The sequence below is a fragment of the Cryptomeria japonica genome, chromosome 4 (genome assembly GCF_030272615.1).
Source record: "Cryptomeria japonica chromosome 4, Sugi_1.0, whole genome shotgun sequence".
Classification (NCBI taxonomy): Eukaryota; Viridiplantae; Streptophyta; class Pinopsida; order Cupressales; family Cupressaceae; genus Cryptomeria; species Cryptomeria japonica.
The window spans coordinates 165,748,697-165,892,875 of record NC_081408.1 but is presented as its reverse complement, the minus strand read 5'-3'; positions in this window follow the sequence as shown (position 1 = coordinate 165,892,875).

Here is a 144,179-nt window from a genome sequence, read left to right as displayed (position 1 = left end):
TCAAGTTTATATGATTTCTTTTGTGGTTAAATTATTGGTAAATGATTTGATTAACGTGTTAAGCAAATCTGATAAAGAGGTTATTAGATCTGATTACAAAAGTTGAGATATTTGTTAAATGATTTCAGATCTGAGATAAGTGTAATTTTGAGTTAAATTTTACATTGGTCTTAATACTAATTCACCCCCCCTCTCAGCATTAATTGGATCCTCATAGGATTAACAGCATCCCCATAACGTTCCCTTGCATATTGAAGTCCTTATTCATAAAACGTGTGTTAAATGTGTCCTAATAGATGGAGGAGATGGCTTGAATATTTGCTCATTAAGTCTTGTCCATGCTTTAGGTTATTCTGAAGATGCAGTTGATCCCTATAAAAAGATTACAATCAAAGCATATGATGAAGAAGAACGTTCCTCCAAAGGAATTGTGGTATTACCCCTCAAAGTAGGACTCTTGCAGAAAGATACATCATACCAAGTTCTAGACCTATATTTATCATACAACATACTTTTGGGAAGACCATGGATTCATGACATACAAGATATTCCCTCAACTTATCACCAGTGCCTAAAATTTCCATACAATGGGTAGGAAATCACAATTTTAGGAGATTCGAATCCATTCCAATATTGTAGTAATTTGAAACTGACACAAGAGGTCATTGTTCCACATAATAGAGAGGCATAATCTTAAAGCACACAATCCAATTAAAAATAATTTTCCTCAATCTTGTCAAGTTTTGAAAAATAGATAAAGGTAAGGGATAGAGGGAATGGAGAATATTCACTGTCACAGTTACCACTTTCTCCTAAATCTTATGGTAAACCATCAAACTCAAAACAACAACCAATTGTAAAACCTCTTCCAATATTTGATGGAGCATTTGTTAGTGCTAGGACATTATCTAAGGAAATAGAGGACATAGATGTGCTACAATGGCTATATAAGGATGAAGAAGTTCAACAAAAAATCAATAATGTCATAATACCCACAGAGAAATAAGGAATAGGATTTAAAATCCTTCAGAAAATGGGATACACTAGAATAGGTCCTATAGGAAAAATAAAACAAGGTATCTTAGAACCCATACAACCTCATACTCAATAGGCTATAGACAAATCAGGCTTAAGGTATGGACAAGTTACTCCAACAGAAGAAACACCTTCTAGGAAGCAAAAAGATGAACATGACAGAAGGCAAGAGAAACTTTCAATTGAAAGAGAAGAAGCATTTGTGAAACAACAAGAACAAGAAAACATAAGATCACAAAAAGAGAGAGCTTCTAATCGGCAAGAAAAACAAAACAAAGGCACTTCCCAAGTAGAGTCAACTCCCAATCAAAATAGATAAGAAGTTGGTATAAAGCAAGGAGAACTAATAGAAAGACTAATAAAACTAAATATCAGCCCAAAGGAAGTTGAATATGAGAGAAGAAAAGAGATAGAAAGGAAAACAGAAGAAAAAACCAAAAGCTATATGAACAAATCTACAGATTGCAAGTTGTGAGTGAGACAAATTTCAATGAATTGGAATGGGATTCCTATCATTTTCAATAATCAGCTGAGGAAACCTGCTATTAAGAAGATATGGGTGTCGATATAGTTCATGTGTATGTAGGACAACTGTTAGGAACTAGATCACTTGAATTAAAATTACATTCGGTCGACTTGGATTTAATTGAGGACGATCAGGAACTACTTGCGAGAGGTCATTTTGATGAGAGTATCATCCTAGGCATTGAAGTACATATTGAAGACTTTAATGTTTCTATCATGACCCTTAATGCCTTTGAAACATCTCAACCTGAGGATCCACTACCTTTAATACATCTTGAACTTATTTACTAGGATAATGAAGAATATACTGAAATTGATACCTTTCCTAATGACCATGCTATAGCCTTATACCTCAATGCAATTTAACCCACAATAACTTCCACCAGGAATTTTGCCAACGCATCTTCCAGTCAAGTGGGTGCCAAATCTTCCAGTCGCAAAAGTAAAAATAAAGAAAAAAATATCAGGTCTACTGCTGAAAACCATTTATTGGAAACATTAGACCAAGCAAAAGTAAAAAGAAAGGATGCATCTAATAGTGAAAACCTCCTTGACATGATGGAAGATGGGAGATTTGACACCTTACCTGAATATTATCAAGAGAGATCATCTATACTGATTGAACCAATAGAGGAAGTCAACATTGGAACAACAGATCAACCAAAGATTATACATCCGACAACCTCTCTATCAAAACAAGAAAAGCACAAATATCTAGAATTTTTCAAGAGACAACGAATTAATTTCACGTGGTCATATGCAGACATGCCAGGGTTGGATCCAAATCTTATAATGCATCACCTAAATGTCGCTCTAGGAGCTAAACCAGTAAACAAAAATTGAGAAAGATGCATCCTCATATAGCTCTCCTTGTCAAAGTAGAACTAAAGAATTTACTCGATGTGGGATTCATCAAACTTGTGGCATATCCTCAATGGGTATCAAACATAGTTCATGTTTCTAAACCAGATAACAGTATCAGAGTGTGCACGGACTTCAAAGATCTCAATAATGCATGTCCAAAGGATGACTTTCCTTTGCCTAATATTGACATCATTGTCGATTTAACTGTTGGACATTCCATGTCTTCCCAAATTGATGGTTTCTCAAGATATAATCAAATTAAAATTGCACCAGAAGATCAAGAAAAGACAGCTTTCATGTGTCCAGGGGGTACTTTCTGTTGGAATGTCATGCCACTTGGACTAAGGAATGGAGGTTATACATATCAGCAAGTCATGACAACAATATTCCATGACATGATGCATACATTCATAAAAGACTATGTAGATGACATATTTGCAAAATCATACAAGAGAGAGGAACATCTAGAAATACTGGAAAAGATCTTTGACCGGTTAGAACAATACAAGCTAAGGCTCAATCCTAAGAAATGTGTCTTTGGTGTCACTTCATGTAAGCTATTGGGATACATTGTTTCAGCTAGAGGTATAAAAGTAGATCCAGCTAAAGTTAAAGAAATCATGGAAATGGCATCTCCCAAAAATATTAGTCAACTCAAATCACTTCAAGGAAGATTGCAATCAATTAGAAGATTTGTTGCTCACTTTCTAGATAAGTGTCAACCATTTACTCATCTATTGCACAAGAATGTTCATTTTAAATGGGACAATCAATGTGAAGAAGCATTCAATAAAATAAAGGAATATCTCATGCAACCACCAATCCTAATGTCACCAATTCAAGGACAGTCGTTGTTACTATATGTATCAGCCACAGAAGTATCATTAGGAGTTTTGCTCACACAAGAGGATAATGAAGGAAAAGAACGAGCTATTTACTACATCAGCAGAACATTACTAGGATACGAGCTCAATTATTCACCAATAGAAAAAGAATGCTTAGCAGTAGTGTTCACTTCTCAAAAATTGTGACATTATCTACTCTCTCACTCAATCAAACTAATTGCTAAAATCGATCCATTAAAGTATTTGCTCGGTAATGCGACATTAACAGGAAGATTAGCAAATTGGGTCATGATCCTAAGCGAATTTGATATTGAATATGTGGATAGAAAAGCTATCAAGGGACAAGTTATGGCAGACCAGCTGGCCGAAGCACCACTTCAAGATGATCATCCTTTAAACATTGAATTTCCATATGCTAATATACTCATAGTCACCAAACAGACATGGTAGTTTTACTTTGATGGTTCATATACTCAACATGGATCAGGAGCAGGCATTTTATTCATCACACCACAAGGTCGCACAATTCCAAAGGCATATAAATTAAGTTTTCCATGCACCAACAATACAGCAAAATATGAAGCTTTGGTCACAAGAATCAAGATGGCCATAGAATAGAACATCACACAACTACCCATTTTTAGAGACTCTCAACTCGTCATTAATAAAATTAATGATGATTATCAAACAAAGGATGACCAACTAATGCCTTTAAAAAATAAAAATAAATTGCCAGCAAATGGCGGCGGCGGTAGCCAACGGTGGTGCTAGCAGCGTCCGAGGTGGCACAAGTTGTGGCACCCGCGACCTCCTCGGTGGCACCGACTGCAGCGCTCACGGCATTTGCAGTGGCACCGATCGTAGCACCTATGACATCCATGGAGGTGATGCACCTTCCACCAATTTTGCATTAAATATTATTTTTTAAATACGAAAAATTTAAATAATTTTTTTTTTAAATGCAAAAAATTTGAAATTTTTTTTTTTAAATGTCAAATTTCAAAAAAATTTAAAATCACCTCAAACCCATTTTGAAACGCTAAAAAATCATCTAAAAAATGCACAATTTTTTGAAACCCACATGGCGAAAGTGACAAAATCTAAGTTTTACTAAAATTGGCTAAATTTTTTGAAAATCAATCTAAAATTTGACAAAGTTGGGTTTTCTCAAAGTACGTACCGGTGGACCGTAGGCTGGGGACGCTCATATCGTTGAACTCACTTGAACCTATGCTAGTGGTACGGGATTCCCATTTCCTCCTCCAAAGAAAATTTTCAAACAACTAAAATGCACAACTGAAGATTGGTAAAAGGAAATTCGCCTTTTTAAACTCAAAGTGGGGCATTCAGGTGGGATTTTTATTCCACTTATTTTTAATCATCTAATCAACTAATCAACCTGGAAGAGCAGTGTTTTCAAATTTCTTATTGTGAAATGAATCAGATCAACTCTGAAAATATCTAAAAAATCGTAAAATCAATAAAAATCTAAAAATCGTGAAAATTTCAAAAATGTCAATTTTTTTTTTGAAAAATCGTGAAAAATTCAAAAATATCGAAAAATTATCCGATTCATCTCCCGAGGGGGCATCCTTGCATCATAATCTATCACTTAGTGTCTGAGGCATCATATCAAGATTTATCATCTCAAAATCAAATTTGCATCATATCGAGATTTATCATCTCAAATTGAATCAGTATCATATCAAAACCAAATCCACATCGAAATCAAGATTGAATTTGCATCCTTTCAAGATCAATATCAACAACATCTTCAATCAAGTTTTCTTTGAACCAACGCGTCGTCACACATCGCTTCAAAGAGGGGCAAAATGTATACACCTAAAAATGGTTTGAAGATAATTAATTAAAGATGCAGTTATTTAATTCATCCCCCTTCCCAATTAATTTAATTCACAAGCAATTGATTAAGTTCCCTATTCATCTACTAGTAAATAAATCTACATGATTTATTTATACAGTTCATTTCATATCCCCTTTGATTAATTAATCCTCCCCCCATTTAAAATCAATTCTTCTAAATCCTAATTAAAATTAACAAACTAAAGTTTGTTGAGATTAATTATTATTTTCCTAATATTTGAATTTCTAAATTCAAATATGAGCACATGGCTCCTAACTTCTAACCACCTAGCCTAACCACCCCCTAACCTAACCCATTCTATCTAATCCTGGGTTTAACTAACCCTATCATATCTTGCACATCCTAACCTCTTTTACCCTAACCTTTTATGGGTTGGATATTCTCCCCTTGAGACACATGGCACTTTTACCACATGTCTCCTCCCTTGGACACTTGCCCTCTCATGAGCAAGGTTCCTTGATACTTGTCACCACAGAGATCACAAGTGTCCCTTCCTCCAACCTCTTCTCCAACTTCCTCAATCTTGGCCCTTGGAATCCTCATATCGAATCTAGACCGTGGATTCCTACCACCTCAACTTTGGCCTTGGAATTCCTATAAATACCCCTCATTTTGGAGCAATAAAGATCCCTTGCATCCTAGATTTTAGCATCATTACTATAAGAATTTTTATTTCCTTTTTTTTCCTTTTTTTCTAAGAGCAAGCGCTTTTGACTAGAGCTATGAACCTGTTACCAAAATTTTATCACACCTAAAATTTTGGTGACCTATTATAGGTCTTATGTATTACAGATAAAAGGTAAACAAATTTTTTCCAAGTTTTCTATCTTTATTAAATAAACATGTATGCCATACAAGTATCTTATTCCAATATGCAATGTTTTAATTAAGAAAGATATACATGAATAAAACATCTGGATGTAATATATTTTTATTTATAAAGAAAAAATTGTTTACAAAATCCCACACAAGCTGTGGGAATAGCTGAGAAAACATCACACTGATCATAGAAATATAAACACAAAAGGAAGAGAAGAATGTATGGAGAAAGGAAAGAAAGAACCCATCATTACCTGAATATGTTGATGCATTCTGCAGAAAAGTCTTCTGGTCAGTTTCGTTGATCCAAGCATCCCACTGTCCACTCCATGTGTTGACCTGAAACAGAGAAATAAATGGTTTTTTTAGAGCTCCAGGTCATTCCCTTCACTCCTACATACATAAAACTACTCCTACTGTGCATACATTGCTATATCAAATTTAGAGCAGAGAAGATCAATGCATAAAATATGCCATGAGATATCAGCGAGAACCATGTTTTTATCTAACTTGTTTGTTTCATGTGTAGATACAGGTTTTCATTTCAGAAATATTATGTATGTGGGTTAAAATGGGCTCCTAAAGAGTTTGAGCTCAGCATACATGTCACTACTCATAGGGTGACACTAATCAGCTATCAAGCATGAAACACATTTATATCTAAAGTCCCATATATTGGCATTCAATGATAGGTAAAATTATGCCAATCAATGTCAACGCATACAACAATGAATAAAGTTGTGTCCCACAATCAATAGAAGATTAAAGCCATCATATAGATACAGTATACAAGGGAGCAGTAAATAGGCACAAAGCATCCATATTTTTAAAAAAATGATAGTACCAAGGAGTTAAAATAGTATAAAATTCACATTGCAGCAGTCATCATCCCTTAAAAATAGTGCCTAAACATGAATGAAATTGATCATATAGAAAAAAAATTACATCTAAGTGCCCACACTCAATCAAGATTATGATGACAGCTAACACAAATATTTGCATAATTACCAATGCAATATACAGTCCACACAAAGATCACTGCCCAAGGTCATCTCAGAATAGTTCAAGTATATTCAAAGAAGCGGCCCCAATAGAGAGATAACAGTTATAGGAGTATCATAAAGGGTGATATTCATGACTGTAAAAGTTATAATATCAATAGATAGACAACAAAAGACATGAATAGTCATGACCTATGATGGCAGCAATATAAGAGTGTCAGAATCACATTTAGCCAATACTAAGGACTGATATCGGATAAAACAGTAAATGGTCACTAGTATCAACCTTGAGACTCACTAGTACAAGGGTAGTGTGGAGAAAGTACTTTAAGAGAAAAAAATCCTCAAATCTTTGTGATAACCCAATAAGTAATAGCAGTTAAAAGACTGAGAAAGCAGTATTGAGCTTAATGATAGTAAAAGACAAATATTCAAGGGCATACAATACGAAGTATTCATCTAGGTAACTGTTAGGATAACCGGTAGACAACTAAGAGGGGGAGGTGAATCAGTTGTCAACAGATTATATTAATCAAAACACTTTATAACCTTTAACCGGAGTTCATAAACATTGAATATCGGAAGAGCAGAAATAGATACCGGTAAGCAATAAAACTTAAGAATGAAACAAAGAATTAACACAATGCAACCATACCACATAACACCATGATTTGTATGTGGAAAACCTGGTAAAGGGAAAAACTAGGGTGGGAAGACTACCCACAGTCAAATGATACTTCTGCAGAAAGTATGTGATACAATAACGGGCCTACACATGTAGGATGGCACACTCTACTCATTACAAAGAAGTCTCACTAACTACAAAGAGGTCATATCTACCTCAAGATAATTGGACAACAATCTAGAAGAATGAACTGCCAGAGATAGCATCTACCATGCCTAATTACAGTCCCGGTTAATCTCAATACCAGAGGCTTTTGACCTCTTACTTCAACCCAATTCGATAACCTATGATCGACCAAGTCTCCTTTGCATATGATATTTCATTCCATGACCATGACATATATTTAATTTTGATACCCCTAATCTACAATGAGATCTTACATTAATTTATACAAACCCTAAGGCCTAAACCAATTAGGTCAGCCACCTAAAAAATATTACAATAAGATCATTACATACATCCATATTACAATGATATGCCATGTCGGCTTTAGACCAAAACAACATTAAACAATCCATAAATCATCCTGGTAATGTGTAGAGAATATTTTAACATGATACCGGTCCATAACCTAGATAGGTACCAAACCTAAACTGGGCCCACCATGCCAAAGAAATGTCTCCAATAAGTCGAGCCATGATCAAGGATCACCTTCTACATCCTGAATTCCATCTAGAAGCCGCACTAATACCACTTGTGCATCCTGTCAAAGATTCTCAGTAAAAGCTTTGTCGATAAAACCTTAAACCCTTATCAGTAACACAAGATCTTCTACCGGTAATGAAAACCTATCTACCGATAACCAACCATAATAGCTAGTGTTGACATCAATGATAAAACATCAATGCAACACATAATCAATTCCTCCATATTGCCAACAATCTCCCCATTTATAATTGATGGCAACATTAGATGTGAAAAAGAAACATCTAAGTGCCAAGAAATGCCAAACATTTCTTATAGAAGATATAACAATGAAAAATTGAAAAATCCCAGCAACTCCCCCTGAGGAGTGCAATCCAATCTAAAACTAATCTGAATTTTTCTCCCATAAACATTATTTTTCACATATAACTCTCTCCCCCTTTGACATCAATGCCAAATATATGACATAGATATCAAAATTTTGTGAATCTCAAAGTTGACTACTCCCCCAAGTAGTAGCACCACTACATCAACCCGGATCAAAGGATAAAGATGATGATGCATACCAGACTAATGCACTGTTCCATCAATTAAGTTTTTGTCAGAGGGGTAGATACGTCTAACCTATCTCTCAAATACTCAAATGATTCGTTAGATAGTGGTTTAGTGAATATATCTGCAATCTTCTCTTTAGTGCTCACATAAACCAATTTGACTTCCTTTTCTTCCACTTTGTCCTTCAAAAAGTTATATTTTATTGAAATATGCTTAGTTTTATAGTGAAATACTGGATTCTTAGACACGTCAATAGCTCAAGAGTTATCACAATAGATAACTACCGATTACCTACAATTTACCTTGATATTCTTCAACGTTTGCTTCATCCATAAGACTTGAGTGCAATTAGTTGATGATGCAACATAGTCAGCTTCTGCAGTAGATAAAGAAATGCATGACTATTTTTTGTTAATAGATGAAACCAATTTCTTTCCAAGAAAGAAAGCTCCTCCAGAAGTGCTCTTCCTATCATCAGTATCTCCTACCCAATCTGAATCTTTATATGCACATAAAGTGAATTTATCATCTCTAGAATACCATAAGCCATATTTTGTTGTTCCTTGCAAATATTAGAATATCCCCTTTACTGCACATTCATGATTTTCTTTAGAATTACTTTGATATCTTGAAACAATACTTACTGCATTCATAATATCTGGTCTAGTCTAAGTTAGATATAACAAGCCACCAATCATAGACTTATACCTTGTCGAATTTACTGGTGCAGATGTGTCTTTGATAGATAATTTCTCACTTGTCACCATAGGAGTACTTACTGGTTTGGAATTATCCATACCAAACTTCTTCAACAATTCCCTTAGATACTTAGTTTGATAGATAAAGATGCCTTTGTCACTTTGAGTAATCTGCAAACCTAAGAAAAATCTCATCTCACCAATCATGGACATTTCAAATTCATTCTTCATATTATTAGAGAATTCTATGCACTGTTTATCTTCACCTCCAAAAATGATATCATCAACAAATACTTCAATAATTAGAATATCATCATCAGTGATGTTATGATATAAATTACTGTCATCACTGCCTTTAGTAAAACCAAGCTTCAAAAGATATTTATCTAACCTTGCATACCAAGCTCTAGGAGCTTATTTCAATCCATATATTGTTTTCCTTAATCTGCAAATCATATCTTTATCATCTATGAGTGAAAATCCATTAGGCTACTCAATGTATACCTCTTCCTTAAGTTCGCCATTCAAGAATGCACATTTAACATCCATTTGATAGACCTTATAGTTCTTATATGCTGCATGGGCAAGAAATAGTCTAACAGCTTCAATTCTAGCTACAGGTGCAAATGTCTCACCATAATCAATTCCTTCCATTTGAGAATATCCTTTACAAACCAGTCTAGCCTTGTTTCTTACAACCTGACCATCCTCATTTAGTTTATTTCTAAAAACCCATTTAGTTCCAATAACTTTCTTAATTTTAGGTCGGGGAACTAAAGTCCAAATGTTATTCTTCTCTATTTGATCTAATTCATCTTCCATAGCCTTTGACCAATGTTTATCTTTACAAGCTTCAATAATAGATGTTGGTTCAATTTGAGAAATAAGACATACCTCTTCATTTTCCAATCTTCTTCTTGTCATAACTCCCTTGTTCCTATGTCCAATGATTTAATCTTACATACCTTGGTGTCTTCTGAACTTCAGGGTCACTGTTCTGATCATCAGTCACAGTTGAATTTTTTGATTGTGTCGGTCTAACTGTCTCAGTGGTGTGTACTGGTTGAGGCATTGTCGATTCACTATTTATCATTTACACTGTCAGTTCACTATCATATAATATAGATTGATTTTTGTATTGCTCATCCACTTTTACATTTGCACTCTCCACAATTTTCTGCAATCTTTTGTTATAACATCTATATGTTTTTCTCTGAATTGAGTGTCCAAGAAATATCCCTTCATCACATCTAGGATCAAACTTCCCAATTGAATCATCCCTTTTTATATAACATTTACTTACAAAAATTATGAAATATTTAACAATAGGTGTATGTCCAAACCATAATTCAAAAGGGGTCTTGCCTGTTTCACCTTTGATATGAACTTTGTTGAATGTCTAGACTGTTGTACTCACTGCTTCTCTCCAATAGATGTGAGGAAATTTGGCTTCCATCATCATGGTTCTTGTTGCATCCAAAATGGTTCTATTCTTCCTTTCCACTACTCCATTCTACTGAGGAGTCTGGGGTGCAAATAACTATCTCCTAATTCCATTTGTCTCACAATAACTATTAAATTCGTGAGAAGTGAACTCATCGCCTTGATCTGATCTCAGACATTTGATTTTCAATACAATTTTTTTTCCCACCTCTTCTTTAAAGATCTTGAATTTCTCAAAAGCTTCAAACTTCTCCCTTAGAAAAGTCGCCCACATCACTCTAGAATAGTCATCAATTATCAGCATGAAATACCTATCACCTTGAAATCTTTTGGTCCTTGTTGGACCACATAAGTCAGTATGAATAAAATCAAGCACATCATTAAATTTATCATGTATGCTCTTAAAAGAAGTTATAACTTTCTTTCCCAATTGGCATTCCTTACATACCAGATTATGAGGCTTTATAATCTTAGGTATATCTCTAACTTCCTTTGTTGAACTGATCTTAACAATACAATGAAAATTAACATGACACAACCACTTATGTCATAACCAACTCTCATCAATATGAGCAATCAAACATGTCTTATAACTAGTGTTCAAGTGAAAGATATTACCTCTAGTCTGAGTACTGGTTGCAATCTCCAAACCAGTTTTATTAATGATTTTGCATTTTCTATCTTTAAACTGAAGTTGGAATCCTTTGTCCACCAATTGACCAACACTTCAAAGATTATGCTTTCAAACTTCTACGTAATAGACATTATCAATATTATGCTTGCAATCCAAAGAAATAGTACCTCTATCTTTGATCATACATGCTTTGTCATCCCCAAATCTGACTTGACCGCCATTGTATTCTTGCAAGGACAAAAAAATAATTTTATCTCCAGTCATATGATGTGAGAACCCACTATCAATTACCCATTCATCCTTGTCTTCAACTTTTGCTGCTAGGGCCTTTTCTTCATTCTTGATAGCCGGTTCTAGTTCATCTTCTTTTAAGGCATAGAACACCCATTCATTTCCATTGCCAGATCCACTAGTAGAGTCTATTGTTAGTTGATCCTCAGAGTCATCACTTACTCCTTCCTCATCCACTATGTAGCATTGTTTGTTTTTCTTGAATCTATATATGTTGTTATTAGGCTTAAATGATTTCTTAACTCTTTCTTCAAATCTTGCATTCCTTTCAGTACATCTAGATGCAAAATGACCAATATTATTACATGCAAATTTAAAAGGTGTTTTTCCTTCATACTTACTTCTTGTCGATCCTTTAGGTATTCTTCTAGAAAATAAGGCTTCAAGTTGCTAAAATTATTCATCATCTTTCCTCATATCTTCCAATTCTTTTGCATATAGGGCTTTCCAATCACTTTTGTTGGTAGATGATGATGCATGAAAAGTAGGTTTAGACTTTGCAGCTCCAGAGGGTTCAAATTCTTCAAGCTCAAAAGAAAATAATTTCCCAATCAAAATGTCTCTCTTAACTGAAGTGTTTGTCATTGTTCTCATTTCATTAATTGCAATTGCCTTCATCTTGTAAGTCGGTGGAAGGGCTCTCAAGACTTTGGAAACTATTTAATCTTTACTTAGAGATCCTCCACAACATTGAATTCCCATGACAATCTCATTTACTTTTTCCATAAATGCAGAAATTCTTTCATTATCTTCCATCTTCAAGTTCTCATATCTTACCCGATAACCATCAAGTTTAGCAATTTTGACAGTAGGATCACCTTCATTCAAAGTTTGCAATTTATCCCACATAACCTTTGTAGATGATTTATCAGTCAATCCCATGATTTGTTGATCAGTAAGAGAACACAAGAGGGATTCTCTAGCTCTGCAATCATTTTCAATATTCTTGTCCAAGTCTACAGGAGCAGGATTGCCTGATGTCGGATCACAAGGTGTATATCCTTTCTCAGTGACCTCCCAAATATCCTTGCCAAGATATCTAAGATGATTCTCCATTCAGATTTTCCATATCCTATGATTTGTTCCATCAAGCTTAGGGATTTCTCTTCTGAAAATAGTTGCCGGTGGATTTGAAGTATTAGTTGCCATAGGATCTACCTCAAGTGGTTAAGCTTTTGCAAAAGAGGACCAAAGCTCTGATACCAATTATTAGGATAACTGGTGGACAACTAAGAGGGGGGGGGGGGGGGGGGTGTGAATCAGTTGTTAACAAATTATATTATTCAAACCACTTTGTAACCTTTAACCAGAGCTCATAAACATTGAATACCAGAATAGCAAAAACAAATACCGGTAAGTAATAAAACTTAAGAATGAAACAGGGAATTAACACAATGAAACCATACCACATAACACCATGATTTGTACTTGGAAAACCCAATAAAGGGAAAAACCACGGTGGGAAGCCTACCCACAGTCAGATGATACTTCTGCAGAAAGTATGTGATACAATAAAGGGCCTACACATGCAAGAAGGCACACTGCCTAGAGTGTAGTGTCCACCCTTGACTTGACTTTTTTTCATTAGAGTTGACTTTTATTCCATGCGTAATAGACTTATTTCGACTATTCATGATGATTTGGATGATGATTATTCATGTGATTTGATGGATACTATATGCTTACTATGTGATAGATTATCGAAAGATTATATTGATTATGGATTTGATGTTGATTATGATTATACTAACCCTATTTCATGATTATATTTGATGAGATTCTTATGAGATGTGTTTGACTATTGTTTGATTGTCTTCATGGAGAATCAATGTCACATTACTCATTGCGAGCGAGATGTGCCACTGCATAATTCTACCACTTATATGTTATATATATACATGTATCATTGTTGGTGGTTGCAAGACTTGCAGGTACTGGACATTTATTCTTGTTGAAATTCCCAGGTGCGAGCTCCCCTTGCTTCATAGGTGCAAGCATGTCCTTATCTCAATGGTAATATGTGGTTTTGGAGTCGACATGGGTTCCCTTCACATTCTCTAGGTCTAAGTTGTTCACCGTGAGTAGTCAGCGTCTTGGCATAATTCGCCATGTTAGTTAGTAAGCTTGGTTCTTTGGTATTGTGAGTCCAGTTTATGCCGGTTGATTTACTTGATTATGTTAGAGTAATTATGTGGCTCTTGATGTGTAGTTTTCTATTTGGAAATATTTATTTTAATGTATTTAATTTATAAGTTTTGAATATTTAATTATTTGATATTTATATTTATTTGATAATTAACATTTATTGATTTTATGACTATTTTAATATTTGATAAGCTTTATTGTTGTTTAATATTTATTTAATATTTGCGATTTAATATTTAATGGTATTTGATTATTTAATTATTTATTTGACTTTCTACGGTTTAATATTTATTTGATATCTTATATTTATTTGGTTCTTTAATTTATTTTCTTAGCTTTTGGTTTCTTTGATTTTAATCTCCTTTTTGATTAAATTTATTTTCAGCTTATATTTATTTAATAGTTTGACTTTTATTCCTAAGTGGAGTGTATGAGCACAATAAATTAAATAAAGAAATAAAAACAATCCCACTTAGTTGAATAAGTATATTTTATTTACTTTCCCTACCCTTCACTCTCATTGGTTAAATTCAAAATGGGTGAATAAATTATATTATATGGCAGGTTGGTAAAATATAATCCAAAATGGAATATTTTGATTGAACGAAATTGAGGCTAGGGTTTTTGGATTATCGTTGCTTTTTATTTTCATTCCCGTGTGGTTTTTTCTATTGGGTTGGCAATTCTCTGGAAATTTCTCCAGCAAGTTTTCTTCCTTGGTTTTGGATTTCTTCACTCTTGGTTTTGGCTAGAGCTTCGTTGGATTTTTGTTTGGCTTGTGGGAGCTCTTCTTCAACTACAAACCATCACACAAGTTGTAGGTTGGAGGCCTCTCCATTGGTTTCTTGTTTGCTTCATGTTTGATTTGGTTAAAAAAAAGTATTTGGTTTATCCATTCTCTTTAGCCTTCCTAGATTTGGAATGGGTAGCCATGGGATTCTAGATTCTTTGCTTGGTTTATAGTTCTAGAAATAATGCTTCCCATGCATTTCCGTGAATGTTAGACATGAGGAATATTTTGTAGATTTTGTATATGTCTTTTATGAATTATTTTAATAGTTTTCTATTGTATATTAAGGAGATTTTAACCTGGTATATGAGTTCTTATGTAGATTGTGAATCTAGAAAAGATGAGAGTCTTTGTGAACTCCCAGTCTGGCTTTGCTGTAAGGGAGAGTCATAAGACTTTTTCCCCTTTTCATTTCACTCATCCTCTTGTGTATGAATGTTATTTGTTATGTGGAATGTCTTTTAAAATTTATTTGAGTCATATATTATGCTTGCTATGTTTTAGATTCAAGGTTGTTGAGTATTGTCTCAGTTTTGACAATGTTGGAGATGTTCTTCCTCCAAAAGTCTACATTATGCTTTCAATTATAGTTCCTTGGGTGAATTTTATTGTTTTATTTTGTTCACATATTATTATATTTCATTTCATATCAATTCCAACGAGTATAAATACGTCATATTTGGCTGATTATATTTCGAGTAGTTTTGATCCCGCACTTAAGTAGTTTTCCATCGAAATTTACATTTTTTTCCAATGCGCTAAAGGAATGATTACATGCACTAAGGTAATCACCCTATGCACTAAGAGATCACCCTGATGTACTAAAGTATCAATCATATGCACCATTATGTGTAATTTTAAGGTTTTGTCCATTTTGAAGTCTGTTTGATGTCAGTTGGATTTGGGGCCGTACCAAAGGCTTTTTGAGGGCATTTATGATGTTGTCTAATGTTGATTTATGATTGGTGATGTCTTCATATGATTTATTTGTGATTTTTGTATGACTTTTATGCCATTTGATTTGTTTGCATTTCCTCTCTTGTTGATGTGCCAAGAGAGAAATTGAGATTCTTGTGATTATGAGCGAGCAAGTGGATAGGCCTTGCTGAGATTATTTGATGATTCATTTCATATTTGATGGCATTTCTTATGGCCTTGATATGTTTATTTGACCAAGAGGCTCATTGATTTTTGGTTCTCATGATGTTAACATTCACATGTTTCATGATTATGAGATGAGATTGTTGTTTGTATATGGATTATTTGTGATTTCAGATTTATGTATGTTCTCAGATCTAATTATGATTCTAGAGCCTCTTGTGTTGTCATGTTTGAGACCATGTTAGGAGGGGTGAGCTTCCTTGTGATGATCGGGGTCACGAGAGATAGGCTTGCATGAGGTTCCTTGTAAGGATGCATGAAGTCTAGACCCCCAGGGCACATTGGAGTTTTCCATTACTTGTAAACAAGTGATAACATTGATAATGAATTAATTAGGATGGGTAATTATAACTCACTTAAAACAAGATAATGAATAGCTGTGAGCCTCATGACTTGATCCTAGGTAGGATGTTTTAGGATAAGCATGAGAAGGTCATGAAGATGGTAAACCAAGCTCCCTTGATCTCTCATAGGTTGAGTTGGTTCCGCATGTGCGTCACTTACCAAGAGGTTCCTTGAAAGGACGCTTGGGGGTTTATGCATAACAAGAGTTTCCTTGTAAGGATGCTTGTACCATGCGATGAAACTCCACTCCTACATGTGTTCCCTTTGATGATCTTATGACTATGCCTTTTTTATTGATAAGCCTCTAGGAGTTTCTTATTATGGTTGTTTGTGTTGGTTGTATTTGCTCCATGCTTGAGAGAGTTTTTGTTATCTTGTCTTTTGGTATTAAGTTTCAACCTAGATATAGAGTGTGTGTTGGGACCCCGTGTCATCTCCTAGCATGGGGGGTGGTTCCTTTGGTTCCACATGGTTGGGTGGTTGGTGCTTTTTAGCCATTGGGATGTTCATGTCTTTGGATTCTTCTTGCGTGGATGAGGATGCTTCTTCAAATTGTTCATGGATAATAATTACAGCAAGAATGTAAATGATGATGTGAATTATGTAATGAAATTATTATGTAATGGTTGTAAAAGAAGTCATGTTTATGAGAAATAACTATGTTGTTCTAGTTGTAGTGATAGTTTTGATTATGGTATATAATTGTAACGATGAACCTTGAGTTGTATTGTAACACATTTATATTAAATGAAATAGATGCATGAGATGTGGATAAGTATTGTGGTTTATAATTCAATGATGCATTTCGTATTCTTGATGAGCCATGTTAAAAGGAAATGGTGTAAATGTTATGATAATTGTAATAGTATTGAAATGATGTCTCTAGCTAATGCTTTAAGTAGAAGAAATGTTATGCCTCAAAAGGATGTATGAGTATGAGTAATATTGAAAGATAACTTAGGACATGTTTATGTTTGATGAATAAAGAAATTGAAATTATAGTATCATACTTCATAGACAATGATCTAATGGTTGGATTGAAATCTTATAATTGTTTGGGATGTGATTGAATGTTCCTTACGAAAATATCATATGGAAATTCTTAATGAATGGATTACTAATCTTATTAATGGAAATTTCTAGTAAGTGTATGGGTAGATGGAAAAATGAATGCTTGTCTTTTAGAAAAGGATTAGAATGTATCATATGTTATGGTTTAAGATTATATCTTCATTAGGTGGATGTTATTAGTTTTTATGGAATTAGGATATTGTATCTTAGTTTGTGTTGAGTTGAATTCGTGTAGTTACCTGATTTGTAATAAAATTATTGTTGATTAATTGATATAGTGTAAGAGAATTTATGAGAATTAAATGGGCTATGGATTAAATGTTTAGGAAGTCTTTGTAGTTATTGCCTTATGTACTTTAGGAATCATGATGAAGTAATAAGTATGCTAGAAGCATAGAATCATAAATGATTATGTGGAAGTTAATCGTAAATGGAAAATATGTTAATGCAATGTAAGGGTTAATCTTGGTATACAAATGGTGATGTTCATAGTCAAAGGTTGGTTAAAGGTAATAGAAACATTTGGACTTGGTGTATAAAATGAATCTAAGTGAAAGGGGAAATAGATGTGCACTGAAAGATAGAATCTCATGTTAAATGAAAGATTAAGTAGATTACCTATCATGAGTGTTAGGTATTGCTATGATGTACCTATGTGTGTATAATGATTAAGATTATGAGGTATTGATCTAGAAGAAAGTAAATGCTTATTACTTATGTAGGTAGATTAAGTAATGACATTGAGATACCCTAGGGAGTTAGTAGTAATGATTTATTGTATTCCGCTTGTGTAATTGTTTAAATAGTTTGAGTGAATTATTCTATGTTCGTAATGCTTAAATGTTGTTGTGTGCTCACTGCATTTCTTAACTGATGTTATGTATTGTATTGTAAAAAAAAAATTAAATTAGTGTGTATTTAGTTATATTTCTCTGGGGTATTTTGGCTGCCATTACATAGAGTGCACTGCTCATTACAAAGGAGTCTCACTGACTACAAAGACGTTATAACCACCTCAAGATAATTGGACAACAATCTAGAAGAATGAACTGCCAGAGATAGCATCTACCATGTCTGATTATAGTCCCGGTTAATCTCAATACCGGAGGCCTTTGATCTCTTACTTAAACCCAATTCGATAACCTATGATCGACCAAGTCTCCTTCACATATGATATTTCATTCCACGACCACGACATATATTTCATTCTGATACCCTTGATCTACAATGAGATCTTACATCAATTTATACAAACCCTAAGGCCTAAACCAATTAGGTCGGCCACCTAAAAAATATTTCAATAAGATCATTACATACATCCATATTACAATGATATGCCATGTCGGCTATAGACCAAAACAACATTAACCAATCCATATAACATCTCGGTAATGTGTAGAGAACACGTTAACATGATACTGATCCATAACCTAGATAGGTATCAAACCTAAATTGGGTCCACCATGCCAATGAAATGTCTCCAACCAGTCGAGCCATGATCAAGGATCACCTTCTGCATCTTGAATTCCATCTAGAAGCCGCACTAACACCACTTGTGCATCCTGTCAAACATTCTCAATAAAAACTCTCCCGATAAAACCTTAAACCCTTACCGATAACACAAGATCTTCTATCGGTAACCAAAACCTATCTGTCGGTAACCAACCATAGCAGCTAGTGTTGACATCAATGAAAAAACATCAATGCAACACATAATTAACTCCTCCACATTGCCAATAGTAACAGTCAAAATAGAGGAAGATAGTCATTCAAAGACAAAGGATAGTAAATCACTATCAACCTAGATGAAAGGCCATAAATACACACATAGGGGGCTACTATCAATATATAGAGGTATCCACAAAATAATAATGGCATTCATTCCCATACACAATGCATTGACTTCATCATTGATGCCACAAAAAAGTCGTAACAGGCATGAAGATGAGGATAAATGGATAGGGGAAATATTAAGGTGTTCATTGACAGTGAATATATTGATATGGTATGCTAATGATTGTAGCATTGTAAGACATTTTAGATAAAATGAAAGCAAAAGGGTTGATGGTTCCATGCAAACATGGGTGGATTTTTGTAGAGTATGCATACACCAAAGCAATCCTTTTATTTAAAAGCATCCCATAAAATGTACAGTAAACTTTCATGATTCATATACCAACAATTCTTTGAATAATAGTCACCAGGAGAATAAGAAATTGTGGCCAAAGACAAATACAATCATAACTGTCATAGCTATCATGCAAACTAGTAGTCTATGCAAAGATAATGCACAATATCAAAAATAAATCTAACACAAGTATCACAAAGAATAATATCTTATAGAGTTTTACACGACAAACTATCATAGTAACTAGAGAGTATGGCAACAACAAAGATCAACTTATGATTATCAATACACAATGAATGTAATGACAATAAATAGCTTTCAGCATAGTAGTCCTTAAATGACAACATCAAGCCAATCACAACCATGAGAGTAATGTTAGTACAGGGCCTTCAAAGCCTAAGAACAGTCATGAAAGATGACAGTAACAACATAAACCTATCAATATAAACCACAATGAATAGAAAGAATAGTCTACAAAGTAAAAGATAGAGAAATTGATCAAGCTTCATGAGGACACATTGTTATGATATCAAAAGAGCAGTTCAATGTTATGACAAGGCAAGGGACACCCATCATTAGTGAAAGATATTAATGCATCCACATAAAAGGGTTAATTATTGACAAAAGCCAAAAAAAAAAAATTAACATATTGATAAGATCATATTCAGTGAAATAAAGAATTGAAGATTTTAGCTACGACAAATTCATAATCCACAGTGTCTATATAGAGAATAAACTAAAAACCCTAGATACATGGAACTGAAAGACAAGACTTCCATTTCTCAAAAGCATAGGTAATAGTGGCGAATAAAGAATAAGATAAATATCGCATTGTTATCATGCAGGAAAGTGCTACTGAGTCTTCAAGTTCAGTGCAGGCTATGAAAAGATCTTACTTCCTATTCCAACAAGACTATATAGTGGCGGCCACAATAGTATTAAGCTTCTTCAGCAAAAGTGCAAAGTGAAATGAAATATTTATGGTTTCAAAGCTCCTTTTCACGTGCCCTAACTCTTGTTGAGTGGGCTTTTATTTTTATTTATTTTTTAAGAAAACAAATTTCACTCAAACTGCATGGTATGAAAGCCTATGGTCATGACTTATTAAGTCATTCGACCTAGACTTATGTGATTGGCCCCATGCATCAAAGGGAGAAGGCTAAGTTAGCTTTATTTGCAACCTTTACAACTCTTCTATTATTTAATATAATTCTATTTGGGATTCATAACAAAATCCATCTAAAATAGAGTTATATTAAATAGTAAAAGATAGATAAATATTTTGTTTTAATAAGAATTAAAATAAGATTACTTTAAAGAAAGAAGGGAGCTATTTTTGGTGTCTTGACATGCAGTTTTCAGGGGGAGGTTTTTGTTTTCTCTCAGCTCTATATTTGGCAGCAGGATATGTAGTTTTGGACAGTGAATCCTACTTTTCTAGTGAACCTATTTTTGGTAGCAGACTAACTATTCTATGCTTAGTAGTGGGAGTTTTTTTTCATGTAGTTGTAGTTAGAGACCTTCTTGAGCATTGGAGGCTATTTGTTACAGGTTTATGCATGAGTTTTTTAGGCTTTTTTGGGCAAATTCGCCCAAGGCTTTTTCTCATGCAATTTTTTCTATTAGGGTTTTTGAAGGAGATGCACATCATGAGTTCAATATTATTCTCTCTCTCCTTTTTTCCCTCTGGTTCTTTCTTTTTTGCATACACGTTTTTGTCAAAAAGCATTGTATCTTAGCACTATAGTTTATTTTCAGTTCTATATAGCGAGATTTCTTTGATATTATAGAGTTTCATGAGTTTGCCTTAGTAATTATGCATGTTCATTTTTTAGATTTGATAGGGATTTATTGTGTTTTGATCCAAAAACCCTTGAATTTCAATTTCTTTCATGTGCATGTATCCTTGTTTTTTATAATCACGGGTTTTAGGTTGTGTAAAAGAGATAATTGTCAATTTGGTTGTGAAACTGGTTTTCCTTCCAAGTTTATGATTTCCTTAGCCTTCTTGGGAAATGTTTATGTGGTTGAAGAGTACAATTACTTTGTGTGGGCAAATTTATGTCATATTTTGTGAGTTTTTAGGCTATTACCATTATAATTTTGGTGTATCACCTCCTAGTTTAGTTGCAGATTTCAATATTTTTAGATTATTTCTCACTCTTTTCCACATCAATAGTTTAGTTTTAGGAGGGATTCAAGGCAACTCAGCCCATAACTCAGAGATTCACCTTCACTTTGAGCAACCCACAAGCTGAAGGTGTTTCCATATTTCACAGGTTTGATTGGTTTCACACTTAGCATCACGGGTGCAATCCTCTGTGACAACAGTTTTTGGCATGCCCGGTGGGACTCGTTTGAGTTGTTCCAACTCAACAAAGCTCCATTTTTGCTGTTGTTTTGGTATTGACAGCAGTATTACAACCTATTGAGGTTATTTTTCTAAGTACCTCGCGACTCTATTTTCTGGTTTTATGTGCAGAACAAGTCTTAACAACATATGAGAACATATCAAACTAGACAGAGTGAGGATCTGATTGAGCATATTAAGCTACCACCATCACAGAGAAGGTTGAGGATAGGGAAAAAGACAAAGAAAGTAGCAAATTCAGCTATTGAATTTAGAGAAGATTTGTCAATTGAAGTTTTTCTTGAAATTCTAAATTTTGATTTTATGTCTAATTCTTCTCCTCTACCTAATTCTTGGCCTAATTTTTCCACCCACATAAATCCCCTTTTTGCAACAACCCCAATTCAGCCATCCATTACCCATAATCCACTAGTAAACCCTCCAGTATTTTAAATGGTTTTACCAAGAGCACATTCTTTTGTACCCTTCAATGGAGGTAGCCCTTTGAATTTGACCCAACATGATCCTATACGAGGAGAAGCTCTAAAAAGTATGCCTTTTTTCACTAGTGAAGACCACATCACACCCATTGAGAACATAAGGGATGTTGCATCCATGTGTGCAATTCACCATATAACCCAAGAGAACATAGCACTCAGGTTACTGGAAACATCATTCAAAGGTAAAGCACTTCAATGGATCAAGGGTTTGCTAATTAATTCAGTTAATGATTGGGATGATTTGGGTGATAAGATGACAAAGCAATTTGGAGATAAGTCAGATCACCTATCATTGGTTGAGCAGATGACCACTATCAAGTTTGCTCCACAAGAGAAGATGATTGATTTTAACTACCATTTTGAGTGAACTTGGAATAGAATTCCTACAACGGTAAAATGTCATTGTATGATGAAAGAACAAGGATCCGGTCAACTACTAACAGGGGGTTGAATCAGTAGATAAGAAAATTGATAAACTTTCACCTTTCTCAGAAATAACCTCACAAGTAAACTTAGAACTGTAAATGCAATATCTCTGTTAGAATAAAACTGTCAAGATAAATCAGTTGACTGTTACAATAGATAACAATAAACAACTTGAAATTCACAATCATCCAAATACTTTTACTTGACATAAGTAAAACCTTATTTTAGATTGTTACCGGTTAACATAACTTATCAAAGTGAAATAAGTAGTTAATCAATTCAACCATAAAAACATTCACCACTTGACACAATATTTTTGACATGGAAACCCAAATGGGAAAAATGACGGTGAGATGAGACTCACAAGATAACTATTTGAACTGTTCTGAAGTTTGCCCTATTATGAGCCAAGCCTGTTAAAACTTTTACAAAAAGTCCGGTTAAGAACAGATCCTGTTAGGGAACACCCAGTTGAGGGATTGACTATAATGCCTTGTTAGAAGAAATACCCTATGAGGAGTAACCTTTGTAAAGGATTTAGAATCCAAGCTAATGGATCACCTTATTAGAGGATTTGAATAACACCAAGCTTGTTAAAGCTTACCTGGTTAGGGGATTTTAGTGCTGTAATTGTTAGAAAACAATAGGAGTTTGTTGATCTATTAGAATAGCACTTCACTTGCTTGTTCAGATCCTTTTCATGCTCCTATCTACCTTTACTCAAACTATAGATACATCATCTAGTTCAGCAACCACACACTCAATTCAACTTTGTCAACACTTAAACTAAAACAACTCATCGACCTTATAAACAAATCAATTAGGTCGATAACACAACAAAATCCTAATTCTCTCATAGAGATTACAAACTAGTTAGTTCAAGTATGACCATTAGATTACATAACAATCTCTACACATCATTCAAGAAAGCCTCGACCGCTCCTTGATCACCACTTCATCGAACTCAGTAACTCATCACGTGCTTTGCATTACATGCAATATACTTGCTCATTCCCTAGACAAAAATATTAACTCAATGTGCCAAAAACTCTTTAAAACTCTCTTCATACAATATGCACACGTGTCATAATCATTACCGCTCATCATCAGATCATAAACCAATATAACCAATTCACCAAACTTAATCGGTTATGGTTTATCAAATCAACAGGTAGGGTTTACCGGTTCACCTCTCTAATACCTAGCAATACCAATTACGGTTCCTTTCACTTAGCTCTTCCTACCAGTTACAAAACATCATTACAACAATAACATTACCAGTTTATTGACATCAATGAAAACATAACAAATCATTAATGCAATCTTCATGTAAATGCCAACAAAACTCTCTCCTAAACATGCATTTTTATACTATTTAAGAGCTTTAAACAACGATATTGTTGTTATGATTCAGTCTATGGGTGGGGTTACATTACCAACAACTTATGATGTATCTATTAGAGCAAAAAATAACATTATACAAGCTGGTAAAATTGCCCCTAGGCCTCCTATGCCTATTTTTCCTGATATCCAGTCATTGATGCCATTACAAATTCCTCCTATAGCTACAATACCTGTTGTTCCAGCATTAGGTTTTCATAATTACACACAAAATAGTGTTGTTTCAGACCTGTCAAAGCAAATTTAAGAGTTAAAGGAGATGTTGAAGCAATCACCAATGAGGAGGCACCTTGAAGAGATCAATCCAAACCGGTCAGCAAGAGTTAACACAACGGAAACACATAGATATGATGGAGGAAAATGCATAACAGATTGTTTTATTGCATGAAAGTCAAATGCATCCAACTGACAACAACCGGGTTACAACATACCGGCACATAGGCCTGGTAGAATAGGTCTCATAGAGACCTTGAATCGAAAGATCTATCCTCTAAGCACTATCTATTTGATATTCCTTATCTCTGAATTGATTTTCTCATTTTTTACATTACAAAGTATGATTACAAATATATATATCGATCCAAAGGATTAGGTCGGCCCAAAAGGATCAAAACCAAATGAATGAAGTTGACCTCTGGAAAATCCCAAAGGATGAAACATAGAAGGTCAGTCACACATTAAGAAACATCGAGATCAACATCCAAGGTTCCAAAAGCATCAAAATGGGTTTTGGTAGATCACCAAAATAGGTCTCAGACAACTAGTAACCAGAAACTATCAAGGAAAACCAGTAGCAATAACTTGTCGGAAAGTGATCCAAATGAGATATCGTTAGGAAGCAAGTAGGGTGATCAAGTCTTCAAGAAGAATCCAACTCCATAGGAAACCGGTGTGCCAAAACCAGGACACACAGAAAGGAAAACTGAAACTATAAACAAGAAAGAAAATGTTTTTTTTGGCTGATGCAAGATTGCTATGAACCGGGGATGCTCCTGCATCAGACATCCGAGGATAATAGAAAGTGATCCTCTCACTTTGTCGGGGTCAGAGGAAAACCAAGGTGTTCTACCTCTGCATGAGAAATTCAAGATGACTATTCCACTGGTTTGTCCTCCACTTCACAAGGTATTCTTTGTACTGACTGCTTCAGGTGCTCCGCTCGATCCTACTGTCCAAAATCTCTTCAATCTGATCTGGTTTCTTCTGGGGTAATTGTTTCTCCAAGTCTGCAACATTGTCCTTACTGAATTATGGTTCATGTTACTCATGAAGATTTGCAATGTTGAATATAGGTGAAATATTTAGACTCTCTGGTAGTTCCACTGCATATGCATTTCCAGAATTGAACTTTCTTAAGATCTTACAGGGTCCAAACTTCTTCATCTGCAACTTATTATAAATTCCAACCAGGAATCTCTCTTTTCTAAAATAGACCATCACTTCATTGCCAACTTCAAATTCCTTATGTCTCCTCTTCTCATCTGCCTTCTTCTTGTATTTGTTATTCATGTCTTCCAAATGTTGTTTAACCTGAATGTGCAATGTTGTCATGTGATCTACAAATTCTTCTGCTTCTGAACTCTTTTGGTCTTCACTGCTAATGTCTCTTAATTCTGTTATTTTTTTAAGATGTACTCCGGTAACAATCTCAAATGGTTTTTTTCTGGTACTTCTATTCACTGAATTGTTATAGGCAAACTCTTCTTGTGCAAGGATCAAATCCCAACTTCTGGTTTTATCTCCTCCTAAACATCTCAATAAGTTTCCCAAACTCCAATTAACTACTATTGTTTGTCTATCAGTCTGTGGGTGAAAAGTAGAAATGAACTTCAAATATGTCTTCATCTTCTTCCAAAGTGTTCTCCAAAAATAGCCAACGAATTTAGTATCTTTGTCTGAAACTATGCTCTTAGGTAATCCATGCAATCTCACCACTTCCTTCAAAAATAGGTCGGCTATATGCAATGCATCTGATGTCTTCTTACAAGGTATGAAATGAGCCATCTTTGAAAATCTATCCACTACCAAAAATATAGAATCATTCCCCCTCAGTGTCTCAGGTAAGCTAAGTACAAAATCCATACTTGTATCCTCCCAAGGTCTTACCGGTACTGTCAAAGGTTTATACAATCCTGCATTCTGACTACTACCTTTTGCAACTTGACAAACTCTACAACTCTATACATATCTTGTTGGCAAATGCACACTCTAATGAGATATTGTAGGTGATTGAAGGTTTTATCATTGATGGCAACCTTGCAATCATATGATACCAGCAAGTTAAGATACTGGCACCAGCATTGGCAGACTCTACACCGACAGACTCTACACCGGCAATAAAAGGAAGGATATCGGCACCTTGGCCGACTTCAATTTTGTTTAAAATGTATTTTGTATTTAATTGTAAAAACATTGTAAGCCAACATGGTGAGTTGTAATATGACTCATACATGTATGAGATCATTGTAGATCATTTTATATATACAGAAGAAGATGGTAGATGGGAAATATAAGCTAGCAGACCTAATATGTGAATTATTAGGACAAGGGTTTATGTATGAAGCAGAGCTTAAACCGGTACTGAATCTGGCATAGTAGATGATAATCTGAAGCAGTACAAGACATTGGATTTGCATAATCCAATTTTGTAAGTCAGTGTGACTTCTTTTGTAACTAAGCAGTGAGCTCTAGGCACTTGGCCTTCCTGCATGTGCAGGCCCCTATTATAGCAATAATATTCTCTTATTGGCCAGTAAGCGAATATTGTGGGTCACAAATCCCACCGAGGTTTTTCCCACACTGGGTTTCCTTGTTAAAATATTGTGTTATGGTCTGTTTCTCATGTTGTTGTTATTGTTCTTGATTACTACATTATTTTTGGTTTACTGGTACATAGTTTTGGTATGCTTTTCATGTTTTAAATTAAGAAAATTCATTAACCGATTAGATACTAATTCACCCCCCCTCTTAGTATCTTTGGGAATCCTAACAATTAGTATCAGAGCCTGGTCTTGTATTTTCAAAAGCCTAATAGCTTGAGGAAGATCTTGACACTGGTAGAGATGGAAAGCTTAAGGAAGCAATTGGAAACTACTCTTTCAGACTATGATGCAGAATAATTGAAGAATATCAAACTTGAAGATGATCTAAAGGTTGCATAGGACATTATTCAAGGACTTCAGGAAAATTTCACCATAGCAAGGAATAAGAGAAGAGAACTCTATGAAAAGATGCAGAAAGATGAAGATGAGAAAGAAACTCTTAATGATCTAGTGAACCAGCTGAGACAAGAAAATAGTACAATGCAGAATGAGATGCAAGATATGACTATGAGATTTTGTAAAGAAACTAAAAATTGGAAGAAGAATGAAGAAGACTTGGTTAGAAGATTGAAAGATGCTGAAAATGAAAATCTAAGACTCGGTCATGATAATGATATGTTGAAGATAGATTTGTTACACATACAAAATGATACAAATGAACTTATGAACAGAAAGGAATCTTGGAAGGTGAACTAGCTACTGCAATTCAACACAAAGAGAAATTCAAGAAAAGTTTAGAAGAACTGGATGAGATGCTGAAGAATCAGAAACCAAATGGTGATACAAATGGCCTTGGCTTTGAAACTGGTGAAAACTCTGGTACTGCAAACAAACATGATCATAGCAATCCGGTAAGACATTTCTTAAAAATTTAATGGGAAATGCTTTAATTGTAACAAGTATGGTCATAGAGAAAATCAGTGTAGATCTTGAAATTATCAGAACACTAATCCACCCACTGGTCAATGTTCTAAATGCAATAAAGTTGGTCACAATTCAAAAAATTGTAGAATGAATGTAAGATGCTATGTTTGTGGAAGATTTGGACATCTATCTAATCAATGCAGGACACACACTGGCATAGGATATGGGAAAGCAATTCAGAAAAACAATGTGACTTGTTATTCTTGTAACAATAATGGACATATTGCAAAATTTTGTAGAAGTAAGACATCATCAATAAAAAATAAAGGTCTGACTTTAAAAGGTAAAGAAAAGATTGAAGAGGTAAAGCAATAATTCTCAAAACAATGGATCAGAAAGTCAAATCAGAATGTTGATGGGAATACTCCTACACCAACAGAATAGAGTAACACTCCACCGGTAGGAGACTCTTCATCTAACTGAAGGAAAATCCTTTGGGGGTTTAGCAACAAAATGAAAAACATGCTATTATTCCCTCTGTTGATGGTAAGAAGTTGAAACTACTTCTATACCGCTACAAGAGTTAAGTTGTAACTTAATCGACAAGCATTAAATGTGGTAGTTGGAGAAAATAACATTATAAAGCAAATGTTTTGGCTCCATTTTTCATTCACTGAGCATTCAAACTTTTGAGAGCGCGAAAATCCTGAGCGAAGGCATCCTTAGCAAAGTAGTTCATCAAGCAATCACTCCTTAAGGAAGATAAAGGTATTTATAGCATTGGCTTCTTCATCCACTCCTGAATTTATTGCAAACCCTACTATTGTTGAAATTATTAAACACCCTAGACCCGTTTTTGAACTGGTTCCTGAAATTACGAAGAAAGATGATAGCATAGGTGCATTTTCTCAAATTCCTAAGGGAGTAGTATATGCTGAAGACCCTAGGATGTATATACATTGTCATATTGATGAACTGGGTGATGATGAAATCAAAAATATGTATAAGACTATAATCTATGATGAATCCAGAAATGTTAAACCTAAACATTAGATTGTAGAAACCCTAGGTTTCACTGAAATCCTTAGTATTCCTGATTTTCCCAAGGATATCGTAAGGATAGTGTTAAGTAGAGTTCATGGTGAATTCTTCTAGCTAGATTCAATTCACAAAATCATAAAGAAAGTCATAAAAGCTGTAACAGGGTTACCCTCCACCGGTAATAGACCTGACAAAACTAAGAAGATCTCAAATGACACAGTAATAAACCTAATAGGTGCAACATCAAATAAAAGATCTCTAAGGGTAAATGATGTAATAGATATAAATGTCATATTTATTAGTATGATCTTAGGCTATAAAGCTACACATGCAAATAGGTTGAACTTAGTTTCCAGCCTATGTATCAAGAGTGCCTATGATATGGTCAATGAGAATGCAAGAATAGATGTATGTGAATTGCTTAAAGATGAGCTAATAGATAATTTAGGGAAGATAAAGAAAGACAAGAAGGGAACATTTAGATTTGGAAAATTACTTATTTGTCTGATGTTGTACATAACCAAACAAGTACCCGGCATTGGTGATAGAAATTTTGGTTTTGACATACCGGTAGGATGAAAACTATTGGAATTACTAAACAACATGGGAGAGGACAGGGAGAAGAATCTAAATGAGTATTTTCAAGAACTAAAGGCTCGAATGAAAACTAGGATTAGACTGTCACAAGCAATTGTAGACAAATATAAGGATGAAATCTATTTTGTTATAAAGAAAGATGAAATTTGGATGGAGGCAGTTATCCCTAGAACTATTTGGGTAACTAAAATGGGTTATGAAATAGATTACAACATCATAGAAACTTATGCAAAAGCCCTCCTTGAAGCACCCAAGGAACCAGAAGAGAAAGTTTTTGGTAGTGCTGAAACAATAGAGAGCACTATTCAATATAGGAAAAGGGTTAAGAAAGTTGAAGCAACTATAAGAAAAGGAACCCGATAGGAAAAGGCAATCAAGGAAGATGTGTTAAAGAAAACTGGTATAAAGGAAAGTGAGTTGGAAGGACTTCAACCAGAAACTCATCTTTCACCGGTTGGAACTTCTTCTGAAAGTGATATACTGGCAGTGTTTAAAAGGGTAGAAAGGAAAAGAAAACCCTCACTGATACCCTCACCTTCTCCTAGAAAAAAAAGACAAAAGCAACAGGCAGTAAGGCCTCCGGTAAAGAAATTGACTCCTAAGAAAAAGAAAGTTAAAAAGACTATTGCTCCACTAGACAGACTGTTGAATGAAATTACAGAGGATGGAAAATTGAAAAACATCAATAAACAATATGACACTCTATCCGTAGATGACAAAGAAAAGGTAGAGAACTGTGTAATTCTACACTTGGAAATTTTCAAGAAATTTTTGATGCAAATTGTCGATGAGATACCAGCTGATCTGTACAAGAGAATGGAAGCTAGAAGGCTAGCTATTGTTGACCTTGACAAGAAAATAAAAATTAATCTCTGATGCTAACCGGTTAGTATTTTCAACTGCTCACTGGCATGTAGCACTGATGACAGGAAGAGTGAATGAGGTGACTGAAGAAACAGCAGAAGCATGGGATATATTTTTGGTAGAGAAAGAGAAACAAGAAGAGTATCTTAGACCTAAAACCTTCAAGATATACCAAAAGGATAGAGATAAGGGGAAAGGTAAGGTTGGTGGACCTCCCAGTATAAAGGTTATAGACATCTAAAAATGGTCAACGCTTGTGGAGTCATACTTTAACATTTGCGCATTGCCTTATTTTAGGGTTTTGGCATCACATTAACATTTCTTCTATGTTGCGCATTTGGTCTTTATCATTTGCGAGCATTGAGTCCTTCTTCTGCATTCCTCATTTTTCTCGCTTTTGAATTAGGTCTTGTCGATAGCAATCTTTAGTCATGATTTTGGTCGATCTTATCCTGTCGCATCATGGTGCATGCTCATTTATCATCATTTTGGACATCGTCAATCCTAATCGATGATAGAATTAGGGTTTTGTCCTCTTGCAAATCTTTTCATTTTGCAATCGATTCGTCATCGATCCTTGTCCTTTTCAATCATGTCAATTTGGATTGATTAGTCATTGTTCCTCGTCAATTGGCACCTATCAATTTGGTCTCTTTATCAATCTTGGTCAATTTGTCAACCAATCTCAATCATTTGTCAGCATTGGTCCTTTGTCAATCAAAACCATGATCAAATCGACCCTACATCAATTATCTTTTGTCAAGACCTAATTGTCGTCCTTGCATTTCTAATTCATCTTCTAAGGTTTTATGATTTATTCATTTAATCTTGTTTGTCATTTTCCCTTTAGGTTAAATAATTTATTTATTTATCCTAAGTCTTCTTGTCACAATTAAATATTTATTTAATTGGCTAATTAATTCCTCTCTCTTTTTGTGAATTAATTAATGAATGAAAAATTATTAATTAATTTACCTAATTTTCATCAATTTCTAATTTCCTAATTTCCAATTCATCTAATTTTCTATTTTCTCCTATTTTTCTAATATTTCTCCTAATTTCATGGGAATGACATAGAAATATTGTCATAATTTGTCAATCAATCAATTTTGCATAGCAACCTTGTCAATTTTGTCATAATTTGTCAATCAATCAATCTTGCATAGAAAGTGTCAATTTTGTCATAATTTGTCATATTTGTCAGTCTTGATTTGAAATTTCCTTTCAAATCTTTTCAGGCTAATCTTGTCATCTCTCCAATTTGTCTATAAATTGGATGAATTTCTTCAATCAAAGAATCTGATCAATCAATTAATCACATTTTCGGATCCAAATCAATCACAATTCTAGTATCCTTATGTTGTCTTGTCAATCTTGCTTTCATCTCATGCTTATGCACTTGTAGGTGAGATCCACAAAACAAAGCAATTTGAAGGAGAAAGAAGGACAATGGAGAATTCTTGAGGAGACATTCGCGTTTGCGATGGTTTGCATTTGAATTGAATGTCTTGTTTTTCATGTATCTCTATTGAATGTAAATAGGATTTGTCATTGCAATTTAGTTTTCGTGATTGAGCTAGTCTAATTTGCTACTTGCTTTGATGATTTCCAAATTCCTATCTACAAAGGTAATAGATAACTCACCCCCACCTCCTTTAGATACTCCACCAGTAGACACTACAGCAATTCAACTAGCCACTGAGAGTATGGAGACTCTGGTAGAAGACATAAACCCTGAATCAGAAATTTTGTATAGAGTAAATGTAGATTCTCAGGAAGTTAATGTTGTGGTTGACAGGGAAACCACTAAGGTTAAAGAAACAGATGTGACTATTGAGTCACTAGCTGTAGAAGTTGAGATGAACATAGAAAAACCAGCACAGGCAGAGCAACCGACAGAGGATACCACTGTGAAACTGGTAGATACATCTGGGAAACCATCAGAAGAACTAGCAAAGGACAGTACTGAGACACAAACAGAGAAGCCTAAACTGGTACAGGTTGAAGCACAGGTAGAAACAAAGATAGTGCCACCGGTCAAAATTGAGAAGCCCAAACCTTTGTTGATAGAGATGCAAACACAGACAAACCTACCAGAGGTCGAATCAAGCAAGGTAATTACTACAACTGGTAGTATGGCTACTATAAAAATTGTTGGACAAACATCTGGTACAACTATCACAGATTTCAAACCTACTAATGTAACAGAGGTCTTGTTAGATTCAATAAAGAAGATCACCGAATGCAATGCACAAGCCTATAAGGCTATTCATGACACAATACCAATTCTTAAATTGATAGCACCAAAGTGCAGTGTTGAGAATAGAGATTCTTTAGGTCAACTAGACACATTGTCTAAGTTCATCACCGACAACATATTGACTATTGATCAAATAAATGAGGATACATTTAAGGAGAAAATGATAAAAGAAAAACAGAAATTCTTTGAGGAAATTGTAAATAAGAATAAAGAGAAGATGGAAACTCTATTACTGGAACTTGGAGAGATAATTCTTGACTTCAAGAAAGTGTATAGAGATACTTGTAAATCAAATGTCTTAACAAAGGATCTTGACAAGGAAATAAACAAAACACAAGAGAAGATAAATAACATTGCTGACAATTTGATAGGTGCATCAGATTCATTTTTGGAGTTAGAATAGAAGATTGCAGAGCAAGAAGAGAAAATCAAGAAACTGGAAAATGACAAACAAAGGATAAAGGATAAGGCAAAGGACTTAAAATGCAGACTTGGTCCAAGACTAGAGTATCTTATTTCTTTGAGAAAAGAAATATCTGAGGCTCTGGTTCTTGGACTGAAGACAATGGAAAAGAAAATGCACATACTCATAGGTATAGTGCAAAGAACACAAGAGGCAATAAAAGACAGCACAACATTCAGTAATGGCATAAATCTAGTTTTGATAGATGTCTTTCAGATTGTAACCCACCGGTTACAAGAATCCAAGCAGGACTCCACTGACAGCGAATGACAACCTTTGTCATTGATGTCAAAGGGGGAGTAGTGGGATGAGAAAAATGATCAGAAGAAAGGACATCATCAGCTCAAGGGGAACAAACAATTTTGGTAAGACAATTTTGGCAGACTATTTTTTGATATCATTTTGGACGATACTTTTTGAATTTTTCTCATGAATGTTGCCATCAATGCCAAAGGGGGAGATTGTTGGCAAATGCACACTTCAATGAGATATTGTAGGTGATTGAAGGTTTTTTCATTGATGGAAACCTTGCAATCATATGATACCAGCACCGGCATCGGCAGACTCTACACCAACGGACTCTACACTGGTAGTAAAAGGAAGGATACCGGCACCTTGGCCGACTTCAATTTTGTTTAAAATGTATTTTGTATTTAATTGTGAAAAAATTCTAAGCTGACATGGCGAGTTGTAATATGACTCATATATGTATGAGATCATTGTAGATCATTTTTGATATAGAGAAGTAGATGGTAGATGCGAAATATAAGGTAGCAGAACTAATATGAGAATTATTAGGACAAGGGTTTATGTATGAAGTAGAGCTTAAACTGGTTGTAAAGCAGAAAATTGAACCCTAGGTGTTCCCCCACTCCAAGGAGAGAGAAAGGAGGTCACTAGGATTGACGGTTTTCACTTAGGAGAGACTTTGCATTCAAAAGATGGGTTGAAACTCACAAGATCCAATCCCACACAATGCAAGATTCAATTCTAAATGAGTTTCAAGGGTTGAGACAGCAAGGATACCCTCTTTTGTAAAGAGTGTAGATAGAAGGATTGAACTAGGAGTGTATGTAAAAGTAAGAAAGATTCGCTTGTAGACGGAGATAGGGACATGGGATGAAGCTGCGGACCTGAAATTTGTAGTAAAATGTCAGGATGATGTTGTCCTACAAGTTTTAGCGAAATTTGATGGGACGATGGTGCCTAAAGTGCACATGGTCCTCCGAAAAATCCGCGAAACGAAGAGGGATCTGTTCGTCTCTGCACAAGGATTCTAGATCTTCAATTACAACCATGTACCTGAAACCTTGTTGTAAGAATGTTTGTATTCTTACATGCGAAGGTGTAATGATTTTGTATGTTGTATGTTGTAGATGATCTCCTCTTCAATGGTTGAATCCTTGTCTTGAATGCAACACCTAGCCTTGAATGGAGACCTAGAATGCTCAATTGCTTGAAGGAATGCTTGAATGCTTGAATGTTTGAATGTTTGCCTATTGCTTTTGCCTCTTGCACACATATGTTTCTCACCCCTCCTTATGGGAGGGGAAATGTAGTTTATATACTTGTCAATTAGGGTTAGGAGATTGATTTTTCCGACCTTAGGCCAGCCTAGGAACATTATTTTTCAAATTGCAAACTTGAAGACCTGATGCCCAACAAGAGACCGAGCCCAAAATAGGGTCAGGGACCAGGGCGCCTAGCGCCATGGTCCTACCTCTCAGGATAGTAGGGTGCAAGGAGGATCAGGCCAAGGTGCAGAAAGATGCAGTTTTTGATGTCGTAAATAGGTTTTGGGGTCTCCATTCAGGTTCAACATTGTGCCACCATCGTGAAGACCCAAATGTAGTTGAAATTGCAAGTGTCACAATTTTACGATGCTACATTTAGCCCCCACTTTAGCGGGAGTATAAGCGTACACCCATACTTCTGGTAAAGTACAAGGAAACAACATTGAAAGACTTTCACCACGTCAAGGAGGCAAGATACACCAAGCCCCCAATGGACTAAGGATCTTATGACTTAGATTGACAAAGTAAAAGGGAAGATCATGAGGGAGAACCATGACTATCAGTAGTAAGGTTCCCTCACTATGAGTCATGCAAGAAAAATACCAAAAATTTTCAAGGCAAAGCTAAGTTCGCGAAGAAATTTTCAAGAATCTTGAAGAGATATGAACGGAGTGTATGCCCCCTACATTAAAGAGATCGCACATGCCTCATCGGGGGTGATTGCTTTAAGGTAGTGATACACATAAGAAATGAGAAGGGAAAGGAGCATGTTATCACAAAGATTTAGCCCCCAAGTGTGAGATAAACCTAAGGATAATAGACACAAAACACAAATCACGAGGTGACTTCGCTTTCCTTGGGGTCAATATGTTGTATGATAATTCATGTATATCATATGTATGTATGCATAATTGTTCTTCATTCCCCAATCAAGGAAGGTCACCTAGAAGAAGGGAACACATGTGTCTTTTGAGTCAACATGAGAGAGACCAAAAGAGATCTCAATGCTTTGCATCATCCTCAAGTAGACAACACTAAGGACAACAAATAGAAGAATGGGAATAACACATAGAAGAAGTAACAAAAGAGATCAAGAGAGGAGGAGAGAGTCTGCTATGCTAATGAACTAGTCTAGCACGTCATCCACCCCCCGATCTTTCTGATCAATATTTCAGGAAGGCGGGAAACACGCTAGAGGAGGAACATCCAACACAGCAGATGGAGCTATCACAAGATCCAAACAAGGGCTATGTCCGTGTTCCAAGCCACGTTGTTCTTGTCTAGGAGCTAGGATAAGTGCTTTAGAAAATTTGTTAGATAAATGGTTATCAGTATCAACATATTCATATTTACTATCAGAAGCAAGAGGAGTAACATTTTCATCATGAATAACATTTTCATCTATATCATCATCAAGATTTATAAAAATAGGATCTTTAACTCGCACATGATCAAAACCATCATGCATCTTATGTTTAGGAGATTTTGACTCAATTTTCGGTTGAGGAGAAAATGGAATAATACTAGCTAAAGGTGTCTTTGGGGATTGCAAAGTTTGAGAAGTAGCTGCACGAGCTCTAAGATGATGCTTTCATGGGCGTTCACGCGCAAAATGATTTCGTCTAGTCTTAGTAGGAAGTTGAGAAGATTGAGGAGGAGGAATGTTCTCATCCTTATCACTTGGGTGTTTAGGTTGTGGTCTCTTAGGTTGGACAATAGGAGAAGAGGAAGGTCTCTTCTCTCTATAAGAGGAAGGAGGAGGAACTGCTCCATATAAAGGAGGAATATCTGGTTTAGGAAGGAGACCAAGTCCATCATGACGAGGAGGTATAGGTCTACCTTTAGAAAGTTTATTAGACATAGACATAGTCACATCCATAGGGATGGGTTGGGAATCTTCTTGAGGAAAGACATTAGTTTTATCTTTCAAAGGAAGAACTTCCTTCTCAAGAATGATAGGAATATCAAGTTTGGGTGTTCTAGGTTCACTTAGGGATAGGATCATATCTTTTTTCCACTTTTGATAAGATTTGAAAAGATGATCACTTCGTGGTGGAAGAGATTGAAATTGTTTAGGCCAAAAATAATCAATAGGAATGCTAGAAGTTCTTTCAGCTAGTTTAAAGACACTATGATTGACAGTAACAACTTCACCATTATGGGGAAATTTCAAACACTTGTGAATAGGAGAAGCAATAGCTTTCATGGAAGATAGCCAAGGATAGCCTAGCTTCACACGAAATTGTTCAGATAATGGAATAATAGCAAAGCTCACATCAAGGGATTTGTTATGGACCTCAATAGGTAATGTAATAGAACCAATTGCAGGAGAAGAAAATTCATCAAATAGTTTCACAACCACATTTGGTTTGTCATAGATCACTTGATTCAATTGCAAAGTAAAAATAAATTCTTCAGGAATGACATTAACCATGCAAGAAGGATCAATAAGCACTCCATGACAAGGTGTATTCTTGACTTTTGCAACTATATATAAAGGACCATCAGGTGCCCTGATAGTTTCACTGGAATCAAATGTGATGGAAGGCTCTTTAGGGATTTTCTGCTGCTCTACAAAGTTAACCGCATTCGGAGTCATAGACACAAGACCATCAGGCGAGAAAGAGGAATCGTTAGTCTCAATCACATTAGAGGTATGAGAAGGTAATGGATCAGTAAAAATATTAAGATTTTTGTTAGGAAGAGCTATAGATGTGTAGCCTTTATCATTCACACCTGAAACAGAGATAGTATTATTATCAATCAAATCTTGATTTTTACCCTTTAAAGCAAAAGATTTTTCAGTATCATGCCCAAGTTGACGATGAAATTGAAAAAAAGATTTGTTATCAAAATAGGGTGAATTCATCTTTGTAGGATCTATTTGCTTTATAGGAGGGAGAGTAAGCACATTTCATTCCAATAACTTATTCATAATACTATGCAATGATTCATTCAAAGGAGTAAACTCTCTTTCTTTCTTGAAAAACATAGAAATAGGAGGCACACCTGATGCTGCATTCACATTGTTGTTGGTGATGTTTTCATTGAACTTAATGAACCCTCTATTCGGTTTAAACTTCCCAAATGGTTGTTGACTACTATCACCCTTATCACTTGGAGCCATAGGATTTGCTTGTTCCATTTGACTCACAGTCAGTTGATAATTGTGAAGAGTTGCACACAACTATTGGAAAGAAGTAAACTCAAAAAACAGAAGTTTTTCTCTAATATATTTTTGTAAATTAGAAATAAAGATTCTTTGAATATCATTGTCAAGTACTGGAAAAGAAATTTGAGCACACAAATGCTTATATCTACCAATGAAATCAGTCACTTTTTCTTTAACACCTTGTTTACAATGCATTAAATCAATCAAAGTAACTTTAGGACCTATATTGTTTTGAAATTGTTGAATAAAAGCATTTGCAAGTTGTTGGAAAGAAGTAATAGAATAGGAAGGCAACGAGCAGTACCATTGTAGAGCCTTATCTCTTAATGTTCTAGTAAACAGTTTTGCAAGCAACCTTTGGTCATGAGAAAAATCGGTACATATTGTTTGAAAGGTCTTAACATGTGTTACAGGATCACCTTTACCATTATAAAGCTCCAATTGCGGGATTTCAACATGCTTAGGAGGGATAGCTCGAACAATGTCAAGAGAAAGTGGGCTCGCAACATCAAATGTGGGCACACTAAACTTAGATTGATTCATAGAGGCAATTTGTTGCTGTAAAGAATAGATAGTTTGTGCAAGATTGTTAATGGTCGCTTCAGTCGAAGAGTTCATATTAGACATGTTAGATTGTGATGGAGGTATTATGTTATTGAAAGAAGGTATTGATTGAGAGTAAGGTGGTAGGACACTATGATGGTTAGTCATAGGAGATGATTGGAAAGAAGGAACACTACAAGGAGGAATGGAATGGTTAAATGAATTGCCCCCTTGCATCATGTTCATTTGTGGAGATGTGATAGGGACACTCATTGAAGGAATGAATGAAGAAGTTGGATTGAATGAAGGAAGAGGGTTTATTGAAGAAGAAGGATTGCCCCCATGACTGGTGATCATAGGTGAAATGTTTTGTATTGAAGTAGTCATTATGTTTGATGTAAAAGTAGGTATACTAGCAATAGAAGTTGTCAAAGGAATAGAATGATTGACTTGAGTAGGAGGTTGTGTATAACCTAAAGTTTCGGCACAACTCTTCATAGGAATCACATTCAAATCCATGATGTGTGCAATACTATGCAAAATATCAATTCCATTCTTATCACTTTGAACCATACGTTTTAGACCCTCAATTAATGGAAGAGCTTCACTATTGGGGTATTCTTGAGACATCCATTGCTGAAAATCATCAAATTGGTTATCCAATTTCAAAAGTTGTTCTACAGAAACCTCATGGAGAGCTTCTTCATCATTAAGAGGATTAGAGGAATTACCCATGTCCTCGTTAAAAAGGCCATTCAAATTAGGTTCCATCTCCTCAATAATTAAACCTTGGAAAGACTTAATTCTAAGGCTTCGTCTAACGGGAATAGTGTAAGTAGGGCTTATTGTTGTAAAACTCATGCACTAGAGAGAGAGAGAAGATTTTGAATTTTGAAAATAAAGTTGGCAAAATTGAACAATGAGATAATGATTATCCAATTTGAACTTTGTGAAAGAAGAGGGAAACACAACTTCCAAGAAAGGTAGGCACAATTGAAAATTAGGGCCAAGGGGGTAGCACTTAATTTTAATTGTTATCTTGAAAATTGAAATCTTGAATTTTGAATTTATTTTCGAATTTAGAGGTACAAAATTTCAATAAAACCAGCCAATCTCCTAGATTTAAGCTGTTAAATGCAATCATGACAATCTCCTGAAATTTTAGAAAAAATGTCAGGGACCGTGGCGAACGGAGTGCACACAGTCCTCGTAACTTTTTTTGAAATTTTCAGGGATGAAAGTTATGATGATTTTAAAGCTAATCTGAAAAAATTGAGTGATTTTATGATCTGTAGATAGGCCAAATTAAAGTTGCAATCTCAAAATTGAACCCTACCAAGATTGTTGAAAAATGCAAAATTTGAATTTTGAAAAAGAGAGGGAAACTGAAATTTTGAATTTTATGATTTTAGAGCGAATACTAAAAGCAATGCAAGCTTTGAAATTTCAAAGTTAACTCAATTTCATGCAAAATTCAATTTTGAAAGCGGAAATCAAAGTTGTTGCAATTAAACACTTAATTTCAAAAGTCACAAATTGCAAAAATTTGAATAAAGCACTGAAACTTCGAATGAATGCCAACACACTTTTCAGATTTAGGACAGTAAGAAACACAATTTTAACACAAAATTTCAGTTTCAACAATTTTTGAATGATTAAAAGCCTTAATCCAAGCAATCACTAGACCAACTTTGACTTTAATTTTGAAAGTGTTAGAATTGATGAAATCAGCCAAGATTCTGGATTCTAGCAAAAAAATACAGGAAGATCTAGCTCCCGAAATTTCGAAAAAAATGTCGGGGACGATGGCGCTCGGGGTGCACACGGTCCTCGCAACTTTTTTCAAAATTTTTAGGGATGAGAGATATTATGATTTTGTTGTGGAATCCAAAGTTACAGCCGATTTGGAGGTGTTTTGATCAGTGAAATCATCAGTCAAAGGTTGAATCAAGAGGGTTTTAAAAAATTAGGGTTTTGACACTTAACCACTTAATTTTTAGAATTAAAGCACAAATATGAATTGACAATTTGCAATAGAAGGGTAGATCTAAAACAAGCATTAACAATTAAACATTTCACAAGCTCAATTACTAAAAAGAATATTTAGGGTTTTATGCAATTAACCTCTAAAATTTGCAAAAGATCAAACATGGAAATGTAATTAAGGAAGCAAATTTTTCAGATCTAACCATGAATAATCAGAATTAGGATGTTCACATCGGGTTCACCAAAATGTAAAGTGGAAAATCGAACCCTAGGTGTTCCCCCACTCCAAGGAGAGAGAAAGGAGGTCACTAGGATTGACGGTTTTCACTTAGGAGAGACTTTACATTCAAAAGAGGGGTTGAAACTCACAAGATCCAATCCCACACAATGCAAGATTGAATTCTAAATGAGTTTCAAGGGTTGAGATAGCAAGGATACCCTCTTTTGTAAAGAATGTAGATAGAAGGATTGAACTAGGAGTGTATGTAAAAGTAAGAAAGATTCGCTTGTAGACGGAGATAGGGACACAAGATGAAGCTACGAACGTGAAATTAGTAGTAAAATGTCGAGACGATGTTGTCCTACAAGTTTGAGTGAAAGTTGACGAGACAATGGCGCCCGGAGTGCACACGGTCCTCCGAAAAATCTGCAAAACGAAGGGGGATCTGTTCGACTCTGCACAAGGATTCCAGATCTTCAATTACAGCCGCGTACCTACAACCTTGTTGTAAGAATGTTTGTATTCTTACATGCAAAGGTGTAATGATGCTGTATGTTGTATGTTGTAGGTGATCTCCTCTTCAATGGTTGAATCCTTGTCTTGAATGCAACACCTAGCCTTGAATGGAGACCTAGAATGCTCAATTGCTTGAAGGAATGCTTGAATGCTTGAATGTTTGAATGTTTGCCTATCACTTCCGCCTCTTGCACACATATGTTTCTCACCCCTCCTTATGGGAGGGGAAATGTAGTTTATATACTTGTCAATTAGGGTTAGGAGACTGATTTTTCCGACCTTAGGCCGACCTAGGAACATTATTTTCCAAATTGCAAACTTGAAGACCCGATGCCCAACAAGAGACCGGGCCCAAAATAGGGCCAGGGACTAGGGCACTGGGCGCCATGGTCCTGAGGGACCAGGGCACTAGGCGCCATGGTCCCACCTCCCAGGACAGCAAGGTGCAAGGAGGATCAAGCCAAGGTGCAGAAAGATGCAGTTTTTGATGTCGTAAATAGGTTTCGAGGTCTCCATTCAGGTTCAACATTGTGTCACCATCATGAAGACCCAAATGCAGTTGAAATTGCAAGTGTCACAATTTTACGACGCTACACTGGTATTGAATCTAGCATAGCAGATGCTAATCTGAAGCAATACAAGACATTGGATTTGCATAATCTAATTTTGTAAGTCAATGTGACTTCTTTTGTAATTGAGCAGTGAGCTTTAGGCACTTGGCCTTCCTGCATGTGCAAGCCCCTATTGTAGCAGTAATATTCCCTTATTGGCCAGTAAGCGAATATTGTAGGTCACAAATCCCACCGAGGTTTTTCCCACATTGAGTTTCCTCATTAAAATATTGTGTTATGTTGTGCTTCTCATGTTGTTGTTATTGTTCTTGATTACTGCATTATTTCTGGTATACCGGTACACCGTTTTGGTATGCTTTTTATGTTTTAAATTAAGAAAATTCATTAACCAGTTAGATACCAATTCACCCCCCCCCCCTCTCAGTATCTTTGGGAATCCTAACATATCTCTTAACATCTTTATGAAGGTGGGGCCAAAAGTGTTGCTCACTCACCAATGCAAATGTTTTATCAATGCCAAAGTGTCCAGCTAAACCTCCACTATGCTTCTATTTTATCAAGTTCTCTCTCATGGAATTTTTAGGTATGCACAACTGAACTCCCTTAAATAACATCCCATCCTGAATGAAGTAGTCCATCCATTTGCTCCTATCAACCATAACTGGTTCTCTATAGGCTTTCCAAGGTTCTTCAAAATATGGGTTTTCATCATACAAGGTCTTCAAATCCTCAAAACCCAATACTGTCACTCTCATCTCTGTCAGCAAATTTCTTCTCCTACTTAATGCATCAGCAACTTTGTTAGATTTACCACTTCTATGTTTCAACACAAAGGTGTAACTCTACAAGAACTCTACCCATCTCATATGTCTCTGATTCAACTTATTCTGACTACTCAAATATTGCAAAGCTTGATGATCTATATACAACACAAACACCTTAGGTATAAAGTAATGTCTCCATTTATTCAAGGCTTTAATTATGGCATAGAATTTCTGATCATATACTAAATATCTGTTGTAGGCATCATTCAATTTCTCACTGAAATATGCTATTGCTCTCCCTTCTTGACTCAAAACTGCTCCTATTGCTTTTCCACTTGCATCACAATCTACTTGAAATACCTTATTGAAATCTGGTAAAGCCAACAGAGGCTGCTCAGTCACTTTCTGTTTCAACAACTCAAAAATTTTGTTTGCTCTGGTGGTCCACTTGAATTCCTTCCTATCTCCCCTCATGGTCTTAGTCATAGGATTACAAACTGAATTGAAATTTGTGATAAACTTGCTGTAAAAACTAGCCAATCCATGAAATGATCTTACGTCTCTAATGCTTTTTGGTGTAAGCAACTCAACAATGGCTTTCACTTTCTTCGGGTCCATCTTCAAACCATCCTCAGATATCACAAAACCCAAATAGGCTAACTCATCCTTCATGAAAGTGCACTTCTTGATATTGATCAACAACTTTTTTTCTCTCAACCTCTACAAAACTTGTCTTAACTGCCACAAATGTTCTTCTTATGTTTTACTAAAAATCAAAATGTCATCCAAGTATACAATAACAAACTTACCCAAGAATTTCTTCAAAACCTCATTCATCAACCTCATGAAAGTACTTGGTGCATTAGTCAGTCCAAAAGGCATCACCAACCATTCATATAATCCTTCATTGGTCTTAAATGAAGTCTTCCACTCATCACCTTCTCTGATCTGGATCTGATGATATGCACTCTTCAAATCTATCTTTGTAAAGTACTTTGTGATAACTCAATGATGAATGGATAGTACTAATCTGGTACTAAGAGGGGGAGGTGAATTAGTACAGACAAAAACACACTCTTAAACCAGTTGACAACAGACGCTTTAAATGACTGGCAAACAGTGACATCAGTTTGAAACAGAGTGCAATCGGTAAAGGAAAGAATGACTGAGACAAGCATTAACTGGTTACTCCCTTAGCTTTTCACTCAACTCAAGACTACACTACCATTTCACCCTTATGCATAAATAGGTAATCTATCATCAGATCATAATAACAGCTAGTTCAACATGTTTTATTGACAGGCATAAAAAATAGAACCATCATATTCTTGATAGACAATAGCAAAGCATCACACATGACACACATATTTTTCATGTGGAAACCCAACTGGGAAAAACCACGATGGGGATGAATACCCAGAAGCTTTTTTTGAACTCTTTAGAAGTCTACTCTGTTAGGAGCCTGCTGGCATATGGACACTCCAATGAGACATTGTGTGTGATTGAAGGTTTTGTCATTGATGGCAACCTTGCAATCCTATGGCACCGGCAAGACATTATACCAGCAAAGCATCACACAGGCAACCTTGCAATCCTATGGTACCGGCAAGACATTATACCGGCAAAGCATCACACAGGAAACCTTGCAATCCTATGGCACTGGCAAGACATTATATCGGCAAAGCATTACTCAAATAGAACAATGCACTGGCATCAACAAAATCAATCTACACCGACAACGGCATAGAAGATGTACATCGGCACAGAAGATGTACACCAACACAGAAGATGTACACCGGCACAGAAGGAAATATGTATACCGGCACAGAGGCCGACAGGATTTTTTGATATGTAATATTTTGTTTATCATTGTAAGCCAACTTGGCAAATTGTAAAATGACTCTTGTATATAAAAGAGATCATTGTAGGCATTTGTAATAATGGAGACAATGTAATAAATAAATTATAAGGCAGACCTAATGTGTGAATAGTAGGTCAAGGGTATATGTAAAGAACAGAGCAAGAACTACTACTGAATCTGGCATTGAAGATGCTATTATAAACTAGTATAGAATATTGGATTTGTGAAAATCCTCATTGTAAGTTAGTGTGACTTCTTGATGAGCAATGAGCTTTAGGCAGTTGGCCTTCCTGCATGTGCAGGCCCCTATTGTAAGTAATATTCTCTTATTGGCCAGTAAGTGAATATTGTGGGTCACAAATCCCACCGAAGTTTTTCACACACCGAGTTTCCTTGTTAAACATCTTGTGTTATGGTGTTCTTTTCATGTGGATGCTTTTGATTTTGTTATTTGCATTAATTCTTGCATACCGGTATACTGTTACTTTATATTCTGCATATTTAGTTTTAAGAAAATTTCATTACCGGTCAGATACTGATTCAGCCCCCCCTCTCAGTATCTGTGGGAACCCTAACAGAGCCTTGTCCAATTAGAGACATTACAATAGGTTCTTCTAGGAACCGATCCTGTTAGGGATGACCCGGTTAAGGGATGGCTAGAATACCCAGTTAAGGGTTAAACCCTATTAAAGGTTACCTTGTTAGAGGATTTCAAGAACTCAATAGCTTTGAATTACCCTATTAAAGGATTTACAGCAAGCCAGTTAAGGCTACCCTGTTAAGGAATTTTCCAACTATTGAGGTGGTTAGAGATCAACTGGTATTACAATGATCTGGTAACAGTAGTCAATGCCAATGCAAATCCGCTCAAGCTCCTCTTCACCTTCTACACTTACACTCTATAGGTATCACTTCTCTCCTTTTGGTCTGGCAAGAATCACGTATCCCTTCTCTTGGATACACACACACAACTTTTTCCAACAACCTCAGAAAGAGACAAGGCATTGACCTTATAGGAAAATAGATAGGTCAGTAGCATAAACCCTAAACCCTAAACCTGTTAGGTTAATCCTGACCGTTGAGAACATTGCATTAAATGCAACAGTCTTGATCCAATCTCAAGACATTACCCATCATTTATTTTCACTGATTTCATGGCGGCTGATAACCCATCACACGTTATCACCATTTTATAGACTTCACACATTCCTGAGGTAGATAGGAACAATCTCCTTCATGCAAGATCCTTCACGTGCACAAGGCTGACGTGGCAATATGATCTGTTCTTCTTTACAATGCTAACTCATCACACAATTTTAGTAGTTGAGACACACAGGCTTGAAGCACTTCAACCGGAAACCCTGAAGTTGAGACTACCAACTGGTAGTCATACAATGCTTCCATGTGTCAGTTCCCATAACCATATGTCGGTTCACCTTGAGCAAACACACCACTTCACTTTGGCACAAATGTCAGTTCACAGTGTTATACCGGTTCTCCAATATGCCAGTTCACACCTCTTCAACATATTGACATCAATGACAATAGACAATGTCATTACGTCCTCATACTGGTTCACATAATGCCAACAATCTCCCCCTTTGGCATTGATGGCAATATACAAAGATATCTCTCAGCTTCACATCTTCTCCCCCAATTTCTGAAGATATCTTCTCTACTTCACATCTTCTCCCCCTTTGACAACAATGCCAAAGTGGAGGCACAAGCTTCCCTATTCCATTATGTTGCTCCCCCTGAGGAGTAGCATCCTTCAACACATCAATCCTGAAAAAAAAATTGACTATGCAATACATGACAGATGTGGAGCATATACCTTTAGTTCACCTCCTGAAGGGGTAGTGCCCCTAATTTACCTCTTAAGTATATAAATTTAGTCTTTGGGAGAGGCTTGGTGAATGTGTTTGCTAACTACTCCTTACTGGAAACATGCCCCAGTGCAATCTCTTTGTTCTGAACCTTTTCCCTCAAGAAATGATCCTTAAGATCAAAGTGCTTGGTTCTAGAATATAAAACCAGATTCTTGGAGATATTAATTGCACTATTATTGTGACAAAATATACTTACCGGTTCAGATACAGGAACTTTGAAGCCATTTAATACATGCTTCATCCAAATTGTCTGAGTGCAGTTCATGAAAGTTGCAACATACTCTGCTTCCCCTGTAGACTGAGAGATACAACTCTTCTTTTTACTCATCCATGAGACCAGTCTACCATCGACGAAGAATGAACCACTGGTTGTGCTCTTTCGGTCATCTACATTACTAGCCCAATCAACATCTGTGAACACTTTTAGGTTAAAATCATTATTGTATGGATACCATAACCCATAGTCAATAGTTCCTTTCAGATACCTAAGAATCCACTCGACTGTAACCAAGTGGGGTTCTCTTGGACTTTTTGGGAACCTTGCAGTAATGCCAACTGCATGTGCAATATCCGATCTGCTATGCACTGCATAATGCAACTTACCAATCATTGATCGGTATTCCTTCTCATCAACCAATGCAGAGTCATCCTCTTTGGATAGTTTACAACCGGTCACCATCGGTGTATCAACCGGTTTTCTATCTTCCATGCCAAAGGTCTTCAACACCTCTTTGACATACTTGGACTGAGTGATAAAGATTCCATCTTTCATCTGCTGGATCTGCAGTCCAATGAAGAACTTAATCTCCCCTTTGAGTGACATCTCAAACTCTTTCTTCAACTCATCTGCAAATTCATGAATCATCTTGTCATCTCCACCAAAGATAATGTCATCAACAAATACCTCACAGATCAAGATCTGATCTCCTTCAGGCTTCAAGTAGATATTGCTATCTTCACTTGTTCTCTCAAATCCAATCTTCACAAGATGGGAATGCAGGCGTTCATACCATGCTCTAGGTGCTTTCTTTAGACCATGTAAGGCTTTATGTAGCCTACACACAATGTCATTGTCTTCATATAGGGCAAACCCATCTGGTTGCTCTATATACACCTCCTCTTCAAGTACACCATTTAGGAATGCAGATTTTACATCCATTTGATATACTTTGAAACCTTTAAAAGCTGCATATGCAAGAAGCATACGAACTCCTTCCAATCTGGCTACAGGAGCAAAGGTTTCTCCATAGTCTTATCCTTCTTCTTGGGCATATCCTTTGCACACCAATCTAGCTTTGTTTCTAATCACTATGCCATCCTCATTCAGCTTATTTCTGAAGACCCATTTGGTACCAATGACATTCTTATGCTCCGGTCTAGGTACCAAAGACCATGTACCATTTTTCTCTATCTTGATCCAGTCTTCATCTTTATGTGCCTCTTTGAATGTTTTAGGCTCAAATTCAGAGATCATACATGAGTTTTCTCTGACCTTTCTTCTTGTAAGGATTCCTGCATCCTTATCTCCTATGATCTGCTTAGGATCATGATTTAGCTTGACATACTGAGGAATGGTCTTGATAGATTCCTCTTTCTTTTCTTCTTCATCCTCATCTCCATCAATATCAGCATCTACATCTGTTGGTGTAGGAACACTGTTACTGGTACTCGATTGACTGACAACCAGTTCCCAGAAGGTTACAACTGGTTCACTTACCACTTGCACACTATTGGTTTCCTCAGTTTTCTTAGAAGTTTCATCAACTCTTACATTGATGCTTTCCATAATTCTCTGAGTCCTATTGTTGAAACACTTGAGAGCTTTCCTCTTGGTGGAATACCCTAGGAATATTCCCTCATCACATTTTGCATCAAATTTGCTTTGGTGTTCACTCCTCTTGATGTAACATTTGCTACCAAATACTCTAAAGTAGTTAACCACAGGTGTCTTACCGGTCCAATACTCATAAGGAGTTTTATCCTTACCTCTCTTGATGAGTACTCGGTTCATTGTGTAGACTACAGTGCTCACCACTTCTCTCCAAAAGGTGTGAGCTACCTTTCCTTGAATCAACATGGTTCTAGTTGCTTCAACCATAGTCCAGTTATTCCTCTCTACTAGACCATTATGTTGTGGAGTCTGGGGGGCAGACAATCGCCTCTTGATGCCATGTTCTTCACAATACTTGTTGAATTCATTGGAAGTGAATTCCCCTACTTGATCAATTCTCAGGCACTTGATCCTTTTACCGCTTTCCTTCTCCACTAATGCTCTGAAAGCTTTGAACTTTACAAAGGCTTCATATTTGTCTTTCAAGAATGTGACCCACATCATTCTTGAGTAGTCATCAGTGAGAATAATGAAGTACCTATCACCCTGCACACTCTTGGTTTTCATAGGACCACACAAATCAGTATGCACAAGATCAAGTAAATTGTCAATAGTGAAAGATTTACCTTTAAAGGTTGAGGAAGACATTTTCCCCAATTGACACTCTCTACACAAGGTATTATTGGGTTTGCTTAGCATCGGCAACCCTCTAACTACCTTGATCTTACCAGCCTTCACAATCTTATCAAAGTTTACATGTCAAAGTCTCCTATGCCATATCCAGCTATCATCAAATTTAGCCATAAGACATGTACTTATATTTCCATTCAACTGAAATAGGTTACCTTTGGTCTGCATGTCAGTGGCCACCAATTCACCATTCTTTCCTTTGATTATGCAAACTCCATTCTTGAATTCCAGAGTGAGACCATTGTCATTCAGCTGGGCAACACTCAGAAGGTTGTGTCTAAGACCATCAACCCAATACACATTGTCAGCACTACTCTTTCCATTCAGAGAGATGGACCCTCTGCCTTTGACCATGCATGATGCATCATTGTCAAAGCAAACCACACCACCATCATACTCTTCCAAGGATAGAAACTTGCTCTGGTCACCAGTCATATGGTGAGAATAGCCACTATCAATGATCCACTCATTGTAGTTATCAAACCGGGAGACAAGAGCCTTCTTGTCTAACACATCTTCCTTGATAGCAACAAACACAATATCTTCATTTTCTTCATCCTCTGATTCTTCATCTATGACACCTTCATCAACTGCCACAAAATAGTTTCTTCGGTTTCCTCCTTTGAATTTCCTGAACCTTTCTAGTTTGTCCTTGTTGTCGCCATTAGGACAGTTTACAAATATATGTCCTGTCTGGTTGCAAGAAAAGCATTTCAAAGGTAGCTTACCTTTGTATTTGTCAGTTCCTTTAGGAAGTTTCCTGGCAAGGAGAGCTTCAAATGCCATCAAAATCTCCTCATCATCCATTTCTTTGCTCTGTCTTGGTTCACCACTAGTGCTAGCTTCTTTTCCTTTTCTGGATGGTACAGCAGAAGCTTTAAAAGTTGATTCAGTCTTTTGAACACTACCATCAAAACTATTTAGCTCATAGGTTGTCAGCTTTGCTATGATGGATTCCAAGGATACCTTAGTCTTGTCTATTGATCTCAGCTTCTAAATAGCAGCAACCCTTATTGCATAGACCGACAATAGGGATCTCAGGACTTTGCTTACCACAGTGGAATCTTTTATTTTACCACCTCCACTCTTGATATCTCCAACAACGGTTTTGATTCTTATTCCATACTATTGAATGGTCTCACCTTCAACCATCTGTATGTCTTCAAACTTCCCTCTAAGGCTTTCTTCCTTAGCTTGTTTTACATGCTCATCACCACCATAGATATTTTCAAGAGTATCCCATACCTCTTTGGGATTCTCCTTATCTTGGACATCAATAAACTCAATGTCAGATAGACTACTAATTAGGGCTTCCATGACTTGCCCATTCTCCTCTATCTCTCTTTTTTGGTCATCGGTGAGAGTACCGATAGGGGCAACATAGGCATTCTCAACATAGCTCCAGTGTTGAGTACCCATGCTTCTGATGTATATCTTCATTGTCTTTCTATTTACTAATATTTTCTCTATTAAACTTTGGACCTTCCCTCTTCATCATTTGACTGGGATCTTTACCTCAAGCAGTTAAGCTTATAACACAGAGGACCTGGAGGATGCTCTGATACCAATTGATAACTCAATGATGAACAAATAGTATTAAACCAGTACTAAGAGGGGGGGGTGAATTAGTACAAACAAAAACACACTCTTAAACCAGTTTGACAATAGACACTTCAAATGACTGGCAAACAGTGACACCGGTTTGAAATAGAGTGCAACCAGTAAAGGAAAGAATGACTGAGACAAGCATTAACTAGTTACTCCCTTAGCTTTTCACTCAACTCAAGACTACACTGCCATTTCACCCTTATGCATAAACAGGTAATCTATCATCAGATCATAATAACAGCTAGTTCAACATGTTTTATTGATAGGCATAAAACACAAAACCATCATATGCTTGACAGACAATAGCAAAGCATCACAAGATAAAAGCATCACACATGACACACATATTTTTCACGTGGAAACCCAACTGGGAAAAACCACGATGGGGATGAATACCCACAAGTTGTTTTTGAACTCTTTAGAAGTCTGCTCTATTAGGAGCCTTGTCCAGTTAGAGACATTACAATAGGTTCTGTTAGGAACTGATCCTATTAGGGATCACCCAGTTAAGGGATGGCTAGAATACCCAGTTAAGGGTTAAACCCTATTAAAGGTTACCTTGTTAGAGGATTTCAAGAACTCAATAGCTAAAGGATTTCAAACTCAATAGCTTTGAATTACACTGTTAAAGGATTTAAAGCAAGCCGATTAAGGCTACCCTGTTAAGGGATTTTCCAACTGTTGAGGTGGTTAGAGATCAATAGGTATTACAATGATCTAGTAACAGCACTCAATGCCAATGCAGATCCGCTCAAGCTCCTCTTCACCTTCTGCACTTACACTCTGTAGGTATCACTTCTCTCCTTTTGGTCTGGCAAGAATCATGTATCCCTTCTCTTGGATACACACACACAACTTTTGCCAATTACCTTAGAAAGAGACACAACATCGACCTTATAGGAAAACATATAGGTTGGTAACATAAACCCTAAACCCTAAACCTATTAGGTTAAGGAATTCAAATGGTTCAATCCTGACCATTGAGAACACTGCATTAAATGCAACAGTCTTGATCCAATCTCAAGACATTCTCCATCATCCATTTTCACCAATTTCATGGTGGCTGATAACCCATCACATGTTATCACCATTTTACAGACTTCACACATTCTTGAGGTAGATAGGAACAATCTCCTTCATGCAAGATCCTTCACGCGCACAAGGATAACATGGCAACATGATCTGTTCTTCTTTACAATGCTAACTCATCACACAATGTCACCGGTTGAGCCACACAGGCTTGAAGCACTTCAACCGAAAACCCTGAAGTTGAGACTACCAACCGATAGTCATACAACGCTTCCATGTGCCAGTTCCCATAACCATATGTTGGTTCACCTTGAGCAAACACATCACTTCACTTTGGCACAAATGTCGGTTCACAGTGTTATACAGGTTCTCACATATGCCGGTTCACACCTCTTCAACATATTGACATCAATGACAACATACAATGTCATTATATCCTCATACCGGTTCACATAATGCCAACACTTTGCTCCACTCAAACAATCCATTATGTCATCCATCCTAGGTAAGGGAAAACAGTATTTCATCATGATCTTGTTTACTGCTCTTGAATTAGTACACATTCTCCATTCCCCATTCTTCTTAGGTGATAATACCGTGTGTACTACACGGGGACTCAAACTTTCTCTGATCAAACATTTCTTCAACAGTTCCTCCACTTGTCTATTCAGTTCTTCATTCTTTGTCGGTGTTAACTGGTGTACAACTTTGTTAGGCAAACTAGCTCTGAGAACTAAGTCCATGCAATGACTAATACTTCTAGCAGGTGGCAATCCATCAAGTACATTATCTAGAATGATGTCATCATATTCTGTCAGCAAATCTCTTATCTCTATCGAGCGTTCTCCTTCCGGTTCTGGTTTCTCAATCCTTTTAGGAATTAAGGAAAAAAATACATTCTCATGTCTCAGTCCATCTATGCACTTCCTTCCATCTACAAGATAGATTCTAGTATTTGTACAAACTTCATTCTTCAAGGGTTCCTCCAAAGGAAACAAGGTTTGCTTCATCCCATTGGCCACAATAGTGTCTATATTATTCCTTCCATAATGTATTGTCTATCTATCAAACTGCCAAGGTCTTCCCAATAAAAGACGACAAATGTCCATAGGCATAATATCACACAAAAATTCATCATGATAATTCCCAATTTTCAATTTTACTAAGCATTGTTCACTTACTAGCAACTTGTGTTCATCCTGAATCCATGCTATCTAGTAAGGCTTAAGATGTTTCAATCTCTCCAATTTCAACTTATTCACCATCTCTTCTGAAACAAGATTATCCGAACTACCACTATGAATAACAACTTTACAACACTTACTAGATACCTTACATCTGGTCTTGAACAGGTTCTTCCTATGTAAAGGTTCTTTATCTTCTCTGGTATGACACAAAGCTCTCCTCATTATCAATAGTTCTCCATCCTCTGATTTATTGTTTGATCTAGTGGGATCCTCTTCCACCATTGCCACTCTTCTGGTAGTCTCTGACTTCTTACATTCAAATGCACGGTGTCCTTCTCCTCCACATTTAAAATAGGTTCCTCTGAATGTCCTTTTGTCTTGTCTTCCAAAGTTCTCATTCTAGTAACCATCTGGTTCTCTCCTCCAGTAGAAATTTCTATCACACTTCCAGTATGAACTACCTTCTTTGCTTACTTTTTTGTCCTTGTTCTAATCTGTACTGGTTCCTCTTCCTCCTTGAAATCTTCCTCTGGTAAACCTTCCACCTCTGCCTCTCTATTTCTACTCATGCCTTTTATTCAATTTCTCTTTAGCCTTTATTGCATACTGATAAGCCTCTTCAACACTCTCTAATTTGATCATACTGAGTTCATCTTGTATAGACGTCCACAATCCATTCAAATATCCTGCAATTTGTTCACTTTCATCATCAACATGTTCAGATCTGATGTTCAATTTTTAAAATGTTTCGGTGTACTCCTTCACACTAGATTCCTTTTGTCTCAGATTCTGCAACTTCCAGAACAGATCTACTTGATAATTTGTTGGGACAAACTTTAATTTTAACTTATCAATCCTTCTTTGCCTATCAACTTGCAAGTGCTCCCACCAAAGAGACGCATGACCCTTCAACCGGGTATAGGCATACTTCACCTTCCTCTGATCTACAATGTTTTCAGAGTCAAAATATTTCTCCATCTCCACGATCCAATCCAACAATTTATCTAAATATAACTTCCCATCATATTCTAGTGGGATAAAATGAGGTTTAGTGTTCGCCCTACTCAAAATCCTTAAAAACCTTTCCTCCTCCCGATCAACTGCCGGTAGGTTTAGTTGTTCTATCGAGAATTCTTCTCCTTCATCCTTGCTCACATCCTCAACATGTCAGCCTCTTCTCTAGGTTGTCTCCACAGCTTCTAATCGGGTTGCTATTCCTTGCAACATCTCCATTATAGTAGGGTCTGCATTCCCACGCGCTCCACCATTCCTAGTTCCTCTTCGCGCCATTAATCCACACTAGTCCTCTGCAATTGTAGGTCAGATCCGCAATCTGCCACCCTACAACAAAATTCAAGACATGCAATCCTCTGGAATGAAACTTCGCTCTGATACCACTTGAAGTAGTCACCGATGAGGAGGGACCTCGAAGAGATCAGTCCAAACCGATCAGCAAGAGTTAACACAATGGAAACACACAGATATGATCGAGGCAAATGCAGAAGAGGTTGTTTTATTGCATGAAAGTCAAATACATCCAACTGAAAACAACTGGGTTACAACATACCAACACACAGGCCTAGTAGAATAGGTCTTATAGGGACCTTGAATCGAAAGATCTATCCTCTAAGAACTATCTATCTGATATTCCTTATCTTTGAATTGATTTTCTCATTTATTACATTGCAAAGTATGATTACAAATATATATATATATATATATATATATATATATATATATATATATATATATATATATATATATATATATATATATATATATATATATATATATATATATATATATATATATATATATATCGATCCAAAGGATCAAAACCAAATGAATGAAGTCAGCCTCAGGAAAATCCCAAAGGATGAAACGTAGAAGGTCGGCCACATGTTAAGAAACATTGAGATCAACGTCCAAGGTTCTGCAAGCATCAGAATGGGTTCTGGTAGATCACAAAATAGGTCTCAAGCAACTGGTAGCAATAACTTGCCGAAAAGTGATCCAAATTAGATGTCATGAGGAAGCAAGCAGGGTGATCAAGTCTTCAAGAAGAATCCAACTCCACAGGAAACCGGTGTGCCAAAACTGGGACACACAGAAAGGAAAACTGAAACTACAAACAGGAAAGAAAATGTTTTTTTTGGTTGATGCAAGATTGCTATGAACCGGGGATGCTCCTGCATTAGATGTTTATTAAGAATGTTGAAGAAACTCACCAAATTTAGTAGACTATGCAGAAATTTGGTAATTAATTAGTGAGCCTCAAGAAAAATTAGACCCAAATTCAAAGGTATCAAGCTCCTTATCAGCCCAATAGGCCTAACCACCAAGTTGATACTCAGAATCAAAGGAGGAACTACAACAATAGGTAAAACCAGCTGTATAATTAGAATACTACCAATAATTCTAAAGAAATTGTACCTGTTCAGAACAACATGGCACAAGACTGGTGTTTTATGTGCCAACAACCTCATAATCAAGCATCATACCAAAATGTAATGAATGCTCAATCACAAACCTTGATGCTATAGAATAACATGTCTTATCAGGATGTAGGTACAAATGAGGAACCAAAAGGTCCTGAGGTGGCTATGATGAATTGGTAGGGTGAGAAATTTTGTGGAGTTTATCATCTGCAAGCACAAAATAGACCTTTTTCACCTATTGTAGCTAATACAAGGTCAAAAGAGTGTGCTATTGACATTGGACGTCAAGCTGTAAATCATCAACAACAAGTTGCAAATAATGGACAACAGAAAGATAAGTCCAGACAATAGCCAGATAAAGGAAAACAACAAGCTTCTTCATGTCACCAGGCTGCTACAATACCTCCACCTGTCCAAAATGTGCAATTTTTACTAAGAAGATAGGCTACAACACCTAAAGAACAATAGAAAGTTCAATTTCAGTCAAAACCAGCTCATCCAAAGCCTGTTGTTCCAAAAGTACAACAAAAGGTTAGTGGTGTTTCATTTAATATTATTGAATCTATGGCATAAACCATTATTTCCATGACCATGATTGATACATTGCAAATTCCTGGACAAAAGGAATTGCTGAGAGACAAATTAGATAATCTTTCCTTGACTAATGAGCCTCGAAAAAATTAGCCCAGAGTTGCATTAGATAATGATATCCCAGTTAAGAATAATCAACCAATCCAAACACCAAAGCCTTCTCCATTTTTTGTAACATTGATAATTGACACCCATCTAGTCCATAATTGCTTGATAGACACAAGAGCCAATAGTTCAGTTATGCCCAAACAACTTGCAAATAAACTTGGTCTAATTTATGATCATGTTTCTAGAGGAGTTGTACAGTTAGATGGAACAACAGTTAAGTCAGTTGGATTGGTCAAATATCTTGGTTTGACCTTGTATGATTGTCCTAATTTTGTAATACCTCAGGACATATAAATAGTTGACTTACCTCCACACTTTTCTATTTACCTATCTATAGATTTCACAAAAAAATTAGGAGGATACCTTTCTGCTGATTGGTCACAACTATTTTTTAGGACCCAATATGACACAAAGGTGACCATTAAGTCAAAACCTCAAGCCACTTTCCACTTAGAATCATACACCACAAATCCTATAAATGCATATCTTTCTATCAGAGACCATGAGGAGTTACCACCTATCCAGGATCTAGATACACCTGTTCAAGGCATACCTGATGTCAATTTGGATGAGTGGGCAGCCCAGAATACTATAGAAGATCCTTTCATGAGCATGGATGAAATATCTCTTGGTGTTTATATGATTCATGAGGAGGATGTTGTTATTCCTAAGCTTTAAAAAGAGGATATTTTGCTAGACTAGCAATCAGAATAGTAGAAAAATCAGGTTTGGCAGCTCTATTTTGATGGTTCAAGAGGTAAAAATGGTTTTGGAGGTGGTGTTATGCTTGTTTCACCCAAAGGTATGAAATATTACACTACTTTCATATTTTCTTTTAGCTATAGAAATAATACAACAGGGTATGAATCATTAGCACATGGCTTAGAATGGGCTAGGTAGAAAAAAGTTAAGTGTTTACAAGTTTTTGGTGATAGTGAACTAGTTGTGAACCAGGTTAGAAATATCCATGTCACCAAAAATGATGTTTTGAAGATGTACAAGCATAGAATTCAGGATTTAATTGAAGATTTTGATGCATTTAATCTGTTGTCCATACCTAAAGTCAAAATAAAGAAGTAGATAGGATTGTTGCCTTAGGAGCTCAGTTTGATATTCCAAAAGAGCTAGAAAATATTGATAGACAATAGTATGTTAAAGTTGTCGTAAGGCCCTCAGTTCCAGATAACAGTGTTAATTGGCAGGTTCTTGACTCGGATGAGCAGATTGCTAATTTCCTAATTGAAGAAGCTGATTTTTCTGTCGGAAATCAGCGTAAGTTCAATGACCAATATGAAAGTCAGTTTTTCCAACTAAAAACTAACAAGTTGCCCAAGGATTTGGTAACCCTTTAATCTATTTTTAATACAGATGATCAAGTCAGAAAGGACAAAGGCAACATGTTTGTGAAAGAAGAACATTATGAGCCCATTGAAATATTAAGGACAAGCTACTGAAAATTGGCAAGGTATGCACCCCTGAAGAAAAGTATGCTTTCGTATTACTTTGTCAAGAATTCAATGACATATTTCCATGGAGGTATAAAGATTTGAAAGGATTTGATCCTCATTTAGCTCAGTATACCATAGAGCTGGTATAAAATGCAAAACTAGTAAGGTAGAAACAAAGGCCTCTTAATTCAAAATTAGAACATCTTATGAAGACTTAGTTAAATAAGCTGGAAGGAAATATCATATTTCCAATCAAACACACATGTAATGCCCCACCAGGAAACCCTGAAGGGATTAAGCTAAAACACAAGAATAGAGTGCAATTTTTTTTTAAATTAAACATAACACAATGGTACAATGAGTTATCATAAGTTCAGATACTACAGCGGAAGACTAAATAACACCTAAAGAGTTTCCCAATGTGATTACTTAATTCAACATTTAACTCAACTCACGCTAATTAATCCAATTAAGCTGACTAACTTAATGAAAAGATAATACTTAAACAAGGATAATTTATTTTGGTAAGATAAAAATATAGATCACATGATAAGGTTCATCCATTGAGGTTAAAAGTATAGGTGACATGATTAGGTTCATCCAATAAAATTTACCCAAGCATTACATACAAGCTTACATTAAACATATGTCATCCATCTAATTTCATAATGTACTTTAATTTCATCATAAACTAATGAATACTTTCCAAGCATACTTAATTGCATAATCAATAATTGAATATATTCCATTATTCAAATCTACATTCTTCGTGATCCAATTTACTGCATTTAATAAGATGACTACATACATGCATTTAAGATTAACTTTATCTAATCCACATTATACATACTAACATAATGTCATCCATACATGCTAAATTAAAATGAAACATAAGAATGTAAAACACCACATAACATCGAAATGATCTCGGACTTCACCCCTAGTGGGCTACATCTTCGAGTCTGCAAAACTGCAAAACCCCTCTGATAATTAAATAATAGAGAAGAATACATAAGTTTCACATCATTTGCAATCCTGCCATCAAGGCAAACATAACCAATAATACATATGACCCTATTGGTCAAATAAATACATGAATGATCCCTCAATAGGAAAGGATCCAACTGAACATAATAAGAAGCAATTACAAAAGATCAACTAGAGCATCAACGAAACTAAATCTTCGCAACCCAAGGTCTAACATGATATCAGATTCTCACAAGGGCATAAACATCAGGATGAATCCTCAACAATTCTCCTATCAAGACAACAAAAGAACACACTAGCGAACATAAGGGACAAGTGTCATCACATAACCTGGTATGGTTACCATGGCAGGTCTTCATAGGTTCCAACCCCATCCACTGGTTTACCCTGACAACCTATTTTGAACCTTCATCCCATCCAAGCCTCATGTGGACCCAACAGAACCTTTCGTGAAGACAAGGTTGATGGTTTGCCATTTCAAGCCTTCTCACTGCATGTCGAGTCTATGCTAGCACTCATCCCATGCATGAGGCACAATTATCTTACTTAGTGATTTATTAACTAACTCTCTAATATGATATTAGATTATCACTTATTTAGACACACTGTCGATGGGTTACCCAGCAACCACTTTGGGCGTGGCCCCCAATTGAAAGCCACTTTCCCAAATGACATTAGACTATACTCAAACAAACTCCTTGTTGGTGTAAATAATTATTCATCATGGATATTATTACACTTTACTTAAGTTTACTTAGGAAATGCATTTCATAGTAGTTTGGGTATGAGACACTTGGGTGTTTGTGCCACATTGGGATACTGTGTGTAGGAGAAATTCCACCTTTTATGGTGTGATCTTGTTGTTACACTCCACATTCAATGGGTGATACACCTCATGTGGAATATTATATTGTTTCTCCTACCTAACCACACCTATTTCCTACCTACCCATGTTTCTTATTGAGCCACATGTCATGTTTGTGTGCTCACATATCCATATAGCCTTTCCTATATAAGCAGGCTCATATTCATTGTATGTAACGATTAATGATCCAGTTGATCAATATTTTCATCTTGATAGAATACAGTTTATTTCTATCATCTATTTTAGTTTCTCTTATTTATGCTTTCCATTGCCTCTTGATCTTAGAAAAATATCACATGGTATCAGAGCTGGTTCATGTCTCATGTGGTATCAGAGCCATTAGAGTGTCATTGGTTTGCTAATTGAGAGAAATTTGATGTTATTTGGGGTTGTGTATTTTGGAGTTTTCTATTTCAAGTTATTATTGAAGCTTGATGGGTCAAATATAAGGTTACCATTGGATTGAGGAGGTCCAAGAAAGTCAATTTTGCCTTTTCTTTCATCCAAATCGGACTTCGAGGCCAAATCTAGAGGCATTTGAAGTTTGACGCTGCGGCAGAAATTTTCCAGAAATTATAATTTTGCAGACAATTTTGAAATAGCGATATCTCACTCATCTAGACTCATTTTTACGAGAAATTATTTTTGTTTTGGGGTAGAATTTCATGATCTATACAGTGGTGCAGAAATTTTTTGATTTTCAGATACAGGTTTTTTGGAAATCGTGAAATCCCGATTTTTACAACTTTGGAGGCTTCATTTGGGCTCATATGGACTCCTTTTCAGGTGCTATTTTTTTTTGAAAGTGCATATTTTTTCATCTACTTTCATAATCTGCCATCTGTTTGCAGTGATTTTAAGTAGAAATTGTACTTTCTATATTTGGCCATTTTTGGCATATTTGGTACTTGCATTTTGCTTGGATCTCAGTTTAGATCACTAGCAATATTTGTTGAAGTCTCTTAGATCTCATTTTGAGAAGTTGTAAATTGAAATCAGAAGTCCACTTTACCTTGTTTTGCAAGTGGCCCATTGTATACACACTAAGTATAAAGTGCCAGAATCACCATTTTGGGGGGATTTCTTGATTGAGTATTTGGGGGGGTGTCTTGTGTGATTGTGCCTCTCTCTATCTTTTGTTTTTCATTTTGGTGCTATGGGTTCTCCTAAATTTCCACTTTTAACTCCTCATAATTATGCATCATGGAAAATTAAGGCATGGAGTAAACTAATGGAAAAAGGACTCATTCATTATGTAAATGAAACTATTACAGCACCACCTGATCCTAAGGTTGATTCTAATGCTCAAATTGAATGGCTTACTAAGAATGCTATGGCACTTGGAACTCTTAGAAAGTATGTATCAGATGACCTCATTTTTCACATTGATAAGTGTACAACAATTAAAGAGGCTTGGGATATTTTTAAGAAATTGTATGGTCAAGTTGATGAGATTAAGGGCTACAAGCTTGATAGTGAACTCACAACTTTGGATCCTAAGGATTTTGATACAATCCAAGATTATGTCACAAACGCAACTGAGCTAAGAGAAAAGCTAAAGGGTTGTGGAATTGATGAAAAGGATTCTCAATTGGTTTATAACTTCTTGGACAAGCTTCCTTCAGAGTATGCAGCCTTTGTATCTAGCTTTCACACCCATAGGTTAGCTCAAGGTTCCTCATACACTTCTCCCTCATTTGATTCATTCATGGAGATGTTGATACTTGAGCAATCTAAGTTGACCACGATGAGGATTCTCAAATATTCAAAGTCACAAGCTTTGGTGGCTAATAAAGGGAATCAAAGCAATCAAGGAAAAGACAAAACTCAAAAGAAATCTAAGTCAAAACCACATCAAGATGGAGCACAATCTTCCTCTCCAAGACAAGGTTATTCACCATTCTCACCTAAGAGGAAATCATATAAGGACAATTTTTTTTGTGGATATTGCAAGAAGTCAAGACATGATGAACATCATTGTTATAAGAAGGATATTGATGAGTTGAAGAATCTTCTTGAGAAGAATAGAATCAACCTACCTTCCAAAATGTCTACAACAACTTCTTCTTCCAAGGATAAAGGAAATGATCACTCTTTTGGGATAGATAAAGGAAAGGGACAAGCTCTTTGTGCTACTACAAGTCATGATTTAGGGAGATGGCTTCTAGATTCAGGGACTTCTCATCATATGGCATCTTCGCAATCTATGTTTTCAACATTTAAGCCTTGCCACATGCCACAGATTTTGATGGGAAATTATACATACATGGATGTGATTGGGAAAGGATCTATTGTCATTGGGGATAACTCCTTCAATGATGTGTTGTGTGTACTCCACTTGACAAATAATCTTCTTTCCATCTATCAAATCACACATGGGGCAACTAGGAAAACTGTGGAGTTCACACCTGATTCAGTTATCATTAGAGACTTGGAGAGTGGAGCTATCATTGTGACTGGGGTGGATGTTCATGCATCTCGATTGTACTCTTTTTCAGATTTTGGTCCTATTGATAAAGTTGGTTCTTCCTATGTTGATGATTCAAATTTTGAGGAGAACTTTGGGCATTTGAAATTGGGAACTCTCACATGTGAACCCATTCTTGAGCCTTGCATTTCATCTCCTTCTATTGATATCATGCCACCTATTGTGCCTGATGATGCAGCTAGTGCGATAGTTTTACCTTCTTATGATTCAATGCAATGGGATATTTCATGTCTTCTAGCTTTAGTTGATTGGGATGCCTACTTGATAGACATTGCAGGTTTTTTTGTGGACTCCTACATTACAGATTTGGGAGATACCATTGATGACATTCATCTTCTATTTGATGAAGATGATCCTTCTTTGATTGTTGTGAGGGATCACTCTGACCCTCTTGTGCATTCTCTACATGATCAATCTTTAGAGGTTGACTTGATTGTGGATACTTTTGTACAACACTTGGAGGAGGTCTCTTTATCTTTTGAGGAGACATATGAGTCTTTGGATATTGTTCTACATTCATCTCCACTAGATCTTAGAGTGCCTTTTTCAGCAATGTGGCACAGTTTACCACCATTGGAGGGGGTACCTTTCAACATTAACATGGAGACAGTTGAGCAGTTTTCAGATATTCCTTTCATCATGAGTATTTTTGCTTTATCTTCCCTTCATGGTTGGGGAGACTTTTTGGATACACCTTTGGTTTTGTTTCTTCCCAAGGGGAGGAATGTGGTTCAATGTTCATGGAGCAGTTTCTTCATTCATCTTCGAGCTTCTATCATTGGTGCATATTTCACATTGAAGGGGGGCTTCCTAGTCTCTCTTCTTCTTCTCTCATATGGGGGGGAATTTTTCCTCACATGGGGTTTTGTCCTTCACATATTTCTATGAGAGTTCTTTGTATCTAGTTTTCATCTCTCTTTTGGGGGTGGGTTTTTTCCCATTGGGTTTTTCTCTCTTTCCCCGCTTTGTGAGAGATTTCCTTGCATTAGTTTTCATGCATTTACATTTGTACATGGGTACCTAACATGGCCTTGTAGCCGAGACCCATCCTGCATTGCTTAGTTGCATTGTAGACTTAAGTGCATTCCCTTAAGTTGCACTTAAGGGGGGGTGTTGGTGTAAATAGTTATTCATCATGGATATTATTACACTTTACTTAAGTTTACTTAGGAAATGCATTTCATGGTAGTTTGGGTATGAGACACTTGGGTGTTTGTGCCACATTGGGATAGTGTGTGTAGGAGAAATTCCACCTTTTATGGTGTGATCTTGATGTTACACTCCACATTCAGTGGTTGAATCCACCTCATGTGGAATATTATATTGTTTCTCCTATCAATATTTTCATCTTGATAGAATATAGTTTATTTCTATCATCTATTTTGTTCTCTCTTATTTGTGCTTTCCATTGCCTCTTGATCTTGGCAAAATCTCACATGGTATCAAAGTTTGTCCATGTCTCACACTCCTAAACCAATGAATACACAAGGTCAAGTAAACGGAGTTCAAAAAGAAAATTGCAAAACAACATGATAAAACAAACCCTCTACCAAGATTGACCAATTGGAGGTGTGAAACGAACAACTGGTCTATCCACAAAACAAGACCAAAACCACTATAAGGCAAGGACGATCACAACCAACACTTAACCAATTCAACTTGCACAGTAACTTACATTCAACAACATTCCATCATGACACGAGAATGACTAACCAAATCAACATCAAAATTTCACCATTCAAGTAAACACTCAAACAAATCTACTTGTACTCTAAATTTCATCCATATTAAGGAATCATAGCGTTCACTCAAAATATAATTAAACACTAATATCCTCTACTTGCAGTTTTCAATAACTGACTTTTTCATGAAAAGAGCACCACAATATGGAATAACACATGAAGACAATCTAAGTAAACATACGTTCAAATAAACCATCATTTAAAGACAATGATAAATTCATTTCAATTAATACCAATTTGGTTATCACAAACATTATTTAAGTTCAAATTTCAAGTTAATGAAAATAATATTTAAAATACATGTGAAAACTAATTTTGATACTTAAATCAAAATAATCTTTTTTAAATAAAAGTCATATTGACTAGACGTAAATATAATCTCCATTTTCACAAAAAAAAATTCACGATTGTAACCAATCAAATTTAATCATTTAATTTCTATGATTAAACCCAATTTACATTTTACATGAATACATACCCATATATATATATATATATATATATATATATATATATATATATATATATATATATATATATATATATATTATAGCGAAAAGGAAATATAATTTCATTTCCAACTATATCTAATTGTTTTCCATTTTTCCATTTTGAAATTCCCCAATTAACATAATATATTATATAATTTCCAAGTTCCCAAATAATATATTATGTAATCCACTAATAAATATAAATACATATCCACTAATGAAAGAATATATATATATTATATTCACTAAACAATATTAATAACAACATTTATTAATTAATATTCATTAAACTAAATCTTACTTAAAACCACACTGATGAATTAATATTCATCAAATTAAATATTAGTTAAAACCACAAAATATATATATAAAAAAAAACTTTATTTACATGTTTTGGTTTTTTGTTTTTTTTATTTATAATATTTTTATATTATTATTTTTTAACATTAAATACATTTTATTTTTTTAAACAAATGCATTTCCAGGGACATGAGAATACTTAGAAAATTTTCTGAGTGTTTTTTGAGTTAATAAACTTTTATCAATTAACACTTAATTTTTTTATTTTTCATTTTTTTTTAAATTTAAAATGGAAAAAACCGGAGTCTCTGGGTCTCTGGGTTCTCTCAGACATAAATAAAAATATATTTTTATTTTTAACATAAAACAATACTCAGAAATCAATCCTCTTCGCATTTTGACAAACTAATTCAGGAAAATTATAACCAACCAAAATTTATTCAATTTCTCAAATTTAAACAAATTTTAAAACTCCCCAAACAAAGATCTTTCAGAAAAATCAACACACACACAGAGGTATTTTCCAAAGCTAAATTTAAAATTTTCAAACAAAAAGAAGAGTGAAAAACACCCAACCTGTGATAGCAATCCTGGATGAATACCCTGCAAACTATCTGAATCAAACCTCCAAGCTCCAGTTTTGGTTTCCAATCTGGCCTCCAAAATTTTTTCCAAAAATATGCATTTCTTTTTTTTCCATGAACTCATAGCATAATATAGAAAAATATTCAACCTAAACTTTTAGGTTGAAAAATGTTTTCTAATAAATCATAATATTTAATAATAAAAGAAATTATTTTTCTAATTTCCAAAAAGTAAATTCGAAAGTTATTTGTAAAAATCATTTTTTTATTTCTCTTTTCTCGTGACATTTAATTAACTTTTCTAAAAGTAATTAAAGCAATAGTTTTAACTCTATTTTATTTTATTTTTATTTTTTTAAAAGGGCAAAGAAATTAGATTAATTCTATTTCAAATTAATTTAAATCTTTCCTTTCCAAAAGCATAAACACAATAAATTTATCATTTAAAATTAACCATTTAATCGAACTTGCTACTAACTTGAATTGAGCAATTCCACTTAACGATTAATCGCATAAAGGGAACCTATTTAATTTAGTCTCTTAATTACTAATGTGTAAACACACATTAAATCAATTTAAACATTAAGGATTAATTACTCAATTTAACCACACACAGAACATGTAACCCAAGAAAGCAAAACAGACAAATGACCTGCATACCCCATCAAAGGGGATACTGGCGGATGACTGACGATGCTCACTTGAGCATGACTAAGGTCAAACGAAGGTCTCACAACCACCTAATCCAATTTCTAAGGGCCAATGAGGAACACTCAAACCTGCGAATCCAAGTGGAGACAAACCTCGCACCCATGCGGTATTGTACATGCAATCTCCTGGAACCATGAATCACACATGCATACATATATATATATTTAGTAAAAGTGTTAGCCCGAGATTAATAACATGAATCAGGAGGACTAATGAGCTTACATACAAATTGATGTGAAAACCACATTAACCGGTACGCACAATAATCAAAACATCTGACTATAACATTATAAAATGATAAACTAACCAAGGTCAAACCAAAATTAGAATCTGATTAGGGCAGGGGTACTACAACACATCCTGGGTGTCCAATCTAGTTCCTATTAGGAAGAATAATGGTGAAATCAGACTATGTGTTGATTTTAGAGACCTAAACAGAGCATCCCTAAAAGACCATTACCTATTGCTCTCAATGGAACAAATTTTGCAGGTTGTATCAAGTTCGAAGATATTCTCATTACTTGATGGTTATTCACGATATACCAAATTTTGGTCAAAGAAGAACACAAGTACAAAATAGCATTTACCACCAAGTGGGGTACAATGGCTTATAATAAAATGCCATTTGGGTTGTCCAATGCAAGGACAACATTTCAGCATGCAATGGACATGGCATTTCAAGGCCAGATTAACAAGTTTGTTTTGGTTTACCTAAATGATGTAACTATTTTTTCTAAAAAGGCTAATGAACATCTTGACCATCTCAGACAGGTATTTGAGAGATGCATGGAGTAGGGAGTTTCATTGAATCCCAAGAAAAGCATATTTGTTGTCCATGAAGGAAACTTGTTGGGATATATTATTTCTAAACATGGAATAAGCATTGATCCTGAACGGATAAGAGTCATTCTTGCATTTCCATTACCAACACATAAAAAGGGACTTCAAGTTTTAATTGGTAGGATTAACTTTATCAGAAGGTTTATTCCTAATATTGCAGCATTGATGCAGCCACTTACAACCATGATTAAGAAAAATATTCCTTTTCAGTGGACTAAGGAAGGTAAGAACAGTTTTGAAGAAATTAAAGAGGCAATTCCAACAGTCCCTACTCTCATTAATCCTAATTTTGAAAAATATTTCATTCTATATGCCTTTGGAAGTGAGGATACTATTTCTGCAATGGTGTGCTAGTAAAATGATGAAGGCTTAGAACAACCCATTGCATTATTTAGTCATATTTTGCATGATTATGAGATCAGGTACTCATTTGTAGAAAAGCTTGTGTTAGCAGTAATAAGAAGCCTTAAGAAATTAAGGCACATGCTCTCTAACAAAAAAATTCATCTCATGGTTTCTCATCCTACAACGAAGGAGTTTTTGCTCAGCAATGACATAAATGACAAAAGAGCGGGTTGGATTAGTAAGGAAATGGAATATGACATCTCTATCAAGGTAACTAAGATGGTTAGAGGCAAGGGTTTATGTGAATAGCTTGATGTAAGTACAGAAAATAGCAAGGAAGAGGAGCAGAAAATTGAAACAACACTCATAAATGAAGAACAACACGTTGTCCCAAGTGTAACAACAACTTGGAATCAGCAGATTGCTCATTATCTGCAAACAGGTGACTATCCGGGAGGTTTGCACAGGTCAAAAAGAAGGTATTTCAGGCTACAAGACATTCCTTATGCATTAATTGATGGTATTTTATACAAGAAAGATTATAATAATGTTTTGTTAAGATGCATTGAACCAAATCAGATTGATAAAGTTCTGCAAGAATTTCATGAAGGATCTGCAAGAGGCTACTTTGCAACAAGAACAACAACTCTGAAAATTATGAGAGTTGGTTATTATTGGCCTGATTTGTCTAAGGATGCCCACTCATGGGTGAGAAGGTGTGAAAAATGTTCATTGTTTTCTGGCAAACAAAGGCTTGCAGGATTGCCTTTGCAAAGTGGGGGCTTGATTTTATAGGACCTATTAATCCACCTTCTAGTGCAGGTTATAAGTGGATTCTTATAGCAACCGATTACTTCAAAAAGTGGACAAAAGCAGTTCCATTAAAAGAAGCTAAGGAAACTTATGTTTTAAACTTCTATCAAGACTTGGTGTCCAGGTTTGGTACCCCAGAATCAGTCTTTTTTTATAATGCTTTAGCTTTAATTGGTCTTAGAGTTTTAGATTGGTTAGTTAAGCATAATATCTATTTGAATACTTCATCCAATTATTACCCTCATGATAATGGACAGGATAAATCAACTAACAAAAACTTGATCAACGTCATTAAGAAGACCATTGTTGAGAATCAGAGAACTTGGCATGAAAATCTCAAGTTAGCCCTTTGGGCTGACAGAATTACACTAAAGAGATCAACAGGTAACTCTCCTTATGTTTTAACTTATGGCAAAGATGCCAAGCTACCTATTTTGGTTGAATTGCCAACTTTAAATTATGTAAAAGAGCTTGATTTACTTGAAGAGAAGCCAATGCAAATTAGGCTTGCTCAGCTTATGGAGTTAGAAGAAACACGCAAGGAAGCATACAGAAAATTAGAATTTCATCATGCTCGGATGAAGAGAACCTTTGATAAGAATGTTGTACCACACATATTTAATCAAGGTGACCTTGTTTTCAAGTGGGATGAGTAAAAAAATAGACCTCATAAACATACCAAGTTTGATGCCATGTGGGATGGCCCATATGTTATAATAGAATACAAACAGAATAATGCATTCCAGCTTGCTAAGTTGGATGAAGAGGTGTTTCCAATCCCTGTCAATGGGATTCACATCAAACTATGCTATTGAGTACTAACAGTTTGCATATGTACATAGTAGAATAGTTGCAGTTTTGTTTTTAGCAGTTTGCCAGGCCTAGCGATAAGCTGAGTTGTAGTAGTTTGATTTGAATAAGTGTTCTTCAGAACTCTGCAGTTTCAATTTCTTGTTTTAAGTGTTTATTTTTAAGTTTCTACAGTTTTCAGCTCAATAAGTGATTCCAGCACATTGATGTTTTCAGTTTTTTGTTTAGTTCAGTCTTGCTTCAGTTTTTTATAAGTGCAGATTGTACAGTGTATAGGCTCCACTGTGTGTAGAGCCTTTGTAGTTTCATTTTCAGTTTTGTTTAGTGTGTTGAGATGCAGTTCCAGATTTTAAAGAAGGCAAATTTGACTCAATGCCCAATGGATATGCTAGGCTACTATTCTACTACTCTTAGCAGGCAAACACCCTTGAGAGGTCGCCAAAAATGTTACCAAAATTTTATCACACCTAGAATTTTGGTGACCTATTATAGGTCTTATGTATTGCAGATAAAAGGTACACAAATTTTTATCAAGTTTTCTATCTTTATTAAATAAACATGTATGCCATACAAGTATTTTATTCCAATATGCAATGTTTTAATTAAGAAATATATACATGAATAAAACATCTGCATGTAATACATCTTTATTTATAAAGAACAACCTGTTTACAAAATCCCACACAAGCCATGGGAATAGCTGAGAAATGATCACACTGATCATAAAAATATAAACACAAAAGGAATAGAATAATGTGTGGAGAAAGGAAAGAAAGAACCCATCATTGTCTAAATAGGTTGATGAGTTCTACAGAAAAGTATTCTGGTCAGTTTCATTGATCCAAGCATCCCACCACTCGCTCCAAGTGTTGACCTGAAACAGAGAGATAAATGTTTTTGTTAGAGCTCTAGGTCATTCTCTTCAGTCCTACATACATAAAGCTACTCCTATTGTGCATACATTGCTATATCAGATTCAGAGCAGAGCAGATCAATGCAGAAAAGATGCCATGATATATTAGCGAGAACCATGTTTTTATCTAACTTGTTTGTTTCATGTGTAGATACAAGTTTTCATTTCAAAAATATTATGTATGTGGGTTAAAATGGGCTCCCAAAGAATTTGATCTCAGCATACATGTCACTACTCATAGGGTGACACTAAGCAGCTATCAAGCATGAGACACAGTTATATCCAAAGTCCCATATATTGGCATTCAATGATAGGTTAAATTTTGCCATTCAATGTCAACACATACAACAATGAATAAAGTTGTGTCCCACAATCAATAGGAGATTAAAGCCATCATATAGATACAGTATACAAGGGAGCCGTAAACAGACACAAAGCATCCAAATTTTAAAAAATGATAGTGTCAATGAGTTAAAACAGTATAAAAATCACATGGCAGCAGTCTTTATCCCTTAAAAATAGTGCCTGAACATGAAGGAAACTAAGTATATAGAAAAAAATTTACATCTAATTGCCCACACTCAGTCAACATTATGATGATAGCTAACACAAAGATTTGCATAATTACCGATGCAATATACAATCAACACAAAGATAGTAAGGTCATCTCAGAATAGTCCAAGTATATTCAAAGAAGTTGCCCCAATAGAGAGATAACAATTATAGGAGTATCATAAAGGGTGATATTCATGACTGTAAAAGGTATAATATCAATAGACAGACAACAAAAGACATGAACAGTCATGACCTATGATGGTAGAAATATAAGAGTGTCTGAATCACATTCAACCAATACTAAGGACTGATATTGGCTAAAAAAACAAATGGTCACTAGTATCAACCCTAAGACTCATTTGTACAAGGACAGTGTGGACAAAGTACTTTAAGAGAAAAAAATCCTCAAAGCTTTGTGATAACCCAATAAGTAATAGCAGTTAAAAGAATGAGAAAGCAGTATTAAAGTTAATGACAATAAAAGACAAATATTCAAGGGCATACAATACGAAGTCTTCATCTAGGTAATAGTCAAAATAGAGGAAGATAGTCCTGTAAAGCGGAAAAATGATCAAACCCTAGTTGCTCTCCCCTCTTCCAACTCCGAGGAGAGAGAAGGGAGGTCGCTAGGGTTGATGGTTTTCACTTGGGAGACTTTACATTCAAAAGAGGGGTTGAAACCCACAAGATCCAATCCCACACAATGCGAGATTGGATTCTGAATGAGTCTCAAGGGTTAAGACAGCAAGGCTACCCTCTTTTGTAAAGAATGTAGATAGAAAGATTAAGCTAGGAATGCATAGAAAGTGACAAAGATTTGTTTATAAACTGAGTTAGGGATATAGGATGAAGCTGCGGACCTGGAATTAGCAGTAAAATGTCGATACGGCGCTGTCCTGTAAATTTGAGAAAAAGTTGTCGGGACGATGGTGCCCGAGCGCCACGGTCCTCCGAAAAATCTGCGAAACGAAGGGGGATTTGTTCATCTCTGCACAAGGATTCCAGATCTTCAATTTCAGCCGCGTACCTACAACCTACACACAGAAAAGCAAAGATGATTGGGGGGTTAGGGATTAGGGGTTTGCCTTTAGGTCAAACCCCGGTTTTGGAATTAACCAAGAAATGAGAAATGTTGTAAATATAAATGTCTGTAATGTAAAACAAGTACTAATACCTTGTTGTAAGGATGTTTGTATCCTTATGTGCGAAGGTATAGATGTTGTTGTTTGTTGTATGTTGTAGAAGTATGTAGTAGTATGTGATCTCCTCTTCAATGGTTGAATCCTTGTCTTGAATGCAACACTTAGCCTTGAATGGAGACTTGGAATGATCAATGGCTTGAATGCTTGAATGCTTGAATGTTTGAGTATAGTTTCCACGCTTTGTACACATATCATCCTCATCCCAAAATGAGAGAGAAAATGTCATTTATATACTTGTCAATTAGAGCTGATAGACTGATTTTTCCAACCTTAGGCCGACCAGGAAATGATATTTTCCAAATTGCAAACAAAAAGACCCGAAGTCCCATAGGAGACCGGGCCCAAAATAGGGCCAGGGACCAGGGCGTTGGGTGCCATGGTCCTGGGGGACCAGGGCGCTGGGCACCCTGGTCCTGAAGGACTAGGGCGCTGGGCACCCTGGTCCTGAAGGACCAGGGCGCTGGGCGCTCTGGTCCCACCTCCCAGGACAGCAGGGTGCAAAGGAGGTTCACGCCAGGGTGCAAGAAAATGCAGTTTTTAGTGTCATAATCAGGTTTCGGGGTCTCCATTCAGGTTCTGTGTTGTGTCGCCATCATGAAGACCGAAATGCAGTCGAAATTGCAAGTGTCGCAATTTTAGGACGCTACAAGTCCTTCAAAGACAAAGGATAGTAAATCATTGTCAACCTAGATGAAAGGTCATAAATACACACATAGGGGGCTACTGTCAATATACAAAGGTATCCACAAAAGAATAAGGGAATTCGTTCCCATACACAATACATTGACTTCATCATTGATGCCACAAAAAAGGCCCTAACATGCATGAAGATGAGAATAAATGGACAAGGGCAATATTAAGGTGTTTATTGACGGTGAATATATTGATATGGTATGTTGATGATTGTAGCATTGTAAGACATTTTAGATAAAAGGAAAGAGAAAGGGTTGATGGTTCCATGCAAACACAGGTGGATTTTTGTAGAGTATGCATATAACAAAGAAATCCTTTTATTCAAAAGCAGCCCATAAAATGTACAGTAAACTTTCATGATTCATATACCAACAATTCTTTGAATAATAGTCATCAGGAGAATAAGAAATTGTTGCCAAAGACAGATACAATCATAATTGTCATAGCTATCATATAAGGTAGCAGTCTCTGCAAAGATAATTCACAGTATCAAAAATGAATCTGACACAAGTATCACAGTGAATAATATCTTATAGAGTGTTACAGGACAAACTATCATAGTAACTAGAGAGTATGCCAGCAACAAAGAGCAGCTTATGATCACCAATACACAATGAATGTAATGACAATAAATATCTTTCAGGAGAGTAGTCATTAAAGAACAGGATCAAGCCAATCACAACCATGAGAGTAATGTTAGCCTAAGAACAGTCATGAAAGATGACAGTAACAACATAAAGCTATCAATATAAATCACAGTGAATAGAAAGCTCAGTCTACAAAGTAAAATATAGAGAAATTGATCAAGCTTCATGAGGAGACATTGTTATGAGATCAAAAGAGAAGTTCAATGTTATGAGAAGGCAGGGGACACCCATCATTAATGAAAGATATTAATGCCTCCACATAAAAGGCTTAATTATTGACAAAAGCCAAAAAAAAATTAACATATTGATAAGATCATATTCAGTGAAATAAAGAATTGAAGATTTTAGCTACAGCAAAATCATAGTCTTAAGTGAAGATTTAAGTATGTAACAGTGACTAAGATAGTCATTTATAGAACAATGTTAGACCACAGTCACCACATAGCCATGGTTAATATTGCAGTTCATTCACAGTCATTGGACAACCAAGTAACCACAATCTAATAAGGCCAAGCCTTCACATAGGTATTCATTGACATAAACGCTTCCAAATAGTTCACAAAGCAGTCGTATAGCTGTCATAGAAGGCTGCGAAAAAGGGACACAACCACCTCAATCAAGGAACATTGATGAGATCCAATCATTGCATAACAGACACATAGTTAAAGAGCAATTGAGAGGTGTAATGTCTTATTCATCATCTTTTCATGAAGCATGCAGTCAAGGAAAATGCCTTCATTGATTAGTTACAAACCTATTTTGAAATGAACGGGTATTTATTGGCATTATAATAGACAAAGGGAGATTGTTGGCATTTGAATAAGGATATTGAGAAGGTTGTTGATGATTATGGATATAACTGATTAAGGATGTTTACTGTCTTAATATTATTATTTTGTCATTGATGTCAAGAAATTGATTTTCTAATTCAGTATGATGTTGCCATATCTTAAGAAGTATGATTTGATGAGTATAAAGATGTCGGTAAATGACACAGAAAGAATGTGATGAATAAGGGGACGAATAAGTTATTCAATGGGAAACTATTACCGAGTTAGACAATGATGAGATCATGATGTTTAGATTGTTTTGATATCCTACATATGTTGTTGATTGTAAGGTTGATACTATACTATGTTATCGAGAAAAGAACCTAGTCGGTAAACCCTAAGGTTATCGCTATCGGTTAATGAAGGCAGAATGTCTACCGAGTGAAGTTTAGTATTTACTGAGCTGCAACCGAGTAATAACAGAATGCATTCAATGAATAAAAGCATTATTTAATGAAGGAAACTGATGAGCTGGAACTGATTAAATGATCGGTATGTCGTGCATGAATTTTGTTAAAGAATCTATAGCAAAGGAAAATCGGCAAGAGGATCTACAACGCAGATTGAACCGCAATACCCTAGTACATGTTCCAAGAAATATATGCAAGTTCCAAGGAAGGATAAAACATTTCAGATCGAAGAATACATTGACTCTGGTCAAGTTTAGCAGTTTTGGTTATATTACTGAAGTAAATGTTACCGAGGTTCAATCTATTATTTTTATGGAAGATTAAGTTTGTATGATTCCCCCCCCCCCCCCCTCTCATCTTATTAGCTTGGCATCTGTACTTAACATTAAGTATCAGAACTATCAATTGATATCAAAGCTTTGGACTTCGGAAGAAAAAGTTTAAAGGTACTTGAGGCAAAGATCCAAAGATGTATAAGAGGGATGCACCGAAGTTGAACAAATCAAGTTTCTCTACATGGCAGAAAAGGATGAAGCTACACCTATCAGGAGTTCGAGAATATGTTGTATATTATCTGGAGAATGATTTCATTACACCGAGCACCTATCCATTGACAATGGAAGAGATAAAGGCAAAGCAAGAACATATTCAAGCAATGATTGAAATAACATCTGCATTGACCGACTCAGAGTTTAATGATCTAGAAGGCTGCAATGATGCAAAGGCAATGTGGGACAAGCTCATATCTGTGTATGGCGGTGATGAACATGTTCAAAGAGCAAAAGTGGACAGTCTAAGAGGAAAAATTCAATCTATGAGGATAAATTAAGGTGAAAACATAACCCAGTACAGTACAAGACTAAAGGAGATTGTCAATCAAATCAAAGGAGTAGGTGGAACTATTGAAGAAAAGGATATAACAAGTAAGTTGTTAAGAACCCTTCTACCAGCTTATGCAATCCGAGTCTCTGCAATCAATGAATTAACGTCTATACCCAATATGGCAGTTTCTTTAGATGCTACTATTGGTAAGCTACATGCATTTGAGTTAAAGTAATTTTGATAATAGTGGGTCTTCAGTAAATAAAGTTGAATCTGCATTTAGTTTTTTTCATCTTAATGAATCTGATCATTACAATGATAGAATGAGTAAGTACACTAAAGGGGATCACAGTGGAGCAAGTGAGAGATTTAGCTAGAACATGGAAAAAGTGCACAAACTATATGAGGAAATCAGAAAGCAAGAAGAGTTTGAAGCACTATTAGCCAGAAGGTTACCGAGAGGCAAAGGTAAGTATACAGGAAAACTACCTTTGAAATGTTACAATTATGATAAGATAGGACACATGGCTTCTAACTGTCCTGACAAAGATTCTACTGAAAAGAGAGATTACCGAGATGACAAATAGAAAGATAATCATTAGAGAGGACATCGAGACTTCAGAAGAAGAGATAGAAAGTCATGCCTAATAGCCGATGAGGAATCCAATTATGATAAATCAGATGAAACTGATACAGAGGAAGTAGTTTATGTGGCTATCAAAGATGGATCAGATGAAGAAAGGTATGAAGAAAAAGGTCTAATATCTCACATAAATACTAATGATTCTTGGATCATACATAGTGGATGCTCACATCACATGATAGGTGATAAACACAAGTTTGTTATGTTAGAAGATTATGATGGGGGCTATGTAAGATTTGTTAATGATGCACCATGTCTGGTAAAAGGTAAAGGACCTATAACATGTCTTGACAATGCAAAATGCATTGATGTTTATTGGGTTGAAGGTTTGAAATACAATTTGTTGAGTGTAGCACAGCTAAACAACACAGGTTACCCAATAGAATTTCAGAAAGGAATTGTCAAAGTTCATGACAAGCATGGAAAGTTAGCTGCTATCGGGACACAAAAAAAAGGTAACACATTTCATCTTGACTCAACTCAGAATAAGTGTTTGTATGCAAAGATAGATGATACCTGGTTATGGCATAAAAGGTTTTGTCATGTAAATTTTGATAATCTGATCAAAATAAGTAAAAAGCACCGAGTAAGAGGTCTACCGAGTCTTGAAAAACCTGAGAATCCTATGTGCTGAGCATCCTAGATGGGTAAAATGACAAGATCATGCTTTACAAGTAAGTCCTACACTTCTAAGGGAATTTTAGATCTTGTGCATACTGATCTTTGTGGTCCTATGAAAGTTCAAAGTTATTATGGTGATAAATATTTCATATTATTTGTCGATGATTACTCAAGGATGATGTCAGTTATGTTTTTAAAAGAAAAATTAGAAGCTTTTCAAATGTTTAAATGGTACAAGGCAAGAGTTGAAAATGAAACAGGAAGACAATTGAAATGTCTTAGATCTTATAGAGGAGGAGAGTTCATATCTGATGAGTTCAACTTATTCTGCAATAATCATGGTATAAAAAGGCAAGTCTCTGCACCGAGAACTCCACAACAAAATGGAATTGCTGAGAGAAGAAACAAATCTATTGTGGATTATGCCAGAACCCTGATGATTGAAAAGAAAGTGCCACAAACATTTTGGAGAGAAGCAATAAGCACAGCAGTTTACACCCTGAACCGAGTACAACTGAAGAAAGGAACTTTCAAGACACCATATGAAATCTAGTATGACAAGAAACCTAATGTAAGTTACTTCAAAATCTTTGGAAGTAGATGTTATGTTCATAAAGATGATAGAAATGGAAAGTCTGATCAGAAAAGTGAAGAAGGAACATTTCTTGGTTATTTTTCTAGAAGTAAAGCATTTAAATGTCTGATCAAATCATCTAACAAAATAGTAGAAAGTGAAAATGTGAAAATTGATGAGTTTGTAGAAAGAAATGATGAAAGGAACTCCAAGGAACCAGAAGATTTTGCTGAATTTGTCTATGTTCAACCGACAAGTCCTACCGAGAAAACTGCAGAAGGAAATGAAGAGAATATTCAGTTACCGAGTGATGAAGAAGATCATACAGAGCCTACTGAGCCTATACTAGCCAAGTATGTCAAAAGACATCATGCATCAAGTCAGATTATAGGAGATAAAGATGATCCAGTGATGACAAGGAACAAACTAAGACATAACATATGTCTGATATCTGAATTTGAACCGAGGATAGTGAAAGAGGCATTTAACAGTGAAGATTGGATAAATGCTATGACAGAAGAGATTGACCAAATCAAGAAGAATGACACATGGACACTGGTCCCAAGACTGAAAGACAAAAATGTAATTGGTACAAAGTGGATTTTCAGAAACAAGTTGAATGAAAAAGGTGAGGTCATTCGAAATAAAGCAAGACTAGTTTGCAAAGGTTATCCCCAAGAAGAAGGAATTGATTATGGTGAGACTTTTGCACCTGTGACAAGACTTGAAGGAGTAAGAACATTGTTGGCATATGCTGCTTTCAATAGTTTCAATGTATATCAAATAGATGTCAAATCTACATTTCTGAATGGTATATTAAAAGAAGTTTTTATTGAACAACCAGAAAGATTTGTTGAAGACAAGAATAAAGATCAGGTATGTAAATTGAACAAAGCTTTATATGGTCTGAAATAAGCACCTAGATCATGGTATGAAAGATTACATTCTTATTTAATCAAGATTGGGTTTATAAGAACAACTAAAAATAGTAACATGTACATGAAGAATGATGAAAATGGAATACTGATCTTAGCCATATTTGTTGATGATATTATCTTTTGTGGAAATGACTCTCTATGCAAGAACTTTGGAAATGAAATAAGCAAAGAATTTGAGATGTCATTAATCGGTGAGATCAAGTATTTTATAGGTTTACAAATACTGCAAATGAAAGATGAGATTTTCATTACTCAATCCAAGTACATAAAGGAAATCTTGAAGAAATTTGGAATGGAGGATTCGGAACCAGTAAGTACTCCTATGACTACCAACTATAAATTATCAAACAATGATGTATCTGCATCTGTTGATGAGACACTTTACCGATCTATGATTGGAAAGTTGCAATATGTTGTTCACAGCAGGCCAAACATAGCACATGCAGTAGGTATAGTTGCAAGATTCTCCACACATCCCAAGGAAACACACATGACAGCAATCAAGAGAATTTTTAGATACCTGAAAGCCACTGAAGATTATGGCTTAGTATATCAAAAATTAAATGACTTTGATTTAAAAGTTTATACTGATGTTGATTGGGCAGGCAACATTGATGACAAAAAAAGCACAAGTGGAGGAGCTTTCTTTTTAGGAGAAAGACTAGTGAGTTGGCCTAGCAAGAAACAAGGATGTGTTTCACAGTCAACAGTAGAAGCTGAATATGTTGTTGTAGCATTGAATTGTACCAATATAGCATGGATCAAACAACTATTGGAAGGTATAAATGAGAAAGTTACCGAGTCAGTAACTATATTCTATAACAATACTAGTGCCATTAACATTTCAAAGAATCTTGTTATGCACTCTAAGACAAAGCACATCTCTATCAAATATCATTATCTTAGAGAAGAAGCTCAAGAGAAGAAAGTGGTGTTGGAGTATGTTAGCACAAAGGAACAAATAGAATATATCTTCACCAAGCCACTGCCAAGGGACACTTTTGAGTATCTCGGAAGTAAGTTAGGGGTCCTACCCCTATCTTCTACTCACTGACCGAGTTCGGTGAGAGCATCAATTTGATGAATCTACAGAATATTATGTCTGGATTGATGCTTATTTACACACTTAAGGATGTTTTCTAAAGGTGTACAAGAAACAAATACAGGGAATAGGAATTGAAGACAAAATGCTCTTACCGAGACTAAGCTAACACATAACAGCAGGAAATCACTTCATACAGGAAGAAATTATGTTTTAGTTCTTTACTTCTTGGCATTGTTGTCAAAGGGGGAGAAGACTATTGTATGGGGGAGAAGACTAATGACAGGGGGAGAGCATTTCAGAACAGCAATCCGAATCAATTAGGTCAAATCAATTGGTTTTGTCATCAATGCCAAAGGGGAAGATTGTTGGCATTTCAATAAGGATATTGAGAAGGTTGTTGATGATTATGGATATAACTGATTAAGGATGTTTACTGTCGTAATATTATTATTTTGTCATTGATGTCAAGAAATTGATTTACTAATTCAGTATGATGTTGCCATATCTTAAGAAGTATGATTTGATGAGTATAAAGATGTCGGTAAACGACACAGAAAGAATGTGATGAATAAAGGGAGGAATAAGTTATTCAATGGACAACTATTACCGGGTTAGACAATGATGAGATCATGATGTTTAGATTGTTTTGATATCCTACATATGTTGTTGATTGTAAGGTTGATACTATACTATGTTCTCAAGCAAAGAACCTAGTCGGTAAACCCTAAGGTTATCACTATCGGTTAATGAAAGCAAAATGTCTACCGAGTGAAGTTTAGTATTTATCGAGTTGCAACCGAGTAATAACAGAATGCATTGAATGAATAATAGCATTATTTAATGAAGGAAGCTGATGAGCTGGAATTGATTAAATGATTGGTATGCCATGCATGATGTTTGTTAAAGAATCTATGGTAAAGGAAAATCACCAAGAAGATCTACAACGCAGATTGAACCGCAATACCCTAGCACAAGTTCCAAGAAATATATGCAAGTTCCAAGGTGGGGTAAAACATTTTCAAATCGAAGGATACATTGAACCTAGTCAAGTTTAAAGATCTAATGGCTATGATTGATCATGGGAAATGTGATCAAGGAGATTAAGGGGTTGCCAAATTGTTTATAAATAAGGAACAGTTGATAAACAATGTATACGGGCAAGTGTATGCACAAGGATGCTACATAGTGATTACCGAGCATAGAAGCTTGAATACTTGTTTCCTTAATAGAGTATAGAGCCCAAGAGATGGACAAGATAAGTCCTATGACTAGATTGTATTGAGAAAATAAAAACCTGCTTTAGCATTTTTAGATGTGAAGTTGCAAATAGATTTTAATTACTGTTATTTTGTAAAGTGACAGAAAATCTCTTAACTGAGTGGACCTAACAGTCTTATTTGTAAAACCATCTAGCAAGGTGACATTCTGATTGAGTGTTTGAAATCTTTTGACAAGGTCACTTCTAACAAGGTGAAGATCCTAACAGATCTGAGGGAAATCCCTTAACCGGGTCACATCTAACAATGTGTTTGTAATCTTTAACAGGATTTTCTTTTAACCGAGCATACTCTAGAAGAGTATATTTCTTAGTGGGTCCGAAATCCCACAGTGGTTTTTCTCTATTTGGCATTCCACGTTAAATCTGGTGTTATAAGTGTTACGATGTTTATATGCTTATGAGTTTGCATGTTTAGCAGTTTTGGTTATATTACTAAAGTATATGTTACCGAGGTTGAATCTGTTGTTTTTATGGAAGATTAAGTTTGTATGATTCACCCCCCCCTCTCATCTTATTAGCTCGGCATCTATACTTAACATTAAGTATCAGAACTATCAATTGATATTAGAGCTTTGGACTTCGGAAGAAAAAGTTTAAAGGTACTTGAGGCAAAGATCCAAAGATGTATAAGAGGGATGCACCAAAACTGAACAAGTCAAGTTTCTCTACATGGTAGAAATGGATGAAGCTACACCTATTAGGAGTTGGAGAATATGTTGTATATTATCTAGAGAATGATTTCATTACATTGAGCACCTATCCATTGACAATGGAAGAGATAAAGGCAAACCAAGAACATATTCAAGTAATGATTGAAATAACATCTGCATTGACTGACTCAGAGTTTAATGATCTAGAAGGCTGCAATGATGCAAAGGCAATGTGGAACAAGCTCATATCTGTGTATGGCGGTGATGAACATGTTCAAAGAGCAAAAGTGGACAGTCTAAGAGGACAATTTGAATCTATGAGGATGAATTAAACTGAGAACATAACCCAGTACAGTACAAGACTAAAGGAGATTGTCAATCAAATCAAAGGAGCAGGTGGAACTATTGAAGAAAAGGATATAACAAGTTGTTAAGAACCCTTCTACAAGCTTATGCAATCCAAGTCTCTGCAATCAATGAATTAAAGTCTGTACCCAATATGTCAGTTTCTTTAGATGCTACTATTGGTAAGCTACATGCATTTGAGTTAAGTAAGTTTGATAACAGTGGGTCTTCGGTAAATAAAGTTGAATCTGCATTTAGGTCTTTTCATCTTAATGAATTTGATGATTACAATGATAGAATGAGTAAATACACTGAAGGGGATCACAGTGGAGCAAGTGAGAGATTTCGCAAGAACATGGAAAAATTGCACAAACTGTATGAGGAAATCAGAAAGCAAAAAGAGTTTGAAGCACTATTAGCCAGAAGGTTACCGAGAGGCAAAGGTAAGTATACAGGAAAACTACCTTTGAAATATTACAATTGTCATCAGATAGGACACATGGCTTCTAACTGTCCTGACAAATATTCTACTGAAAAGAAAGATTACTGAGATGACAAACAGAAAGATAATCATTACAAAGGACACCGAGACTTTAGAAGAAGAGATAGAAAGTCATGCCTAATAGCCGATGAGGAATCCAATGATGATAAATCAGATGAAATTGATACAGAGGAAGTAGTTTATGTGGCTATCAAAGATGGATCGAATGAAGAAAGGTATGAAGAAAAAGGTCTAATATCTCACATAAATACTAATGATTCTTGGATCATACATAGTGGATGCTCACATCACATGATAGGTGATAAACACAAGTTTGTTATATTAGAAGATTAAGATGGGGGCTATGTAAGATTTGGTAATGATGCACCATGTCTGATAAAAGGTAAAGGATCTATAACACGTCTTTACAATGCAAAATGCATTAATGTTTATTGGGTTGAAGGTTTGAAATACAATTTTTTGAGTGTAGCACAGCTAAACAACATAGGTTACCCAATAGAATTTCAGAAAGGAATTGTCAAAGTTCATGACAAGCATGGAAAGTTAGCTGCTACCGAGACACAAACAAAAGGTAACACATTTCATATTGACTCAACTCGGAATAAGTGTCTGTATGCAAAGATAGATGATACCTGGTTATGGCATAAAAGGTTTGTCATGTAAATTTTGATAATCTGATCAAAATAAGCAAGAAGCACCGAGTAAGAGGTCTACCGAATCTTGAAAAACCTGAGAATGCTATGTGCCAAGGATACCAGATGGGTAAAATGACAAGATCAAGCTTTACAAGTAAGTCCTACACTTCTAAGGGAATTTTAGATCTTGTGCATACTGATTTTTGTGGTCCTATGAAAGTTCAAAGTTATTATGGTGATAAATAATTCATATTATTTGTGGATGATTACTCAAGGATGATGTCAGTTATGTTTTTAAAATAAAAATCAAAAGCTTTTCAAATGTTAAAATGGTACAAGGTAAGAGTTGAAAATGAAACAGGAAGACAACTGAAATGTCTTAGATCTTATAGAGGAGGAGAGTTCACATCTGATGAGTTCAACTTATTCTGCAATGATCATGGTATAAAACAACCAGTCTTTGCACTGAGAACTCCACAACAAAATGGAATTGCTGAGAGAAGAAACAGATCTATTGTGGATTATGCCAGAACCCTGATGATTGAAAATAAAGTGCCACAAACATTTTCGAGAGAAGCAATAAGCACAGCAGTTTACACCCTGAACCGAGTACAACTGAAGAAAAGAACTTTGAAGACACCATATGAAATCTAGTAAGACAAGAAACCTAATGTAAGTTACTTCAAAATCTTTGGAAGTAGATGCTATGTTCACAAAGATGATAGAAATTGAAAGTTTGATCAGAAAAGTGAAGAAGGAACATTTCTTGGTTATTCTTCTAGAAGTAAAGCATTTAAATGTCTGATCAAATCTGTATGCGGGAAAAGCGGGTCGACAGAACTCAATATGTGAGAATATTCCAAAAGACTTGCCCACACACACACACAGGACTTCTTGGTGCAAGCTATGGAGTCATAAAGTATAACTCAGCTTCCCAAGGTGGGTCCCATGGTTCTCTATCTTACCATGTCCCTCAAACCAATGTTTTTGCTCTCAGATCACTGAGCAAAATGGTTTAGGGATGGAAAATGCAAGAACGAGGGATGCTTTTGATAGATTTTAGAATGGAATGCATCCTAAGCTATGCATGATTCTAGAAATGCAATAAACTAGATTATAAGATGACAAGGTTAGTATAAATACTATCCTAACATGATACATTTAGTCTATGATTGAGCTAAATGATAAAGAAAGTATTCTAAACATGCATATTTAGACTAATTCCTGATTTAAAAGATGCTAAAATGATGAGCATAAAAATGATATATGAAAGCTTGAATGTATTTGAGCATAAGTATGATACTACAAATTTGGAGGATCTCCTTTTTTTGAATGGAAGAATGAGAGCTCTATTTATAGCAAAAATAGGGCAATGGATGGTCAGGATTGAAAGAGTTGATCAAGGGTTGAGTTTGAAAGTTGGGGATCCATGTTTGTAATTGGCACCAATGAAATGGTGACAAGTGTCAACATAGGGTTGGGTTGAGAGAAAAGGTTGGAGGCATTAAATGCCTGAGAAGACCTTATGGTTATCTAGAGATAAGGGTTAAGCTTAAGTTAGGCTTACCCATTGGATTAAGAGTTAATCCAAGGATAAACTCTTGTGCAAATGATTAAGAGATAATCATGGTCAAAGCATTAAAAGCTTGATGAGACCCTTGGGTTGGATGAAGGTTAAGTTAGGCAAAAAGTCTCTAACCATGTAAGAGGGTTGAGTTAACTATTAATGGTTATGAAGACTTTAGGGAATTAAGTGGTTGAAGGCTTGAAGCCTTTAATGGTTATCAAAGACTTTGAGGATTTGAGAAGTGACCTCCCCTTGCTTAGGGATGTGACAAAGTTTAGAAGATGGGTTAGGCTAATTAGAAGCGATTAGAAGAGTCTAGAAGGAATTAGGAATAGGATTTAGGATGCAAGTGGGAGATGTAAGATTTTGCAAGTGGATGGAGGGATAATAGGATTTAATTGAATTAAATGATTTAATTCAATTTGGTTGCAATTTGGGAAAATTAAATAAATTAGATTTATTCAATTTGGGATAACTATTTAATTAAATTTGAATTTAATTAAAAGTGGATAGGGGGAATTTAATTGAATAAAATGATTTATTCATTAAATGGGTATAGTGAATTTAATTTAAATAAATTGAATAACTTATTTAATTAAATAGAGGAATACGGGTAATTTAATTAAATTGGATTTAATTAAATAGAGAAATGAACATAAAATATTCATTTAGAAATATGGTCATTTTTATACGTCTACATTTTGCCCCTCTTTGAAGTGACGTGTGTGCACATGTTATTTCAAAGAAAATGATACTTTATCATGATTTATGATCAAATGCAATTTTTGTGTCGCTCTTTTGATTTGCAAGTCATGCCCCAGATTTGATTTGATGCGTGATATTCGATATTTTGATGGTGATGCCCCCTCGGGAGATGAATCAATTTTTTGAAAATTTTTTATTTGATTTGATGAGTTGCGTGTGATGTGTAGGATTTCGTCTATGTAAAAGGTGGGTAAATTGATTCATCTCTTGATAAGTTACAAGTTTTAGGGTATGAGGGAGACCGCGACTATATTACAGGTCCGTTTGGCTAACCCTAATTTCATTTTCCTCCTATAAAAGGGGGAAATAGCTTTGATTTGATTCATTTGTACCTTGTTGACTTTGGAGAAAGAGAATTTGGTCTAAAAAGAAAATGCCTTTTCCGTATTTCAGACATCGTTTCGAGCGCGTTCGGAGGTACCGGAGACCTGCAGCGTATGGACCACCAGTAAGTCAACATTTTTAACCCTCTTTTGATTTTTTATTTGGTCGTTTTTAGTCATTTTTTTATTTTTAAAACTCGGTTTTAGAGTTTTAGCGCATCAAAGTTGTAGATTAGCGCATACGAACTTTTAAGTCGTGCATCAAGACTATTTTAGGGGTGCGTCCGAAATAAAATAGGGTAGCGCATAGGAAATATAGGTTAGCGCATAGATGCAGAATAGCGCATGGCGATAGTTGGGTAGCACGTTAGGTCAGTAGGTTAGCGCGTAGGGTAGACCTAGCACATAGGGGTCACAGGGTTCGCATGGGTAAGGGGGTTTAGCGCGTAGGGCTAACCTAGCGCATAGGGTCAAATAGGTAGTGCCCGGGAGATATAGATTAGCGCATAGGTAGGGTTTAGCGCATAGGGTGGGTTACGTGGCGCATGGGTGGAAAAGGTTAGCACGTAGAGGCAGTCTAGCGCATAGGGTAAATAGATTAGTGCGTAAGAAAGATAGCCTAACACATGGGCAAAGTTTCGTGCAGTGGGAGTCTATTTTAGCGCATATGGAAAAAATTTTGCAAGATGAGGTGTTTTGTAAATTTGTTGTGTCTACTGTCATGATTTTATGGATTTGTCCAATATGAGTGTCGATATAACTTGTTTTGATTTATGATTTTTCAAGTTATGCATAGACATCAATGTGGTGTTTTGATCAAAATATGATTTATTTGCGTACCTTGTTTCAAGTTCAATGTGTGAAGCCTGATTTGTGTTACAAGCTAGTATGAGTTGGAAACTTGAGTTGTGTTACAAGTTGATATGGGTGGGAAACTTGAGTTGTTTTACAAGTTTATGTGATTTTGGAGACTTGAATTGTGTTACAAGTTTTGATATGGTTTTTGATAACTTGAGTTGTTTTACAAGTTGATATGAAATGATAGGATTTTGAACTTGATGTAGATGAGCAAATTGTTTCATGTTGTTGATGTGAGTTTGATTTTGATATCATTGTTTTGATGTGGAAACTGATATTGGAATTTGTTTTGCTTGTTGACAGGAGCGATTGGGTGTGGTGCAGTCACGAGAGAGATTTTCGAGACCGTGGACATTGATACCGTGGTTGACGCAGGCTGATCTGGACATCATTAAGAGATGTGAGTTGACATCCCTTTTGGATATGTCTCGGTTCACTGTGAACCAAGGGCTACTAAAAGCACTTGCAGAGAGGTGGCATAGTGACACAAACACCTTTCATTTTGCTATTGGAGAGATGACAATCACACCAGAGGACTGTTATAGGATCCTACGGATTCCCGTAGTAGGTGCACTACTACCGTATGAGCAATCGAAGGAGGGTGGTACAGAGGCACTGCACCTTATCTTCCATGATGAGACAGTCTGTGGCTATGAGATCCCGTGGCAGGAGTTTTTAGACCTAGATTATGCGCCACTGCCATCTGTACTAGTAGGGTTTATTAGTGGATTCCTTTGTCCTGATCGTAGGTCAAAGGGATTCTCTGTGGGATGGGCGCTGGTATTGGAGGAGATGGTCACACAGGTCCAGATATTTTCATGGGGATCAGCTTGCTGGCCCATCTGTACTGTAAGGAAGTTAAGTAGCAGAAACAACTTCCTACACTAACCTTGAGAGGAGGGTAATGCAAAACTTTTTCAGATTGTTACAACAGTTACAGAAAATAGAAATAGATATAATAGCATTCATACCGCAACACAGTGATTTACGTGGGGAAAACCCTTTCGGGAGAAAAACCCCACACTCCAAAAGCAGCTCAATATTTTATTCAGCAATCAAAAACAGATTACAACATACTTGCAGAGCAAGCTCTTCACAGGAGTACCACTAATCAGAGATTCAGAGGCAACTCAATAGCCATAAGACTCTTACACACAACCTCTATCTCACACACCTCATAAATAGGAGATATAATACAAGAAATCATCAAATGGTATTACAAAACCATGGGCTAAAACCACCCAATAAGGTGTAGCCGACCTTATCTCCCTTCTAGATGCCCTATGACATGTTAAAGCACACATCAACACATTTCGCTCCCTTTTACAGCTCATTTATGTATCCGATACAAATTATTTTTCCTATTTCAGGAGTACAAACTTTCGGAGGCCATAACTTGAGAACCGGGTGTCCGATTGACGAACCGTTTGAAGCGTCGGAAAGCTCGAGAAGTGCTCTATCACCTCGTAACCCGCTACGCCAGTTACGGCCACTTTTCAGAATGTTTTGAAACCTCTAAATCCCCCAAAATTAAGTTTAAACATTTTATCACATCCCTCCAAGACGAAAACTTTAATATCTTCAAAACTAGCTGTGACCTTGTGACACAACTTTACCGGAATGCTTATCTAACCAACCAAAAGCTTCAGGGAGAGTTTCGCACCATTTCGTGCTCAAATGAAAACTTTCTATAAATAGTAACCTTGCATAAATGCAAGGTTGAGACACCATTTTTCCCAACAAATCTCCCACTTGTCGAACACCTTGCAGGATCGGAAGGGAATGTCAACACAATGAATCAATTGCTAGGGGCCATAAGGCCCATAGACTCTGAACACCATCTGAACTTCTCTGTGCTCACAGCCTTAGTTAAAGCATTTGCAACATTCATCAAAGTTTCCACCTTAAACAGCTTCACCCTACCATCTTTGACCATATCTCTAACAAAATGATACTGAACATCAATATGTTTGGTCCGGGCATGAAATGTTGGGTTCTTAGCTAGGCTAATTGCACTCTGACTGTCACAGTAAACTGTCACTGTACCTTGTTTTATTCCAATATCCGAACACAGTCTCTTAAGCCAAATGGCCTCTTTACAAGCATGAGTAGCTACCATATACTCTGCTTCAGTAGTGGATAAAGCAACCACAGCCTATCGCTTACTCATCCAACTAATTGCACCACCAAACAAAGTAAACACATAAGCACTGGTGGATCTTCTGCTATCAATATCACCTGCCCAATCTGAATCCACATAACCATGGATATCAAGGGAAGTCATGTCTCCAACTGAATTACCATGATAACACAAAGAATACTCTGAAGTACCCTTAAAATATCTGAATACTCTTTTGACTGCATCCCAATGAACTCTACCAGGATTAGACATATATCTAGAAAGTACTCCCACTGCTTGGGCAATGTCTGGTCTAGTACAGACCATAGCATACATCAAGCTTCCAACTGCACTCTGGTAAGGCACTCTACTCATGTCTTCCATCTCCAATGGGGATGTAGGACAATCTGAAACAGATAGTTTCGTTCCAACTATAAAAGGAACACTCAATGGTCTACAATTCTGCATGTTGAACCTCTGTAACACTGAATTCACATACTTATTTTGGCCTAGCCATAGCTTTCTATTTACCCTATCTCTTCTAATTTCCATCCCAAGAATGTGCTTTGCTGCACCAACATCTTTCATTTCAAATTTAGCAGTGAGCTGAGACTTCAGTTCTGAAATCATACATTTCCCTTTACCAATGAATAACATATCATCAACATATAATGCAATGAATAAGAAATGATCACCATTAGATTTATAATAAATACAGTGATCTGATTTAAAACGTTCAAATCCCAAACTCAACACATATGTATCAAATTTCTGGTACCACATCCTAGGACTTTGTTTGAGGCCATACAAAGATTTCTTCAATTTACAGACCAAATTACTTTTGCCTTTCACCACATAGTGCTCCGGTTGTGTCATATAAATATCTTCCTCCAAATCACCATGAAGGAAAGCAGTTTTCACATCCATTTGCTCAACCTCTAAATCATAAGCAGTAGCAATAGAAAGCAAAAATCTAATGGACCTCATTTTTGCAACAGGATAAAATATCTCACCGTAATCAACACCCTCAACCTGAGAGTGGCCTTTTGCAACCAACCTAGCTTTATACTTCTCAATGCTTCCATCTGAACCAATCTTTTTCTTGAACACCCATTTACAACCAACAGGTTTTCGTCCTTCAGGCAATGGTACAAGATCTCATGTATCATTCTTTTTCAAAGCTGTCATTTCTTCCTCCATAGCAATCTTCCAGGATTCTGCATCATTCATACCTAATGCCTCTTCTACAGATTTCGGTTCATCCACACTAGTATTCAGAGCAAAAATACATCTCCAATCATTAGGTGAATACCTTTCAGGTGGTTGTCTATGTCTTGTAGACCTTCGAACAAGCTGAGTTGGAGGTTCTTCCTCCTCTTCTGCAGATTTAGAGCTAGACGAGCTCTCCTCAACTTCTTGCCTATCTAGGGGTCTCGATTCAACTCTTTCAGGTGTAGAAGGAAGTTGAATCACATCTTCTTTTTTAGTCTGTTCTGACTGCAATGTAACAAAAGGAGACTTAATTTCTCTAAAAATAACACTTCTACTGTAAATTACCTTTTGTGCAACAGGGTCCCAAAGCTTGTATCCTTTCACACCATAACTATACCCGATGAAGATACATTTCACAGCCTTGTTCTCCAACTTTGTTCGTTTCTCCTTTGGCACATGTGCATATGCCTCGCAACCAAAAACTCTAAGATGTCTCAATGAAGGCTTGTGACCTGACCATGCTTCCATAGGCGTTTTATCAACAAGAGCTGATGTAGGAGACCTGTTAATCAGGTACCAAGCAGTGGCAACAGCTTCAGCCCAAAACTTTTGTTCGAGACCAGCACCACTCAACATACTCCTAGCCTTCTCCATCAGTGTCCTGTTCATTCTTTTTGCAACTCCATTCTGCTGTGGAGAATACGGAGTTGTCTTCTGCCTGTTAATTCCACAGTCTTTACAGAATCTATCAAAATCATTAGAGCAAAACTCACCGCCATTATTAGTTCTCAAGCATTTTATTTTCTTTCCAGTCTACAACTCAACCATTGCTTTAAATTCTTTAAAACGACTAAAAACTTCAGATTTACTCTTTAGAAAATATACCCATGTCCTTCTACTAAAATCATCAATAAATGAAACATAATATGTGGATTTTCCAATCGAAGAGACATCTACTGGACCAAACACATTAGAATGGATAAGATCCAAAACACCACAAGTTTTATGAGAACTCGAGTAAAACTAAACGCGGTTTTGTTTTCCATAAATGCAATGCTCACAGAAATCAAAGTCAAGATTACAATCATTCAAACCTTCAACAAGGTTTTTATTTTTCAAGGTCCTTAGACCTTTTTCTCCAATGTGGCCAAGTCTCTGGTGTCATAACATAGTCTTCTCTGCAGGTAACTTTACTTTAGACGAAAGAGCACCCTTAGGTACCCAAAAACTATTTCCATCTACTAAAGGTGAAACCTTCAACTCTTCTAGTGAAGTATCCGCAGATTTACTTTTTACAAAAGTGCTATTACACTCAACAGTGTATGCTTCAAGCTTATACAAAGTGCCAAACCTGACACCTCTAGCAACTACCATAGCACCCTTAATCATCTTACATCGTGCTTCAGAAAAGACTACCTGCACACCCGCATCTATCAGTTTGCTCACAGATAACAGGTTTCATTTTAATCTAGGGATATGTAGCACACTATTAATCCTTTTTATTCTACTATCAGAAAACCTAATTCTAACTTTACCTCGACCAACAATGTCTAGAGGTGAATCATCACCCAAATACACCTTACCTCCACTAAATCCTTCATATTCAGAAAACCAATCTATATTGGAAGTCATATGAAAAGATGCACCTGAGTCAATTAGTCAGGCATCATTACCTGCATGAGTCGCCAAAGCCGCAATAAATGCATTGCCATCTTCCTTGTCGAACTCAGAATCAGAATCGAACTTTTTCTTTTTTTTCTTCTTCTTTTCTTCTTTGCAGTCCTTACAGATGTGACCCGGTTTACCGCAGTTCCAGCAAATGACTTTGGACTTTCCAGGAGATTTCGATCTCCCTTTGGATTTGGACTTGTCGCACTTCTCATTCTTCTTGCCTTTCTCCTTAGTTCTTCCACGAACGGTTAGGGCTTCCTTTGAACTGATGGATACCTTCCTTCGCATCTCTTCACCGAGTAGGACACCCACCACGTCTTCAGATTTCAAAACAACAGAAGTACTACTGATAGCCATAACAAGAGAATCCCACGAATCAGGCAAAGAAAAAAGCAATATCTGACATTTCTCCTCCTCGTCCATCTTAACACCAATGAATACTAATTGAGCCACCAACATATTGAATGCTTCCAGGTGGTTTACAATTCGTCCACCCTCTTCCATCTTCAAGGAATACAATTTCTTTCTTAAGAAAATTTGATTTAATAAAGATTTCGTTTGATACATCTCACCAAGCTTAGTCCATAGCTTCTTTGCAGAGTTTTCTTCATGTACATTGATTAGAAAAGAGTCTGCCAGGCACAGTCTGATTAGACCCTTGGCTTTTCGGTCCATAACATCATACTGAGCTGCCATAGTAGGATCTGAGGGCCTTTGGATATTCACATCAATAGCATCCCAAAGATCTCGATCTATTAGCAGATCTTCCATCTTCAACTTCCACATCTCAAAATTACTTCCATTAAATTTCTCCACCTCTATTCTCCCTGACGAACTCGCCATCTAAATATTCCTGCAACAAGATCAAAAAGTGTCTTCTGCACAAGCTCCCACTCAAATCTGGATTAGTTCAAAAAACCCAACTGCCCACAATTGAAACCAAAGGTGATCAGGCTCTTATACCACTTGTAAGGAAGTTAAGTAGCGGAAACAACTTCCTACACTAACCTTGAGAGGAGGGTAATGCAAAACTTTTTCAGATCATTACAACAATTACAGAAAATAGAAATAGATATAATAGCATTTATACCACAACACAGTGATTTACGTGGGGAAAACCCTTTCGGGAGAAAAACCCCACACTCCAAAAGCAGTTCAATATTTTATTCAGCAATCAAAAATAGATTACAACATACTTGCAGAGCAAGCTCTTCGCAGGAGTACCACTAATCAGAGATTCAGAGGCAACTCAATAGCCATAAGACTCTTACACACAACCTCTATCTCACACACCTCATAAATAGGAGATACAATACAAGAAATCGTCAAACGGTATTACAAAACCATGGGCTAAAACCACCCAATAAGGTGTAGCCGACCTTATCTCCCTTCTAGATGCCCTATGACATGTTAAAGCACACATCAACACGTGTCGCTCCCTTTTACAGCTCATTTATGTATCCGATACAAATTATTTTTCCTATTTCAGGAGTACAAACTTTCGGAGGCCATAACTTGAGAACCGGGTGTCCGATTGATGAACCGTTTGAAGCGTCGGAAAGCTCGAGAAGTGCTCTATCACCTCGTAACCCGCTACGCCAGTTACGGCCACTTTTCAGAATTTTTTGAAACCTCTAAAGCCCCCAAAATTAAGTTTAAACATTTTATCGCATCCCTCCAAGACGAAAACTTTAATATCTTCAAAACTAGCTGTGACCTTGCGACGCAACTTTACCGGAATGCTTATCTAACCAACCAAAAGCTTCAGGGAGAGTTTTGCACCATTTCGTGCTCAAATTAAAACTTACTATAAATAGTAACCTTGCATAAATGCAAGGTTGAGACACCATTTTTCCCAACAAATCTCCCACTTGTCGAACACCTTGCAGGAGCGGAAGGGAATGTCAACACAATGAATCAATTGCTAGGGGCCATAAGGCCCATAGACTCTGAACACCATCTGAACTTCTCTGTGCTCACAGCCTTAGTTAAAGCATTTGCAACATTCATCAAAGTTTCCACCTTAAACAGCTTCACCCTACCATCTTCGACCATATCTCTAACAAAATGATACTAAACATCAATATGTTTGGTCCGGGCATGAAATGTTGGGTTCTTAGCGAGGCTAATTGCACTCTAACTGTCATAGTAAACTGTCACTGTACCTTGTTTTATTCCAATATCTGAACTTAGTCTCTTAAGCCAAATGGCCTTTTTACAAGCATGAGTAGCTGCCATATACTCTCCTTCAGTAGTGGATAAAGCAACCACAGCCTGTCGCTTACTCATCCAACTAATTGCACCATCAATAAAAGTAAACACATAAGCACTGGTAGATCTTCTGCTATCAATATCACCTGCCCAATTTGAATCCACATAACTATGGATATTAAGGGAAGTCATGTCTCCAACTAAATTACCATGATAACACAAAGAATACTCTGAAGTACCCTTCAAATATCTGAAGACTCTTTTGACTTCATCCGAATGAACTCTACCAGGATTATACATATATCTAGAAAGTACTCCCACTGCTTGGGCAATGTCTGGTCTAGTACAGACCATAGCATACATCAAGCTTCCAACCGCACTTTGGTAAGGCACTCTGCTCATGTCTTCCATCTCCAATGGGGATGTAGGACAATCTGAAACAAATAGTTTCGTTCCAACTGTAAAAGGAACACTCAATGGTCTACAATTCTGCATGTTGAACCTCTGTAACACTGAATTCACATACTTACTTTGGCCTAGCCATAGCTTTCTATTTACCCTATCTCTTCTAATTTCTATCCCAAGAATGTGCTTTTCTGCACCAAGATCTTTCATTTCAAATTTAGCAGCGAGCTAAGACTTCAGTTCTGAAATCATACCTTTCCCTTTACCAATGAATAACATATCATCAACATACAATGCAATGAATAAGAAATGATCACCATCTGATTTATAATAAACACAGTGATCTGATTTAGAATGTTCAAATCCCAAACTCAATACATATGTATCAAATTTCTGGTACCACATCCTAGGACTTTGTTTGAGGCCATACAAAGATTTCTTCAATTTACAGACTAAATTACTTTTGCCTTTCACCACATAGTGCTCCGGTTGTGTCATATAAATATCTTCCTCCAAATCACCATGAAGGAAAATAGTTTTCACATCCATTTGCTCAACCTCTAAATCATAAGCAGTAGCAATAGAAAGCAAAAATCTAATGGACCTCATTTTTGCAACAGGAGAAAATATTTCACCGTAATCAACACCCTCAACCTGAGAGCAGCCTTTTGCAATCAACCTTGCTTTATACTTCTCAATGCTTCCATCTGAACCAATCTTTTTCTTGAACACCCATTTACAACCAACAGGTTTTCGTCCTTCAGGCAATGGTATAAGATCCCATGTATCATTCTTTTTCAAAGCTGCCATTTCTTCCTCCATAGCAATCTTCCAGGATTCTGCATCATTCATACCTAATGTCTCTTCTACAGATTTCGGTTCATCCACACTAGTATTCAGAGCAAAAATACATCTCCACTCATTAGGTGAATACCTTTCAGGTGGTTGTCTATGTCTTGTAGACCTTCGAACAAGCTGAGTTGGAGGTTCTTCCTCCTCTTCTGAAGATTTAGAGCTAGACAAGCTCTCCTCAACTTCTTGCCTATCTAGGGGTCTCGATTCAACTCTTTCAGGTGTAGAAGGAAGTTGAATCACATCTTCTTTTTTAGTCTATTCTGGCTGCAATGTAACAGAAGGAGACTTAATTTCTCTAAAAATAACACTTCTACTGTAAATTATCTTTTGTGCAATAGGGTCCCAAAGCTTGTATCCTTTCACATCATAACTATACCCGATGAAGATACATTTCACAGCCTTGTTCTCCAACTTTGTTCGCTTCTCCTTTGGCACATGTGCATATGCCTCGCAACCGAAAACTCTAAGATGTCTCAATGAAGGCTTGTGACCTAACCATGCTTCCATAGGCGTTTTATCAACAAGAGCTGATGTAGGAGACCTGTTAATCAGGTACCAAGCAGTGGCAACAGCTTCAGCCCAAAACTTTTGTTCGAGACCAGCACCACTCAACATACTCCTAGCCTTCTCCATCAGTGTCCTGTTCATTCTTTCTGCAACTCCATTCTGCTGTGGAGAATACGGAGTTGTCTTCTGCCTGTTAATTCCACAATCTTTACAGAATCTATCAAAATCATTAGAGAAAAACTCACTACCATTATCAGTTCTCAAACATTTTATTTTCTTTCCAGTCTACAACTCAACCATTGCTTTAAATTCTTTAAAACGACTAAAAACTTCATATTTACTCTTTAGAAAATATACCCATGTCCTTCTACTAAAATCATCAATAAATGGAACATAATATGTGGATTTTCCAATCGAAGAGACATCTACTGGACCAAACATATCAGAATGGATAAGATCTAAAACACCACAAGTTTTATAAGAACTCGAGTAAAACTGAACGTGGTTTTGTTTTCCATAAATGCAATGCTCACAGAAATCAAAGTCAAGATTACAATCATTCAAAGTTTCAACAAGGTTTTTATTTTTCAAGGTCCTTAGACCCTTTTCTCCAATGTGGCCAAGTCTCTGGTGCCATAACATAGTCTTCTCTGCAGGTAACTTTGCTTCAGACGAAAGAGCACCCTTAGGTACCCAAAAACCATTTCCATCTACTAAAGGTGAAACCTTCAAATCTTCCAGTGAAGTATCCGCAGATTTACTTTTTACAGAAGTGCTATTACACTCAACAGTGTATGCTTCAAGCTTATACAATGTGCCAAACCTGACACCTCTAGCAACTACCATAGCACCCTTAATCATCTTACATCGTGCTTCAGAAAAGACTACCTGCACACCCGTATCTATCAGTTTGCTCACAGATAACAGGTTTCGTTTTAATCCAGAGATATGCAGCACACCATTAATCATTTTTATTCTACCATCAGAAAACCTGATTCTAACTTTACCTCGACCAACAATGTCTAGAGGTGAATCATCACCCAAGTACACCTTACCTCCATTAAATCCTTCATATTCAGAAAACCAATCTCTATTGGAAGTCATATGAAAAGATGCACCTGAGTCAATTAGCCAGGCATCATTACCTGCATGAGTCGCCAAAGCCACAATAAATGTATCACCATCTTCTTTGTCAGACTCAGAATCAGAATCAAACTTTTTCTTTTTCTTCTTCTTCTTTTCTTCTTTGCAGTCCTTATAGATGTGACCCGGTTTACCGCAGTTCCAGCAAATGACTTTGGACTTTCCAGGAGATTTCGATCTCCCTTTGGATTTGGACTTGTCGCGCTTCTCATTCTTCTTGCCTTTCTCCTTAGTTCTTCCACGAACGGTTAGGGCTTCCTTTGAACTGATGGATACCTTCCTTTGCATCTCTTCACTGAGTAGGGCACCCACTATGTCTTCAGATTTCAAAACAATAGAAGTACTACCAATAGCCATAACAAGAGAATCCCACGAATCAGGCAAAGAACAAAGCAAGATCTGACATTTCTCCTCCTTGTCCATGTTAACACCGACGGATACTAATTGAGCCACCAACATATTGGCTTCTAGGTGGTCTGCAATTCTTCCACCCTCTTCCATCTTCAAGAAATACAATTTCTTTCTTAAGAAAATTTGATTTAATAAAGATTTCGCTTGATACATCTCACCAAGCTTAGTCCATAGTTTCTTTGTAGAGTTTTCTTCATGGACATTGATTAGAACAGAGTCTGTCAGGCACAGTCTGATTAGACCCTTGGCTTTTCGGTCCATAACATCATACTAAGCTGCCGCAGTTGGATCTGAGGGCCTTTGGACATTCACATCAACAGCATCCCAAAGATCTCGATCTATTAGCAGATCTTTCATCTTCAGATTCCACATCTCAAAATGACTTCCATTAAATTTCTCCATCTCTATTCTCCCTGACGAACTCGCCACCTGAATATTCCTACAACAAGATCAAAAAGTGTCTTCTGCACAAGCTCCCACTCAAATCTGGATTAGTTCAAAAAACCCAACTGCCTACAATTGAAACCAAAGGTGATCAGGCTCTGATACCACTTGTAAGGAATTTAAGTAGCGGAAACAACTTCCTACACTAACCTTGAGAGGAGGGTAATGCAAAACTTTTTCAGATCGTTACAACAGTTACAGAAAATAGAAATAGATATAATAGCATTCATACCACAACACAGTGATTTACGTGGGGAAAACCCTTTCGGGAGAAAAACCCCACACTCCAAAAGCAGCTCAATATTTTATTCAGCAATCAAAAACAGATTACAACATACTTGCAGAGCAAGCTCTTCACAGGAGTACCACTAATCAGAGATTCAGAGGCAACTCAATAGCCAGAAGACTCTTACACACAATCTCTATCTCACACACCTCATAAATAGGAGATACAATACAAGAAATCGTCAAACGGTACTACAAAACCATGGGCTAAAACCACCCAATAAGGTGTAGCCGACCTTATCTCCCTTCTAGATGCCCTATGACATGTTAAAGCACACATCAACATGTGTCACTCCCTTTTACAACTCATTTATGTATCTAATACAAATTATTTTTCCTATTTCAAGAGTACAAACTTTCAGAGGCCATAACTTGAGAACCGGGTGTCCGATTGACGAACCGTTTGAAGTGTCGGAAAGCTCGCGAAGTGCTCTATCACCTCATAACCCGCTACATTGGTTATGGACACTTTTCAGGGTGTTTTGGAGCCTCTAAAGCCCTCAAAATTAAGTTTAAACATTTTATCGCACCCCTCCAAGATGAAAACTTTAATATCTTCAAAACTAGCTGTGACCTTGCGACGCAACTTTACCGGAATGCTTATCTAGCCAACCAGAAGCTTCAAGGAGAGTTTTGCACCATTTCGTGCTCAAATGAAAACTTACTATAAATAGTAACCTCGCATAAATGCAAGGTTGAGACACCATTTTTTCCAACATGTACAGGGGCCTACATGAAGTGGTATACCTCAGTTACGGCAGTTTGTCAGCTGGTGTGACACTACTACAAGTATGGTGCTGGGAGCACATTCTAGCAGCGAGGCCATTAGCAGACAGAGACAGACCCATGGGATGCGCATATGCATACGGATACAGAGGTCTAGTTGTCTAGTGCAAGCTGGGCAAACTAGAGCATTGGAGGAGAGTCCTTGATGATATAGATACGGTCACCTAGCGACCGTATACAAGATGCAAGGTGTGGGCAGAGGACGGGCTGGAGATGCCCTTTGTTTTTATGACCAGATACCTGATCGGGAGGACCCCGTTTGTGATAGAGAGGTTTGTGGTGACCCAAGTTTTGAGACAGTTTGGGCGCCAACAGGGTATTCCACAGGGAGCGTGCCTATATTCACGCCGAAGGCAGGATGTAGCGGATTGGGGTCCGACCATTGTTAGTGCAGTGGCGGTGGAGGAGTTTGTCGGGTTGGCGAGGCAAATGTGGGATTATGCCCCTGAGATTGAGGATGCGGGCATGACCGATGAGTTTGCCAGATTGTTTGCTGTGTGGGCGGTGGCCAGGATATCGGATCCTGAGGAGATGAGGCTAGCTTTTAATTCCGATAAGGAGGAGGGAGAGGGAGATGATGATGATGATGGAGAGGATGGAGGAGATGGACAAGGGAGAGGAGCTAGAGGGAAGCAGGGAGGTAGAGCTAAGAGAGGAGATAGGGGTGTGGAGAGAGCAGTGAGACAGGGGGTGATAGACAGGGGGAGAGGTGGATTGGCTATTGGAGCTGGTGGAATGGGGAGAGTGGGGGAGGTGCTAGCTGCAGTGGGGGGTACTGATGAGGTGAGGCAACTAGCGCAGAGGAGGAGGATAGATGTGCTCCCACCTCCAGCACCGAGGATAGGCCAAGTAGGAGGAGTTGCCCCTACACAGGTACCACTACGGGTTCGGGTCCCTACACATATTGAGGATGCACAGATTCAGACCCTACAGGTGACTGTACAGCAGCTGCAGGCACAGATTTTGACATATCAGTGGCAGATCGCACAATTGACTACTGAGCAGGACACCAAGATAGAGCGGAGGAGCTGGTATCCAGCATGCAGAGAGCAGCGGTGGGTGGTCCGATGAGAGACACCGTGAGAGAGCTAGCATTGAGAGCTTAGGAGGCTGAGTACTATCAATGGCACTATGAGGCTGCGGTACCTAAGGACCGGTGAGTACAGAGCTTTACACAGTCGAGATCCAATCGATCTCAAGATACTGGGTCACGGTTTGAGAGTCGAGGTGTTACAGGGCCACCAAGACAGGACCCTCCTAGAGATCCAGGGGCGGGTGCATCTGGAGCTAGACCATCTCCGTCAGGGGATAGTCATACTTGAGAGACATGGTCTCTTTTGTATTTTTTATCATTGTTATTCTTTGTACTGGACACAGTGTTGATACATTTTGTACCTTTTGATTAATTTTGAGATATATATATATACGGCACCATTTTCTTCGATCATGTGGTGTGTTTATATGAATGCATGTTATGTGGGTTATTTCTTCATGATGATGCAATTCTTAAATATATGATATAATGTATGATGCAGGATGTATGTTTTTATATGCTGTGAGATGTATCTTGAAAATGAGATGTATGATTTGATATGCTATGAGATATATCTTGAAAATGATATGTATGATTGGATATGCAACTAAATGTAAAAGGATATGCAAACATGTTAAATGATATGCAACTAATTGTAAAATGATATGCAACTAATTGTAAAATGATATGCAACTAATTGTAAAATGATATGCAACTATGTTTTTGGTAGCATCCTCATTCTGTATTTGCCATCCGATATAGCCATATGTTGTTTGCTTTATTTTTAGGTATCATCATTGAGCATTGATTTGTTTAGGATATGTTGAAAATTTATACAAGCATAATGGTATAATTGAACCATACTGACCTGAGAAAAATTTACATGATATTTGATTTTGCAAGATAGCACAAGCATCAAGGTATAATTGAACCAGGATGACCTGAGTGCGTGTTGCGTAAACAGACAAGATTAGATCATTTGTATGCGTGAAGTGGAATCAGGCCCTTCAGTGATATTCGATGTATCACGTCTCGAGGCAAGTATTCACACAGTACAAGTGATCGCCTCACAAACAGAAGACTAAGAAAATATTGGAAGTTCCTCATGATCTCTAGCTTTGAAGCATATAGTGAGACAAGGAAAAGAATCCAATAATTCAAAAAGTTCAAAATGCAAAACTAGTCAAGATTTTATGTTGTAATGCAACATCTAGTACTTCAGAAAATCATCCATCCTTGGTATTTTTGTGAATTGTTTTGATTTGCGATGAAGCGTAGTTTTTGGTTTGTTGGATGTCATGCTTTTGAGTTTTGCAAATAGCCTTGATATCTTGAATGTTTGCAATATTGAGATGATTTGAATGCCCCTAGCTGAGTGTGCCTCTTGATGTGAATATGTACAATGATTTCGAAGCCATGGTGTATTTGTGGTAAGAGGATATATATGGATAAACCAGGATAGTGACTACGCTAAGTATGTCCTGAATGGATATTTGCTAAGTGTCGGGCGATGGCCGATAGTGTTTTGACGGATAAAATGGTATGGAGATAGATAGAGGAGCCATTCTTTCACAAGAGTGCCTGTTTTACCAGGTTTTCACCATTTGTTTTTATTGTACTTTATGTTTTTGCTTTTCCTGGATTTTTTTTTTTTTTTGCTTTTTCTGTACACTAGGCTACTTAAGTGTAGTATTTCTTCAGATGGATGTTGTTACTTGGTTCATCGAGCACATCTCCTTTTGAAGTTGTTAGCTGATAGGCACCTGATCCATATACCGATATGATAACATAGGGACCCAACCAGTTAGGTCCAAATTTCCCTTTCTTTTCCCGATCTTGCTGATTTCTTGAATTTTCTTTAAGGACTAGGTCACCAAGTTTGAATTTGTGGGGGATGACCTTGTGATTGTAGCTCCTGCACATGCATTGCTGATATGCATGTTGACATCTTTCATCTAATAGTTAAAGTTCTTGCAATCGATTAACTCGATACTCTTCATCTGGGATTAAGCCTTTCAAAGAGACTCTGAGAGATGGGATTTCTACCTCCAGGGGTAAAATGGCTTCTGATCCATATACCAATGAGTATGGTGTTGCTCATGTAGGTGTGTGGATGCTGGTTCTGTATGCCCAAAGTGCTGGATTGAGTTGTACGTATCAATCTTTGCCTACATTATTTACTGTTTTCTTGAGGATTTTTAGGATAGTTTTGTTAGATGCTTCCGCTTGACCATTTCCCTGTGGGTAGTATGGTGTAGAGAACCTATGTTGGATTTTGAATTTTTCACATAGTTCTTGGACATCTTGATTCTTGAAAGGCCATCCATTATCTGTGATGATTGAACTTGGAATACCATATCTGCAGATCAGATAATTGAGGATAAAAGAGGCAATTTGTTTCCCTGTCACTGTGGTCATGGAAACTGCTTCTATCCATTTGGTAAAGTATTATGTTGCTATTATAATGAACTTGTGTCCATTTGAAGATGAAGGATTAATTTTTCCTACTAAGTCCAGTCCCCACTGAAAAAAGGGCCAGGATGTTGTAAATGGTTGCAGTTCCTATGCTGGTGCATGTATCAGATTACCATGGATCTGGCATTTAGGACATTTCTTAGCGAAGTGATATGAGTCTTTCTCCATTGTAGGCCAGTAGTATCCCATCCTTAGAAGCTTTTGAGCAAGAGTAGTGCCACTTGAATGTGTGCCACAAATACCTTCGTGAAGCTCATGTAAAGGAGAATCAAAATCATTACGATCAAGGCAACGAAGAAGAGTACCATCTAGACCTTGACGATACAAAGTATCAGCGGTAAGGGTATAATGGGTAGCTTGTCAGATAAAGTTACATTTTTGGTTACGGGATTGGTCAATTGGTAAGATATTGTGCTTGAGGTAGTCATATATCGGTCCATATAACAAATAATCTGAACCAGTCAAGGCATAGATAACCTGGGATTCAGAGTGGTCATAGGTGGGGGAGAATAGTTACTCTACTAGGAACTCATAACAACTCTGTTGCTCTGGAATTTGTAGTAATGAAGTGATAGTAGCCATTACATCGGCTACTTTGTTGTTCAATCTCGGTATTTTCTCGAAGGTGATGTGCACAAAATAAGTACTGTTTGAAGTCATCCACCATTCGTTTGTAGGGTAGTAGCTTGTCATCCTTTGTCTGATAGTTATTGTTGATTTGATGGATGACTAGTTGCGAGTCCCCATAGACTTTTAACTCTGTGATTTTCCATTCTACGACCATTTTGATACCTATAACCAATGCCTCATATTCAGCCACATTATTTGTGTAGGGAAACATAAGCCTATATGATCCTGGTATAGTGTGTCCTTCAGGAGTGATGAATAGAATGTCAGCACCTAAACCATGTTGTGTATAGGATCCGTCAAAGTATAAGGTCCATTGTTTGGTAGAAAGAGCAAGAACATCCCTATCTAGAAATTCAATCTCCATGGTGTGTTTGTCTGGTAGCGGTGCTTCAGCCAACTGATCTGCAATTGCTTGTCCTTTGATTGCTCGTCTTTCTATATATTGGATGTCAAATTCACTGAGAATCATGACCCATTTAGCCAATCGGCCTGTAAGAGCTGCTTTACTGAGTAGATATTTGAGAGGATCAATTTTTGCGACTAGCTTAATGGTGTGTGCTAGCATATAATGTTGGAACTTCTAAGATGCAAAGACCACTGTTAGGCAAGCCTTTTCAATGAATGTATAGTTGAGTTCATAGCCATTCAATGTCCTACTGATGTAATATATGGCACGTTCCTTCCCTTGTTGATCTTCTTGTGCCAATAGTGCCCCCAGCGATATATCTGTTGTTGAGATATATAGGATAAGAGGCTTTCCGGCGACGGGTGGTACTAGAACTGGTGGATTCATCAGGTACTGTTTGATTTGGTAAAAAGATTCTGCACACTTGGTCTCCCATTTGAATGGTACATTTTTGTGTAGTAAATGGTTAAATGGTAGACTTTTATCTACTACCTGAGCGATGAATTGCCTGATTAATTGAAGTCGTCCTTGTAGAGATCTGAGTTGACTGATATTCTTTTGTGGTGGCATATCCATAATGGCTTGTACCTTTGCTGGATCTACTTCAATACCTTTAGCTGAGACAATGTAGCCTAGTAACTTGTCTTATGTAACCCCGAAGACACACTTCTTAGGGTTGAGCCTGACTTGGAATTTCTCCAATCAATCAAAGATCTTTGTTAGGATGCTGAGATGTTCTGCTCTGGTGAAGGATTTAGCGAATAAATCATCCACATAGTCTTCCATAAATGTATGCATCATGTCATGGAATATTGTTGTCATTTCTCTTTGATAGGTGGCCCCTGCATTCTTTAAGCCAAAAGGCATAACATTTCAACAATACGTTCCCCAAGGACAGGTGAACACGATTTTATCTTGATCTTCTGGGGCTATTTTGATTTGATTATAGCCCGAGAAACCGTCCATTAATGAGAGCATTGCATGGCCTGCTGTGAGATCTACAATTATGTCAATATTGGGCAGAGGAAAGTCGTCCTTTGGACAAGCTTTGTTGACGTCTCTAAAGTCAGTGCATATTCTGATACTACCATCTGGTTTTGATACTGGAACGATGTTGGAAATCCATTCTGCATAGTCAATGGGTTGGATGAATCCGACATCTAATAATTTCTTTAGTTCAGTTTTGACCATGAGTGCCACCTGTGGATTCATTTTTCGTAGCTTTTGCTTGACCGGTTTAACTCCTGAAGAGATCGACAAGTGATGCGTGATTAAGTGTGGATCCACTCCAGGCATATCAGCATATGACCAAGCAAAGTTAATTTGTTGTTCTTTAAAGAAAATGATGAATGCTGATCTTTCTTCCTTTGTCAGAGATTCTGCAAGGTGTAGGTTTCTGACTGCTTCCATGGTACCAATGTTGATTGATTGAGTGGGCTCAATCAATATGGGTGATCGCTCATGAAAGTGCTCAAGAAGAGTGTCAAGTCTCCCATCGTTAGGTGCCTTAAAAAGGTTTTCACCCTCAGATGCGTCCTTTATTTTTACTTTTTTGTGATCTAGAGCTGCCATTGACTGGTTTTCAGCATCAGATCTTTTACTTAGTTCATTTTTTCAATTGAGAGACTTGGCACTCCCTAGTTTGCAGACATCGTTACTTTGTTCACTGGTAGAGTCTGTTTCTGGATTTATGGTACATAGGTAATGGATAATAGATTCATCATCTGGGAAAATTGGTATATCATAGATTTCAGGTTTATCCCAATCGATGAGGTCAGGAAAGACAAGCGGTAAGGAATCATTAGGTGGATCAAGTTTGGCTACTGTGAGTGTTAGGACAGAGTTTTCATCGTGATTGTTCTTGGTTTTAAAGAAGTCCAGGATTTCGTCAAGGTCTTCGATGGTATTATCTTCCATATAAACTTGTTCATAATGTTTTTGTTCGCTTTCCCCGACGTCATAGATATTTTGCGGTCCAAATTCAAGAGGTCTATCTCTTGCGTTATATTCTTCTTGAGAAAGAGATATAGAATCAGTATCATTAGGGATATCTGTAGTAGCATTGGAGCAGGTACCCCATTCATATTCATTGGAATCAGTCCCTGAGGCATCATCCTAGATTCTATCAGTGCTGTAAACTGGTATGTTGTATGGTGAAAACAAATCTTTGACGATAGATACCATTTTGATAGTTTTTGTTGATTCTGTGTTAGATCCGTCTTCTATTTTCTGTATTTGTTCATAGACTGTGCTTCCTCAAGGAGAAACAAAGGTATCCAGAGATGATTTTATTTGTTCTTGAGATATTAGTGTTTGAATATGAGATACTACTGTAGATATGGCCCTTTTGTGTTTTAAAAGATTTTCCTGATGTAACTTCTGATCTTGAAGTTCTCGTGCCTTGCGGATTGTTTCTGCTGATTCAAAGAGTGCTTCCTACCAGAATTCTTCTTTATACTTCATCTTTACTTTCCATTGAGATTTTGTAGTTAGGTGGGGTGGCCTTTTTAATAGGAAGGTGAGCTCACAACCCAAGCCTAATTTGTTTCTATTGGGTTGTGATGGAAGATTTATAGGTTCAGTGACTCCTTCCTTGCGTTTCCCAATAGGTCATTTACTGTCATATCCCATTTGCTGCATGATTAAGTATCCTTTTCCATATAGGTGTGTAGGTAGAACAATATCCAGAGCAGCTGCTCTATTATCTTCTTTCTCATCTTTGTATAACCAGCTAAGAATATCCTTGTCTTCTGATTCATGTGCCAGAGTGCCCAATTGGATGAAGGTACCATCAAATTTGGTGATGGGCTGAGTGACCAGATGTGTCGATGTAGTAGGCAATCCATGAGATCTAGGTGATGTTGGTAATTTGGCCAAACATAAAGGCTCCAAAGTATTCTCCCATACCTTGGTCTTTGATTTTCATTGTCTGTTTGAAGTCTCCCAATAAGGAGTTGGATTTCATTGTTTGTTGATCTGATGTTGAAGATCGCTGCTTTTCTCTATTATGAGAAACCAAACTGTCTTGGGCTGCCTCCATTGCGTTGCAATGTTGTAATGGATTGTGATCAGCAGATATGGAGACTTCTTGTCCGTCATAAGGAAATTTGACACACTGGTGATATGTAGAAGGTACTGCTTGCATTTCATGTATCTAGGGTCGTCCTAACAAAATATTGTAGGTGAGATCAATATCTAAGACCTGACATATAGTAGCTTTTTGCACTGGTCCTACTTGAATGGGTAATATCATAGTTCCTTTAGAGGACCTTTCCTCATCATCATATACCTTTATCGTAATCTTCTTGCAGGGATCAATAGATTCTTCTGAGAAGCCTAATGCATGGATAAGCTTTAAAGTACATATATTAAGTTCGGCTTCTCCATCTATTAGGACTCTTTTTACTCAGTGTTTGCAAACAATGACTTTGATATGGAGAGGAGTATTATGTGGATGGCTTAAGGAAGCATCGTCATGTTCTGAGAAGGTGAGGTTATGAGGTCCAGTCATATGGGCGACCATGGCTTGAAATTTGTATGTATCCAAATTTTGAGGTACATTGGTTTCCAGTAGCGCTTGTTCTAATATGTCTTTGTGCTTTGGTGATAGTTTCAACAATTCTAGTATAGATATCTGTGCTGGAGTTTTACAGAGTTGGCTAACCAAGTCATATTGGATTTTTGGTGTGGTAGTCATAGGTGCAGTATGTCCTTTCAAGACATATTTCTGAGTTCGGGTTGTTACATTGACAGATTCATGATCACACTTATCTCGGATGGTGATGACATTTACTTGATGATCTTCAGATGATATGTGATTTATGGTGTTGTTGTAGATATGGTTGACACAAACTCCACGTGTATTATCCGAGGTTGAAGCTCCATCTTTGTAATTTGGAAGATGATTTTTAAAGGCTCCATGATCACCATTTGTTTTGAGACCATCTATTGTTAAGTCACCTCAATCAATCATATCTTGCACCACATGATTTAACCTCATGCAATCATTCATTTGATGACCCTTGTTACGATGGTAATCACAATAGTGTGAATCATTCCACCAAGGTGGTTTGATTTGGGGTTTATAGTTGCTGATTGGAGGCAAAGAAAGAATCTTGTGTGCCAAAAGTTCTCTGAATGCTGATTCTAGTGATTGCCCCAGTGGTGTGAAGATACATTTTTGGAAATTGTTCGTGTTGTTGCGTGAATTGTTGCTAGGTCCTGGATTCATGTTTTTGCTTTGAGTATCATTGGTGTTGTTTGTGTTGAGTTGTCCTTAATCGGTGTTTGGTGCATATGTGTGAGCATTTGGATTAGCAGTTTTAGGATTTTTCATGTTTTGAGGATTTCCAGATAATGTGAGCACTGGTTGCTTCAATTTGGGATCATATGATTCATTGTTGCCTTCGTTTTTGCTTCGAGTCCAAAATCGAGATTTGTCAAGCTTGGTATTGTTCTGGTTATTGTAGTTTGATGAGTTTGTTCCTTCCTTGTAGAATTTGAGTGTTCCCTTTTTGACACATGCTTCCTCTACTTGAATGCCATTCTCAATTAATTTAGCGAAAGATGGTATGCATTGAAGTTTTAGTCTGTAACTCATTGCACTATTCAAGTTATCGATGAAGATTTCCATTTTCTCCTTCTCGAGAATATCTCGAGGATATCTAGAGACCATACATCACCAGTGTTGAAGGAATATCATGAATGTTTCATTGTTCTTTTGTTTGGTGTTACAAACATCTAGCATGGTTATGGCATGTTGAATGTTGTAGGAATATTGGGTTATGAATTTGTTAACCAATTCATCAAATGATTTGACAGGTGGTGTAATTTTGGATAACCATTCCATGGTTTGCCCTCCCAAGCTTCTTAGGAATAACCTCATCAAATAGGTGTCATCATGAGCAAATTCAAGGCTCATGGTGCAAAATTCTCGAACATGATCTCGGGGATCATTTTTTCCATCATATTTATCAAATTTGGGAATGTCGGAGTTGGGAGGAAAAGGCACCATGTTCAATCTTCTGTCAAATGGATAAGGACAAATTTCATTTAATGAGTATCGCATTGTTGTACCTTGTTGCATATCCTGTATTTGCCTTTGCAACAGTTGCATTTGTTGAATAAGGGCAGCCAAAGGGATGTTGTCTTGTCGAGGGAAAATTTCTTCCCTTGTATTTGTTCTCAACTGAAAAGGTGTGATAAATGCTATATTTTGCTTTGGTGTTTCTAGTTCGGGTATACACATTTCTAGTATGCGTTGTTCTAGAATGTGTTTCTCAGGTATGTGTTGTTCAAAGTTACGGGTTTCTTCTTCTCTTTGTTGTTCTTGATATGCATATTGTCAAAATCCATTTTTAAAGATGTTTGAGTCTAAATCTTCGGGAAGTTTAACGCCTTTACTTGTAAGCATGAGCAGATATTTTTCTTTGTCATTTTCCATGAGCCTTTCTACAATCTTTTGGAATGAGGAGTTTTCCTGACATTCTTGAAGAAGTGCTTCAGCAATTTGAGGTTCTTCTAAGGGTGGAACTTCAAAAGGATTTGACAATCTTCAATTCATACTAGACTCAGCGTGTGTCTCGCTTTGTTGGTTTCTTTGAGAGTGAGTAACAGGCATTTTAGTAGAAACTTTCAGTGGTGAAAGGGACAAAACCCTCATTGATATGTTGCTCGAGGGTGGGTGGTTCTGGTCGAGATGTGTTATAAGTGATACACTCGTCGGGCAAGAATGTTGGATTGATTTTTCTGCCACGGTTTATGATTTGATTAAAAGCAGACTTTTGACAGTAGGCTCTTATCTTCACGGGTTCTTTGTCAAATTCGTTGGATTTGTTTTGGATATAACGTTTGATGTGATGAAGGAATACCCGATGAGATTTGAATAGTTGACGATTGATGTATAAGAACTTGTTTCTCTTGATGAATTTGGAAAAACTAGGTTGTTGTTTCTTCAACGTGATGTTACAATAAAGGTTTTTTCTTCTCAGAATATGAGGATTAGTCATGCATGAGTGATCAATGGTTTCCTTTGATTGGTTTGGATTCAGTTGATCTTGTTTGAAAGATTTCAATTCTTACTTTATCAGAGTGAAAGTTTAGATGCCCCTTCACGACAAAGTGTGTTAAATGATATGGATAAAAGCCTCCCGCTATGGAAACTTGATTTGACAACTTGAAAATTTTAAACAAGAGTTTATGTGAGATAAAATCCATAAGATGGTAAAGGATTCTGGTTGATACTAATGATGAGGTTTCCAGATTATGATAAGATAGACATGTTTTATCGTGCGATTCATTTAGGATTTTTCAACGTTTGTTTTGACACAAATTAGCTTAAGAAATAGTCTTAACGGTTTGTTTTTGCTACTCTCGTTTGATGAAAAATGATGTCTGATGGAGAAGGCTTCTAAAAATGTTTTCAAAATTTTTAAAATTCCTCACTGTTTTGCCCTCTGTTTTTGTGTTTTGGATCACGTGCTAAAATAGAGACTATATGCGCTACAAAAATTACTCTATGCACTAAAATAACAACCACACGCGCTAGGCTGCCCCCAGACATGCGTTAAAGTTTTGAATGTTCAAAATTTTTTTCTATTTGTTTTGAAAAATCTACGTGCTACCCTGGGCCTACAACGCGCTAACCTGTGAACTTGATGCACTAATTTTTAGCCTCCACGCGCTAGACTGTTTCTTTGATGCACTAAATGGTTTCACACTTTTTTGCCTTGAGATGAAACTCTACTGTTTGGAACCGACGCGCTAATTTGATGTTTTGATGCGCTAACAAAAAATCTACACGCGCTAAGAAGTTGCTTTTATGCACTAAACTGGCATGATTTTTCTTTTGGTTGATTTTTTTTCAAATTTTGAACTTTTGTTGTGAAATTTTCAAATTTGATGGATGATTTTTTGAAGTAGTAAATTCAAGCACGGCACAAAAAGTACAACCATTTTGCCTAATCTAACAAAAAGTGTATGTTCTGCGAGGATGTGTTCAAATCCCTAATGTTTTAATAGGTTTTAATATGAATAATACACTTCAGAAAGACTCTTTAGTCAAGGGTCATAAATAACATCATAGCCCACTAGTCTCGATACTCCGTCAGCTCAAACAATCATGTCACCCCCTAGAGGGCGCCCGTTTTTTTGCCTTTTGCCAGAAATTAACCCAAAGTGAATTGCTTCACAGTTGAGTAGTTATCTTGGGAGATATATGGTGAGTAATCTTGGGGGCGGATTCTTCCCCACCCTTGCACTATGATGTTATAAATGTTTGGTTACTGACTCGGTTCAAAGCTTCTATTTCTATGGTTCGTAATCAGGCTTCCCATTCGGCCGTCAGTGATAAACTCCCTCATGAGGCTTCCCAACCTTTAGAACAAAGGCTTTACGTATCTCAAGGATATTGGGGGAAGGTTAATCACTGCGCGCAACCGTTGAAAAGGACTTTCATCACTTTCCACATTTGATTATAGTGGGTTGGAATTCTTAGCATCAAAGTCGTTCCCCACTTAGGTCGTTCCCTTCACATCGGCCATAAACGGCTTTAAGAGTTGATTTCAACTCCTCAAGAAGGCAGGTCTACTAAAGGATTTAAATGTAGTATGACTGAAAGCATAAGAGTAGGCTGGCTTTTTGATCACCCAGTTAAGGGGAGAGCGTATACCTTCTACTTTCGAGACAAGGCAAACAAGGTTCTTTTTATCTTTCAAGTCAATGATTTTCTAAGATCTATATGGAGATTGTTGCTCCATGAAAACATGGTGTTCTTTTTATTTCCTTCAAAGCGATGATTTTCTAATCTAGGAAAATAATTTGGTCAACAAAGCAAAATTTCGATCTTGGTGGTCAACAAAAGAAATCGATAAAAGGGGAAGGACTTCCCTCCTTGATTTAAAAAAAAAAATAAAGTGAAGTTCCTTTTTCTTGCAAAATGTAAAATTGATCCTTTTAAGCACCAAAGAATGGTGATATTCTTTTTACCCCTTTCTTGCAAAAATAAAGATTGTTTTGTTCCTTTTAGAACCCAAATTGAGAAAGTTTTTCCCAGAAAAAGTAACAAAAGATTGTTGTTGTGGCTCGTTTTACAGCCCAAAGTAAGGTGAGTTCAATTTTATCCAACAAGAATTAAAATGACTCTAAATTTTAACTAACTTAACTAAGTTAGCAAAAATCTAAAACTATTTGTAATTCTACAAATAAAATCCAGCTCTACCTGCAAGAAATTGTTAGAGTCTTGCAAAAATTCCAATCAAATAGTTAGAAAAATCTAGATTTTGGTGGACTTCTACAAGTCTAAATTTAATTTCGGTTACAATTTTAATTTTTACCTTCTATCTGTGATGCACTATAGAAAGGACTATACACGCTACAATATAAACTAGATGTGCTAAAATAATGTCCCAATGCGCTACACTGTTTACTGGATGCGCTACTCTATGCGTCGAAAGCGCTGCTTTGTTTTTCTCCCATGCTGAGACCTACAGGAAAATTAGTGATTTGATGCGCTAAAAGATGGACTTCACGCGCTGGATGATGAACTCCACGCGCTAAATAGTGGACTGGATGCGCTAGGCTGTTAACCGGATGCGCTAAACAGTGATCTTAACGCGCTAATTCATTTTTCCCGCGTGCCTGCAAAAGTGGTTAAATTCAAAAACCAATTTGATATATGGGGTTGAGCCCCACGGTGGGTGCCAGAAATGTATGCGAGAAAAGCAGGTCGATAGAACTCAATATGTGAAAATATTCCAAAAGACTTGTCCACACACACACAAGACTTCTTGGTGCAAGCTATGGAGTCATAAAGTATAACTCAGCTTCCCAAGGTGGGTCCCATGGTTCTCTATCTTACAATGTCCCTCAAACCAATGTTTTTGCTCTCAGATCACTGAGCAAAATGGTTTAGGGATGGAAAATGCAAGAACGAGGGATGCTTTTGATAGATTTTAGAATGGAATGCATCCTAAGCTATGCATGATTCTAGAAATGCAATAAACTAGATTATAAGATGACAAGGTTAGTATAAATACTATCCTAACATGATATATTTAGTCTATGATTGAGCTAAATGATAAAGAAAGTATTCTAAACATGCATATTTAGACTAATTCCTAATTTAAAAGAGGCTAAAATGATGAGCATAAAAATGATATATGAAAGCTTGAATGTATTTGAGCATAAGTATGATACTACAAATTTGGAGGATCTCCTTTTTTTGAATGGAGGAATGAGAGCTCTATTTATAGCAAAAATAGGGCAATGGATGGTCAAGATTGAAAGAGTTGATCAAGGGTTGAGTTTGAAAGTTGGGGATCCATGTTTGTAAGTGGCACCAATGAAATGGTGACAAGTGTCAACATAGGGTTGGGTTGAGAGAAGGGGTTGGAGGCATTAAATGCTTGAAAAGACCTTATAGTTATCTAGAGATAAGGGTTAAGCTTAAGTTAGGCTTACCCATTGGATTAAGAGTTAATCCAAGGATAAACTCTTGTGCAAATGATTAAGAGATAATCATGGTCAAAGCATTAAAGGCTTGATGAGACCCTTGGGTTGGATGAAGGTTAAGTTAGGCAAAAAGTCTCTAACCATGTAAGAGGGTTGAATTAACCATTAATGGTTATGAAGACTTTGGGGAATTAAGTGGTTGAAGGCTTGAAGCCTTTAATGGTTATCAAAGACTTTGAGGATTTGAAAAGCGACCTCCCCTTACTTAGGGATGTGACAAAGTTTAGAAGATGGGTTAGGCTAATTAGAAGCGATTAGAAGAGTCTAGAAGGAATTAGGAATAGGATTTAGGATGCAAGTGGGAGATGTAGGATTTTGCAAGTGGATGGAGGGATAATAGGATTTAATTGAATTAAATGATTTAATTCAATTTGGTTGCAATTTGGAGAAATTAAATAAATTAGATTTATTCAATTTAGGATAACTATTTAATTAAATTTGAATTTAATTAAAAGTGGATAGGGGGAATTTAATTGAATAAAATGATTTATTCATTAAATGGGTATAGTGAATTTAATTTAAATAAATTGAATAACTTATTTAATTAAATAGAGGAATGCGGGTAATTTAATTAAATTGGATTTAATTAAATAGAGAAATGAACATAAAATATTCATTTAGGAATATGGTCATTTTTGTACATCTACAAAATCATCTAACAAAATAGCAGAAAGTGCAAATGTGAAAATTGATGAGTTTGCAGAAAGAAATGATGAAGGGCACTCCAAGGAACCAGAAGATTTTGATGAATTTGTCTATGTTCAACCGACAAGTCCTACCCAGAAAACTGCAGAAGGAAATGAAGAGAATATTCAGTTACCAAGTGATGAAGAAAATCATACAGAGCCTAATGAGCCTATACTAGCCAAGTATGTCAGAAGACATCATGCATCAAGTCAGATTATAGGAGATAAATATGATCCAGTGATGACAAGGAACAAACTGAGATAGAACACATATCTGATATCTGAATTTGAACCAAGGATAGTGAAAGAGGCATTTAACAGTGAAGATTGGATAAATGCTATGATAGAAGAGATTGATCAAATTAAGAAGAATGACACATGGACACTGGTCCAAAGACCGAAGGACAAAAATGTAATCAGTACAAAGTGGATTTTCAAAAACAAGCTGAATGAAAAAGGTGAGGTCATTCGAAATAAAGTAAGACTAGTTTGCAAAGGTTATGCCCAAGAAGAAGGAATTGATTATGCTGAGACTTTTGCACCTATGGCAAGACTTGAAGGAGTAAGAACATTGTTGGCATATGTTGCTTTCAATAATTTCAAGGTATATCAAATGGATGTCAAATCTGCATTTCTGAATGGTATATTAGAAGAAGAAGTTTTTATTGACAAACTTGAAGAATTTGTTGAAGACAAGAATAAAGATCAGGTATGTAAATTGAACAAAGCTTTATATGGTCTGAAACAAGCACCTAGAGCATGGTATGAAAGATTACATTCTTATTTAATCAAGATTGGTTTTATAAGAACAAGTGAAAACAATAACATATATATGAAGAATGATGAAAATGGAATACTGATCTCAGCCATATTTGTTGATGATATTATCTTTTGTGGAAATGACTCTCTATGCAAGAACTTTGGAAATAACTAATTAGGGATGTTTACTATCTTAATATTATTATTTTGTCATTGATGTCAACAAATTGATTTTCTAATTCAGTATGATGTTGTCATATCTTAAGAAGTATGATTTGATGAGTATAAAGATGTCGGTAAACGACACAGAAAGAATGTGATGAATAAGGGGAGGAATAAGTTATTCAATGGGCAACTATTACCAAGTTAGACAATGATGAGATCATGATGTTTAGATTGTTTTGATATCCTACATATGTTGTTGATTGTAAGGTTGATACTATACTATGTTACCAAGCAAAGAACCTAGTCGGTAAACCCTAAGGTTATCACTATCAGTTAATGAAGGCAGAATGTCTACGAAGTGAAGTTTAGTATTTACCGAGTTGCAACCGAGTAATAACAGAATGCATTGAATGAATAAAAGCATTACTTAATAAAGGAAGCTAATGAGCTGGAATTGATTAAATGATTGCTATGCCATGCATGAAGTTTGTTAAAGAATCTATGGCAAAGGAAAATCGGCAAGAAGATCTACAACGCAGATTGAACCGCAATACCCTAGCACAAGTTCCAAGAAATATATGCAAGTTCCAAGGTGGGGTAAAATGTTTTCAGATCGAAGGATACATTGAACCTGGTCAATTTTAAAGATCTGATGGCTATGATTGATCATGGGAAATGTGATCAAGGAGATTAAGTAGTTGGAAAATTGTTTATAAATAAGGAACTGTTGATAAACAATGTATGCGAGCAAGTGTATGCACAGGGATGCTACATAGTGATTACCAAGCACAGAAGATTGAAAACCTATTTGATTAACAGAGTATAGAGCCCAGCAGATGGACAAGATAAGTCCTATGACTAGATTGTCTTGACCAAATAAGAATCTTCTTTAGCATTTTTAGATGTGAAGTTGTAGATAGATTTTTATTACTGTTATTTTGTAAAGTGACAGAAAATCTCTTAACCGAGTGGACTTAACATTCTTATTTGTAAAACCCTCTAACAAGGTGACATTCTAATTGAGTGTTTGAAATCTTTTGACAAGGTCACTTCTAACAAGGTGAAGATCCTAACGGATCTGAGGGAAATCCCTTAACCAGGTCACATCTAGCAATGTGTTTGTAATCTTTAATAGGATTTGCTTTTAACTGAGCATGCTCTAGAAGAGTATATTTCTTAGTGGGTCTAAAATCCCATAGTGGTTTTTCCCTATTTGGGTTTCCACGTTAAATCTAGTGTTATGAGTGTTATGTTGTTTATATGTTTGTGAGTTTGCATGTTTAGCAGTTTTGGTTATATTACTGAAGTATATGTTACCGAGGTTGAATCTGTTGTTTTTATGGAAGATTAAGTTTGTATGATTCACCCCCCCCTCTCATCTTATTAGCTCGGCATCTGTACTTAACATTAAGTGTCAGAACTATCAGTATTCATTAAATAAATACTAACAAGGATATCAAGAAAAGAGACTTTTAGCAGTCCAAAACAAATATTTTTACTCCTGGCAAGCATCATAGCAATGAGGACTTACAATCTCATAATGCACATGGAAGCATTTCACAGTGGAAGGTGGAGATCCTAACAACCGATGGAGAGGAACAATGAATGAAAAAGAGTTTAGTATCACTCATAGTATACACATTCATAACCATATTTATTTATTTTTACAGTAAGCCAAAATCAGAGTTAACAGTTAACATGCCAGTTTTGGACAGTAGGTTTAGATATTGTGATAGATAACATGATCATCATCCCTGTGTTATTACAAAGCCATTTCATGCATGTAAAGGATCGACTACATCAAAAGAGTCCAAACATAGTATAATACATAAAGAGCAATGACTTCAAGGGTAGTTTTCAATAACAAAAAATGAATAGCTAATATTATCTAAGTATATTGTGATGAGCATGAAAAAAACCTTTATACTGCCCTAGATGATGAAGACAATAATGGATATGAGCTTATTTAAGGACATTGACTGTGTTTTAATAGAGATCAGTGATGTTGAAAAACACAAAGGTAATCTCAGAAAAACACCAAGGGAAGAGTTTTAGGTTGCAAGCAAACATCACAATCACTCAAGCAAGCTACAGGGCAACCATTTATGATCAATCATTAGCCCATATGCAGTGGCAAATCCATGAATGGTCTTAGTGCATTCAAGGGTCACAAAGAGTAATCAAATTTGAGTAGTCCCTTCTTCATTATCAACCAAAGAAAAGTACTAGATGAAGCCAAGAGTCTGATAAATATAGACATAGTCTCCATGGTCATAAAGAATAATGAGCAAGGGTATCTTGAAAGCAGTCCAGAACTCCAAGTGCAGCCATGACTGGAATAACATGACAAAGACAACATAGAGGTATAATAAAAAGGATCATAGTGAATATACCATTGTTGCATGCATCCTATAATTTCACAAGTGTATTGTGTCAACAAGAGCATTTAATGATAAGTCTAAGTCTCATCCTTAAAGGCTAATTATACATAGTTATTTTACTCAAATATCTAGAAGTGTAGCCATGAGAATGACTTAAACATAATTACAGTCTCATGAAGGAAGATGTTTGAATCATAATAAATAAAGTACATCCTCAAGAAGATCAGATACAAAGAGCAGCAAATCACTGTCACATCACAAACCCTGTTACAGAGCATACACAACCACAAAAACCTCAGTATATGCTGAAAATTTTAAAAAATATAGTCTTTTGTCATAATGACAATATTAATCATAGAGCATGGTAAGTTTAAGACAGTCATCCATCACAATTTGATGGGTATTTTCAAAGATATCATACAAAAGCAATACGCGGGTCTTGTTTCAAAGTGCTTATTCAAACATAGTGATAAAGTGAAATCCCTTCTTTTTCTTCAAGTCAAAAAAATTCATTATACGGCTATCAATAAAGATTCAAAACCCAAAGGAAAAAAATATTGTCACAAAAACAACAGTCTCAGAGTGACAATACCCAGCCACCACTATACCATGATAGAATGGGGATAGGAAGAGTTTTTCATTATTTTGAAAAAAATCTCATCAAAACTAAGGAGGTTAGAGTCTTCAAAGAAAGCAGTATAATGTAACCAAAAAAACACTATCAAACCCTCATGAAAGCAAATATTGGGAACCATGGCTTACACTTGTGTATGAAAGAAAAAAATTTCAAAAAAATAAAAACCTAAATGCACACATAAGTGAAAGCAGAACTTCCACAGTATAAGAAGATCCAAAAAAAATGAAGAAATACTTATCCATAGTGCCTATATAGAGAATAAACTAAAAGCCCTAGATACATGCAGATGAAAGACAAGACTTCCATTTCTCAAAAGCATAGGTAATAGTGGCAAATAAAGAATAAGATAAATACTGCATTGTTATAATGCAGGAAAGTGCTACTAAGTCTTCAAATTCAGTGCAAGCCATGAAAATATCTTACTTCATGTTCCAACAAGAGTGTATAGTGGCAGCCAGAATAGTATAAAGCTTCTTCAGCAAAAGTGCAAAGTGAAATGAAAGATTTAAGGTTTCAAAGCTGCTTTTCACGTGCCCTAACTCTTGTCAAGTGGGCTTTTATTTTTATTTGTTTTTTAAGAAAACAAATTTCATTCAATGCATGATATGAAAGCCTATGGTCATGACTTATTAAGTCATTCAACCTAGACTTATGTGATTGGCCCCATGCATCAAAGGGAGAAGGCTAAGTTAGCTTTATTTGCAACCTTTACAACTCTTTTATTATTTAATATAATTCTATTTGGGGTTCATAACAAAATCCATCTAAAATAGAGTTATATTAAATAATAAAAGATAGATGAATATTTTGTTTTAATAAGAGTTAAAATAAGATTGTTTTAAAGAAAGAAGGGAGCTATTTTTCGTGTCTTGACATGCAGTTTTCAAGGGGGAGGTTTTTGTTTTCTCTCAGCTCTATATTTGGCAGCAGGATATGCAGTTTTAGACAATGAGTATTACTTTTCCAGTGGACTTATTTTTGGCAGTAGATTGACAGTTCTATACTTAGCAGTGGAAGTTCTTTTTTATGTAGTTGCAGTTAGAGACCTTCTTGAGCATTGGACACTATTTTTCACAGGTTTATGCATCATTTTTTTAGGCTTTTTGGGGCAAATTCACTCAAGGATTTTTCTTATGCAAATTTTTCTATTAGGGTTTTTGAAGGAGATGTACATCATGAGTTCTATATTATTATCTCTCTCCTTTTTTCCCTTTGGTTCTTTCTTTTTTGCATACACATTTTTGCAAAAAAGCATTGTATCTCAATACTATAGTTTATTTTCAGTTCTATATAGAAGGATTCCTTTGATATTACAGAGTTTCATGAGTTTGCCTTGGTAATTATGCACGTTCATTTTGCAGATTTGATAGGGATTTATTGTGTTTTGATCCAGAAACCTTTGAATTTTAGTTTCTTTCATGTCCATGTATCCTTACTTTTTATAATCACAGGTTTTAGGTTGTGTAAAAGAGATAATTGTCAATTTGGTTGTGAAACTAGTTTTCCTTCCAAGTTTATGATTTCCTTAGCCTTCCTGAGAAATGTTTATGTGGTTGAAGAGTACAATTACTTTGTGTGGGCAAATTTTTGTAATATTTTTGTGAGAGTTTTTAGGCTATTAAACCATTATAATTTTGGTGTATCACCTCCTAGTTTAGTTGCAAATTTCAATATTTTTAGATTATTTCTCTCTTTTCCACATCAATAGTTTAGTTTTAGGAGGGATTCAAGGGAAGTTGGCCCATAACCCGAAGATTCACCTTCACTTTGAGCAACCCACAAGCTCGAAGGTGTTTCCATGTTTCACAAGATTGCTTCGTTTCATACTTAGCATCATAGGTGCAATCCTCTGTGACAACAAAACCAGTGAGATCACATGGGAGGACCTCATCTCCATGTCATGAGCCAAGGCATCCTTGATGAAGCACCTGTACGGCTTGAGAGCACCAATTGTCATTCCCATTGGCCAACGAACAAAGACAAACCATTGATCGAGTCACTAATAGTGAGAGTCAACATCAAACTTTACCCTACATCTGTGGTATGCCTTCCTTGTGGTACACACTACTAGATTGGTGTGTTTGCACTAACAGGGTAGAGAAGATCTTTTTTCAGGATGGGAGACCTATGGACAATCCCAGCCAGGGGTGGGCAAGGAGAACTTTAAGAAACCCCCCCCCCCCCTTAGACAAGGTGTAAAAACCTAACAAAAGCTATATCATTCCCGAGGAAAATTTTAATTTTACTGGTGAATTTTTGCGGTTTACAAAGAAAAAATAATAATCTCCATTGGCGAATTAGCCGTGATCGCTCAAAGTTTGTGAAAAATCCTGGCGAATTATAATGTTTTAAAACAAAAAGAAATATTTGCATGGCCGAATTGTAATGTTTTTAAAACCAGAAAAATATTTGCATTAGCGATTTCAACCTATTTTCAAACCATTAAAAAAAAATATTGGTGATTTCAACCTATTTTCAAACCATAAAAATAAAATATTGGTGATTTCAAGCTATATAGATGGGAATACAACATAATTAGTAAATCATGCATAGCATATAAAATCATAAGAGTATTAAGAATGAAAGTATCAAATACCACAAATAGATAGGAATACAACATAATTAGTAGAACATGTATGCAACTTGTTAGGAGTATTTTGGATGGTCTGGTAATCTTTTTCATGGTTTTCCAAAAAGTGTTGAAAATTCTCCAAAAGTGTTCTAAGTCTTCAGCTTTTGAATTCCTAAGGGTTTTGGGTTTAATGTCTTTTAAACCTACATTTAAGAAAAGGCTTTTTATCCTTTATGACCATTGGTAAAGTCTTTTTATTCGCTACCTTTTTCACTTCACCGGAAGGGTCAAAGTATCGTTAAAGAGGGCCATTTACACCTTAGGTCTAGGGGAGTTCCAAATATCTTAAGTCCAGGAGCTAAATATTTCCCTAAGTCTTAAGCTATTGTATTAATGCATGCATCGAGTTGTTAAAAGGTATGCAGATCATAAAACAATCAATGGTTGTCGCTATACCGTGAAGCCAAGTTGCGCGACCTTTATTCATTGCGACTCAATGACAAGCCACTAGCGGCAGGGCTGATTAGGTAGTTAGCGGTGACAGTTAGTGGTGATGACTAGGTAATGAGGGACCTTAAAGATCAAATGGTTAGCTCATGATCCAACGGTTGTCTCTATACCACAATTGAGAGATGCTCGAATTTTATTCTTTGCGAACTAGTGACTAAATGGTAGGTCCAGCTAATGTGGGTGGTCCAAGTGTTTTAAATGGGTTGATAAGTTCAAAGAAAATCAACGGTTGTTGCTATACCGTGATTGGAAGTTGCTTGAATTTTATTCTTTGTGAATCAACGACAAGCCATCAGTAGTCCTGGTGGTCAAGTTTTATCTGTCATGTGTTGACAGTTAAGTGATGATGGTTAAGCGGTGACTGTTCTTTAAAGCCCAAGTAATAATGAAATGATCCAACGGTTGTCGCTATACATCGACAGAAAGATGCATGAACTTTAATCCTTGCAGAACAGTGACTGAAAGGAGAAGTACTCAGAGGAAGCCCTTCTGGTCCGTTGTAGCCAAAATTCAAAATTTAATGTAGAACAGTAGAAAGGTTCTAACAAAAAACCCTAATCGCCATGAACATCATGTTAAGCCAACTAAGACAAAAAACAAACACAAAACCCTAATCACCATGAACATCATGTTAAGCATTTAATGTAGAACAATAGAAAGGTTCTAATAGTTATGAAATATGAATAATTTTATGGATCATGTGACACAAATTGTTGCATTTCATGTTCAACATAATGTGGAACCAATTTACTAATAATTCAGAAACTAAATTCTAATTGTTTACTAATAATTCAAATTCACAATTAAAAATATGAAATAAGTATCCATTCTGATTGACAAATTCAAGGAATACATTATCAAAAATCATCAATGACAACTGTAGTATAATGTATTGCAAATTGTAATATGACTCAAGAACTGTAGTATAAATACCTATAAACTGACTGCTAATTCACTTCATTGACTCAGTCTAAGCCTTCTATATCCCAAATGGACTCAAGATCTGGAAACTGACTAGTACTAACAGGTTCATCTTCATTCTGAGTCGGGTATTCAAAAATTTCTTCATCTTCATGCTTACTCTGAGTCTGTGATCCATCCTTTGTCTCAGCATTGCCACTAGCAGTAGCACCACCAGCTTTTAAAGTGTTGCACAACCCTTGTCTTTCACGCATGGAATTCCAGATTGCTAGTGCCCTATCATATGGAAAATCTCTAACATTATACTGAGTTACAAACAACCTCAAGCAAGTTTCCAAATTTTTGTCTAATTTGTTTCTGATCTTTGATTTCAAAAGCCCTAATGCACTGAAAACTCTCTCATCTTCCACTGACCCCAATATCATTGTTTGACATAAATCAGCAAGTTTGAAATATTGAGGTATTGCAATACACAATACTTCACTTTGATCTATCATTTTCCAAAGCCTTGTGATTGATCCAGGTTCAATTAGATTCTCCAAGTCAACCAACTATTGTTTCATACACAATGCAAAGCGTTTACATTGTTTTTTCAAATGATCTGAATTTAAAATTACTTCTATTGGTTGTCCATTGCAATATGCATCTTTTGAATATGTCAATATCAATTCCTCTATTTTTTTATGAAACACCTTTGCGTCATTTGGATTATCTCCAATTGAATGCCAAAATTGAGGATGCACACAACCCATGGCTTCAAGTATTTCTTCTCGAGGGAATATTTCACAAATCTCAGTTGAAAGTTCAAATGCAATAGACTTCAAATTATCACTAAAAGATTTAACAATCCTATCAAAATCTTCCTTTTTAACTGGTAGTGATCTGCCTCACTTGCCCGTCTTAGATTGGTGCATTGGTATTTGAAATTATTTTACAAAGACACATAACTCATTTTTTGTATTGAAATGTAAAAAAAATTCAGCATGATTCAAATACGTGATTAAAATTTGGGCTTTGCCCTGTTAGATCTGAATATAGACCATCCAGGCCCAAGCATGTCATTTTACGTAGAGTGCTATACTCATTGATATACATAGTTATGTCTTGGGATTTCTTAACAAGTTTGTTCATTGAATCCAACATGGGGAGAAGAGTAGCTAAAGTTAACAAAATCTCTATATCACTTAACTAATGTAAGAGATAAGGAGCTTTATCTACTATGAGGCATTGCTCATACATTAGTCCGATCAAGGATTGATATTCTATTAGAACTCATTCCACTTGTCCATGCAAGGAGATCCATTTGGTCTCAACATCCTTGAGAAGTTTGTTTCCTGTTGTTAATCCCTCAGAAAAATTCTGAAATTCTGCAAAATGTTTAGGACTTCAGCAGAAGTATGAGTGGAGCTCGTGGACCAGATGTTCAATGACACTGGAGGGAAATTGCTTACAATTCTATATGCCAAATTCATTCAATGGGCCATGCAGTGAATGCCAACCATGTATGGTGCAATACTAGTTTGTAATCTTGTGCAAACACTGGTTCTTTGACCTTGCATTACTGCAGCTCCATCACCTCCAACACACACCAAATTCTTGGAAATTGTCAAGTCATCCATACCAGCAATTTCATTTAAATCTTTCTTAACTTCCAAATATAAATTGTCTGCTATTGAATTGCCCCTCATTTTATGAACACAGAGTAGATGAGCTTGGCGGATGTATTCTTTTACGCTATACACATGCATACAAACCCAAGCAGTGTTGTCCACCGCAGTAACTTCATCTATGGATAATGAAATGAATTTTGACTCTTTTACACTCTCCTTTAAATTTTGCTTTTCCACCTCAGTGAGATAGTTTGTCATTTCCCATCCAGTGTTTATTGACCAATGTGACATATGATAGTGAGGAACATTCAAAAAAGATTATAAATTGATATATTCTGGGAAATTTTTCATAGGACACCCTCTCGACAGAATATGAAAAACAACACTCATCTAAAAAATCTTTGCCAGGTTTGCATCTTTTGCTGCATGTTCAAGCCCAGCCTTGATTGCATTTCCACACACACTATTACCAATCAGTGTCATTTTGTGGTTATGCACTTCATATTTTGTGGCATACTTAACATGAAGACATTCTTCCTTTGATTTCCATCTTACTGCTGGTGTTTCCTTTCCGTCTATGATCTATTTTTCATAAACCTTACCAATATGCTTTTCTATGGTGTTAAGCTTTAGCTGCATCTTCTTCTCTCTTTTAGATTTCCAGCTACAAATCTTACACCTGCATTCTATTGGTTGATCATCATTGTTTAGGACTGGTTCAATGAATGGGTACTTTTCTACCCAATCAATCTTAAAACTCCTTGTCATCTCCCACTCCCGCCCTAGTTTTACTTTCCTTTTTCTTTTCTTCCTACCAACATCATCTTTAGTACTAGCATTTGCATCCAAGTGAATTATCTCATTGTATGCATCCCTTAGAATATCTTATGTTGTGTTGATATTGTCATCCTCATTTGATGCATTTAACTCAATGACAATCCCACCTTGTGGTGGTGGTGACCTACTATGAATGGCTTTTGCAACTGCAAAAGTTGATGGACGAGAAACTTTTCCAATTCCAAAGTAAGACTTTATGGTAGTATCTTTAAGTTTTGGGCGTTTTGATGGCCTCCCGATCCCTTCAGTTGCACCGCCTTGAGGAGTCTTACCCTTGTCTGACATCCTAATCCCTTCACCACCCTAAGGGGTCTCAGCCTCACCCTTGTCTGACATCTCAATCCCTTCACCACCCTGAGGAGTCTCACTCATGTCTGACTATGACATCTTGAGTCTTGACCTCTCACTACAAATTAAAAGTTAAAACTAATACTATCAAGTATGAAGAAATGATTACTCACCTTAATGCCTTCTCAATTCTCTGAATCAAGAATCAGGAATGTCTGGGCTTATGTCATAGGATTGTAACTCTTGCCCTCCACCCTACAATGAACTTCAACGTTCCAACTGATATTGTGGAATGTGAATCGAGAGATCCTAAATTTACTAATTAGACACGAACAAATTGTAAGAAAGAGTGTTTCAAACTTTCAATTGTATTTATAACAATTCATGATTGCATTTTTGGTGAATTGTGTGGGCGTTTCAAAATGCATCTTGAATCTTGATTTAAGCGGGGTGAAATGGGTCCTCAAATTCTTATAATGTTTTAATTGATATTGGTTAATTTGGGCGATGCATGCAATGAAAATTTAATTTACCGTTGGCGAATTAGGTCCTGGGTACATGGTCATTTTACTATTTCTAGCGAATAACAAAAGTGATCTAATACCCATGTCCAAGTGATTATAGGCAAATATTACGGGCATGCACGTCAAACGGTGTGTGGTCAATGGCAAAGCCAGAATACAGTAGATCATTAACCCCAAAATTATGAGTGATTTGACCACTATGTTGCCCCAGACTATTCGCCATTTCCTTAAAAAAAATGCGGAATTCGCCAATTGGCGAAGATTCACCACTAAAAAACTCTCTGGCGGTGGGTGGTATAAACCTCCACCTCACCGTACTGCCCAACTTGGATGGCACAATGTGAGGCTCGGGGGTTTTGACCTTGAGACCTCCACTCGGAGGTGCGCAACCTACAACCGTTGCGATACGGGGACAACCCCGACATTTTTATTTCAATCATCTAGTATAATTAGTATTTTTTTATTTATCATGCATACAATCATGCACCTCATATCATTTGCACAATCAATCATGAAGTAGCTACTCAAATATTGAGTTTCCACTTTGGAGGTCATTGCTCTGCTGAGAACCAACAAATCCAACACCTTCAAGGTCCTCAATAATAGAGGAAGATGGGACATCTCAAAGGAGCTTTTGGTTTGCTTTTTTTTAGCTTTCAATTGCTTCATAATTTCATTTATATTGCCTCATCCATGTGTATGCTTGCTTTTCATTGAATCACATTTTAGCATCACAATTATTAATAGCTATTTGTTGTCGCAGGGCAAAAATTCATTGCTTCTTTCTAAATTCTGAGGATTGAAGTCTGACACATCACATGAGTCACTTTTCTAGAATTTTTTTGAATACTTTTTAATCCTTTACAACTTTTACTCGAAATAGAGCTTATTACACTTAATTAAGTATACAATTACAAATTTAGAATTTAAATATAGTCAATTAAATGTTTATCATTTATGGAAGTCTTCTGATAGAAGTTTGCAAAAAATGTTTATCGTTCCCATGTTCGGCTCGAAATACACCTTAGCCATTGATCTATTCTCATCCAATAGATGATGGTATCTTTTGTTAGTTGTTGTGGATCCCATTATACATAGGGTTTTTGCCACCCAAATGCCAAGTCACCTGACACTTCATCGTCCCATGGGCCATAACCTTTCTTTCGTATCGGTGTTTAATGACACGTATTTCTGGTGGAAGTTTGCAAAAAAATTTAGAGATCCCACATTCAGCTCGAAATACACCATAAGTCATTGATCTATGCTCATCCAATGGATGACGGTATCCATTGTCAGTTGTCATGGGTCTCATTATCAATAGGATTTTTGCCAGTTTGGGGGTCTTGTTACTTGACACTTTCCCGCTTAGATTTTTACACTTACATTCTTTTCACTTTTAAAACTAATTTATTTTAATTTATTTTTTAATTTTTTTAACAATAATTTCTATTTGTTTTTTAAAGTTACATTAACAAAATGATAAATATAATATATATTAATAGTTAATTATATGTTACTTTTTTAAAAATAAGATATTTGTTTAATTTTTTTATTCTTATCTATTTTAATAATTATTATATTATAACAGATATAATATAATTAAATAATTTTAGGATATATTGTATGAAATTTTTAAAAATGTCATTATTTAACTTTAAAAATATATATATAGGTGAATAATATAAATGTTGATTTTTTAAGTGTTGTTTATACTTATTTTAATAATTACTGTAAAACATGTATAATATTTAATTAAGTGATTTTAATATGTATATTATATTAACATTTTAATACATATAATTATTTTGAAATTATATATTTAATTTTTTAAAAATTTATTCTAATTTATTTTAATAATATTTTATTATTATTATTATTAAGTGCTATCAAAAGGGGATAGCTCTCATACATTCAGTTCCTCAAAATTACATAGAAAGCTTAAGTAATATAGTCATTGTTCAAACAATATTCCAGATAATAGAAAATAGTAGACAGTATTTCTCCACTATCAACCACACGGACCGCACAAGCCACATTGAGCCAATCGTCTGTAGAATACAGCAGTCTCCTAAAAGGCCCCAGGTCACGATTCATGACTCCTGCACGGTACACCTCCCAGGCCTCGGCAATGAAGTTCCTCTTCCTCTCCCTTTCAGCCCTTGACTCCATGGCCTCCTCGTCCTCAAAATCAGAGCTCTCATCCAATGGTTCAAGAATGTAATGGGTGGGATTAAAGTAACAATTGAGGATGCCTGTCCATCCACCCGAGTCCAAGTCCATAATGGTGCTAGCAACAACCTGACCATCCACCGCTCTCACAAAACCATCAATTTTCTGGATGCATACCTCTTTAGAGTAGAAAATGTCTACCAACAGTCATAACACTGCCTCATATATAAATCCATCGCACCAATTCCTCTCAATGCCCAGTGTGCCCCTCGCCAATCTCCACACCACATCCTATGTCTGTTCATCTAAATGAAAAAGTCTTCGGCATTGTTGTTGGAACGTTTCTTCCTCACACAGACAACTCAAACCAAAATGATGCACCATTCTCACATCCACACCCCTCGATGCTTCCCTAAGACCATTATGACCAGATATTTATAATCAAACCTCATGAGATTAGTCCAATATGGCAAGAATCCCAAAAATGGCTCCATAATCTTGCTATTTTCAGTTTGCAAGATTCCCATCTTTGTCGAACAAAGAGCTCTGCCTTAAAAATAGAAACATCATCTTCCCCATGATTTTTAAACTAAGCATTCATCATACCAAAGTCATTCTTGGATTCATGAAAAATCCTGATCCACTGCTACATTTCCCAATTTGTCACATCTTTTCTCAGTTGGTGCCTCCTACTTTAGTCCTACTATGAATCAGGCAAAGGCCAGACTGGAATAAAATCATACTTTGAATTCCAGATTTATTTTAATAATTATTATTATATTATAATTATTATATAATATATGTTATATGAAAATTTTAATAATGTGATTATTTAACTTTTCAAAATACATATGTAGGTATTGTTATTAAAATTTTCATATAATATATTATAATATCACTTACTGATATTATATATTATAATATAATAATTATTAAAATAAATAAAAAAATTTAAAAATTAAACATATAATCTATTAGTAAAATGAATATATAATTTAAATATGTAATTTCAAAACTTGCATGATATTTCATTTTTTTATCGATAATTTTTGTATTGTATTTCTTGGAAATAAAATATTACAAATATGCAAGTATAGGTGGTATAGTAAAACCACCAAAGTTCTGCCACTACAAAAAACACCCCCAAAACCACCATTCCCAATGAAAAACAAAACCCTACTACATGAAGAAACCTCACAATTCCAATTCGGCCTACCAAAATTATTAGCAGACATCCCCTCGTACATACAAAGTTGGAGAGAAAATGAACATGGAACAAAAAGATACAAACATACAACACCAAACACCATCAGCCATATCAGGATTAACCCAAAAGCAGCTTGTACTCTAGGTCATCATAGAATTATGAGAGTCGCTTCATTGCTTGGGTATTCTTGGGCCTCAACCGCAACTCTCAACCCACCTTTGCTCGTGCCACTTCATGAAGGACCCTTAAAACCTCATCAGACTGTATCAACCTTGCAAACATTTTAAAGGCCTCCCACTTGCACCAAGCAAGAGCTCTGCATCTTGCCTTCAAATCATCTTCAGCCCATCGAATGAGCGGTAGAGGTGCCACTGGACCAGCCACCCCTGCCTCAGGAACAATGCCCACCTCCGGGACCACACGAGCACACACACTATCCAGATTTAACATGTAGTTTGAATCAATTACAACTCTCAGGGTATTTTTTACCTTGTCCACCTCGTCCTCAAACTAGAAACCCCAAACGGCAATCAATGAATATTCCTCCATGTTTGTCCTATAGCGATGACCTATATGGACAATTTCCTCTCCCAACAACATTTCTACACTCTCGTACAGTCACTCATCCTTAAACAAGAATAAACCTTTCAACCTTATGTCTGTAAATGGTCCGAGAAATGGGACTAATTCTTATCAGTATGGAAGGATAAATTGGCTTACATGTTCCTTAAGAAACCCAAGACAACAATGCAAGTGCAAACAGTATCATACCAAGAAAATGACAATCCAACTACACTTTGTGACCCGTCCAGTCCACCCAAGCTTTAAACACCTCACACTCAATTTTGACATCCAACGACGGCAGGCGTTGGCATTAATCATAAATTCTGCCATCATTCCTCTACATGTACTATTTCATCCGCACAATTCATATGCACAAGCTGACATTAAAGCCGCCTAAATGTTAACCATTCAGTGGCGTGCGTGCAATAAGGTGATATCACTGCATATCCATTGTCATTTATCATGGGTCCCATTATACATAGGATTTTTGCCACCCAAACGCCACGTCACTTGACACTTCATCATCCCATGGGCCATAGCCTTTCTTTCATGTCAGTGTTCAATGACACGTGTTTTTGGTAGAAGTTTGAAAAAAAATTATCGTTCCCACATTCAGCCCGAAATACACCTTACGTCATTGATCTATGGTCATCCAATGGATGATAGTATCTGTGTCTGAAATTATATATGAAGAATAAGAGTATTTAAAATGCTAATAAAGAGTTTTTAAATTATATTGATTGTGTTTTATTTTTAATATGTTAAAAATTATAATGGTAATAAATAGTTAGAAGTATTCCCAATATTTATATTTGTCATATTCAAAGTAGTGACTAGAAATTAATCTATTTAAACAAAAATGGATTAAAAAGATTTAGAATAAAGCAATATACTTCAAAATAAATATAAATAAATTACTATATTTATTTATTAATCATTAATTAGATTAATTTTAATTTTAATTATAAATTACAGGCAACATATGATATAAATATTTAAAATGCATTTATGTATAAGATATTAAATATATTTCCATCTTTAAAATCTTACATTTAATAAAATTTTAACTTTTATTTAACAAAATATTTTATTTTATTTAAGAAGAGTATTATTTAATTCTTGATATTTATTAATGTATAACATTTATATTAAAATTTTAAAAACTTATATTAAACTATGTAAATTAAATTTCAATAATCTTTAACTTTTTTTTTTAATTTTGCAATTCAAAGACTACAAAAAATTGTCCCCAAACTTCAACATGTAATCTCTCTACCTACATAGTAGAGGTAAACAGCCTACCAAAATAGAAGCAAACAAAATAAACACAAATCTAGCATGATATTTAAGACAGAATTGTAGCAACCGACTCTTTATAGTTAAAAAAATCAGTATCACTTACACCTAAATACTAACAAAACTTAAATTTAATCTTCATCCTCTGCCTCGTTCTCAACAATGTTGAAATAGCATAGCTCATAGATGTTGCATTTGCAATCCTTATTGGATGCTATCACTCGCAGCCAATCCCTAACATTATGCTTTTTCAAATAGTTATTTGTCAAGCACTTCAAATATCTTTTAGAAACAATTGTCCCAGAAGTGACACTGGGTTTGTTCTTTAACTTTAGATAAGAAATTAGAATAGCCTTGATATCTATCTTTCCTCCTTTAATTACTATCCCATATCTAGAATCTTCTAATTTCAACTTGTGTTCAAAATAAAATTACCCTTTCTCTCTGCTCGAGATTTAATTTAATGAGATTTGACATTTGTTTCAAATTTTATATTTTTTAATGGTGAAAATTAAATTATATATCCACATAAATTAATAACTATTTAAGCTATTTCAAAACATAATGATTATGTTAAGTATGATGTATCCTGCCATGGCAGGAACTAATAATACAATGAAATAGAAAGCATTTTTAAATCCATTAAAGGCAAACTGAAACGAACTGGAATTTACAAAATTTTCACCAATATGTTGCGCAAATTTATAATTTTTAACTGTCGGAGTACCTATCCCTCCAAAACTTTAAAGCCAAAATGAGGGAGGTTATGAGGAAATAGCCCAAAAAATAAAACTACTAGGGGCTAGGGCACTGGTAGTGGAAGGTGGACCAATGGTATTTAAAAAACAAGACAAAAAATTGAAACCCTTATGGGTAACCCTAAGGATCTTTCTCTCCATCTAGGTAGAATTCTCAAAGATGAGAAGCTCTGAGAATTATTCGAGCCATCTGTAGTATTAAAATTCATCCAAGAGAAACCATTTATGGAGTAAATCCCTACCAATTCACACCCATTTCCTGTCATGTCAACTGCTCAGCATTCACGTTCAAAAGAAAAGATTGTCTAGCCACATTTTGGTCAAGGAGGAGAAGCTTGGGTATATCACTTGCCCAAGGGATCCCCACCCCTACTTCTACAAATACAATAATAGTAACATCATCCTCAAGGAATTCTTCTTTAAACACTCTCCTTAACAACATCAACATATCCACCTTTTCTCCTCCGAGGTCCAGAAGAGACGCCAAGAATCGAGACGTAATATCCATGTTAACACGATATCCATTATCATTTCTAAAAAACTCTCGGCCCAACACCATCCTCAGAGCCTCGTTAGTGAACATCCCAACCTCCTTACAAACTGATTGGAGGGTTGGGTCTTTGACATAGCCCAAAAAGACCCTCTAGTCCTCCTTAGATGTGCTTCTCAACCGAACAGGAGTGTTCATCTTCATAAATATGAATACCAAATTATACAACCTAAAGAGCTAAACCAGAGGCATAATTTCAACTACCATCAGCTCTGATAATTTATCTACCAAAGGCAAATTGAAGAAGAAAGAAGCGGAGATCATCTATAAATAGCTCTTGATACTCGCAATTCCTTCACCAACTGTATTAATTCCTTTATCCTTTAAATTTTTATAAATCTTTCGTATCTCTTAGTAAATATTTCTCATAAATGTATGAGTGTGCAAAATTGGAAACAACCGTAAACCACTAGCAATTACTAGATTGAAATTCATGTGTGTTGAGTGGATCGCAGTTAGAGAATGTCAGTGACAAGACATTAATAAATGTCAATAGTCGACTAGGATAATTATGATTTGATATATGTCTACTGTCTCCAATTCCATTCTGGGGACTTTCTAGAGAACTGTGTTCTCTTCATAAATTTGGGCCGAAATAAAACTTTAGCCATTGATCTATAATCATCGAACAATTTTAAATCATTGATGGATTTTAGGTACGTGTGATGTGTCATTGAGGTCGTGCTTATCGATACATCATGCATAGTCCGGACTCGACATGATGTTGCATTATTAGATAACAAAAATGGCAATTAATAGATAATGAAAATGGCAATGAATTTATGAAATCACCAGTAAACTATTTATTTTTCTATAAATAACAAAATATTACCCAATAAAATTAAATAATTTTCAAATGGTAGATAAAAATCATCAATACACTTAATTAATTTTTCCTTCGAAGTATAACTTTTCGCCCATACACATATATTTTTTCCTTTAAACAAAAAACATTCGCCTCCTACATTATATATTTTCCCCACACAATAATGAATTTTTTTTTTAATTAAAAGTGGAAAATCCACTAAACTTATATATTAACAATAAAGTGTTTACATCAGGTTCAAAAAAAGGCATACCGGCAGGAAAGAACCCGCAAGAAAACCTCTGGTTGTAGCCTTCAAAAAAGATTAAAAAAACTACCCTTACATCATATGTTCTGTCCAGTTAGACCTCGAACCCCCTATCTCTAGAATTTTTACAAGGGTCCCATAGGAAAATTCCAAAAAACCATAATATCACCAAATGAAGGGTCGATCAAAAATGCCATGAAGGACTGCTAGGAAGATAAGTGACATAAAATTCCTTGCCAAAACCAAAGATAATCAACCGAGCATAATAGAAGTCGAAGACCCTTGAAGCCTGCAACAACAAAAACCATTCCGCCAACTACAAAAAGAGAATGGTTAGATATCCAAAAACCAGGAACTAGAGCTCTCCTCTAGAGGTTCATGAGGTGAGGCCAACAGCGGAATAACCGTTAGGGGAAAAGCCAAACAAGCAGGAGCAGAGAACAAAGAGCCCAGAGTGATTAATGAATGTAATGCCTGAAAGACAACCCAAGCTCTATGCACATACTGATCAGGAGCCAAATACAACAAAAAATCCATGGAGGCCCGAGTGTCTTCCATGGAGTCACATATCAACCCCATACATAATTCATGCAGTAATTGGCCAAACCAGCCATTAGACATAAGCTCGTGATGAGGAAGAAAGCCACCATAGTAAAAAGACCCCATATCAAAACGATAACCAACCAATACAAGAGAAACCAATGCCCAATTGCATATTGATAGAAAAATAAATGTGGAAACCAGGAGGCAGACCAAGTCCACATCAAGTAAAACATCAAAGCAAATAGTAACAAAGTGAGAGAGAAGCTCAGCATAAGAAACTTGAGGGAAAACTTGCAACCACAAATAACCCAAAAGCCTACAGAATTCAAAATCCACCGCAGGAGTAAACAAGTTAAAAACGTTGCCAAGCTTGACAGAATTGTCCTCATTTTCTTCCCCCAATATTCAGGCTTCTAAAACCACTATGTAAACACCAATGGGCAGAGAAGAAGACATTTGTAGGAGGAAGGGCTCTGAAAAGGCCACAAAAAGCATAACATAAAAACTACTTTGACAATAGCATGAGATGATATAAATGAAAAACCACCCATACTTTCCATAATGACAATGCAAAAAATCCATTTTAAGCTTACTTGACTAGAACAATTCACACAAATTAACAACCCTTACACTAAAACCCATAAATGCATCTCCAGCCAGCGAGGATGCCACCCTAAACAATGATTATCCCATAAGATAATTATGTCAAGGCTGAAACACACACAAGGCAGCCAATGATATAGTACTTACATCAAGTAATAAAAACCTAAGAATGTACCAAATATTAAAAGTTACAAGCATGTGAAATCTTATAAATGACTGAGAATAAAGACTGCACAAAACACACATGCCACCACCCTATAAATCGCTTTATCAAAGCCAAATACTCAAAGACAAAATATGGTATCGATATCTGATATCGGCCTATACAATGCATCCCATCGCCTTGTACATAACCTTGATGAATAATCCTCTCCTCAACCCTTGATAGAAATTCAACTATACTTTTAGATTAACATGCATACAACAAAAACTGCAAATTACTTGCTAACCATACCTCATGGGATATACACCCCATCATCTAGCCCGGAAAGTAGATTTTAAGGACACTCCATATGTAAACAATAGCATTCCACCTATTTACACATGTGGTGCAAATAGAATCTAAACCAAGAAGAAGATAACATGCGTACCTCAAAAGTAATAGAGACAAATAATTGAAATGAATTGCCATAACCCATAGTTAGAACAAGAATCCTATAGCCCATATCACTGCAAATCATAAATTATCTTTTAGGATGAGATGCAAACTGTAGTTTACCTGCCACACCTCATGAGATACACACATCAACATCTAACCCAAATGCAGAATTGTAAGAATACACCGTATGTGAACAGAAACGTAAAACTTTCTATCTACACATGTGGTACAAATACAATCTGATCCGAGAAGAGGATAATATGTATACCTCAAGAGATAATGGAAAAATAACTCAAGACAATTCCCTAGAACCTTGGGGTTAGATCAAATACCCAAGAAGAATGTCTTGAGGAATATCACACACCTCCATAGTCTTATGATGAGCACCAATGTCAATTGCCATATTAGCCAGAAAATCTGCTAGCTTATTCAATTCTCTAAAATAATGAGATAATGAGAAAGTATCAAAGAAAGACAATTTCTCCAAAATATGATCTATAATGTACTTCAAGTGCCAACAATTACTCTTACAGCTCAAAACACTTTGAATGATAACCATCGAATCCCCCTGAATTAATAGATTTTTAATCCCTAAAGAAATAGCCAAATCAATCCCAAGGGACAAAGCTTGACATTCAAGAAAATTATTTGACTGAGAACCAAGGGCATGACATTGAGCAGCTATTAGGATTGCATTGTGGTCAAAAATAGCCATACCGGCCCCAGCCAAACCCGAGTTACCCCTAAAAGCCCCATCAAAATGAAGCTTGAAATAACCCATAGGAGGAGGATCCCATCTAGCAGCAAGTCTCTTATTACTAATAGCCAGACCTCTTGCAACAGACCCATGAGAAGGGATGATAGAAAGAGATTTCCATGTCCTTGTAATCCTGCCATCCCAATGAGAGAATGATGTCAGATTGACTAAAATGTCAGAAAGCGAAGTAGATAACTTTCTAAAAATCCTATTTTTTCTTTCTAACCATATGTTCCAAATGATAATCGATGGAGAGATGAGCCAGAGACAAGCATAAAAGGATGAGGAGAACAAGCTAGGCCAGGCTCTAAAGTGGGAGACAAGGTCATTACCAGTAACAAAGGACAGCCCTAGTTTCTCAAATAGCCATTGCCAACAACCAAAGGCAAAATCACAATGAAGGAACAGGACGATTCCAAATTCTTCTTACACAAAACACAAGGGAAAACAATAGACAAACCCATCCTATCTAGTCTCATCCCAGTAAGAACCCTATCTTGTACACAATAATTAATTATTTGCTAGGATTTTATGGAAGTTTTGTACCCGAAAAAAAAATCGCCAATACAAATTTATTTTTTTTCCAAATTTGAAAAAAATTTTGCCATCAATATGAAAACTTCCCCCAAAAAATAATATTTCAATTGCCAAGATTTTACACTTTTTTTTTTTAAATAAAAGTTGAAAATCCACTAAACTTATATATTAATAATAAATTATTTACATTGGGTTCAAAAAAGGCATACCAGCAGGAAAGAACCCACAAGAAAACCTCCGATTGTAGCCTTCAAAAAATAAAACTAGGCACTACCCTTACATTTTTTTTTGTCCAGTCAAAACCCCCAACCCCCTATCTCTAATGTTTTAACAAGGGTCCCATAGGACAATTCCAAGCCACCAGACTATCACTAAATGAAGGGTTGATCAAAAAATGCCATGAAGGACCGTCGGGGAGATAAGAGAGATAAAAGTTCATGCCAATGTCGTAGATAATCATCTGAGCATAATAGAAGCCAAAGAACCTCCAAATCTGCAACAACAAAAACCATTCCACCAACTACAAAAAAGAAAACAGTCAGATGTCCAAAAACCAAGAGCTAGAGCTCTCCTCCGGAGGTTCATGAGCTGAGGCCGGAGGCGGAATAACCCTTAGAGAAAAAGACAAACAAGTAGGAGCAGAGCACAAAAAGCCCAAAGTAATCAATGAATGCAATGCCTGAAAGACAACCCAAGCTTTATCCACATACTGATCAGGAGCCAAATACAACAAAAAATCCATGGAGGCCCGAGTGTCTTCCATGGAATCACATATCAAACCCATTCTTAATTCATGCAGTAATTGGCTAGACCAGCCATTAGCCATAAGCTCATGGCGAGGAAGAAAGCCACCATAGTAAAAAGCCCCCATATCAAAATGATAAATAGTCAATGCAGGAGAAACCAATGCCCAATTACATACTGACGGAAAAATAAACGTGGAAACCAAGAGGTAGACCAAATCCACATCAAGTAAAACATCATAGCAAATAGTAACAAAGCAAGACAGAAGCTCAACATAAGAAACCTGAGGGCAAACTTGCAGCCATGGACACCCCAAAAGCCTATGGAATTCAAAATCCACTGCAGGAGTAAACAAGTTAAAAAACTTTCCAAGCTTGATAGAATTATCCTCATTTTCTTCTTCCAATATTCGGGCTTCTAGAACCACTCTGTATGCACCAATGGACAGTGAAGAAGACATTTGCAGGAGGAAGAGCTCCGAAAAAACCACAAAAACATAACATAAAAAATAGCTTGACACTATCATGAGTTAATATAAATGAGAAAACTGCCCTTAACTTCCCATAATGACAATGCAAAATATCCATAGAAAGCTTACTTGATGAGAACATTGCACACAAATTAACAACCTTTACACTAACATTCATAAATGAATATCTAGCAAGTGAGGACGTCACCCTTAACAATGATTATCACATAAGCCAATTCTGTCAAGGCTGAAAACATACACAAGGCGGCCAGCGATACAGTACTTTAAACAAGTAATAAAATCTTAGGAACATACCATACAATAAAACAAGCATGCCACAATCTATAAAGGACTAAAACAAAGACTGCTCAAAACACACATGCCGCCACCCTATAAAAGACTTTAATAATGACAGATACGCAAAATGATAATGTGGTATCTATATCAGATATCATCAAATATCAGGCCTATACAATGCACCCCACTGCCTTATACATAGCCTTGAGGAATATCCCTTACCTCGATAGTATTCAAATTTATCTTTAGGTTGACATGCCTATAAAGCAGAACTGCAAATTACCTACAAACCATACCTCATGAGATACACCCCATCATCTTAGCCCATAAGCAAATTTTAAGAACACACCATATGTAATCCTCCTATCTACACATGTGGTCCAAATAGAATCTGAACCAAGAAAAGGATAACATGCGTGCCTCAAGAGGTATTAGAAACAGATAAAATAAAATGAATTGCCATAAACCCATAGTTAGGTCAAAACCTAAAACCCATACCACAATAGAATGTAAATTATTCTTTAGAGTGAGATGCAGACTGAAGTATACCTGCTAACCTTACCTAATGAAATATACACATCAACATCTAACCCAAATGCAGAATTGTAAGAGTACACCATACGTAAACAGAAACATAATAGTCACTCTCCTATCTACACATGTGGCACAAATACAATTTGATCAGAGAAGAGGATAATATGGATACCTCAAGAGATAATGGAAAGAATAGCTCAAGACAATTGCCTTAAAACCTTGAGGTTAGATCAAATATCTGAGAAGAATGTCTTGAGGAATATCACTCACCTCCACCATCTTAAGTTGAGCACCAGTGTCAATTGCCATGTTAGCCAGGAAATCTGCCAGCCTATTTAATTCTCTAAAACAATGAGATAATGAGAATGTATCAAAGAAGGATAATTTCTCCAAAATATGATCTATAATGTACTTCAAGTGTCAGCAATTACTCTTGTAGCTCAAAACACTATGAATGATGACCATCGAATCCCCCTAAATCAATAGATTTTTAATCCCTAAAGAAATACCCAAATCAATCCCAAGGGACAAATCTTGGCATTCGGCAAAATTGTTTGACTGGGAACCAAGGGCATGACATTGAGCAGCTATTAAGACTGCATTTTGGTCAAAAATGGCCATACCGGCCCAAGCAAATCCCGGGTTGCCCCTAGAAGCCCCATCAAAATGAAGCTTGAAATGGCTCAGAGGAGGAGGATCCCATCTAGCAGCAAGTCTTTTATTACTACTAACAAGACCTCTTGCAACCGACCCATGAGAAGGGATAGCAGAGAGAGATTTCCATGTCCTTGTACTCCTACCATCCAATGAGAGAAGGATGTCAAATTTTCAAAATTCTTGTGATTGTATGACAAAGCCACCTCTGAGATAGAAGCCTTTATTTTGACTAAAATGTCAGAAATTGAAGCAGACAACTTTCTAAAAATCCTATTGTTTCTTTCTAACCATATGTTCCAAATGATAATCGATAGAGAGATAAGCCAAAGACAAGCATAAAAGGATGAGGAGAACAAGATAGGCCAGGCTCTAAAGTGGTAGTGAAGGTCACTGCCAATAACAAAAGACAAACCTAGTTTCTTAAACAACCAATGCCAACATCCCAATGCAAAATCACAATGAAGAAACAGGTGAGAGGATGATTCCAAATTCTTATTGCACAAAACACAAGGGAAGACAATAGACAAACCCATCCTATCTAATCTCATCCCTGTAAGAACCCTGTCTTGTACATCAAGCCAAGAAAATGCTCCTCCCTTCGGGAGGCAAGTCGGATGCCAGAATAATTTGAAATGCCAAGAAGACAAGTCCTTAGCTAGCATAAGGGAATTATATCCATCTTTCACAGAGTACTTTCCAGATGTGCTCTTAGTCCAAATAAGCTCATCTTCCCTCTCAGACAAGATGATAATTCTATCTTTGAGGGTAGTACAAAATTCTGCTTTCAGACTGGGATTAACATTCAGATAGTCAATTGATTTCCATATAGCCCTCTTCACTTGCCCATTATGTACAATATCAAAATAATCAAATAGAAAAATCCCCCAACTGTCCGAAAGGATTGATTTTAAAGTGGTCCAATCCCTAATGGAATCTAAAGGACAATAGCCATTCCAAGCATCATCCCAAAATCTAACTTTATAACCATTATGCACAACCCAAGAAAGATGCGGTAGCAAGACACTTCTACATTTCACCAAAAAATTCCACATGGCTGACCCCTGGGGCAAATTTGAAGCGTGAAAAATAGACTTTCTAACTCCATTATTAAAATACTTGGTAGACATGATCTTAGCCCAAAGGGAATCCGTTTTATCATACAATTTCCACACTAGCTTAGCCCCCAGAGCTAGATTTTGATCCTCCAAACTTCTAAATCCTGACCCCCCAAGATCTTTAGGAAGACGGACCTTATCCCAGGCTAACAAGGGGATCCTAGATTTCCCATATTTACTATTATTCCAAAGAAAGGATCTCAGAGTATCCTTTAAACTGACAAGGATAGCCTTGGGAGCTTTGAGAATTGACATTAAGTATATTGGTACCGCATTCAACACAGACTTAATCAGAACAATTTTCCTAGACATGGTAAGCCATTTATGGTTCCATGACAAGATTTTCTTTGAAACCCCTAAAATTACTTTGTCCCAAAAACCCACCTTGTCCTTTTTAACAAAAAAGGGGATCCTAAGGTAGCTACAAGGAAAATCCCCAAGTTGGAAACCCCAAAAATTCTGGAGCTTATCCTGAATCAAAGAGTGAGTGTTTAAGAAGAATATCTTGGACTTGTCCTTGTTGACCTATTGACCCAAAAATGAAACATAATTCTTAACCACTTGATCAATAAGAACCAAGAATCTAGCCGAGGAGATGCAAGACATGATCCATTTTATCCAAGCCAATGAAAAACCCAGCCTTGACAAAACAACTTTTAACGTGTTCCATTCGACCCTATCATAAGCCTTCATCATATCTAGCTTAAGGATCATGGCAAGATATTTCTAAACTGAAATCGAATGTAAAACCTCATGAGAAACTATAGCCCCCTCAGAAATTTCCCTTTGTGGAACAAAACCTCCTTGCTCAAGGGAGATTATTTTTGGTAAAAGTTTAGCCAATCTCATAGAAATCACTTTAGCAAAGATCTTGTAGAGGGTATTACATAAAGGTATAGGATGAAAATTTGCAAAATTTTTAGGGTCCTCCTTCTTAGGTAAAATAACTATCAAGGTAGTATTCATTTCTTTTAGGATTGTCCTATTTTGCCTAGCTTCCTCAAGAGCCAAAAGAACATCCGAACCCACAAAATCCCAACATTTCTAGAAGAATAAAGGTGTGAATCCATCAAGCCCGGGTGCCTTATCTGCGTTCATAGAAAAAATAGCCCCCTTAACCTCTTCTAATGAAAAAGGAGACATTAACATTTTATTGTCAGCCGGAGAAATTAGAGAGGGAATGTGAGAGGAAATATTATTAGAGACATCAATATTCTCGGATGAAGGTAGATTCTTAAAAAACTTTACTGCTTCACTAGAAATATCCCCTGCCTCAGAAAGGATATTCCCATTACAATCCTGAATACAAGTAATCCTACTCCTAGCCCTTTTCATTTTAGTGGTAGAATGGGAATTTTTTGTATTTTTATCCCCATCAGCTAATCGCAGCTCCCAAGATTTTTGTCTCCAATATACCTCCTCTCGTGCCAAAATTTCTTCTAACTCACTCCTAACAGACTTAATTTCATCAAACACCCTAGAACCCATACCATGTAGCATCACATGCCTATTCAAAACATCAATAATATCCAAGATCCTTTGCTTTTCTTCAAAGATATTCTTCAAATGTAGAGAATTCCACTCCTTGATATTTTTTTTTAAAATATGATCTTCTTGACAATCTGAAACATTCTAGATCCTTTAATGAATGGAGCCTCTCTCCGCCATTTTCGCAAGAGGGAAAGGAAAGAAGGATCTCTAAACCACATGGGTTCAAACTTAAAATGTGATTTGTGGTAAGGTCTATCTCTTAGAACAGAAAAGGAAACTGAAAAGTGATCAGACCCTATCAAGGGAAGGATAGACGAAAAAAACTCAATATCTGAATCAAACCAATTGGAAGAAAGTAAAAATCTATCCAGTCTCTCCGCAATTTGAGAAAAATTCTTCCTCATGTTAGTCCATGTGAAAAGACCATTATTTGGCTTAAAATAAAAAAGAGATATAGCAGAAGTGAATGCATTAAAGTCATCCATAGACTTCTTATTGGGACAAATACCCACTGATTTTTCATCCAAATCCAGAATTGCATTGAAATCCCCCCAAAAATAATAAAGGAATGATCCGTAAGGGGGGATGAAACCCTTATGATTTCTCTCTAAAGGCTGAATTTAGTCAAGACACTTGAGGGGGCATAAATATTAAACAACCATACTTTAAACCTAGAATCTTTGTATGACACTAATGATAACATCCAATTTGGAGCAGAAGCAACCAATTCTATATCAACCACAAAATCATTCCATAACAATGCCAAACCTCCCGAAGCCCCAGAAGTCGGGCAAGACATAAATTTCCACCTCTTCCAAGAAGAAAATACCAACTCAGAATTCTCCAAAGAGAGCTTAGTCTCTTGGAGCAAGCCTATATCCCACTTAACCAAGTCTAATTGAGACTTGATCAAGCGTCTCTTGTTAGGGGCATTTAAGCCCCTAACATTCCATTAAATGAACCTCATTTCCCTCGAGGGGAGGTGGACACTCCCCTCTTTTCATCCTTGGCAGAAGAAATGTTCTCCCTGAAGCTTTTATGTAAGCTCCTCTTAACCGCCACAGATCTAGTGACCAGAGGGCTAATTAAACACTTCTTTTTCTTTTTTATGGAGCTCAAACCATGACCATGGCCTATGTTTTTCCCTTTACCCAAAGATAAGGTTGAAGCCTTTTTAACCCCAGGGGAAGCAGATAAAACTTGTTGAATGCCTGCATCAATTTCCAATTGAGTTTTGTGGTTTTTTGGAGGTCTACCCCTTCCCAAAGACACAACAGAGATAGGGAATTTCATCTCAACTTGGGCAATATGAGGGCCTATAGGAGTTTTAACTAAAGTTGACCGAGGAGAGGCCACCAACTCTTGGGGAACCACTCGATTGAAGGAAGGGGATAGAGGCAAACTTTAATGAATTAAATCCAAATCATTCTCAATAGAACACATAATCTTATCCAAAACCTCAACTTGTTGTACCGTGTGTTCATCTGGAGAAATATATAGAGACTCCTGAGGCTTTCCAAACTCCTTGATAGACTCATTGTACGCTAACTCTTATACCTTTTGAATTAGGACAACATCATCATGACTTAAGGGAATAGGCTCAACCAGGGCAATATCCCCGCACCTCCAACATTGTGTGGAATATCCAAATGACCACCTGACCCTTCTAAAGAACAAAAAACCTTATCACCTATATTGCCATCTAGCCCACCCTTTTGAGTAGTAAAAAAAATGATTGGTACCTTTGGGGGGGGAGGACATATCTGATTAATTCGACTAACATTGTCACCCTGGACCTGACAGACAGACTTAGAATTAATAAACCCTTCCAAACCAACCTGATTTCGAGTGTTCACAACACTCTTCAATTTTTCAGTGGAGGCTTTATGGAGCGATTGAACATCATTATTTCCTGGGGGACCCTCCTTTGACTGATAATCAGATGGGGCTTTAACAAAATCGGGATTCTCAGGAACATCCAAACCATCCTTACTGTTTGTAACAGCTTTGGAGTTATTATTACAAAAATCCAAGAATAGAGGGGCATCCACAATCTTCAAATTTTGAGTAAGGTTGTTGTCCAACTTTACAATAGATTGTTTCCAAATACCCTCATTCGATTTGATATTACATGAAATCGGGCATACAGAAGTAGGGGAAACCAACACACAAATTTTTACCAGAACCTTCCCTACCTCAAAAAAAAATTTAGATGTGAAAAACTTCCCAAAATTATCTCCTATAGATTTCAGCACTTCTGGGTCCGTGAATTAGAAGGGAAGTTTAGGCAATGCAAACCAAACAGAAAAAGTTTTAGGCTTGACCCATTCTAGGACAAAAAAGGGTCTCTAGGAAGAAATCCTAATCAAATTATTACCAAACCAATGAAACAAATTCGCAAGAACACCATCCCTAAAATGGGGGGAGTCAAAAACAAATATGCAAGAATTCATTGATAATAACTGAAAACAAATTACTGCAGGCCAACGTTTTCTCAATTTAGAATGCAATTTGGACAAGTTGGTTTGAGGACCCCAAAATTCCCCCAAAAGTGCAACTAAGTGTAACCTGGAAGCCCTTTCTGCCACAAAGGAACCTCTATAATCAAAACACGGCAACGGGAACCATACCTCTTTCATTGGGGCTACATTCGTCATATTAACTTTCTCTGGATGTGAAGCAAAATCGGCTTTATTGCTCGAGATTGCTGCATCCTTTCCAAAAAAAGCACCCGCCGATTTGATAGACATGGATGCCCTAGAGGTGTCCTTGACTCCCATGGCCACCACTTTAGCAAACATCTATTTATCACAACCAAAAATGCCCTTCTGTTTCCTAATGTTATTCTTTCTCAGACCATTTCTGCCATGTGCTCGCAGATTGAAGCTCCCCTTGTGACGACATGAATTGCTCTTAAAAAACCCCTGAAAGTATTTCGAGACCGAACGAAAACCCCTATAATGCTTGCCTATCTGTGGAGCCCTATCTTCCCATCACCCTTTGGAAAAAACCCATTCGGGCACATCTGGGGGATCCTCCCATGCCACATCTGCCCAAGCACCAAGTTGCCTCCTATCGCTCATTTGCAGAGGCCGAAAAATCGGTCTCAATGATAAAATTTTAAAAAATAATTAAGATTTTACACTTTTGCCTCGGGGGTGGTTTCTTAAATTTATCCCTAATCACATGTATTGCATGTTTTGATGGTTCAAAGACTTGTCTCCTTGTTCCTAAGTCTCATGCATTGATACCCAGTCTACATCATATATAGTTTCTAATCAGCTTGGTAGAGCCACATCCATGGACCCTATTTATATAGTGGAATAGGAAATGCATCTTATTTTAGGCATGGCTACTTGGGGTTCATATATTAAAAATCTATAATCCTTGTTTATTGGCAGATTATATTGAGGATATTCATCTTTTCTTTACTAATAACCATAACACCATTTTTGGCCCTATTGTGTCTTGTACCCATGCTCTACAGTGTCAGTTGACAAAGTAGGGGCCCTATCTTTTTGTTTCACTTTTTATTTTAGTTTTCCCTTATTTGTTCTCTTTTTGCCTGATTGAATCTTCTAGGGTTTTCCAATTTTGAATACCTAAAAACAAATCCTAGAGCCTTGATCATCTTATTTTGTTCCCCTTCCTTCTTTTTAAGTTTCAAAGTTTGGGGCTTCTCCTTTTTGTATTTGGAAGGGATAATCTTTATTCCCAAAATCCTTTTGCTTCTCCTTGTCCACGAACTAGGAAAATTTAAAACTTAGTATGGTTGATCCCTAACCCTTCCTAACGTCATTCTATAAATCATTATGATTGTAGTTTGGACAATAATGGAACTCTAATTTATGGTTTTATGAACTTTGAAACCCCCAATCCATCTTTTGTCCAGTCATTATGAACTAGCCTTACTTTATCTTTGATCTCTACAAATTAGATCAAACCCTAATAACTTTCAATAATAATCCATTAGATTCATCACACTCATATCCTATTTGGAAATAAAGGTTGCATGGTTAGTCTTCAAGGGAAGCCATTATTTTTTCTATATTTGTTGGTTAGCTAGACTTCAAGTTTTTTTCCTTGTTCTCTTTTGTGTTATATTTTGTTCCTTTCCTTTCTTTGTTTGGTTTTGTTTATTTATGGGATTTAATGGAGGACTTTGGTATTTTTGTTTCCCTATTTTTCCCTAGTTAAGTTTCTTGTTCTTTGTCTTTTTGTTTTTCCAAAGACTATTAATCTAGCCCCATCCTTCATCAAGATCAAATCATGACAAATACATCCTTTTTGTTATCTCGTTTTTTCCTACCTTCCAAAATTCTCACTTCTTGTGTTTATTCTTTGAAAGGAAATAATAAAAATCCTATTTTTTTATCTTTGATCTTTTTCCCAAGAAGAAATTAGCTATGTGTCATGGAGATTGACAATCAACCATTTTTTAAAGGCCTTAGTTGCATGGTGTAGAAAACCAATTTAAAATACTTGTCTTAAAGCTTCATAAAATGAATATCATTAAAGCTAATATAACTTTCGATGTTGCTATTACACAATAACAATTTGAAAAATTAATCAAAAATGCAACGAAACACTCAATCTTAAATTATTGCAAAAGTCCCTTAAGGAAAAGAAACAAATCAAAGAAAAGTTGGTGATTTCCCTTCAATATTTTTTTAAACAATTAAATTAAATTCATGAAAAAAGGTAAATCTCAAATCCATAGTGCCCAAAGAGATGAATGTTCTCAAATTTACCATCAATAGTTAGCCATCATTGATTTTCCTTTCACTTTTTGTGTTCGATTTTTTCAAAATGCATTCTAGGTAGTCATAAACATCGATCTTGATGCAACCAAAATGCTTAACTACTATAAAAGTTGTTTGTCATTGAACATCAAAATTTTGTTGGCTACCTTATCTTTGAACTTTAAAATAGATATCATTTACCTCTGATGAACTCAACATTGCCATTATTCATAAGCCTTATTTTTACCATTCAAACATCAATGGTGAGTGATGAAATTTACTTATATCTACCTTAGTTGAATAGTAAATAAAGGATCATTGATCCTAGAACTCTAAATCATCCTCATAATTTGAGTGCATTCTTCAAGTTAGTGATCTATTAGATTTATAACGATTTATTTAAGATGAGTATAGGATGACTCTTCATGGTATATCATACATGTGAGACAATGTCTTGGTAGACAGTCTAGGAGCCATGGTATATCATACATGTGAGACAATGTCTTGGTAGACAGTCTAGGAGCCATAGTGATGGAGCTTCTTAGGGTGCAGTGGGATGGGAGGATATC